Source organism: Oncorhynchus clarkii, chromosome 13 (genome assembly GCF_045791955.1).
Source record: "Oncorhynchus clarkii lewisi isolate Uvic-CL-2024 chromosome 13, UVic_Ocla_1.0, whole genome shotgun sequence".
In the NCBI taxonomy this organism is placed as follows: Eukaryota; Metazoa; Chordata; class Actinopteri; order Salmoniformes; family Salmonidae; genus Oncorhynchus; species Oncorhynchus clarkii.
In genome coordinates this window covers 37,971,564-38,115,742 of record NC_092159.1, presented here as the reverse complement: position 1 = coordinate 38,115,742, position 144,179 = coordinate 37,971,564, and the positions used below count along the sequence as shown (strand labels likewise).

The window sequence follows — 144,179 nt, the reverse complement described above, 5'->3', positions numbered from 1 at the left end:
TAATAAGTAATAAGGATCAGTTATCACTGTATCTTGAAGCATCATGTTGGGGAAGTTGAAAGTCTTAACCCACTCAACCCAACCCTGTCTTTATGCATATCAATGGATCACTTCCCTATCCAAAACTCAAATTGCCTCATTTGGAAGCTCTTCGATTGATACGTCCATGTTTTTGGTAAAGTTGTTGTTTCAAGTGAGATATAAATGCCACCTGAGGCAGACCCGCTTACAATTCAGTGAGGTCACGTACTGGTTGTTACTTATGTTTTTCTACAGGCTTTTACTGCCTCCCTTTGGTGAGGAGTGGTATTTTAATTATAGGAAAAGAAACCCACCCTCAGCCACCAGCAGTAGCCAGCCCACTGTACCGCCAGCGTGTGCATCTTTCCGAAAGATTACTGAACCAAGAATATACTGTTTTGGGGGGTTTCAAGGGGCCTAAATTATTCATAAGTAATATATAATATAATTGTATGATACAGACTACCTTTAACAGTCTGTCAGACATGAGGTACAGAGAGTACCATGGCATGGCTGTGTGAGCTCCCCTCCCCTCCTGTCTATGACTAACTCCACTCTCTGATACAGTCTTATATTTTAACCCAGAGTTAAACGCAATGAGCTGTGCAGTGCTTCTTCTGAGCAGGAGGTGGACACAGAGCATGGTCTCTCTCTGGTTCAGTGGTGGCAATGTACGAAAGTAACTTTTTCCAGTGTTCCATAATTCTATGAAATATGACTTATAATTTAAAAAACAATATGAGTGAAATAGCTTTCATTCCCAAAAATTGTAATTAAGTATGTTACAAAAAAGCTTTTCTACCCTTGCTTGGACTGGTCACAACAACAGAATGGTGTGAGAATATCCAGGGCCTTCAGAAAGTATTCACATTCTGGACTTTTTTCCACATTTTGTTTTTGTTACAACCTGAATTTAATATGGATTACATTTAGATTTTGAATCACTGGCCTACACACAGTACCCCATAATGTCAAAGTGGAATTGTGATTTTAGACATTTTTACACATTAATTCAAAATTAAAATCTGAAATGTCTTGAGTCATTAAGTATTCAACTCTTTTGTTATGGCAAGTCTAAATAAGTCCAGGAGTAAAAATATGCTTAACAAGTCACATAATAAGTTGAATGGACTAATTCTGTGTGCAATAATAGTGTTTAACATAATTTTTTGAATGACTACCTCATCTCTGTAGCCCACACTTACAATTATCTGTAAGGTCCCTAAGTTCGGCAGTGAATTTCAAACACAGATTCAACCACAAAGACCAGAGAGGTTATCCAATGCCTCGCAAAGAAGGGCACCTATTGGTAGATGGGTAAACTTTTATAAAAGCAGACATTGAATATCCCTTTGAGCATGGTGAAGATATTAATTACACTTAAAACCAGTCACTACAAAGCAATGGGACGTTCTTTTGATAAGTACTTTTGGGTGTCAGGGAAAATGTACGGAGTAAGAAGTATATACTTTAGGAATGTAGTGAAGTAAAAGTAAAAGTATAAATAAAAAAGCAAAATATATATAATATAATAAAGCAAATATAAATATTTAAGTACAGATACTTTAAAAAAACAACTTAATTAGTCATTTCAAATATTTTTTACTTACAGTTGGAGTCGGAAGTTTACATACACTTAGGTTGGAGTCATTAAAACTCATTTTTCAACCACTCCACCAATTTCTTGTTAATAAACTATAGTTTTGGCAAGTCAGTTAGGACATCTACTTTGTGCATGACACAAGTAACAATTGTTTACACACACATTTTTTCACTTATATTTACATACACTAAGTTGACTTTACCTTTAAACAGCTTGGAAAAATCCAGAAAATTATGTTATGGCTTTAGAAGCTTCTGATGGGCTAATTGACATCATTTGAGTCAATTGGAGGTGTACCTGTGGATGTATTTCAAGGCCTACCTTCAAACTCAGTGCCTCTTTGCTTGACATCATGGGGAAATCAAAAGAAATCAGCCAAGACCTCAGAAAAAAATAGACCTCCACAAGTCTGGTTCATCCTTGGGAGCAATTTCCAAACGTCTGAAAGTGCCACGTTCATCTGTACAAACAATATATATTAAAGCAACATCTCAAGATGTTAAAGCTTGATCGCAAATGGGTCTTCCAAATGGACAATGACCCCAAGCCTACTTCCAAAGTTGTGGCAAAATGACTTAAGGACAACAAAGTCAAGGTATTGGAGTGGCCATCACAAAGCCCTGACCTCAATCCCAAAGAAAATTTGTGGGCAGAACTGAAAAAGCATGTGCTAGCAAGGAGGCCTACAAACCTGACTCAGTTACACCAGCTCTGTCAGGAGGAATGGGCCAAAATTCACCCAACTTATTGTGGGAAGCGTGTGGAAGGCTACCCAAAACATTTGACCCAAGTTAAACAATTTAAAGGCAATGCTACCAAAACTCATTGAGTGTATGTAAACTGCTGACACATTGGGAATGTGATGAAAGAAATAAAAGCTGGAATAAATCATTCTCTCTACTATTATTCTGACATTTCACATTCTTAAAATAAAGTGGTGATCCTAACTGACCTAAAACAGGCAATTTTTACTTGGATTGAATGTCAGGATTGAATGTCAGGAATTGTGAAAAAAAACAGAGTTTAAATGTATTTGGCTAAAGTGGATGTAAACTTCCGACTTCAACTGTACGTACTTTACACCACTGCTACAAAGATACTGGCATCCTTCCTAATCCAGTTGCCGGAGAGGAAGGAAACAGCTCACTGACTTTGCCATGAGGCCAATGGTTACTTTAAAGGAGGTACAGAGTTTAATGGCTGTGATAGGAGAAAACGGAGGATTGTTGAAACAACATTGTAGTTACTCCACAATACTGTCCTAAATGACAGGGTGAAAATAATTAAAATTAACTTTATATCCTCAAAATACAAAACGTTGTGTTTGGGGTAAATTCAGCACAACACAGCACAACACAACACTGAGTAACCCTCTTTATGTTTTCTAACATGGTGATGGCTGCATCATGTTTTTCACACCCTGATCTGTTTCACCTGTCTTTTTGCTTGTTTCCACCCCCCTCCAGGTGTCACCCATCTTCCTCATTATCCTCAATGTATTTATACCTATGTTCTCTGTTTGTCTGTTGCCAGTTCGTCTTGTCTTGTTAGGTCTTACCAGGGTATTTTACCGTCTCCCTGCTTTCTCAAGTTCTGTTTCATAGTTTTCCTGGTTCCTGACCATTCTGCTTGCCCTGACCCCGAGCCTGCCTGCCGTTCTGTACTTGCCTGACTCTGACCCGTTCACAAACCTCTGCCTGTCCTGACCGCGAGCCTGCTGTTCTGTACCTTATTGACTCTGCCCTGGATTACAGACCTCTGCCTGCCTTTGACCTGTCTTTTGCCTGCCCCCTATTTGGGTCAATAAACATCTGTGACTCTAGCTGTCTGCATCTGGGTCTTATCCTGAGTTCTGATAGTACAAACTGGCCGGGCAGACTCAGACCAGCTCCACAATGCTGTCTCCCTGCAAGGAGCCACCATTGGATGACATGAGGAGTTACTGCAATGTCTTATGGAGGGACGCCAAACTCTGGCAGGACACCATGACCAGGCATTCGATACATTGCAGAAGCAATTCCGCGGACTCCCCACTGGGCAGCGGGTCACACCCGTAATCTCTCAGCCTACCCCAGTGTCCCGAGAACCCCGCTTACCTCCTCTGGAGTGCTACGCTGGAGATTCCGGATAGCGTACATCATAACGCTGATGTCCGGGAGGCCCCTCGCCTGGGCCACGGGGATATGGGAGCAACAGTCCGCCGTCTGCCTCAGTCTGGAGGACTTCGTGGAGGAAGTTCAGAAGGTGTTTGACTCTCCATTGTCCCGGGAGAGAGGATACTCGCAAGCTGCTCCAGCTACGTCAAGACTCCCATAGTGTGGCAGACTACGCAGTGGATTTTCGCACATTGTCGGCTAAGAGTGCATTGAACCCGGAAGCATTGTTCGACATGTTCCTTCATGGATTATCAGAAGTGATCAAAGATGAGCTCGCAGCCTGGGAGCTGCCCATAAACCTTAACTCCCTCATAGCCTTGACCATCTGGATCGTTGGGAATCTGTGCCCTGTCACCCTCATTCGCCCTCGATTCCCACCTCGCCTCCGAAGAACCCAGAGACCCCCGAAGTCTACATGTCCGAGTGAACCCGACGTCACCTGAGTTCTCTCGGGAATCACCTAGGGCTGCCGACTCGCCTTCGTCGGAGTCCATGCGCCTGGGCAGGGCTAGATTGACTCCAGCTGAGCGCTTACGCCCACTCCACACACAGCGCTGACTATATTGTGGAGCTACAGGACATTTCGTAGCTGCCTGCCCATTAAAACCCAGGCTCATCAGAAGGGGCGAGTACTCTGGTGGGCCATACGGATAACTTTTCCTCTCCCCTTACTCACACTCCTTTCCATTGCCATCCTGCTGTGGGGGATCCAGTCGAAATCTCTCCGGGTACTCATCAACTCTGGGGCCGATGAGAGTTTTTTGGACTCTACCCTGGCGTCCGAGCTGGGCATCCCCATTCAGCCCCTCTCCATTTCCATGGATGTTAGAGCTATGGACGGGCGCTCTATAGGCTGGGTCACTCACAATACCACTCCCATCAACCTACGAGTGACAGGGAACCAGAGCGAGGCAATCCAATTTATGCTGATTAAGTCTCCTCAGGTTCCCTTGGTATTGGGAACCCTCCAGCGACACAATCCCATCATAGACTGGACTGCTGCCGTTATGGGCTGGAGCCCGTTCTGCCACCCATATTGTCTGAAATCAGTGCAGCTTGCCCCGGGACATCTTCCTGTGGGCTCGGAATTTGCCCCGGGCTTTTCCGCCATTCCCGCGGAGTACCAGGACCTCGTGGAGGTTTTCAGTAAATCCCGGGCCACTTCACCGACCCTATGACTGCGGGATTGACCTTCTCCCAGGCACCACACCACGCCAGGGATGACTGTACTCTCTGTTGGGTCCGGAGACCAAGGCTATGTAGACCTACATTGAGGGTATATCTGTCCTGCAGGGTATATCCGTCCTTCTGCATCCCCCTGCCGGTCCAGGGTTCTTCTTTGTGGAGAGCAAGGACAAAACCCTGTGCCTGTGCATTGACTATCGGGCCTCAATGACATCATGGTGAAGAACCGCTACCACTTATCGCCTTGGCCTTCGAGCCGCTCGAGAAGCCACCATTTCCTCCAAGTTTGACCTGCGGAACACCTACCATCTGGTGCGGATACGAGAAGGGGACAAGTGGAAGACTGCCTTTAACACGGCCAGCGGCCACTATATATACCTGGTCATGCCATTTGGACTTACCAACGCTCCAGCTGTGTTCCAGGCCCTGGTTAATGACGTTCTCTGTGACATGTTGAACCAGTCTGTTTCCGTCTACCTTGATTACATCCTTGTTTTCTCCCACTCAGCCCAAGAACATGTGCTCCATTTCCTACAGGTCCTCCAGTGCCTCCCGGAGAACCAGCATTTTGTGAAAGCGGAGAAATGCAAATTCCATCACTCCACCATCCCCTTCATTGGTTACATCATCGCTGCAGGGAATGTACAGATGGATCCCGGGAAGATGAGAGAGGTGGTAGATTGGTCCCAGCCTATGTCCAGAGTGCAGCAGCAATGTTTCCTGGGATTTGCCAACTTCTATTTCCGCTTTATCCAGCACCCTGGCACCCTGGATCTACAGTACCCTGGCTTCCCCCCTGTCTGCACTCACCTCTCCCAAGGTTCCGTTCACACGGTCCCCAGCTGCTGACCGGTCGTTCCGGGACCTCAAGCACCGCTTCACCACTGCTCCCATATTGGTTCATCCTGACTGTCTCGTCAGTTCACGGTGGAGGCTGATGCTTCGGATGTCAGAGTGGGGGCTGTCCTGTTTCAGCATTCTGCCCTGGACCTCAAGTTACATTTCTGCGACTTCTTCTCACATTGCCTCAATGCCACGGAGAGGAACTACGATGTGGGGAATCGTGAGCTTCTCACCGTGAAGATGGCGTTGGAGGAGTGGAGACACTGGTTGGAGGGGGCGGAACATCCGTTCATTGTGTGGACGAACCACAAGAACCTGGAATATCTCCGCACCGCCAACCGTCTCAATTCCAGGCTAGGTGGGCCCTGCTTTTCACCCGGTTTAACTCCTCCCTCTCATACCGACCAGGATCCAAGAACATCAAGCCGGATGTGCTGTCACGGCGCTATAGCCCCGCGGCTACACCCTCGGACCCCGAGACCATCCTTCCCACTTCATGTCTGGCGATGGCACTCAGCTTGGGAATAGGGGAGAAGGTCTGTGAGGCGCGGCATTCCCAGCCGAACCCCGGGGGTAGCCCAGATGACCAGATATTTATACCTGACACGGTCCGCTCCTTGGTCTGTCGGACCCTGGCCTTTGTGCGACAATGCTTTTGGTGGCCTACCATGATCCCGGGCGTCTCCACGTTTGTCATTGACTGCACGTTTGTGCCCAGGACAAGATTCCTTAGCAAGCTCTGGCTGGTCTTCTTCAACCACTGCCTGTCCCTCACCGTCCTGGTCACACATATCCCTGGACTTCGTCACGGGTCTTCCCCAGTCTGATGGCAACACCGCCATCTTGACAGTAGTGGACCGGTTTTCCAAAGCCGCACAATTCATTCCTCAGCTACCCTCTGCCAAAGAGAAGGCCCAGCTCATGGTGCAGCACGTCTTCTGGATCCATGGACTCCCGGTGGACATGGTCTCCGACCGGGGTCCTCAGTTCTTGTCCTGGTTCTGGAAGGCGTTCTGCACGCTCATTGGGTCGTCGGCCAGTCTGTCCTCTGGTTTCCACCCACAGTCCAATGGTCAGTTGGAGCGAGCCAATCAAGACCTGGAGACGACTCTTCACTGCCTTGTCTCCTCCAACCCCACCACCTGGAGCCAGCAAACTGTGTGGGTTGAATACACCTGCAACACCCTCCCCTGCTCTAATACTGGGCTCTCGCCTTTCGAGTGTTCCCTGGGTTATCAGCACACGCTCTTCCCAGAGCAAGAGGAAGAGGTCGGCATACCCTCGGCCCAGAAGTTTGTTCTCCGCTGTCACCGTACCTCACCCCTCCGGGCTGAGTCCCACAAACTTCCCCCCTGCTTTATCGGCCCTTCCCACATCTGCAAGATCATTAGCCCGTCTGCTGCTCGTCTTCTGTTGCCCCGTACCCTCCATATTCATCCACTTTTCATGTGTCTAGGATTAAACCTATGTTTCAACACCCTTTGTCTCCTGTTTACCTTTGATCTGTCTTTTGCCTGCCCCCTGTTTGCGTCATCTGTGACTCTGGATCTTATCCTGAGTTCTGATAATGTTATGAGTATGCTTGTAATCGGCAACAACTAGGCAACACATTTATGTATATATATATTATATATAAAAAGAAACAGAATAGCGCTAAGCACAGGCACAATCCTACAGAAAAACCTGGTTCAGTTTCCTTTCCAACAGACACTGGGAGACAAATTCACTTTTCAACAGGACAATAACCTAAAACACAAGGCCAAAAATAACCTGGAGTTGCTAACCAAGATGACATTGAATGTTACTGAGTGGCCTAGTTACAGTTTTCACTTAAATCGGCTTGAAAGTCTATGGCAAGACTTAAAAATGTCTGTCTAGCAATCATCAACAGTCAACTTGACAGTTTGAAGAATTTAAAAAAGAATAATGGGCAAAGACTGTACAATCTAGATATGCAAAGCTCTTAGAGATTAACCCAGAAAGACTTACAGCTGTAATCAATGCCAAAGGTTATTCTAACATGTATTGATTTTGGGGTGTGAATACTTATATAAATTAGATATTTCTGTATATAATTTTCAATACACTTAAAAAAAAAAAATCTAAACATATTTTCACTTTTTCATTATGGGGTATTGTGTGTAGATGGATGATGGAAAAAACATATTTAATCCATTTTGAATTCAGGCTGTAACACCACAAAATGTAGAATAAGTCAAGGGGCCTGAATACTTTCTGAAGGCACTGCAGCCTACCAATCATTATAAATATCCATGACAAGTAAACAGTTTATTTTCCAGCTCAGTCACTGAGCCAATGAGACGTCTCGGCCAAAGCATATGAGGTCACCTCATAGGAAATGGAAAGCATGTCTGTTTCAGACAAGTTTATGAGGGAGAGGCCTATTGCCCAATGTTTTTCTCTAATTTATGATTTGACCACAAATACAAGTAAAGGACGAGTCAACAACATCATTTGGGTGGGCCTTTGAGTTGACAGAATATTCGCTTTTTGACAGTTAGGTCCCATGTAGCCTAAACGACAGAGACCGACAGACATGTCTGTGTTTGGTCGGATGATAGCCCTTCTCATGATTCAGTGCTACATTGGGGTTATTCCATGTCCCCTTTGATTAGCTGAGGTGGTTTGATCAAGCGTGGATCGCTCTATCTGGAAACAGAATGATCATTGATTGATGTATGGTTTTAGAAACCTTGAACATTCAACTTAAAAAGATTGTGCGAGATTTTGGCAATTAAGTCCTTTTTTCTACTTACCCCGTGTCATATTATGATTTTTTTAAATCCGTGAGTTCATCTGACTCTGGGTAAGTAGAAAAATCTTACACTATCCATTTAGTTATCCATACAAAAATAACAAAAAAATGGCACTCACTGTTATGCTTAGTGACCGGTTTTGAAGGACATATCCCACTTCCTGGCTAGACATGGATAGATGTCCAATTTCGACTTCAATCTTGAACAACCCGGCAGGTATGGTCTTGGGTTCTTGAGAGCTAGTCAGATGCAGGCAATTCAATTCCAGTAGGTTTGGTTGGCCACACCCACTAATTGGCCAACCCTGATCTTAATGAGTGCTTGTTTCCTTTGAAATGGGGTCTATTTAAATAAACTAAGACAAAAAGCTTTGTTTAACCTTTCTGGCGCAGGCGTTCCGCTAGCGACCCACCTCGACAACATCTGGTGAAATTGCAGAGTGCCAAATTCAAAATACAGAAATAGTCATTATAAACATTCATAAAAACTCCAAGTGTTATACATCGGTTTAAAGATTAACTTTTTGTTAATCCAACCGCTTTGTCAGATTTCAAAAAGGCTTTACAGCAAAAGCATACCATGCGATTATCTAAGGACAGCGCCCCTCATACAAAAGCATGAAAAACATTTTCCAACCAAACAGATGCATCACGAAAGTCAGAAATAGCGATGAAATGAATCGCTTACCTTTGAAGATCTTCATCTTTTTGCAAACCCAAAGGTCTCAGTTACACAACGAATGGTCATTTTGTACGATAAAGTGCTTCTTTATATCCCAAAAATGTCTGTTTATTTGGTGCGTTTGATTCAGAAATACACAGGTTCCAAATCGCCCAACATGCCTACAAAGAATCTAATAAGTTACCTGTAAACTTGGTCCAAACATTTCAAACAAAGTTTCTAATCCAACCTCAGGTACCCTAAAATGTAAATAATCTATTAAATTTAAGACGGAATAAACTGTTTCTAATACCGGAGAAAAACAACACGGAGCGTCACTCCACCTAAGTGACACTTAGAAAGAATATGACCACTTCTTCATTTAAAAAAACAAAACATTGAAACATTTCTAAAGATTGTTGACATTCAGTGGAAGCCATAGGAACTGCAATCTGGGTCCTAATAATTCGGCTTCCCCATAGAAAAGATTTGGAAAATCCAATGACCTCAACACAAAAAAATTCCTGGATGGATTGTCCTCTGAGTTTCTCCTGCCAAATCAGTTCTGTTATACTCACAGACATTATTTTAACAGATTTAGAAACTTTAGAGTGTTTTCTATCCAATACTGTTCTATCCATATTGTTTTCTATCCATATGCATATCCTAGCTTCTGGACCTGAGTAAAAGGCAGTTTACTTTGGGCACCTCAGTCATCCAAACTTCCGAATACTGTCCCCTATCCCTAAATTTTTAAAAAAACATGGCATGCTAGCTCCATCCTGGTGGCGCAGTGGAATATTTGCTTGGATAGAGAACAGAAGATGATATAGGGATCTTATAGGATCTTAATTTGAGCCAGTTTGCTACAGCAGGAAAATAATCCTGCAGCAACAGGAAATGTTAATTATTACGTGGATTATAATTTATGTCTAATCCTCCTGTAAAAAAATATATATATGTTTTTCAGTAGGCATGACTGATTGCAGGCGTGGCCTTCAGATCGATTTTATAGGCCACCCATGAGAGCAAATGTAATTCCTGTTAATTGTGTAAAGTTAACATACTGCAAATAAAACTGTTCCTTAAAATGTTTAACCTGTTGTATTTGGTGCATGTGACTAATCAAATTTGATTTGATTTGAACTCTCAGGGCAGTTGTTCAGAAGCACAGACAGTGCTGCAGCAGTGACAACACTTTTTAACATTTGTTCTGCGACTTTAGGCCTTAGTGGTGCTTTGCAAAGACATTAATAATGCAATGCACACTACTTGACTGAAGCATACTGAAAACAATTCATTCTGATTGATGATTCCATAAACGTCAATTGGCCTCATAGGAGTTTTATCCTCAAGATGTAAGCACAGCATAGGAGAGAGAGAGAGACTGCTGATGGTTGATGGCGTACCTCATTGTATTCAAGCTGGTTAAGGGGAGGCTTAAGCCTTCTGCATGATTCGGTTCGGCTGGCACCTAGCCGAACTTGGTGTGCTCGCATACTTCCTTCAAAGACCGCTTGAAAAATGAGAAAAAAGCGGCAATAGTACTGTTTGTCCATCTTGAGACACGGCTGACAAGTCACGTAAAAAAAAATGTCTGAATTCATCTAAGATAACTCAAGAAATCTGTCATTCATTTGGACGGTTTTGCATAGAATATCTTATTTACCACTAAGCATTTTTTTAACAATTAGCCTCTCTTTGAACAACTAACATTTAATTGAAGAATCCCTATTGTTTCCAATCATGGTGAAGGGGCGTAGACTTCGGTTACCGACTTCGGCTACCAACTTCGGCTTGCCTCAAGAAAAATGTCTGCACGAACAGCCAGCAAAACCCTTGCTGAAGACCAAAGCAAACAAAAAAATTCTCAAAATGCCATCATAATACATGCATGATTCGTAACTATTTAGGATGGAAAGCCTGCAAGACGCCTTTATGCCCCCAGAGCATTCACACCTAGCTCAGTGGGGAATCAACAAGCAGTCAATATAAATTTGGTTTAATTTAGTATATGGTCCATTTTCATGTAAAATTGATATATATTTAACCTTTATTTAGCTAGGCAAGTCAGTTAAGAACAAATTCTTATTTTCAATGACAGCCTAGGAACAGTGGGTTAACTGCCTGTTCAGGGGCAGAAAGACAGATTTGTACCTTGTCAGCTCAAGGATTTGAACTTGCAACTTTCCGGTTACTAGTCTGATGCCCTAACCACTAGGCTACCCTGCCGCCCCAAAAATGTGTTTTCACTTTGTCATTATGGGGGTATTGTGTGTAGATTAATGAGAACAATTTTTTTAAATCCATTTTAGAATGCGTCGGAAACGTAACAACATTTGGAGAAAGTCAAGGGGTCTGAATACTTTCTGAAGGCACTGTATGAATACTTCCTGAAGGCACTGTATGAATACTTCCCGAAGGCACTGTATGAATACTTTCTGAAGGCACTGTATGAATACTTTCTGAAGGCACTGTATGAATACTTTCCGAAGGCACTGTATGAATACTTTCTGAAGGAACTGTATGAATACTTCCCGAAGGCACTGTATGAATACTTCCCGAAGGCACTGTATGAATACTTCCCAAAGGCACTGTATGAATACTTCCCGAAGGCACTGTATGAATACTTCCCGAAGGCACTGTATGAATACTTCCCGAAGGCACTGTATGAATACTTTCTGAATGCACTGTATGAATACTTCCCGAAGGCACTGTATGAATACTTCCCGAAGGCACTGTATGAATACTTCCCGAAGGCACTGTATGAATACTTCCCGAAGGCACTGTATGAATACTTCCCGAAGGCACTGTATGAATACTTCCCGAAGGCACTGTATGAATACTTCCCGAAGGCACTGTATGAATACTTCCCGAAGGCACTGTATGAATACTTCCGAAGGCACTGTATGAATACTTTCTGAAGGCACTGTATGAATACTTCCCGAAGGCACTGTATGAATACTTCCCGAAGGCACTGTATGAATACTTCCCGAAGGCACTGTATGAATACTTTCTGAAGGCACTGTATGAATACTTCCCGAAGGCACTGTATGAATACTTCCCGAAGGCACTGTATGAATACTTCCCGAAGGCACTGTATGAATACTTCCCGAAGGCACTGTATGAATACTTCCCGAAGGCACTGTATGAATACTTCCCGAAGGCACTGTATGAATACTTCCCGAAGGCACTGTATGAATACTTCCCGAAGGCACTGTATGAATACTTCCCGAAGGCACTGTATGAATACTTTCTGAAGGCACTGTATGAATACTTCCCGAAGGCACTGTATGAATACTTCCCGAAGGCACTGTATGAATACTTCCCGAAGGCACTGTATGAATACTTTCTGAAGGCACTGTATGAATACTTCCCGAAGGCACTGTATGAATACTTCCCGAAGGCACTGTATGAATACTTCCCGAAGGCACTGTATGAATACTTCCCGAAGGCACTGTATGAATACTTCCCGAAGGCACTGTATGAATACTTCCCGAAGGCACTGTATATATATACAGTGCTTTCAGAAAGTATTCATACCCTTTGACTTATTCTACAGTTTGTTGTGTTACAGCCTGAATTCAAAATGGATTAAATATATTTTTTTCTCACACATCTACACACAATAATGACCTTTGAATCACCTTTGCAAGCAATTACAGCTGTGAGTATTTCTGGGTAAGTCTCTAAGGCACTGTATGTTTTTCAATTCTTCAAGCTCTGTCATGTTTTTTTTTGTTGATCATTGCTAGACAGACATTTTCAAGTCATGCCTTAGATTTTCAAGCAGATTTACATCAAAACTGTAACTAGGCCACTCAGGAACATTCAATGTTGTCTTGGTAAGTAACTCCAATGTATTTGGCCTTGTGTACACAACTTACAATGTGGGAACTGGCACCTAGACCAATATCAAAGAAAGAAAATGTATAAATACACTCGTAATGTTTGTTATTTTGACAATTGCAACTGTCAACACAGGGGGGGGGGGGGGGGAGATACACAGAATGAAACAGGATGGGAATGGCAATTTTTTGGGATGGGCGGTATTAGCAATGCATTCAGCTAGCAAGTGATTGAGCCAGACAAGACTAACCTAGGGGCAGCAGTCTGGATGTAATCAAATCATATCAGGAAAGGGTAACATAGAATATCTAGTCAACACACAATCAATCTTTAGTTTCTTTTAAAACAGGTTCAATCAAGCAATCACCTTCTTAACTGTTTTTAGTCTATCTGGTGAGGGATTATGTTTGATAAACACCTGTCAAACAGGCAGCCTATTATGTCATTGTGCCATTTGAAGCATTTGGGTCGGGCAGGATGCTTCACAGCAGTGCATGTCTTTCCCTGTCAGTGTGAAGATAGTTGTAGACACAACATGGACCAATAGCTGCAGCCACATCTTCCAGTTCAGTTTGAGTTAGTGGTGTGGCATCCACCAGCTCACTCATGCAAAGGAAAAAAACAGCCTGCTAGCTATCTATAGCATATTGGACAGTTAGCTGATCCACCGGCCAGTTTCTTGGACCACTATACCCATTTTGCTAGTTGGACTTGGACCCCTCTGCTACTTGGAACCCTACTAATTCCACGACTGGTCTATCGACGTCACCGCACAAGGAGGCAAAAACAGGCCCTTGTGCTAGCTTTCTAGCCCCGGCCTGCTAACTGCTAGCCTAGGTTTACCTCTAATGTACCCTCTTCTTACCATACCTTTGTCTCTACATTATGCCTTGAATCTATGCTATCGTGCCCAGAAACCTGCTCCCTTTACTCTCTGTTCCGAACGTGCTAGACGGCCAGTTCTTATAGCCTTTAGCCGTAGCCTTATCCTATTTCTCCTCTGTTCCTCTGGTGATGTAGAGGTTAATCCAGCGCCTGCAGTGCCTAGCTCCACTCCTACTCCCCAGGTGCTCTCATTTGTTGACTTCTGTAACCATAAAAGTCTTGGTTTCATGCATGTTAACATCAGAAGCCTACTCCCTAAGTTTGCTTTATTCAATGCTTTAGTGCATTCTGCCAACCCGGATGTCTTGGCCGTGTCTGAATCCTGGCTTAGGAAAACCACCAAAAACCCTGAAATTTACATCCCTAACTATAACATTTCCCGCCAAGTTAGAACTGCTAAAGGGGGCGGTGTTACAATCTACTGCAGAGATAGCCTGCAGAGTTCTGTCTTACTATCCAGGTCTGTACCAAAACAATTCGAGCTTCTACTTCTAAAAATTCACCTTTCCAGAAACAAGTCTCTCACCATTGCCGCTTGCTATAGACCACCCTCTGCCCCCAGCTGTGCCCTGGACACCATATGTGAATGAATTGCCCTCCATCTATCTTCTGAGCTCGTGCTGCTAGGTGACCTAAACTGGTACATGCTTATCACCTGGGCCATCCTACAATCTAAGCTTGATGCCCTCAATCTCAAACACATTATCAATGAACCTACCAGGTACAACCCAAAATCCGTAAACACGGGCACCCTCATAGATATCATCCTAACTAATACACCTCTGCTGTTTTCAACAAAGATCTCAGCGATCACTGCCTCATTGCCTGCATCCGTAATGGGTCTGCGGTCAAACGACCAACCCTCATCACTGTCAAACGCTCCCTAAAACACTTCTGCGACCAGGCCTTTCTAATTGACCTGGCCGGGGTATCCTGGAATGACATTGACCTCCTCCCGTCAGTAGAGGGTGCCTGGTTATTCTTTAAAAGTGCCTTCCTCACCATCTTAAATAAGCATGCTCCATTCAAAAAAATTAGAACTAGAAATAGATATAGCCCTTGGTTCACTCCAGACCTGTCTGCCCTTGACCAGCACAAAAACATCCTGTGGCGTTCTGCATTAGCATCGAATAGCCCCCGTGATATGCAACTTTTAGGGAAGTTAGGAACCAATATACACAGGCAGTTAGGAAAGCTAAGGCTAGCTTTTTCAAACAGAAATTTGCATCCTGTAGTACAAACTCAAAAAAGTTCTGGGACACTAAAGTCCATGGAGAATAAGAGCACCTCCTCCCAGCTACCCACTGCACTGAGGCTAGGAAACATTGTCACTACCGATAAATCCACAATAATTGAGAATTTCAATAAGCATTTTTCTACGGCTGGCCATGCTTTCCACCTAGCTACCCCTACCCCGGTCAACAGCCCTGCGCTCCCCACAGCAACTCGCCCAAACCTCCCCCTTCTCCCTCACCCAAATCCAGATAGCTGATGTTCTGAAAGAGCTGCAAAATCTGGACCCCTACAAATCAGCTGGGCTAGAGAATCTGGACCCTTTCTTTCTAAAATGATCTGCCGATATTACCCTTATTACTAGCATGTTCAACCTCTCTTTCGTATCGTCTGAGATTCCCATAGATTGGAAAGCTGCCGTGGTCATCCCCCTCTTCAAAAGGGGAGACACTCTAGACCCAAACTGCTACAGACCTATATCTATTCTACCCTGACTTTCTAAGGTCTTTGAAAGCCAAGTTAACAAACAGATTACCGACCATTTCGAATCTGGTTTCAGAGCTGGTCATGAGTGCACCTCAGCCACGCTCAAGGTCCTAAACGATATCATAACCACCATCGATAAGAGACATTACTGTGCAGCCGTATTCATCGAGAGGCTTTCGACTCTGTCAATCACAACAACATTCTTATTGGCAGACTCAACAGCCTTGGTTTCTCAAATGATTGCCTCGCTTGGTTCACCAACTTCTCAGATAGAGTTCAGTGTGTCAAATCAGAGGGCCTGTTGTCCGAACCTCTGGCAATCTCTATGGGGGTGCCACAGGGTTCAATTCTCGGGCCGACTCTCTTCTCTGTATACATCAATGATGTCGCTCTCGCTGCTGGTGATTCTTTGATCCTCTACGCAGACGACACCATTCTGTATACTTCTGGCCCTTCTTTGGACACTGTGTTAACTAACTTCCAGATGAGCTTCAATGCCATACAACTCTCCTTCCCTGGCCTCCAACTGCTCTTAAATGTAAGTAAAACTAAATGCATGCTCTTCAACCTATCGCTGCCCACACCTGCCCGCCCGTCCAGCATCACTACTCTGGACGGTTCTGACCTAGAATATGTGGACAACTACAAATACCTAGGTGTCTGGTTAGACTGTAAACTCTCCTTCCAGACTCACATTAAGCATCTCCAATCCAAAATTAAATCTAGAATCGGCTTCCTATTTCGCAACAAAGCATCCTTCACTCATGCTGCCAAACATACCCTCGTAAAACTGACCATCCTTGACCGATCCTTGACTTCAGCGATGTCATTTACAAAATAGCCTTCAACAATCTTCTCAACAAATTGGATGCAGTCTATCACAGTACCATCCGTTTTGTCACCAAAGCCCCATATACTACCCACCACTGCGACATGTATGATCTCGTTGGCTGGCCCTCGCTTCATACTCGTCACCAAACCCACTGGCTCCAGGTCATCTACAAGTCTCTGCTAGGTAAAGCCCTGACTTATCTCAGCTCACTTGTCACCATAGCAGCACCCACCCGTAGCACGTGCTCCAGCAGGTATATCTCACTGGTCACCCCCAAAGCCAATTCTTCCTTTGGCCGCCTCTCTTTCCAGTTCTCTGCTGCCAATGACTGGAACAAACTGCAAAAATCTCTGAAGATGGAGACTCTTACCTCCCTCCCTCACGATCTTTAAGAACCATCTGTCAGAGCAGCTCACAAATCACTGCACCTGTACATAGCTTATCTGTAAATAGCCCATACAATCTTCCTCATACCCATACTGTATTTATTTATTTATCTTGCTCCTTTGCACCCCAATATCTCAACTTGCACATTCATCTTCTGCGCATCCTACCATTCCAGTGTTTAATTGCTATATTGTAATTACTGTAATTACTCGGCCACAATGGCCTATTTATTGCCTTACCTCTCTTATCCTAACTCATTTGCACATGCTGTATATTTTTCTACTGTATTATTGATGGTATGTTTGTTTATTCCATGTGTAACTCTGTGTTGTTGTATGTGTCAAACTGCTTTGCTTTATCTTGGCCAGGTCCAAAATGAGAACTTGTTATCAACAAGCCTACCTGGTTAAATAAAGGTGAAATAAATAAATAAATAAAAAATGATACTTGCTGACACAGACCTGAAATTAATTGACAGGAAAACACCATCAGATTAGTGTATTTTACGGCTTCACGAGTTGTGAAGCCAGGAAGCTTTGCCTCAGTGGACTCCTGGGAAGCTACTGAACACTTGGTGAACCTGGCCAGACCAGTGTAAGGGGTGCGTGACTGGCTGCAGGGAAGTCAGGCGCAGGAGAGCAGAACTGGGTAATAACCGGAGCAGTTTAATTAGCAAAACCAAAGGCATCCAGAACAACACAATATGGGTGCAAAATATCCAGCCAATGTACGCAAGCACTTACAACAAACAATTTCACACACAGACATGGGGGGAACAGAGGGTTAAATACACAACAGGTAATGAGGGAATGTAAACCAGGTGTGTGGGAAAACAAGACAAAACAAATGGAAAATGAAAGGTGGATCGGCAATGGCTAGAAGACCGCTGACGTCGACCGCCGAACACCGCCCGAACAAGGAGAGGAACCGACTTCGGCGGAAGTCGTGATAACCAGTCAATTTACACTTTGTTACATCTGCATCAACAAATCATACAAGTACAGCTAATTGCCTTCAATAGGCTATACATATGAATGAATACTCTAAGCATCACATTGAATAAATGTATCCTTAATGTGTGCATTTTGAAAGAAATATTGAATCAGTAGCCTACGAATTATCAATAAAAAAGCCCCACTCATAGTCAAAACTAAACTAGTTTTGATAGTGTGTGGAACACAAACCTACTAAAAACAATACCACCAGGGAATTTATATCATACAAGTGCAGCTAATTGCGTTCTGAGGTCAAGTGTTAAAAATATAAAAAATCCACCATTTTATCATTTAACCGGTTATACTACAACTACCAGACTGCATTTCACCTCCCAGGATACAGTGCTCTGCCTAAACCTGTTAGTTAGCTGGCTAAAATGAGCAATTACCAAGCCCAGCCGAAGTCTAAATATATATGCCATTCCACATTACTTTTGGGTTATAATCATATTGTAATGCTCACATGAATATAATGCTGAATATTTGTTCATACCATTGTGACCAATCAAATGCATTAACACCCAAAATAACTTGAATTCAGATACTAATCTGGCTGACGACAATAGCTAGCTAACCAAACCCATTTTGATGGTTAGCTAGCATGCTAGCTAGCCCAACTGCTACATGCAAAATAACAGCTGAGTTTAATCTTAGTGAATGTCTTAACCCTCCTGCTGTGTTCCGGTCAAATTGGACCGATTTACAAGTTTCTCTCTGAAATATTAAGTTAATTTAATCTGATTGTCATAAGGTTCCATGACTTTGTCCACACAGGGCATTTGAACACAGAAAATACATTTTGATTTGGGTGTTTTATTTCATTTTTGTACACCTGTGGTGTTCTGGTCAAAATTGACCGGTCATTAGAAATGAATGGCTGAGACTACAATTATTGTATAAAATTGAGTTCAGGCACATGCTCATTCATCAGATGGACACACTGCCTCTCCCAGACCCCCACATGCATGTGTGTTTGAGCACACACACACACACACACACACACACACACACACACACACACACACACACACACACACACACACACACACACACACACACACACACACACACACACACACACCTCACTCCCCTTCTTGGCTTCCAATTGCCAAGCCCAGCCGAAATCTAAATATATATGCCATTCCACATTACTTTTTGGTTATAATCTTATTGTAATGCTCAAATGACTATAATGCTGAATATTTGTTCATACCATTGTGACCAATCAAATGCATTACACTCAAAATAATTTGAATGGGAACCTTTTCCCCTGTTGGCATTCTCACAAACAATGGCAACATTGATTCAATAATATATAGAACATTCATCACAGCTTTGGTATATATAAAGCTTTTTTGAGGCCTTGCTCACAATTCATTCTGTGGCAGCACAATGACCAAACGATATACTGTATATCATATCTTTGATTATGACACTGGTGAGGAGGAGTGAGTCCATGTTAAACTTTGACACAAAGTAGTCTGTGATAAATAGCTGTCACGTTCTGACCTCTATTTCCTTTGTTTTTGTATTTATTTAGTATGGTCAGGGCGTGAGTTGGGTGGGCAGTCTATGTTTGTTTTTCTATGTTTTGGGTCAGTTCTATGTTTTCGGCCTAGTATGGTTCTCAATCAGAGGCAGGTGTCATTAGTTGTCTCTGATTGAGAATCATACTTAGGTAGCCTGGGTTTCACTGTTTGTTTGTGGGTGATTGTTCCTGTCACTGTGTTTGGTGTCACAGGATAGGACTGTTTTGCGTTTTCACATTTCTTGTTTTTTGTTAGTTTGTTCATGTGTAGCGATTTATTAAAACATGAATAACCACCACGCTGCGCTTTGGTCCGCTTCTCTTCCTCCTACAGACGAACGCCGTTACAATAGCACAATATGTTAATCTGAGTATAGTCAAAATAATACATATTTTTTACTCAAAAACGAGTTGTATGAGCTCAGGTCAATGAGGCCTACAGGCCATAAATAGCAAATAGAAGTTCAAAACGCATAATGTTCACAAGAACTTAAGTTGATAAAAAGATCTAACACAACATTAGGTGATAATATATGTGTTATTATGGATTTATAATCAGCTATAATGGCGGTCATTTTGGACCGGGAACACAGAATGAATTAACATGAAACGAACACAACAGGAGGGTTAAACAACAGTCCAAAACAACATATAAACCTGTTAGAACAAAACATGGTTTATTAAATGTACAGGCAAAATGGTCACAAACATGGAATCCGTCCAGTTGAGGAGCATCCAGTTGAGCAGTGTCTCATCCTGACGAAGACGTCCTCACATCCCGTTAAACATCTACGTCTCTCACAGACAAAAGTACCTTTGGCTCTGCCGTCTGTTCAGCTTGTTTCACTTCCGCATCCAGCTCAACATCCACTCAGGGTTTCCCACTGCTAAGTGTTGCTCTACTGATCTGGGGTCAGTGCCAGGTAGCACTTTTGCAGATCAATAAATTAACCCACTAGGTCTCTCCAGGACACAGGCTTTATTGACCACCAGTATGAATACAAACCTTTCTAAGCCTGCGATGCCTCAAGGGAAGAATATGGTTTTCCTGATTATTAGGTCTGGCAGGTGAGCCAATTTCATAATGTCAGTCAACATACCTACACGATGGACGGGTGACAGGATCAAAAGACAGGCATTTTGTTTTCATGAGGCGCCTGTACTTTACTGGGAAGTATCAACAATGAGTCCTGAGCATCCTGTGAGTTCCGGCCAATCACACAGTAGAATGGTCGGCATAAACAGACATTTCCTCTGAACTCCTCGTGTTCCACTACTCTCGCTCTGTTCTACAGGCTAAGACATTAGTGGTGAACCCAGAAGAGAAATGCAGATGAGATGAAGAAAGGGTATGAAGAAAGAGGATAACAGGCGAATAAAGAGGACAGATGAGGAGAGTAGAGGTAATAAGGGAGAGTAGGGGAGAAGGGAAAGGATTTGATTGGATAACCGGGGTGCTGTGTTTCCTCTGACATCCAGTGTGTGTGTGTGTGTGTGTGTGTGTGTGTGTGTGTGTGTGTGTGTGTGTGTGTGTGTGTGTGTGTGTGTGTGTGTGTGTGTGTGTGTGTGTGTGTGTGACAGAGTAACTAAACTGTGGGATTATTATTCTATATATATAGAGAGAGAGATGTATAGATTTTTTTTTCAGGGGGTAGATCAGTTTTAATATTGCAGATAGATTGTAGCTTTCATCAATGTAATTGTCCGCATCATTTCCAATCGCCCAAATATTTTCGGGGTAAAAATATATATTTATATATACAGCTGAAGTTGGAAGTTTACATACACTTAGGTTGGAGTCATTAAAAGTCATTTGTCAACCACTCCACAAATTTCTTGTTATCAAACTATAGTTTAGGCAAGTCGGTTAAGACATATACTTTGTGCATGACACAAGTAATTTTTCCAACAATTGTTTACAGACAGATTATTTCACTTATAATTCACTGTATTCCAGTGGGTCAGAAGTTAACCTACACTAAGTTGACTGTGCCTTTAAACAGCTTGGAAAATTCCATAAAACGATGTCATGGGTTTAGATGCTTCTGATAGGCTAATTCAAATCAAATCAAATCAAATTTATTTATATAGCCCTTCGTACATCAGCTGATATCTCAAAGTGCTGTACAGAAACCCAGCCTAAAACCCCAAACAGCAAGCAATGCAGGTGTAGAAGCACGGTGGCTAGGAAAAACTCCCTAGAAAGGCCAAAACCTAGGAAGAAACCTAGAGAGGAACCAGGCTATGTGGGGTGGCCAGTCCTCTTCTGGCTGTGCCGGGTGGAGATTATAACAAAACATGGTCAAGATGTTCAAATGTTCATAAATGACCAGCATGGTCGAATTATAATAAGGCAGAATAGTTGAAACTGGAGCAGCAGCACAGTCAGGTGGACTGGGGACAGCAAGGAGTCATCATGTCAGGTATTCCTGGGGCATGGACATCATTTGAGTCAATTGGAGTTGTACCTGTGGATGTATTTCAAGGCCTACCTTCAAACTCAGTGCCTCTTTGCTTGACATCATGGGAAAATCAATAGAAATCAGCCAAGCCCACAGAAAATAAATTGTGAACCTCTGGTTCATCCTTGGGAGCAATTTCCAAACGCCTGAAGGTACCACGTTCATCTGTATAAACACCATGGGACCACGCAGCCATCATACCGCTCAGGAAAGAGACGCATTCTGTCTCCTAGAGATGAACATACTTTGGTGCGAAAAGTGCAAATCAATCTCAGAACAACAGTAAATGCCCTCGTGAAGATGCTGGAAGAAACAGGTACAAAAGTATCTATATCCACAGTAAAACAAGTCCTATATCGACATATCCTGAAAGGCCACTCAGCAAGGAAGAAGCCACTTCTCCAAAACCGCCATAAAAAAGCCAGACTACGGTTTGCAACTGCACATGGGGACAAAGATCGTACTTTTTGGAGAATTGTCCTCTGGCCTGATGAAACGAAAATAGAACTGTTTGGCCATAATGACCATTGTTATGTTTGGAGGATAAAGGGGGAGGTTTGCAAGCCGGAGAACACCATCCCAACCGTGAAGCACGGGGTGGCAGCATCATGTTGTGGGGGTGCTTTGCTGCAGGAGGGAATGGTGCATTTCACAAAATAGATGGCTTCATGAGGTAGGAAATTGATGTGGATATATTGAATGAACATCTCAAGGCTTGTCACGCCCTGACCTAAGTTATCTTTGTTTTCTTTATTATTTGGTTAGGTCAGGGTGTGACAAGGGTGGTTTGTTTAGTTTTTGTATTGTCTAGGGTTTTTTGTATGTCTAGGTGTGTCACGCCCTGGTCGAGGTATTTTGTGTTTATCTTCATTTATTTGGTCAGGCCAGGGTGTGTCATGGGTTTTTGTATGTGGTGTGTTTTGTCCTGGGGTTTTGTTAGGTATTGGGTTTGTGGCTTAGTGGGGTTCTCTAGCAAAGTCTATGGCTGTCTGAATTGGTTCTCAATCAGAGGCAGGTGATTATCGTTGTCTCTGATTGGGAGCCATATTTAGTCAGCCATATTCTTTGAGTGTTTCGTGGGTGATTGTTCATGTCACTGTGTTCGTTTGCACAAGATAGGCTGTTTCGGTTTATTGTTTTTGTATAGTTCGTGTTTTTGTCTTCATTAAAGATGTATCGAACAAACCACGCTGCATTTTGGTTCGATCCTTGCTACACCTCCTCGTCCAAGGAGGAGATAGAAGAAAGCCGTTACAGAATCACCCACCACAAGCGGCGTGGTAACAGGCAACAACAGCAGCAGGAGTTGCGTAATAAGGATTTCTGGACATGGGAGGAAATCCTCGATGGGAGAGGACCCTGGGCTAAACCAGGGGAGTGTAGCCGCCCAAAGGTGCAGCAGGAGAAAAAGCCCGGGAGTCAGCCCCAAAAATGTATTGGGGGGGGGCTAACAGGGAGTATGGCTACGCCAGGTAGGAGACCTGGGCAGACTCCCTGTGCTTACCGGGGGGCTAGAGAGACCGGGCAGGCACCATGCTATGCTGTGGTGCGCACGGTGTCTCCAGTGCGGGTGCATAGCCCGGTGCGGTACATTCCAGCTCCGGGTATCGGCCGGACTAGAGTGAGCATCGAGCCAAGTGCCATGAAGCCGGCTCTACGCATCTGGTCTCCAGTGCGTCTCCTTGGGCCGGCTTACATGGCACCAGCCTTGCGCTCGGTGTCTCCGGTTCGCCTGCATAGCCCAGTGCGGGCTATTCCACCTCGCCGCACTGGCAGGGCGACTGTGAGCATTCAACCAGGTAAGGTTGGGCAGGCTCGGTGCTCAAGAGCTCCAGTGCGCCTGCACGGTCCGGTCTTTCCAGTACCACCTCCACACCCCAGCCCTCCGGTAGCAGCTCCCCGCACCAGGTTTCCTGTGCGTGTCCTCGGCCCAGTACCACCAGTGCCAGTACCACGCATCAGGCCTACAGTGCGCCTCGCCTGTCCAGCACTGCCGGAGCCTTCCTCCTCTCCAGCGCTGTCGGAGTCTCCCGTCTGTTTAGCGCTGCCAGAGCTTTCCGCCTCTACAGCGCTGTCTGAGTCTCCCGCCTGTTCAGAACTGCCAGTCTGCAAGGAGCTGCCAGTCTGCAAGGAGCTGCCAGTCTGCAAGGAGCTGCCAGTGTGCAAGGAGCTGCCAGTCTGCAAGGAGCTGCCAGTCTGCAAGGAGCTGCCAGTCTGCAAGGAGCTGCCAGTCTGCAAGGAGCTGCCAGTCTGCAAGGAGCCGCCAGAGCTGCCAGTCTGCAGGATGCCGCCAAAGCTGCCAGTATGAAAGGAGCCGCCAGAGCTGCCAGTCTGCATGGAGCCGCCAGAGCTGCCAGTCTGCATGGAGCAGCCAGGGCCGCCAGTCTGCATGGAGCAGCCAGGGCCGCCAGTCTGCATGGAGCAGCCAGGGCCGCCAGTCTGCATGGAGCAGCCAGGGTCGCCAGTCTGCATGGAGCAGCCAGGGCCGCCTGTCTGCATGGAGCAGCCAGGGCCGCCAGTCTGCATGGAGCAGCCAGGGCCGCCAGTCTGCATGGAGCAGCCAGAGCTGCCAGTCAGGTTTTTGTATGTGGTGTGTTTTGTCCTGGGGTTTTGTTAGGTATTGGGTTTGTGGTTTAGTGGGGTTCTCTAGCAAAGTCTATGGCTGTCTGAATTGGTTCTCAATCAGAGGCAGGTGATTATCGTTGTCTCTGATTGGGAGCCATATTTAGTCAGCCATATTCTTTGAGTGTTTCGTGGGTGATTGTTCATGTCACTGTGTTCGTTTGCACAAGATGGGCTGTTTCGGTTTTCACGTTATGTTTATTGTTTTTGTATAGTTCGTGTTTTTGTCTTCATTAAAGATGTATCGAACAAACCACGCTGCATTTTGGTCCGATCCTTGCTACACCTCCTCGTCCGAGGAGGAGATAGAAGAAAGCCGTTACAAGGTGTTTATATGTCTATGCTTGCTTGGTTCTCAATCAGAGGCAGCTGTTTATTGTTGTCTTTGATTGGGAACCATATTTAGGTAGCCATATTCCCTGGTTATTTTGTGGGTTGTTATTCTATGTTTAGCTGCCTGTTTGCACTAGTCAGATAGCGTCATGGTTCGTTTTGTTCGGTGTTCGTTCTTTTCATTAAAAGGGTTATGTACGCTTGTCACGCTGCGCCTTGGTCTCCTCATTATGACGACCGTGACAAGACTTGCCAAAACAATAGTTTAGCATATCAGTTAATGTGCCATGGAATCGGTAGATGGAAAATCTCTTCCCAACTATTTTGCAACCTAAACTTTAAAAAAATTTAAAAAATAAACGTCCGTTTTTCAGCACCCTGTCTTTCAAAGATAATTCGTAAAAGTCCAAGTAACTTCAAAGATCTTCATTGTAAAGATTTTAAACACTGTTCAATGAACCATAAACAATTAATGAACATGCACCTGTAGAACGGTCATTAAGACACTAACAGCTTACAGACGGTAGGCAATTAAGGTCACAGTTTAGAAAACTTACGACACTAAAGAGGCCTTCTACTGACTCTGAATGTGCCTTAGGCATGCTGTAAGGAGGCATGAGGACTGCAGATGTGACCAGAGCAATAAATTGCTATGTCCATACTGTGAGACGCCTAAGACAGCGCTACAGGGAGACAGGACGGACAGCTGATCACCCTCGCAGTGGCACACCACGTGTAACAACACCTGCACAGGATCGGTACATTGCAACTGCTGGGCAGGTACAGGATGGCAACAACAACTGCTCGAGTTACACCAGGAACACACAATCCTTCCATCAGTGCTCAGACTGTCCGCAATAGGCTGAGAGAGGCTGGACTGAGGGCTTGTAGGCCTGTTGTAAGGCAGGTCCTCACCAGACATCCCCGCTCACTACGTTGCCTATGGGCACAAACCCACCGTCGCTGGACCAGACAGAACTGGCAAAAAGTGCTCTTCCCTGACGAGTCGCGGTTTTGTCTCACCAGGGGTGATGGTCGGATATGCGTTTATCGTCGAAGGAATGAGTGTTTCACCGAGGCCTGTACTCTGGAGCGAGATCGATATGGAGGTGGAGGGTCCATGGTCTGGGGCGGTGTGTCACAGCATCATTGGACTGAGCTTGTTGTCAACGCAGACAATCTCAACGCTGTGCGTTACAGGGAAGACATTCTCCTCCCTCATGTGTTACCCTTCCTGTAGGCTCATCCTGACATGACCCTCCAGCATGACAATGCCACCAGCCATACTGCACGTTTTGTGCGTGATTTCCTGCAAGACAGGAATGTCAGTGTTCTGCCATGACCAGCGAAGAGGCCGGATCTCAATCCCATTAAGCACGTCTGGGACCTGTTGGATCGGAGGGTGAGGGCTAGGGCCAATCCCCCCAGAAATGTACGGGAACTTGCAGGTGCTTTGGTGGAAGTGTGGGGTAGCATCTCACAGAAAGAACTGGCAAATCTGGTGCAGTCCACGAGGAGGAGATGCACTGCAGTACTTAATGCAGCTGGTGGCCACACCAGATACTGACTGTTTCTTTTGAACCCCCCTTTGTTCAGTGACAGATTATTCCATTTCTGTTAGCTACATATCTGTGGAACTTGTTCAGTTTATGTCTCATTTGTTGAATCGTGTTATGTTCATACAAATATTTACTCCTTAAGTTTGTTGAAAATAAACGCAGTTGACAGTGAGAGGACATTTCTTTTTTTGCTGAGTTTATATGGCACAGCTGTCAATTTTTTGGTCTTTAAATGAAACTGGTATATATTTTTATGTATCACATTTTTCTTTAAACATTTCTGTTCTTTAATACAGGGCCGACATACAAGTTCCTTACTTTTTCCCCCTTCTACCTGCCTCTTCCATTTTTAGATTCTTCAAAGTAGCCACCCTTTTCCTTGATTACAGCTTTGCATAATCTTGGTTTTCCAACAGTCTTGAAGGAGTTCCCACATATGCTGAGCACTTGTTGCTTTTCCTTCACTCTGCGGTCCAACTCTTCCTAAACCATCTCAATTGGGTTGAGGTCAGGTGATTGTGGAGGCCAGGTCATCTGATGCAGCACTCCATCATTCTCCTTCTTGGTCAAATAGCCCTTACACAGCCTGGAGGTGTGTTGGGTCATTGTCCTGTTGAAAAACAAACGATAGTCCCACTATGCGCAAACCAGATAGGATGGCGTATCGCTGCAGAATGCTGTGGAAGCCATGCTGGTTAAATGTGCCTTGAATTCTAAATAAATCAATGACAGTGTCACCAGCAAAGCACCCCCACACCATCACACCTCCTCCTCCATGCATCAATGTGGGAACCACAAATGCAGAGATTATCCATTCACCTACTCTGCATCTCACAAAAACACAGCAGTTGGAACCCAAAATCTCATATTTGGACTCATCAGACCAAAGGACAGATTCCACCGGTCTAATGTCCATTGCTCATGTTTCTTGGCCCAAGCAAGTATCTTCTTCTTATTACTGTCCTTTGCAGCAATTTGACCATGAAGGCCTGATTCATGCAGTCTCCTCTGAACAGTTGATGTTGAGATGTGTCTGTTACTTGAACTCTGTGAAGCCTTTATTTGGGCTGAAATTTCTGAGGCTGGTAACTCTAATGAACTTATCCTCTGCAGCAGAGGTAACTCTGGGTCTTCCTTTCCTGTGGTGGTCCTCATGAGAGCCAGTTTCATCATAGCGCTTGATGGTTTTTGCGACTTGAAATTTTCCGTATTGACTGAACTTCATGTCGTTAAGGTAATGATGGACTGTCATTTCTCTTTGATTATTTGAGCGGTTCTTGTCATAATATGGACTTGGTCTTTTACCAAATAGGGCTATCTGCTGTATATCACCCCTACCTTGTCACAACACAACTGATTGGCTCAAACGCATTAAGAAGGAAAGAAATTCCACAAATTAACTTCTAACAAGGCCCACCTGTTAATTGAAATGCATTCCAGGTGACTACCTCATGAAAGCTGATTGAGAGAATGCCAAGAGTGTGCAAATCTGTCATCAAGGCAAACGTTGGCAACTTTGTTTAACACTTTCTTGTAACACTTTTTTGGTTACTACATGATTCCATATGGGTTATTTCATAGTTTTGATATCTTCACTATACTATTTTACAATGTAGAAAATAGTAAAAATAAAGAAAAACCATTGATTGAGGAGGTGTGTCCAAACTTTTGACTGGTACTGTAGGTAAAGCAATAGCATCTACTAGACATATACTGTATACAGTGCATTTTACTAAACACAATTCATCATGTATTACAATAAAGGTCTATTTGTGGTGTGTGTATTTGAATTGTTTTAGACTCCATTACCTCACTTATTACCTCCCCTATATCTGGCACTCCCTTAGGTTCTTTCCCCAGTCAGTATTGCTCCTGTGTTTATGGGTAGACACTACTGTTATGTTGTCTCGTTCCATGTTTATTGTTTTATTCAAAGTTGCACCTGCTTCTTGACACTCAGCGTCTCCGTTACATAAGTCTGACTCCAACAATGGAAGCAGCAGGAAAACAGAATATCTCCCAGGCGGTCTACGAGCAGGGATACCTTCTACGTCAACACCATGACCAGCTGGCACAACTGGGGATGGCTTTGGAAGAGGTTCTTTGTAGTGTGCAAGGTCTCGAACATACCCAGAAGGTGTTGCCGTCAACTAGCGGAGGATACTCTACAAGCCAATCGACCCAGCGAGTCAGCACAACAGCCCATTCAGCAACCCGCTCAGGTCAGCAACGCCCATTTGTCCCTCCCGGATAAATATGACGGCACCCAATCTAAATTCCGTGGCTTCCTACTTCAGTGCTCCCTCTACTTTACGCACCAGATGGGAGCCCCCACCACCGAGAGGTCCAAGGTTGCCACTGTTATTTCTCTGCTGACTGGGCGGGCATTGGAATGGGCCAAGGACGCCTGGGAGAGGAGAGGAGAAGTTAGATTCATATGAGGGGTTCATGGCTCTGTTCAAATGCATATTCGATCATCCCCCAGAGGGCAGAGAGGGGGAAGAGTGCCTACTCCAATTACGGCAGGGGGACCAGACGTCTGCTGAGTACCTTCCGGACAGTAGCAGCATCCAGCGAATGGAACGAGCCGGCGCCTCGTACGTTATTCAGAAGAGGTCTGTGAGAGGAGGTCCAGACAGAATTGGCCTGTCGAGATGACAACCTCTCCTTGGAAGCACTCATTGCTAGGGCCATCCGTCTGAATGACCTACTTCGGGAACGTAAATACTCTCATTGCTTCTCTCCCTCCCTCAGTAAACACTCTAGATTAGAGACTGAACCCTTTGGAGGTAGGGGTCACATGCCTCCCCGCGGCAGAGCGACACAGACGGAGACAGTTGTGGCTCTGTCTGTGTTTGGGTCATGGGCACTTCCTAATCCGGGATCCACAAGAGCAGAGAGACGGTCACCTGATCTTCCACCACCTGGGGTAGGAGTGAGTATTCCATCTTCATCACTTTCTGCTAAACTCTTTTTGGTGTCCATCACACTAGTTGACTGTCCCTCATGTACTGTGTCTGTGTTAGTGGATTCCGCTGCCGCAGGGAACTTTATTGACCAGACCCTTGCCTCCTCTCTTAACATCATCTCATACCCGATAATCGGCCACTAGGATCCGGAACCATCACCTAACCACTCACCCTCACCGTGGAGTCCATTCATCAGGAGAACATCCCCATCTTCATCACCAGTGCACCAGTTCACAATATCATCCTCAGCCTCCCTTGGCTTCAATGCCATAATCTCACCATCTCATGGTTGAGGATGAGAATCACGGACTGGTCACCCAATTGCCAGAGGACCTGCTTCCCCATCCCCTGTGGGTGACTGAGACCCAGGCCATGGAGGATTACATCCAAGAGGCGCTCCAACAAGGTTTCATCCGCACGTCCACTTCTCCTGCATCGGCTGGTTTCTTCTTCATGGCCAAGAAGGATGGAGGGTTACGTTCATGTATTGATTACAGAGGACTCAATGAAATCACCACAAAAATCACCACGTTACCCTCTCCCGTTGGTGCCGGTAGCCATCGTACAGCACCGCGGGCCCGGTTCTTTACCAAACTGGACCTGCGGAGTGCATGCAATCTCATCCGCATCTGGGAGGGACTGCGGTGGGAAGACTGCATTTAGCACTATGTCTGGCCACTACGAGTACTTGATGATGCCATTTGGCTTAGCCAATGCTCCATCAGTGTTCCAGGCATTCATTAATGAGGTGTTCAGGGACATGCTCGGATGCCAGGTGGTCGTGTATATCGATGACATCCTGGTCTACTCGGCTACCCTGGCTACCCTGCTCACGTTCAAGCAGTCCTGGAACGCCTCCTGACTAACCACCTGTCAAGGCTGAGAAGTGCCAATTTCATCAGAAGGCTGTCTCCTTCTTAGGCTACCAAATCAGCCAGCAGGGAGTGAGGATGCATGACAAGAAGGTAGATGCGGTCAGGTCATGGCCAGTCCCAACAACCATAAAGGGGTTACAAGGATTTTTGGGGTTTGCCAACTTCTACCTCCATTTCATCAAGAACTTCAGCTCCATCGCCGCCACTCTCACCTCAAGGGTGGTCCCCGTAGGTTGGTGTGGAGCCCAGCAGCCGACGAGGCCTTCCGGTTAGTCAAGGGACACTTCAGCTGCGCCCCAGTGCTCAAACACCCAGATCCCATTATCTACTTTGTGGTAGAGGTGGACGCTTCAGAGGTGGGCGTGGGGTCAGTTCTGTCTCAACGACAAGGTAATCCACAGAAATTGTATCCGTGTGTACATTACTCTAACACGAAACCCAAACCGGCTGTGTGCGTGCGCCATCGTGCATAAATGTATTTTGTCCCCCCCACACCAAACGCGATCACGACACGCAGGTTACAATATCAAAACAAACTCTGAACCAATTACATTAATTTGGGGACAGGTTGAAAAGCATTACACATTTATGGCAATTTAGCTTGCACTTGCTAGCTAATTTGTCCTATTTAGCTAGCTTGCTGTTGCTAGCTATTTTGTCCTGGAATATAAACATTAGGTTGTTATTTTACCTGAAATGCACAATGTCCTCTACTCTGACAATGAATCCACACATAAAAACGGTAAACCAAATCGTTTCTAGTCATCTCTCCTCCTTCCAGGCTTTTTCAGTGTTTAACTTATAAGGTGATTGGCATCTAAACTTTCATAGTATTACCACGACAACCGGCAACAGTTCGTCTTTCAATCACCGACGTGGGTATAACCAATGAAGAGATGGCATGTGGGTACCTGCTTCTATAAACCAATGAGGAGATGGGAGAGGCAAGACTTGCAGCGCGATCTGCTTCAGAAATAGGATTGACTTCTATTTTAGCCCTTGGCAACGCAGACGCTCGTTGACACGCGCGAGCAGTGTGGGTGCAATAATTGAATAATGTAAATGTCTAAATTTGTTTTGCAACACTCGCGCACGCAACTTGAGCGGTGTGGTCAGCCTATTAGAAGCTGTCCCCTACAGAGAGAAATTACGATGTCGGTGATCGAGAGCTACTGGCGGTGAAGTTGGCATTAGAGGAGTGGAGACACAGGCTGGAGGGCGCCAAGGAACCATTAAACATCCTCACCGACCATCGGAACCTGGAGTACATACGGACAGGAAGGAGGCTGAATCCGCGCCAGGAAAGGTTTGACTTTATGTTGACCTATCACCCAGACTAAAAAAACACCAAAGCCGATGCCCTGTCCCATCTCTACGATTCGGGAGAGGGTCCTGTACAGAATGCACCTATAATCCCATCCTCCCGAGTTGTAGCTCCTGTGGACTGGGACATACAGTGGGGCAAAAAAGTATTTAGTCAGCCATCAATTGTGCAAGTTCTCCCACTTAAAAAGATGAGAGAGGCCCATATTTTTTTATCATAGGTACACTTCAACTGTGACAGACAAAATGAGAAAAAAAATCCAGAAAATCACATTGCACGATTTTTAATTAATTTATTTGCAAATCATGGTGGAAAATAAGTATTTGGTCAATAACAAAAGTTTATCTCAATACTTTGTTATATACACTTTGTTGGCAATAACAGAGGTCAAACATTTTCTGTAAGTCTTCACAAGGTTTTTACACACTGTTGCTGGTATTTTGGCCCATTCCTCCATGCAGATCTCCTCTAGAGCAGTGATGTTTTGGGGCTGTTACTGGGCAACACGGACTTTCAACTCCCTCCAAAGATTTTCTATGAAGTTGAGATCTGGAGACTGGCTAGGCCACTCCAGGACCTTGAAATGCTTCTTACAAACCCACTCCTTCGTTGCCCGGGCGGTGTGTTTGGGATCATTGTCGTGCTGAAAGACGAAGCCACGTTTCATCTTCAATGCCCTTGCTGGTGGAAGGAGGTTTTCACTCAAAATCTCACGATACATGGCCCCATTCATTCTTTCCTTTACACGGATCAGTCGTCCTGGTCCCTTTGCAGAAAGACAGCCCCAAAGCATGATATTTTCACCCCCATGCTTCACAGTAGGTATGGTGTTCTTTGGATGCAACTCAGCATTCTTTGTCCTCCAAACACGACGAGTTGAGTTTTTACCAAAAAGTTATATTTTGGTTTCATCTGACCATATGACATTCTCCCAATCTTCTTCTGGATCATCCAAATGCTCTCTAGCAAACCTTAGACGGGCCTGGACATGTACTGGCTTAAGCAGGGGGACACGTCTGGCAATGCAGGATTTGAGTCCCTGGCGGCGTAGTGTGTTACTGATGGTAGGCTTTGTTACTTTGGTCCCAGCTCTCTGCAGGTCATTCACTAGGTCCCCCCGTGTGGTTCTGGGATTTTTGCTCACCGTTCTTGTGATCATTTTGACCCCACGGGGTGATATCTTGCGTGGAGCCCCAGATCGAGGGAGATTATCAGTGGTCTTGTATGTCTTCCATTTCCTAATAATTGCTCCCACAGTTGATTTCTTCAAACCAAGCTGCTTACCTATTGCAGATTCAGTCTTCCCAGCCTTGTGCAGGTCTACAATTTTGTTTCTGGTGTCCTTTGAAAGCTCTTTGGTCTTGGCCATAGTAGAGTTTGGAGTGTGACTGTTTGAGGTTGTGGGCAGGTGTCCTTTATACTGATAACAAGTTTAAACAGGTGCCATTAATACAGGTAACGAGTGGAGGAGAGAGGAGCCTCTTAAAGAAGAAGTTACAGGTCTGTGAGAGCCAGAAATCTTGCTTGTTTTTAGGTGACCAAATACCTATTTTCCACCATAATTTGCAAACAAAATCCTACAATGTGATTTTCTGGAGAAAAAAAATCAAATTTTGTCTGTCATAGTTAAAGTGTACCTATGATGAAAATTGCAGGCCTCTCTCATCCTTTTAAGTGGGAGAACTTGCACAATTGGTGGCTGACTAAATACTTTTTTGCCCCACTGTAGATGTGGACATTCGCCAGGCACTGGAGAGGGAGCCCGCACCCACTATCTGTCCTCCCGAGTCTACATTCCCACGGGGATAAGGGATCGGCTGCTGACCTGGGCACACACAGCTGTCGGCGCTGGGCATCCAGGTATTTCTCGCACTACCCAATCCATCTCTGAGAAGTACTGGTGGCCCACCTTGGCGCAGGACGTCACTCGTTATGTCAACTCCTGTCCGTATGTGCCCAAACCAAATCCCACTGGAACGCTCCAGCAGGGAAGCTCCTTCCCCTTCACGTGCCTCAGCGTCCCTGGTCCCATCTATCCATTGACTTTGCTACTGATCTCCCCTCCTCTGACAGTTTCACCACCATTTTTGTGGTTGTGGATAGATTTTCAATATCCTCTTGTGGCCCTCTGTGGCCCTCTGTCTGGTCTTCCTACTGCTCTCCAGGTTGCTGAGGCACTATTCCAGCAGGTCTTCCGGCATTATGTCTCCGACCGTGGCCCCTAATTCACATCAAGGTATGGCGAGCCTTTATGGAGAAGCTATGTATCACGGTCAGCCTCACTTCTGGGTATAGGCCTCAGTCCAACGGGTAGGTGGAGAGGATGAACCAAGAGCTGGGGAGGTTCCTGAGGAGTCACTGTCAAGAACGGCACGGAGGGTGGGCTCGATTCCTTCCATGGGCAGAGTACGGCCAGAATTTTCTGTCACTACTCCACTGTGTTGACCCCCTTCCAGTGTTCTAAGTTTTCAGCCGTCCCTGGCGCCTTGTTCCCATTGCCAGACCGAAGCTCCTGCGGTTGAGGCGAGCAGAAGAAGTGTGGAGTGATGGTCCGGCCGTCCCTCTGTTGTCTCGTTCCATCTTTGTTGTTTTATTGAACCTGCTTCTTGACTCTCAGCGTCTCCGTTACAGACTCTAGTGTCGGATTACATTACATAGCCACTGCCACTGAAGGCTGGAAAGTTCTACCTATATCCCCCTTATTTCATTTGCTGAAAGGCCTGTCACTTCTTGGCAGAAAAATACGCGCACCGACACTGTCAAACGAAGCCCATCACTGGAAATCTATCTGCATCCACATAAACTAGTCCCGGCATTGTTCTTTGACGAACACACAAGGTTGAATATTGAATTCAATAGAAGAAAACATAGAGAGAAGGAGACTGCCCATTCCTTAATGTCGCCATTGGCTCTATTATACAATCAAAACATTAAGGAACTGGCAGTCTCTCTCACTCTCTTTCTCTCTCTGTTTTCTTCTATTAAATTATATGTAGCCTAATATTTAAACACGAAGCTAAGTGAGTAGGGGGAACCCTTGACATGCTCTAATTTGAAATATGTCGTCAGGCTGTTATAAGGTATTATGATTTTCTCTTTGTTTATTCATTCACATCTATGATGGGTAACACTTTATTTTAAGGGTCCATAATAAACCATTTATTACCATTACCATTCTCACAAGTGATGGACATGCCATTGGTAGACATTCCTGCAGTACCTGGTAAAACAACAAGCACACAACACAGGATGTTAAAGAAAATATATGCTGTATACATGTGCGAATAACTACCTTACTAATATTTACAAAGGGGGAAGTCATGGTTAATAAATGGTGAGAAAGCGTTTTGTTAATGCCTTATCAATGATTTATTATGGACTCTTAATTAAAATAAAGTGTTACCGAGCACAGAACAGACAGCTCAGCAGCTGCGGCAGCAGTCAAGTGTAGTGGACATTGGGAGAAAAGAGAGAGAGAGAGAGAGAGAGAGAGAGAGAGAGAGGGAGACATGTACTGCCAGTTTATTGATGTTTTCTCTCTATATTATATACAGTGCATTCGGAAAGTATTCAGACCCCTTGAATTTTTCCACATTTTGTTACGTTACAGCCTTATTCTGAAATAGTTTTTTTTTTTACCTTATCAATCTACACACAATATGCCATAATGACAAAGCAAAAACTGGTTTTTAGAAATGTTTGCAAATGTATTCAAAATAAAAATAACTTCAAATATGACATTTACATAAGTATTGAGACCCTTTACTCAGTACTTTGTTGAAGCACCTTTGGCAATGATTACAGCCTCTTCTTGGGTATGACGCTACAAGCTTGGCACACCTGTATTTGGGGTGTTTCTTTCATTCTTCTCTGCAGATCCTCTCAAGCTCTGTCAGGCTGGACGGATGGGGAGCGTTGCTACACAGCTATTTTCAGGTCTCTCCAGAGATGTTAATTCGGGTTCAAGTCCAGGCTTTGGCTAGGCCACTCAAGGACATTCAAAGACAACAGCGTTGTCTTGGCTGTGTGCTTAGGGTCAATGTGCCATTGGAAGGTGAACGTTCCCCCGCAGTCTGAGGTCCTGAGCACCCTGGAGCAGGTTTTCATCAAGAATCTCTCTGTACTTTGCTCCATTCATCTTTTCCTGACTAGTTTCCCAGTCCCTGCCGCTGAAAAACACCCCCACAGCATGATGCTGCCACAACCATGCTTCACTGTAGGGATGGTGCCAGGTTTCCTCCAGACTTGACGCTTGGCATTCAGGCCAAAGAGTTCAATCTTGGTTTCATCAGACCACATAATCTTGTTTCTCATGGTCTGAGAGTCCTTTAAGTGCCAACTCCAAGCGAGTTGTCATGTGCCTTTTACTGAAGAGTGGCTTCTGTCTGGCCACTCTACAATAAAGGCCTGATCAGTGGAGTGCTGCAGAGGTGGTTGTCCTTCTGGAAGGTTCTCCCATCCCCACAGAGGAACTCTAGAGCTGTGTCAGAGTGACCATTGGGTTTTTGGTCACCTCCCTGACCAATGCCCTTCTCTTCCGATTGCTCAGTCTTGGTGTTTCTTGGGGACCTTCGATGCTGCAGAAATGTTTTGGTACCCTTCCCCAGATCTGCGCCTCGACACAATCCTGTCTCTGAGCTCTACGGACAATTCCTTCGACCTCACGGATTGTTTTTTTCCTCTGACATACACTGTCAACTGTGGGACCTCATATAGACAGGTTGTGTGCCTTTCCAAGTCATGTCCAATCAATTGAATTTACCACCGGTGGACTCCCATCAAGTTGTAGAAACATCTCAAGGATGATCAATGGAAACAGGATGCACCTGAGCCTCAATTTCGAGTCTCATAGCAAAGGGTCTGAATACTTATGTGAATAAGGTATTTAAACAAATATATATATACATTTGCAAACAATGATAAAAACTTGTTTGTGCTTCGTCATTATGGGTTATGGTGTGTAGATAAATTAGGAAAACAATGTACACAAGGAGAAGCAAAGACAGACAGAGTGACAACAGAGGAGAACAAGAAGCACATACACAGACAGACAGTCAGGGGGGGGGGGGGGGGGGGGGAATGCCAGTGCTGAATTTATGTCCCAGCCCGTCCCTGGCTATGCCGAAATGTGTATAGGCGGACAGTCAGTTTCTCTATAAAATCCACTTCTCGTTCCTCATCCTCAGTTACTCCGCTCTCCAGGTTTTCTAGCTTGCCTCCTTCTCGTCCAACTCACACACACTGTCAGAGCGCGGAGTTGACAACCTCTGTCCACTTTAGCCGTTGCGAGGCAGCCTGCTCTTTCCTCAGCTGAAGCTCTCATTGACTCGGGTCTGTGTCCTAATGCAAGGCTGCTGAAGAAGCTCTGAGAATCAGGTTTTTTCTTCTCTCTTTGCTCCTGAATCCCTCAGATCGGACTCATCAACGCTTCATTACAGCAAAGCTCCTAAAAGACAAGAGAATACATAATAAGTGAACGTTTAATTTCAAGACTTGTCACTGCCTACTAATACTCTTCACGATGTCTGGCGATGATGCACCTGCTCAGCAGCAAAACGCCGAGGAAACAAAGCAAGAGAATGAACCCAGCGACGAGCCGAAAGCTGAGTCTAAGCCGGAGTCACCGCCAGTCAGTTCAACCGAGGCGGCAGCCACACCGGCGGCGACCGAGAAGGTCCCCGAGGAAGAGCAGTTTACCTACCGCTCCCTGGTACTTTCCGGCTACGGGGGCTATGATAAGGTGAAACTGCAGGTGAAGAAGGGGAAGCCGGCACTCAAGGCCGGAGAAGTCATGGTGCGGGTCAAGGCATGCGGGCTGAACTTTGCCGACCTGCTGGCCCGGCAGGGTCTGTACGACCGGCTGCCGTCCCCGCCTGTCACGCCGGGGATGGAATGCTCCGGGGAAATCGAGGCTGTGGGAGAAGAGGTGACGGATAGAAAAGTAAGCGCGCCGCATCCTCTCCGCTCTCTCCTCTCCATCTCTCTCATTTCACCTGCTTCTGAAGCCACTGTCCTAGAAATGATTTAGCCTACTCGTATGATTGCCTAGTAAACCTGACCATTTGACAATTTCCATGACCAATAATATGTTGTCGGCTACTTTGTTCCAAAGAAAGCACATTTGGTTAACTCATTTCTTGAGATATTTGGGTTCATATCAGGATGCTGTTTGATTTAGGGCGTGTCAGTCTTTGCTGTTTTGAACTGACAATTCCGTCTCACATGTGTTCATGTTAGTCATCTATTACCAGCATCACCATCATCACCACATTCAACATTAAAAGCCCAGGCCAATATATTTGAATATTTATGTTATCTGATTTCAAAATAAGACGGTCTATTTGTCCAAAGTCTCAAAACGACCAGAGAGTTGGAACAATGATAGCTCACAAGAATAATGTAGTCTAATTTCCCTCCTAATGCTTTGGAGGGTTATTGCAAGCCCAGTCACTGGTGCGTAAATGGAGAGCACTGGAGTACTCACTCAATCTTCTGAGTGGAAATTTACAAGTCGAGTAGTGCATTTCTTTTTTTTTTATTCTTCCAGCAAAGGACGCAATTGTTTAATTGGCAGTGAGTTCAATGAAGCCAGCGCCCCTCGTCTACCGACAATAAAAATGAGTTGCACCGGAGATTGACAGCTCCAAATTGGGAGTCGCGCCAGCGGCTAGACAGCTACCCCGCTGAAAGGCATGTAGCACTCGGTTCTGTGGATTTGGAGAGATTACAATGCTATCTCTACGTTTAGGTGATAGAAACATCAGGGGGGTGGACGACGCCACGCAGTAGTGACACGGTTGCCTTTGTTACGGAGAGCGACAGTGGCTCACGCACTAAGCGAACTGAAAGGGCGAGGCGAGGCGCAAGACCATGAGAAGACGAAAATTGAAATGATTTCTCGCGATATTCGTCAACAGACATGTCTTTGGGAAAGTCACAAATCACCAACCATTAAATCTTGTGATTTTTTTTTATCGATTTGAAATTAATATTGCCATATTCTGCATACAACGCTCATCTGTTTTTAGGGTATACACGGAGCATACCAAACATTAGGAACACCTACCTAATATTGAGTTGCACCCCCCTTTGGCCTCAGCACAGCCTCAATTCGTGGAGGCATAGATAATGCAAGGTGTGGAATGGGTTCCACAGGGATGCTGGTCCATGTTGACTCCAATGCTTTCCACAGTTATGTCAAGGTGGCTGGATGTACTTTGGGTGGTGGTCCATTCTTGATACACACGGGAAACGTTTGAGCATGAAATACACTGGAGAGTTGCAGTTCTTGACACAAACCAGTGCGCCTGGCACAGACTATCATACCGGTTCATAGGCACTTAAATCTTTTGTCTTGCCCATTCACCCTCTGAATGTCACACATACACAATCCATGTCTCAATTGTCTCAAGGCTTAAAAAACCTTCTTCAACCTGTCTCCTCCCCTTTCATCTACACTGATTGAAGTGGATTTAACAGGTGACATCAATGAGGGATCATGTAGCTTTCACCTGGATTCACCTGGTCAGTCTGTGTCATGGAAAGAGCAGGTGTTCTTAATGTTTTGTACAGTCAGTGTGTTTCCGTACTATGAATATTTTGAAAGGACTGTATTATTTTGCTTATCTGCTTATCTATCCTATGGCTTCACATAAATCCATTGTCATATAATCAGCATTACCTGTATGATAATGACATCGCCTATGCATGGATCATGCCAGGCTACCTCTCCTTGTTTGAATAGTGTGATGAGTCATGTTTTACTGCCGGTTACATTACTGCCGGCGTGGCAACGCCAACCACATCCTTTCAATGGCGCTAATAGCAACGTATTGTGCCTAACGACCCTTTAAACCTGTTACATTTATCACAATATCACCATTTAGACACACAGTAGCCCAGAGATATTGTTGCTATATTATTTGAACCTGAGACCAAACGCCATCACCGATCAAACTCCATGAGAGAACCACAAGGTTCACTCAGCACAAAGACTTGATGAATATTCATTGCTATTTTTACAACACCAATCGTATGTTCTGATGTTATAACCCTGCTGTCAACCTTTATTGCTCTTAAACAATTGAGGAACCTTTTGTTACAGAACTCATTGACATGAAGGCAAACCAAGTCTAGACTAATTCAAATAAGAACACTCTGCAATTGTTGCATTTGGACCATGTCAACAAGAGCCATTAAAGCACAAAAGACAATGTGCCAGATCAGTCTGCGTCCCAATGGCACCCTATTCTCTGTATAATGCCCAGAGGCCCTGGTCAAAAGTAGTGCACTGCATAGAGGATAGGGTGTCATTTGGGACGTACACTAATAAGATCAGTGCACCTCTGTCTCAGCAGGGAGTGGTCATGTCCCTGAAATCCACTGGACCTGAAGATCCGTAGGGATAAGAAGAGCATATAGAAGCGTCTATATACCAGAGTTATTGGCTCTGTGTCAGCCTTCGACAGCACATTGGTCCTACAGCATAATAATGGTCCTACAGCATAATAATGGTCCTACAGTATAATATATGATATGACCCATGTCCTATTATATACTTCCCTGGCCTCACTGCACTTTGCTATTCAAGCAGATTGGATTAGAAGGTCACACACACACGCGCATGCACGCGCACACACACACACACACACACACACACACACACACACACACACACACACACACACACACACACACACACAAACACTCACATACACCACACTGCATACTACCCCTACCTTCCCCCAACTCCAACTCCCTAAATTAAGAGCCAATCTTCCTAATGGATAGAGAGATCTCTGTGTTTTGGCAGGAGGGAGCTCACAGGGAATGTGCTGACCTTAGTTGCAGTCACTGTTTTTGGGAGGCTTCTGCTCTCTCTCTCTCTCTCTCTCTCTCTCTCTCTCTCTCTCTCTCTCTCTCTCTCTCTCTCTCTCTCTCTCTCTTCCTTTTTCAATCTCTTTCTCTCTCTCTCTCTCTCTCTCTCTCTCTCTCTCTCTCTCTCTCTCTCTCTCTCTCTCTCTCTCTCTCTCTCTCTCTCTCTCTCTCTCTCTCTCTCTCTCTCTCTCTCTCACACACACACATTCTCTCACACACACACATTCTCACACACACACACACACACACACACACACACACACACACACACACACACACACACACACACACACACACACACACACACACACACACACACACACACACACACACACACACACAAACAAACACAGACTCACAGAGACATGCACACATACACACACACTGTCACTGAGTCTGCAGTGACACAATGACTGGAAGTAGGTTAATACTACAGTGACATCACCCCGAATAACCGCACGAGCAGTGCAGGGAAAGGGGAAAGAGCGAGTAAGTGACAAAAATAGGGAAATATTCCAAGTTGCACTCTATTACTCATGACTGACAATCCTCAATCAGCACTTTTTTTCACTAAACCCTTTCCTTTTTTGAGAGTATAAGCTTTAGCTGAGCTCTGGTAGGACCTGACCCATATGTTCTGAATTATCTCCCTCCGGCCCACATTGTCAGTCTGGTATTTCCTCCGTCCCTCCTACCTCGCTCCGTTCTGTCCCTCTTGTCCTCCTCTTCGCTACAGATGGGAAGCACACTCGTAGCATGCGTTTTGCACCGTCTGTCTTGATAGTCGGCCACAAACAGCAAAGAGAGGAGAGAATCAGACGCCTGGAAACTTGGAGACAAACAGACATCGTATTTCTACGTTGTCGTTCTTTGTCCCTCTCGGTTCTGTTGAGTTTTTTATGAGTGTGTGTGCTTTCGTCAATGTTATAATTAATTAATAAGGCCCGTTGGGGTGTGTTATATGGCCAATATACTACAACTAAGGGCTGTTCTTCTGCACGAGTATGGAGTGCCTGGACACAGCTCTTAGCTGTGGTATATTGGCCGTAATCCACAATCCCCCGAGGTGCCTTATTGCTATTATAAACTGGTTACCAACGTAATTAGAGCGGGTAACCAGCTTTTGTCATAACAAAGCTGGCTTGGCATGTTTTGTCATACCGTGGTACATGGTCTGATATACCACAGCTGTCAGCCAATCAGCATTCAGGGCTCAAACCACCCAGTTTATAACAACTACTACAACCTGGGTGGTTCGAGCCCTGAATGTTGATTGGATGACTGCCGTGGTATATCAGAGCAAAACGTGAATGACAAAACATTTCTTTTTACTGCTCTATTTACATTGGTAACCAGTTTATAATAGCAATATGGCACCTTGGGGGTTTGTGGTATATGGCCAACATACCACGACTAAGGGCTGTGTCCAGGCACTCCGCGTTGTGTCGTGCAGAAGGACAGTCCTTAGCTGTGGAATATTGGCCATATACCACACCCCATCGGGCCTTATTGCTTAATTATAACACTGACGAAAGCACACACCCTCATAGAAAACTCAACAGAACCGAGAAGGACCAAGAACAACAACGTAGAAATTGTCATGATCGTCGTTAGAATCATCGGACCAAGGTGCAGCGTGGTATGGTTTCCACATGTTTATCTAGTGAAACGCACAGAACAATAAAGACAGAACGAAACGTGAAGTCAATGAAGTGCCAACAGGCAACTAAACATGAACAAGATCCCACAAACACAGGTGGGAAAAATAACGACTTAAATATGATCCCCAATAAGAGACAACGATTACCAGCTGCCTCTAATTGGGAATCGTACAAAACACCAACATCGAAAAATAAACTAGAACACAACATAGACATAGAAATACTAGATCACCCCCTATTCACGCCCTGACCGACTGACTATACCATAGAGAAACAATGGCTCTCTATGGTCAGGGCGTGACAGAAATAATGTCTGTTTGTCTCCAAGTTTGTGACTGTGAACAGTTCTAGCCTATCAGTAACAAGACTTGCTATTGTAGTACCGTAGTCATGGTAACAGCTGCAACGGTAGAAAGAGCAGGTAGAATGCACAGATTATAGGTCCAACTCAAGGTAGGTTCCTTCCGTGAACAGGGCGGGGCCGTGATCCTGACACATAAAATGCTCCTTGGATGACCCTCTCAGCCTCACACGGTTCACACATCAGCAGACGGAAGGGTTTATCATAGTCCAAAACGGTGTTCTAGAATATTGGACCGTTGGCCTTTCAGACTTTGGAAGTTTTAACACGGCTCAAGCAATTTTTCCAACCGTCAACACTTTCAAAAGAATAGAGGAGGCGTGCCGGAGACGCGTTCGCTGGGAATTATGGGCTGTGTGTCAACCGTGGACGGCGGTCTCAGAGCCCCGTAGCTATGTCACAATGGGACGCCTATAATTTGCGCTTAACAATGTTAGACGACAACACTGCTGGCACAACACAGTAGGATGAATACATTGTCCTTTAGTCTAACCTAGGCCCCATGAGAACATGAAGGTGCCATACGAAGTTCACAGCTACTCCTGCGTTTGAGACTAGAATCCATGATCTAACCAATTGGGGGCAAAAAGTTGATGAGATCGTCAAACCACATAACCTCCAACTTGTGGGCCACATACCCCCAAACCTGAATCACTAGTTGATAAAGGCCATTGGTGTACAGCAGCTGACTACAAGGCTCTTTGAGAAGCTTCCCCCTCATACACTGTGTGGTGACTTCATTAGAGGCTGGAGAGTCAAGGGGGAGGACATGAGAGAAGCAGGAGGGGGGCGGGGGAGGGGGGGGGGTCACACAGTAACGAGTGCTGTGATAGACAAGTCACAAGGAGGACTTTGGCCAAGAGTGTGTTTGAGTGGGACTCTGTTCTGTGTATCTGTTGTTCTTCTGTTTGCGTGTGTGCATGTGTGTGTGTGTGTTATTCTCGTGTGTGTGTGTGTGTGTGCGTACGTGTGTGTGCGTACGTGTGTGTGCGTGTGTGTGTGTGTGTGTGTGTGTGTGCGCGTGTGTGTGTGTGCACATGTGTGTGTGTGTGTGTGTGTGTGTGTGTGTGTGTGTGCGCGCATGTGTGTGTGTGTGTGTGTGTGTGACGGCCACTCACATGCCTTACATGGGCACACAATACTTGCCGATGTAGTTGAATGTGAGGGTTGAGTCATCAGTGTGTTTTCTGCTAGGCTCCAACGCCTATTGATCCTACCTGCCATGCTGGAGCTCCAATTAACAGACTGAGGGCAATGAGTTTCACCACAGACACAGGGAGATGGAGATGGGGAGAAGGATGGGCAGAGGGAAAGGAAGAGAGATAAAAATATGTAAAGATGTAGACTGATAGAAAAGGACCGAAAGAGAGAAAGAGGAAGGTCTCAAAACGCATCAGCTTGAGATGGGGATATAAAGGGAGGGAGAGTGAATGAGAGGGAAGAGGGAAGATCTCTCTAATTAGAGTGGATAGACAGACAGCGAGGCGCATCGCTCCCTCCAGACCATTAGAGAGGCCCGGGTGGGCGGGAGGATGGTGGGGAGGCTGGGGCGGGAGGAGTGGGTTTGTTCCTAGGAGGAGAGAGCTTGTCTTGTGCTCAACCATGGAGAAGAATCTGGCAGGGCCGCTGATGAGTGGAGAGCGGCCAGGGGAGAAGATGGGATCCATTGTCCTGTCTCACTGATGAGGAAGAGGGGAAACGGGCAACTCCTCGCACAGGGCCCATGGGAGGGAGGAGGAGAGAGGGAGGGAGATAGAGAAAGGGAGACAGGAGGAGGGAAGGAGATGGAAAAAGGAGGGGGTAGGCTGTGCAAGACAGAGAGAGTGAGACAGAGGGCGATAGAGAGAGAGAGAGACAATTAGAAGAGATACTGAAGGAGTGAGAGGGACAGACAGCGAGGAAGAGTGACAGGTTGAGGGAAAGGGAGAGGAGTGGAACGAGAGAAGGAAGGAGTCAGATGGATGCAGTGGTGGGGTGGAGGAGGGAGGAGGAAGAAAACAGGAAGAATGTTAGAATGCGGTGGTGGGCTCTGTTTCCTGTGTCCCTGGTGTTTCCCTCCCTGATTGGCCAGTCCCTCGGCAGGGGGGGAAGTTTACAATGGGGCTCTTCCTCCTGGACAGGCAGGAGAGGGTCGGAGGATCCTGCTGCTCTGATAAGCCCGAATGGGGACACGTCGCCCAAAATGACAAGCAGGGGAGAGGAGGGGAGGGGGGTTGGGGTGACAAGGAGGGAGGAGATAATTGTCAGAGAGAGAAGAGTAGCAGTGGGGGCTAATGCCATATCATGTTATGTTGTTGACTGTTGTCACAGTGTGTGGTCCGAGTGAATGTGCTAACCTATATAACAAACAACTAATGACAAAATAACTAACCTGACTGCCACAGTCATTTGCATTGTGAACTTTTGATTTGTAAAATTCCCCCAACACCAAACCACAAAACAGCTGATCCCTTGCTTTCCATCAACATATCCACTTGTAACTTGTGAACTAAATGACATGTCTACAGTAGATACACACTAGTTAGGGTTGCAAAATCCCACCAACTTTACCCACATTTCCAGGTTTCCCCCAAATCCTGTTTGGGTGCAGGATTTCCTGCCTATTCCCTCCTGATTCTGCGAATCTTCCAACCAGGATTCCTGGGAACCTTGGGAATTGTCAGAAATGTACTGGGATTTTGCAACCTTATAGTAAACCATGACACTTTCCCGTCCATGCAGGTGGGTGACAAGGTGCTTGTGCTCAACCGCTGTGGGCTGTGGCAGGAGGTGGCCGTGGTGCCCGCTACCCACACGTTCCTCATCCCAGAGGGCATGACTTTTGAGGAGGCCGCCGCCCTCCCCGTCAACTACATCACCGCCTACATGATGCTGTTTGACTTTGGCAACCTGAGGCCCAACCAGAGCATCCTCATTCACTCTGCTGCAGGTAGGAACCAATCACCATAGACACCGTGTAGGTAGGAACCAATGACCATAGACGCTGTGTAGGTAGGAACTAAATGCTATCACTGTTATAGGGACAGAACACAAAACAAGGCACAAACCCCATACAATTGAATCATAAGAGGCCCATAGAATTAGAGTAAGTACTATTGTAATTTTAATCCAGTGACACACAAATGTCTTATTATAAACTGGGTGGTTTGAGCCCTGAATTCTGATTGGCTGAAAGCCATGGTATATTCAACAAAATGTTTAGTTTTACTGCTCTAATTACATTGGTAACCAGTTTATAATAGCAATAAGGCTCCTTGGGTGTTTGTGATATATGGCCAACATACCACAGCTAAGGGCTGTGTCCAGGCACTCCGCCTTGCGTCGTGCGTAAGAACAGCCCTTAGCCGTGGTATGTTGGCCATATACCACACCTCCTCGGGCCTTATGCTTAAATATACACCCGCAGGCCAGCAGGGGGGTCTCTGCCATTCCAAGGAACATACATTACATGCATACAATGTGAATATGAATACATTCAGTGGGAAAACACAGTGATAAGTGATAAGTCTTGAATGGTGTAAAGTGCTGTCCAGTCCAGGTCAAGAATGTTGTGTACTATGACCACAAGGAAATGCATCAGTCGGATTGTTCCATAGCTCCTGTCTATGATTGTATATTATAACTATGTGAATTATGAGAAGTAGTAGTATTGTAGCTACTATGTAAGAGTACTGGAAATACTACTTAAGATCCAACCCAGTGTGTGTCAGTACTGAGTAGAGCAGAGAAGTGGTGAGAGTTGGAGGAGCACCTGTCACCTGGCTTTTGGGGGTCAGAGTGCACCGTGTGGGGGTGGAGGAATGGGGGGAACGGGGGAGTGAGGGGGTGTAAGCACCTGGGTATGGGTGTGTTGAGGTTTTGAGTGTTATTGAGCGTAAGAGTGTCTCAGTTGTGTGTCAAGGACAAGGCCAGCTGGTCACCATGGAAGGTTTTTTTCATTCTTCCTGTGTGTACAGTACATGCAGCGTGCAGCGTGCATCTGTGTATGTAATGTACGGGAATCAGAGAGGTATCATCTGCTGTTTTGGTTAAGGACTAGTGCATTTTTTGGAGGTAAGGGAGTGCAAAAAAATATATTTAAATGACATAATAATTTCCTCAATCAATGTTTGTACTGACAGATGTAGCCTATGGGAACTCATTGTAGAATAGGCCTAGGCATAACATGCATCCTCCAATTGCAACTTCTGCCTACTGTATGCCCAGACATATTGTCTCAAGAAAATGTTCTATTTGTAATACTCTCAAACACCAAGTTAGGCATACCTCATTTCAAAATAGGAATGATAAGGATAATTCTTCAGGTTTTACCGGGGGAAACATCCAAACTGCATCTGCATCAGTAAAATGCAAATGAATCATTATGGGATCTTTCGAGACATTGATTCTGCTTTGATCCAACTTTACAAAACAAGCATCACTGTGAGAAGTGATAATATCATATTTGTAATAACAACAAGTGATGACCAGGACTATCAGGCGTAGGCGTCATATCTTGATGAGTGCTATTTTAAGTGATTGGAGAGCCCTTCCTGGTGCTGAAAGGACAGCGCCAGAATTGCGCAACGTTGTTAAAGAAGTTGAACCAACTTGTGTTGCTGAAGGACAGCTCTGTCATTCGGCCAGTTCAGGAACAAACAACAATCATTTCCCGTATAACCGAATAGGCCTACGACTACGTGGGATAGCTATTTGTAGGCTATAGCCTAATCTAAATATAATTACATATAGCGTACTATCATTGCACTGTTTGCGAAGAGAGCTTTCGTTGCAAGTAGGTGTTTCATTGTATTGTGTAGCTTACACTACGCTGTATCATAAATCAACTTTGATTTGATTAGCTTGAACACACGGTTACAGTATACCATATTACAGAATAAAAGTCAACAGAGGTGAACTATCAATTCATGAAATTTATTTGCACAGATTAAACATGCTATCAAATCAATTGACCAAGTAGTGAACAGAAATCATTACTACGTAGAAATTCAGGAAATGTGTTTAAAAACAGCCATAAAATCAAGCTTTTGGTGTAGTGTATTCATGCATCTCAATAAACTATAACCTATATGCATTATTACCTCCAACTTGGCCCAATTCACATTTACTGTAAGAGTGTATGTTTTCCATCTATTGGTTACACAGACTTTTGGCCTCCCATCCCATTCCCATCCTAACCACCTCAGCGCTGGCTTCGTATTCATGTTACCTGATGAAATTGCTGTACAATATGATCTTGTTGCCATCTGATGCACATGCAGATGTCATAAATCAGCACTGCAGAGCTCTCCCTGTACTATGCAGTGCCTTGATTGTATTACTGTTGATGATATCTGGAAATGTGCATGTACATCCTGGCCCACCTACTGTTGCTGACGTGTGCTCTGATATCTGCTTCACTGATTTCTCCTCTCGTAAAAGCCTGGGTTTTCTGCACGTTACCACTAGAAGCTTATTACCTAAAATGAATCAATGGAAAGTGTGGGTTCACAGCTCCAATCCAGATGTGTTGGTCATTACTGAGACGTGGTTAAGGAAGAGTGTTTTGAATACTGATGTTAGCCTTTCTGGTTATAACCTTTTTCGGCAAGACCTTTCAAAGGTGGGGGAGCGGCAATCCTTACCAAGGATCACCTTCAGTGCTCGGGTTGTCTCCACCAAGTCTGTCCCCAAACAATTTGATTAGCTGGTTTTAAGCATTCAACTTTCAAATAGCTCTTTGTTGACTGTTGATGGGTGCTATTGTCCTCCATCAGCACCGGCATGTACCCTACCTGCCCTAAGCTCCCTCCTGGCCCCTTACACTAAATCTGAATTTGTCCTGCTAGGTGACCTAAATGATTCTTGGACCTTCTTTTTGATATTTTCAGTGGTATAACAAACACTCATAAAGAAAATGAGAATTAAAACCAGGTCCAGCCCCTTGTTCAACCTTGACTCCACCTCAAGAATTCCATTTGCAAAAGGCTCTGCATACGCATACTCAGGCTAACTGGCTCTTGTTCAGGCAAATGAGAAATTAGTGCACTCAGGCTATCCGGAAGGCCAAAGTTACTTACTTTAAGGAGCAGTTCTCTCTCTGTTGGTCTAACCCCAAGAAGTTCTGGAAAACGGTTAAAGACTTGGAGAATAAACCCTCCTCCTCACAGCTACCCATGTCCCTTAAAGTTGATGATGTGGTTGTTACTGACAAGAAGCACATGGCTGAGCTCTTTAATCACCACTTCATTAAGTCAGGATTCCTATTTGACTCAGCCATGCCCCCTTGCCCGTCCAACATTTCCTCATCTCCCACCCCTTCTAATGTGACTGTCCCCGATGCTTTTCCCTCTTTCTCCCCTGCCCCGCAACAAAGTTTGTCTCTGCAGGCAGTCACTGAGTCCGAGGTGCTAAAGGGGCTCCTGAAACGGACCCCCAAAAACATCTGGGTCAGACCCTTTCTTCTTTAAGGTTGCTGCCCCTGTCATCGCCAAGCCTTTCTCCAACTTTTTTTTAACCTGTCTCTCCTTTCTGGGGAGGTTCCCATTGCTTGGAAGGCAGCCACGGTTTGTCCTTTATTTAAAGGGGGAGATCAAGCTGATCCTAACTGTTATAGGCCTATTTATATTTAGCCCTGTTTATCAAAAGTGTTGGAAAAACTTGTCAATAATCAACTGACTGGCTTTCTTGATGTCTATAGTATTCTCTCTGGTATGCAACCTGGTTTCCACTCAAGTTATGGATGTGTCACTGCAACCTTAAAGGTCCTCAATGATCTCACCATTGCCCTTGATTCTAAGCAATGTTGTGCTGCTATTTTTATTGACTTGGCCAAAGCTTTTGATATGGTAGACCATTCCATTCTTGTTGGCCGGCTAAAGAGTATTGGTGTCTCTGAGGGGTCTTTAGCCTGGTTTGCTAACATCCTCTCTCAAAGAGTGCAGTGTATAAAGTCAGAAAATCTGCTGTCTCCGCCACTGCCTGTCACCAAGGGAGTACCCCAAGGCTCCATCCTAGGCCCCACACTCTTCTCAATTTACATCAACAACATAGCTCAGGCAGTAGGAAGCTCTCTCATCCATTTATATGCAGATGATACAGTCTTATACTCAGCTGGCCCCTCCCTGAATTTTGTGTTAAATGCTCTACAACAAAGCTTTCTTAGTGTCCAACAAGCTTTCTCTATCCTTAACCTTGTTCTGAACACCTTCAAAACAAAGGTCATGTGGTTTGGTAAGAACAATGCCCTCTCCCCACAGGTGTGATTACTACTTCTGAGGGTTCAGAGCTTGAGTTAGTATACCTCATACAAGTACTTGGGAGTATGGCTAGACGGTACACTGTCCTTCTCTCAGCACATATCAAAGCTGCAGACTTTGCTAAAGTTAAATCTAGACTTAGTTTTCTCTATCATAATCGCTCCTCTTTCATCCCAGTTTCCAAACTAAACCTGATTCACATGACCATCCTACCCATGCTAGATTATGGAGACATCATTTATAGATCGGCAGGTAAGGGTGCTCTCGAGCGGCTAGATGTTCTTTACCATTCGGCCATCAGATTTGCCACCAATGCTCCTTATAGGACACATCATTGCACTCTATACTCCTCTGTAAACTGGTCCATCTCTGTTTTAACGTTGCAAGACCCACTGGTTGATGCTTATTTATAAAACCCTCTTAGGCCTCACTCCCCCCCTATCTGAGATATCTACTGCAGCCCTCATCCTCCACATACAACACCAGTTCTGCCAGTCACATTCTGTTAAAGGTCCCAAAAGCACACACATCCCTGGGTCGCTCGTCTTTTCAGTTCGCTGCAGCTAGCGACTGGAACGAGCTGCAACAAACACTCAAACTGGACAGTTTTATCTCCATCTCTTCATTCAAAGACTCAATAATGGACACTCTTACTGACAGTTGTGGCTGCTTTGCGTGATCTATTGTTGTCTCTACCTTCTTGCCCTTTGTGCTGTTGTCTGTGCCCCATCATGTTTGTACCATGTTATGTTGCTACCATGTTGTTGTCATGTGTTGCTGCCTTGCTATGTTGTTGTGTTAGGTCTCTTTTTATGTAGTGTTGTGTTGTCTCTCTTGTCATGATTTGTGTTTTGTCCTATATTTATATTTTTTATATTTGTATTTTTTAATCCCAGCCCCCGTCCCCGCAGGAGGCCTTTTGCCTTTTGGGAGTCCGTTATTGTAAATAAGAATTTGTTCTTAACTGACTTGCCTAGATAAATAAAGGTTTAAAAAAAAGGGAGGGGGCGTGCGACACTGTGTTCCCCTTGGTCTGGTAGTGTAGTGATGTCCCAAATGGCACCCTAATCCCTATATAAATCAAATCTAATTTTATTAGTCACATGCGCCGAATACAACAGGTGTCTCTATAAATGATGTCTCTGTAATCTAGCATGGGCAGGATGGCCATGTGAATCAGGGTTAGTTATAACCTTACAGTGAAACACTTACTTACGAGCCCCTAACTAACAATGCAGTTAAAAAAAAAAAATTGTAATTAAAGAGCAGCAGTAACATAATAGTAGTGCACTACCCTTGATCAGAGCCTATATAGGGAATTATATTCCATTTTGGACACAGTCTACGCAGGTCTGGACCTCTGGTTTCTCATGGCTCCCAGCCAGCTTACTGACTCCATAACAAACATTTGCCTAACAGCCTCTTTGCCTGAAGCATAATTATTCTTAGCGCTTTCTTTCTTTTTGAAATCCCTCATGATATTACACACACCCACTCAGGGTCACGAAGCAATCTATAGATGTATATATTTGTCACTGCTTGTAGAGGCAATTTAATTGAAAATGCAGTTATTGTGTTTGTAACGGTAAAGGCAGTCGGTACACTAGCTGCAGCAGCGGAGGCACTTTAGATGCATTTCTTTTGAGTACACACATTTCGGCCCTATTCCCACTACGAGAGATGAAGGAGAGTCTGAGTGGTGAGATTTCTACTTTTCAATTCCCATCACATCCTTGCCTCACCTTTTGTTGTGGCTGGCAACGCGACATTCTTGCTCCCCAGCTCAACTTGACCGTAAATATCGCAGTAGCCACTAGCCAGGAAGCAAAAAGAACAATCCAACAACTTATCTTCTAAAACATATTACAATATTGAATAATGCAACCTAACCATATTACACTCTTGAATAATTCAACACTCCACAAGCATGTGCAGACAATGAAAGGATTTATTTTGTTGTCCGTATGGAACACAAGGGATATGAACAGGGTCTCCCACATCTTAGACCTTTAGACCAAGAGGAAATTCCCTCTTGGATCGAGGGCAGACATTGGTTTGGAAGTTTGCAAGCGGGGCTACCTCATCACGAGACCATGACTGACTCATGTCTGCCACATTTATCCCCCTTTGACCTCCTCCCCTATGAGAGACCACCCCACGTTGGGCGCCATGGTGACACGCGGGATATAAACCTGGGTCCAGTGTCCAAAAAGAATCTCAGAAAATATCCTAGGAATCCTGATAAAACTGTTTTTAAGTTAAAAAAATATATAACTCCCAGCACAGAGTGTTTTAGGATGATGTTAAGACACAGCTCAGACAAACTCTGAGCCAGGAGTAAAATCAACTCAAAAAAGCTTATCTCAGCTGGTAATCACGACAGTTTGAAGAACCGCAAAGGAAAGATAGTGATGACGCTCATTGACATTGTTGCAAATGATGGGGAAGATGTAGTGATGGCGCCCGAGGTTAGGCCTGCCGTCTTATCGGCTCTCAACCAATCATGCTATTGTTTTTATTGCGTTGTTCGTAACATAATTTGTACATAATGTTGCTGCTACCATCTCTTAATAACTTTTGGACATCAGAACTGGGATTATTCACCTCAAGTCGGACGAGTTCTTCTTCAATGAGTCGGCCGTAAGGGATATACTGCAAATACCCGACCAGGCCCCGATCCCCGTGATTCGCTGGAGAAGGAAACTGAGATTTCGAGGCAAAAGATCCGGGTGCCTTGTGAGGATCAGGCAACGACTGGCTAATCTGCCCTTGCCTTCCGTTCTACTAGCTAACTTTTAATCACTGGAAAATAAATAAAAAACTGTATATTACAGTATATATTACAGAAATGCAGCCATGTTGACAAAATCTATCTTATGTTTCACTGAGTCGTGGCTGAACGACAACATTAATAACATACAGCTGGCGGGTTATACACTCTATCGGCAAGACAGAACAGCAGCCTCTGGTAAGACACAGGGTGGGGGCCTCTGCATTCATGTAAACAACATAAGCATGATATCTAAGGAAATCTCAAAGTTTTGCTCGCCTTCTCATGAGAAGCTGTAGACCACACTATCTACCTAGAGTTTTTTTTGTAGCTGTCTACATACCACCACAGAGCGAAGCTGGCACTGAAACCGTACTCAATGAGCTGTATTCCGCCATAAGCAAACAGGAAAACGCTCACCCAGAGGTGGCGCTCCTGGTGGCCGGTGACTTTAATGCAGGGAAACTTAAATCAGTTTTACCGAATTTCTATCAGCATGTTAAATGTGCAAAATAAATTCTAGAACACCTTTACTCCACACACAGGGACGCGTACAAAGCTCTCCCTCACCCTCCATTTGGCAAATCTGACCATAACTCTATCCTCCTGATTCCCGCTTACAAGCAAAAATTAAAGCAGGAAGCACCAGTGACCAGGTCTATAAAAAAGTGGTCATATGAAGCAGATGCTAAATTACAGGACTGTTTTGCTAGCACAGACTTGAATATGTTCTGGGATTCTTCCGATGGCATTGAGGGGTACACCACATCAGTCACTGGCTTTATCAATAAGTGCATCAAGGATGACGTCCCTACAGTGACTGTACGTACATACCCCAACCAGAAGCCATGGCTTACAGGCAACATTTTCACCGAGCTAAAGGGCAGAGCTGCTGCTTTCAAGGAGTGGGACTCTAACCCAGAAGCTTATAAGAAATCTTGCTATGCCCTCCAACAAACCATCAAACAGGCAAAGCATCAATACAGGACTAAGATTGAATCGTACTACATCGTACTACACATCTAGTCAAATGGCTACCCAGACTATTTGCATTGCCCCCTCCCCTCTCCACACCACTGCCACTCTCTGTTGTCATCTATGCATAGTCCCTTTAATTAACTCTACCTACATGTACATACAACCTCAACTAACCGGTGACCACGCACATTGACTCTGTACCGGCACCCCCTGTATATATTGATATTTTTTACTGCTGCTCTTTAAATTTGATTTGATTAGACAAAGCCTGCAGTCCAAACACGTTCATTTTACCCACTCAGCCCTTGCGCTAGCCACTTTCCCTCGGGGGAATTCCTGTCGAAACCAGATGCAGTTTGATTGCCATCTTAAGTTGAGGTCCAATTGCCCTCTAGGCCCTTGACTTAGCTTGAGGGAGTGAGTGGAGAACTTTGATCACTTGTGGGATTGATATGACCCACAATTCAATGCAAACTGTATTCATGTTTCAAACTCTGGTGGCCGCGAAATGTAAAATTTTGTCAACATGGCTGCATTTTCGGCATGTGAGACAAAATGATGACACTAGCTTGCTAAACAATTTCTATAGATAACATAGATTTTTGCATTGGCAAATGGGAATGATGCTCAAATGTCTTAGTCTCATAGTGAGGAGCCTATAAAATGTAGCTAGCTTCATAAACATAGTTTTCAGAAATGGATTGGAATAAATGACCAAGCTATAAAACTAGCTAGCCAGCTCTGGCTAACTGTAGCTAGCTACTTGACAGGAGTGCTAGCTAGCTATGTTAGCTTTCTAGGTACGTTAATAGCTTTAGGTTGGTTGTTTTTAAACTCAACTTCAAGATACCCTCTCCGATCATCACTCCCCCTCACATGGGAAAGGTACATTTAAGGTACACTCGTATGTGACGATGTAAAAAGTTATTCAAGGGCTGAGGGTATAGAGCCGGTGGCTGTCTACTTTGCTTTTGGACTGCAACCCAAGAGAAAATTCCCTCTTGCGCTGAGGGCAGACACTGGTTTTGAAGTTCGCAGGCGGGGCTACTTCATCACGTGACCATGACCGACTCATGTCCCCTACATGTACACATTGAAGTGCTGACAATATTCAGCTAACTCAAGTAACATTAACATACCAATACTGAATGTTTACCCCTCCCATATGAATATAAGAGACAGTAACGTTATCATACAGTGTCATTCATATTATAATATAGGCTACACAGCTTGCTAGGTAACGTTAGCTAGCATCCTCACATAAACATGCTGGCTGTAGCTATATGCTGACTGTTAGCTGAACCATAGCTAGATAGGAGCTCTTAGGCTTACACTTGCTACCATTTAAAGTAACCTTTGAACAAACCAGGCATAATTTTATCATTATCATGGAAGCCATTATATGAGGGAAAAGATCATTGAGACCGAAGCGATGATAATTCTCTGGGGAGTAGCTTCTTGCCTGGACCTCAGTGCAGTCAAACAAAATAAAAAAATACACGGTTGAGATATAAAGCTACGGCGATCATTTCAGAATGTAACAGGCTGCTACTACAATTTCAGGTACAAATTCAATAAAATAAGTCAATAAAATAAGAAAAAATTACTGTGTTTCAGCTGTTTCAAAAACATTGCTATGCTATTCAAATGTTTATTGTAAGAGTGTTGTCTTAACGAGACAATTCTGTTTACACTGCCCTGCGTAGAGGGGGGCAACCTGTGTTGTCTCTCTTGTCGTGATGTGTGTTTTGTCCTATATTTTATTTTAATTTATTTTTCTTTTTAATCCTAGCCCCCATCCCTGCAGAAGGCCATTTGCCTTTTGGTAGGCCGTCATTGTAAATAAGAATTTGTTCTTAACTGACTTAAACTGACCTTAACTGACCTTTAAATAAAGGTGAAATAAGTAAAACAAATAAAAATAAACTGTCAAGCAAGTGTCGTTCGCTACCTCCGGTCGACAAGTTCACAAGTTTACATTGCAGTATATATGTAGCCGACATACTCAAGTAAGTGTGAAGACCTCTTAGTCCACATCCACCCGTGTTTTGCCCCTAGCTAACACCTCTGGTTGGTTGGATCATGTGGCCTCCTCCCCTCACATGGCTGTGGAAGGTATAGGGTAATGATGTTGCTGCAGCCCGAGAGTCTGTCAGAGCATGTTTCTGATTTTAGACTCTAGATTAGTGTCAGATATCAAACAGTGTGTGTGTGTGTGTGTGTGTGTGTGTGTGTGTGTGTGTGTGTGTGTGTGTGTGTGTGTGTGTGTGTGTGTGCCTGTTTGTGTGTACAACCGCAACCGCACTAATGGTACAGTACGTGCATGCTTTTCTATTAGGGTCGTTGTGTGTCAGTGGATGTCTGTCTTGCTCTTGCACCGCCGAGATTAAAAACACAACCACCTATTTGAACCATATCTTTAACCTACAGTTTTACAAGACGCATGTCTTTAATAGTGAACACAGACAGCTTTTTAACAGGATTCAGTGACTCCGTTTGTACAGCTATGGTATATTAAAACCGTGGGTGGTACACACAAGGAGCCATTTCTCATATCCAGTCTCAGGGCATGGCCAGACAGATATTATTTAATTGTCTGTCATATTTTTTACTGGCAATAAATCAATATATAGATCAACAGCCGGCTTCTTATCGTGGCGACCACAGAGTCATTGTTTGATGAGCAAATCTTCTGCTTCCGCTGTCATCAGTCTCTTCATCAATGTTACTTGGTTTCTTCCCTCTTATCGGCCTGTGGTGCCGTAGAGCCATGCTGGTGAATGAGAGACTTCTAGAGCTCTATGTGGCTCTATGGGGGTGCTGCTTGGCGCTGTCAACAGGCTGCTAACTTGTTGACTCCCACTGTGAGGACCCAGGCAGAGAGGTGTCTAGCTCATTGCCTGCAGCAGCACCACCCCCCACCCACCTCATGACAAGGAAAGATACTGTATGTCCTCTCCTCTCCAACATAATTGCCACTGTCAGTGTTTTAGCTCTCTGGAGATTACATAGGCCAACTCTGTCCTTGTACCCGAGAGAAGAGACTTCAGCTAAGACACTGGCGTGTCAGTGTCATGGCTGTGTGTGAACCGTGAACGTTGACTGACCCCAGCTGCCTCTCTCTCTCGTGGGCCTGTGGGCCGGCCGTTCCTGTCCCCTCTCCCCGAACAATGGCATGTTGTTCTCCTACCATCCCGCCCTCTCTGTCCGCTGGGCTCGCACATCTGCATCCTCCCGTCCTCCACCTCCCCTCCTCCCCCCTCTGCATGACTCCCACCGGGGAGGCTCCTCATGACCATGGCGTATCAGTGCTCGATACCTCATCATCGGGGAGAGTGCATACATTTCCCCCTTTGTTTTCTCCAGAGGGACAGGGCAAGGGAAGGAGTGCAGTGACATTTGGATATGTTTGGGGGGGGTCCACTGTGCCCGGCCAAGAGCCTTTTCCTGCAACCTCTCCCTGAACTGAACCCTGTGTTTATGGATTAGGTCTGACCAGCAGCCCTGCATGCCACCACGCCCACTAACACACACACGCACATTAACACACACGTGCGCATGCACACACACACATACACACACACACGTACATACACACTTGACTGGGCCTTGGCCTGATTGGTCTGACTAACATTACCCTGTATCCACATTAGAGAGAGGAGAGGAGAGGAGAGGAGAGGAGAGGAGAGGAGAGGAGAGGAGAGGAGAGGAGAGGAGAGGAGAGGAGAGGAGAGGAGAGGAGAGGAGAGGAAGACGATAATGGAAGAGAAGAGAAAGAGGTGTCAGAGTATAGAGAAAAGTACAGAGTTGTTGATGTTACCTGCTCACTCTACACTCTTAGAAAAAGGGTTCCAAAAGGGTTATTCAGCTGTCCCTATAGGAGAACCCTTTTAGAGTCCAGGTAGAACCCTCTGTGGAAAGGTTTCCACATGGAACCCAAAGGGGCTCTACCTGGTACTAAAAATGGTTCTTCAAAGGGTTATCCTATGGGGACAGCCGAAACGTTTTAGGTTCTAGATAGCACCTTTTTCTCTAAGAATGTAAGATGTCGCTCAATATGAAATACAGACAGAATATCACTTTGTTAGTTTGTCCTACAATTTCAGACAAATCATGTCTCTATTTCAGCATATCCTTTCGCAGTCTACAATGACTCCCCACTGTCTGACTACCCCGGTGCTGTATGGCTTACCCTAGTTCAGTGAATGCTAATAAGAGCTGTGTTGGAGAGGAGAGGAGAGGAGTCCTGGTTGTGTTTGTTTTCTGGGCCTAGCTGGCTGGCATCATACCCAGACGCAGATCAGCTGCACTGATAGCACAGGAAAACCAGGGCATGCAACCTCCCCTCCGCAGCCTCCCCTCCACTCCAACCTCCAACCCACCCTCCAATCAGAATACACTCTCACTCACAACCGTTGCCTTCTGACCCCATTCAACTTAAGCCCCTCCACCCACACACACACACACACACACACACACACACAGGTGTGTATGTCTGTACATTTGAGTTGGTATTTATTTTTCTACGTTGTGAGTTTGTGTTAGGAAGAATGTGTTTGTTTGTGCATGGTTATCAGTGGGTTTCATGAGAACATGTCTGTTTGTGTTTGTGTGTACAATGAGTGTATGTGTTTGTTACTTTCTCTGTGTGCGTTGGCATTGTGTGAATTCTCACTCAGGAAATCGCAGGTTCTGCCTTCTCGCACAGGATGTGTGTTGTGAATTCACTCACCCAGTCACTAGAAAAGTGCATCCTATAGGTGGTACAGAGTGGAACCTACCCTACGAGAAAGCATACTAAAACACTCAGCGAGTTCACAGCTCCACAGAGCAAGGGGACAACACTATGGTACGTAGCACGGAGTCATCTCTCCTTGTAGCAGACACAGACACACACCCACTCCCGTGCTATGCTCACACACACACACACGTGAGCCTCGTGTAGGATTTGCACAATAACAGAGAAAGAAACGTTGCTCAATCATGTCCGACTTGTTGATCTCTTGTTCACCGTCCCTTTGCTAACGATAGGATTCTTGGGTTTATGGTTTTATTCCATTCTTTGTGAGCCACAGGCACGACAGGCTAATGATAGGGTGTGGGAGAGGGTACGCCTGGAGAGGGGAGGCACAGAGAATGACACGGGGGCAGACAGCATGGAACCCTGACGTGACATGAGTGGCCCCACATCTCTCCGGGATTAGCATTAGCACGCATGCTCACTAGTGTTAGCATTGCTAGCACCATAGGGCCCACACCTATAACCACAACCTAGCCTTTTTAGCTTCGAAGTGACAGTAAGCACGGTCTGAGGTGCGTTAGCTTCTCCATTTGAGTTATGCTAAGAAACTAGCTCTATATGAGGAAGTGGCCGAGCAAGCTTACCTCTTAAGCACCGTTCAGACAGATGTGGTCAGTGTGTGGATGACTGTGAGAAAGTGCCTGTGTGCACTGACTGTACTATGGTATGAGTAGTAGGAGGTTTGAGTGTTCTCCTTCCCTTTGTGAAATCTCAACAACATTTAGTGGCCCCACCCTCTCCTCACGTTGAACTCTGGGTGTGGACACACACATCATACTGGACTAAATAGTAAAGTGAATTCCACAGTGTTTTGGACAAAATTCCTATTCAGTCAAGAAGAGCGTGTTATTGAGACCCAGAGTGTATTTGGTGCCAAAAGAGGTGTGTGTGTGTGTGTGTGTGTGTGTGTGTGTGTGTGTGTGTGTGTGTGTGTGTGTGTGTGTGTGTGTGTGTGTGTGTGTGTGTGTGTGTGTGTGTGTGTGTGTGTGTGTGTGTGTGCGTGCGTGCGTGTGTGCGTGCGTGCGTGCGTGCGTGCGTGCTGTTCCTCCCTACACACCCTGGTCAGTAGACGAGGGACAGAGAGAGAAGACAGCGCTTTTGACGGCCCCGTAATTTTCTCAGTGAAACCAATTCAATTGAATCCCAAGCAGAACGAATGGAATTAGGCGCGGGAATTTGCTTAAGTTGCCATCTTCGCACAGACAATGATTTAGTGTTCAGGCAATGGGTTCGTGTTCACGGGACGACCTCACGTCACATTGCCAGGAGAATGAAGGGAAGAAAAAACAGGAAGACAAGGAATGGAAAGAGAGACAGATTGCCCTGGTCCACATATACAGCAGATGAGAGAGAGAGATGGAAAGGGGGCACTGACAGGGGAGAGAGGGAGGAGGTTTGGGAGAATCTAGTGAGAAATACCAAGAGAACAATGTGAACCAAAACAATGGGTTACCGATGGGTTAACTGTTTAATCTGAGCACATATTTGTGAAGATTAGCAGATATGAACAGACTTTTCATCCAGACTGTTTCTGTCTGCAGTCTCTCTCCTACCTCAGCTTATCTCTCTCTCTGTGTTGGGGGGGTGGGGGCTCTTGGCAGTGCTGGACTGGGTCTTGTGATGGGGGATCAGTCACAAGACGGGCAGACAGGCCCTGGATCTGTGGTTCTCAGGGGGTTCCAGCCAGACACGGGTGCCCCCTCCTCCCTATCTAACACAGGTGGAAGAGTGGGACAGAGTGGTCGGGAGATATAGGCAGGCGCCAACTCGAAAATATCAAAACTATGTCCTACCCCGACAGCCTAAACACTTCATATTGACTACACACATTACTGGTTTGCAATATCAAAGTATATTTGGGAGCAGAAGTCCATGTTGCGAGGAAGCATATAAAAAGGCTCTCCTTTTTTGGCATCCTTCAGGTTAAGCAATTTCTCATCTCTCCACCTCCACACCTGCATACACACTCGTCTACTCTCAGCTGGCTTTAGGTAAGTCGTTATATGGTTATTGGGTGGGTGTTACTGGCTGATCTGTCACATATTACCCCTGGATGAGCTTCTGATTGCCTCCAAATGCCTCCTGTTTTGCCTGGAGGAAAAACAGCCAATGAATCAAAATGGCTCCTTTGCTCAGTCGTCGCCGCCAATTTGGCCTGGGTTTCCCTGGCAACGCAAACTTGGTTTCTCTCTGAGGACAGAACGACAGGGAGAGATAGTTCTAGCTGTTAGGAGGCAGGCTGACTCACTGACAATGCCATCCAACAGCAACACCGTTGCTCTTGTTATTTCATCAAGTTCTTGCCTGCGTTCCAAATGATACCCTCTTCCCTACACAGTGCACTACTTTTGACCAAAGCCATATTGGCCCTGGTCAAAGTTAGTGCACCACGTAGGTGTCATTTGGGACGCCGACCTTCCCTCTTTTTCCTTGCCAGGCTTGAACACAGTGAGAAATGTCTATTGAGTTCCCATAGGCTCAAGGTCTCCTCAGAGCAGAGCCAGGAGGGAATTGGTCCCGTTCTTGATTCTTTTCTTTGTAAGAGTCAAAGGGGAGAGGAGGTCTGCCTGTAAGACTTAGCAACCAGCGACTACAATAGATTGAAATATAACCTCTCCTTGGTTACTTTTGTCTCTGTCTACTCAAGCTTATGGTGTGTGAGTGAGTGTGACCAAGGCAGTAGACCACAACTCCATCTCAACATGTTGCTGATGATAACCACAGTCAACCACGGCAGTTTAAATATGCTTGAGACGGGCGTCTGTTTGAATGTAAATGTCTGTGTTGTGAAAGCTCTGTTTGCGTTGCTCAATTGGCTCTGGCCTCAGATAAGACGCGGCCTTTACTTGGTCAGGCATGAGTGACCTTTATGGGTCATGTTCAGTTCACGTGCTCCATCCAGTCAGCCTCCCTCTGTCCTCTTTGTCCTCTCTGCCCCACAGTAACCTATTGAGACCAGGCTTAAGACACACACAGTGACACACACAGTGACACACACACACACACACACACACACACATACAGTATGTTCAGAAACAGCGAATCATACACACACCGATACTACATCATTCAGCCATGCTGATGTAAGTTACACCTACAGAAAGCAATGCTCTCACACAGCTGCCACTTTGTCTACAAAGGTCATCACAGACAATACATTGTTCGTCGTTTCAAAGATGTATTCCCATATGCGAAGGTTTTGCTTCAACTGGCACAGTTACGAAACAATGTATTCTTGTTTTCTTGACCCCGTGTCACACATTGCTCCCATAGCCAAAACAAATACCCCAAATTACCCTAGATTCTTAGTCAGGTCATCTTGCATGGAGCTAAAGTCAACCAGTGTCATTTCACGTACAATGGCCACTTTCTGTAGTTGTGGATGTTTGTGTGTCTCTACGTCTTTGTGTGGGTGTTCCTTTCTGCCCAGGGCGGCGGGTAGGAGGTAATGTGATGTGTGTTTAATGCTCTCCTTACTTACTCCTGAGCCACACACACACACAGCCAGCCTCTTATTGACTGACCTGGCCTGTCACAGTAAACAAAACAAATCACATTTCCCTGCAATAGAATGGATGTACATAATGGCATTTATGGGTGCCTCAAGACATATTTATATCAGCTGAGTTGAATCGAGTTGGAGGTGTCTCCCTGAGTGAGTATCTCTTGAGGTAATGGCTAGTGAAGCTTGGATAGAAGTTATTTGGTATTGTACTTCCTCCCCATAGATACTCTGCTTAGAGAAACAGCTAGGTAGAAAACTACGGGATACATACACAAGTCTTAACCACCCTATCCTCGCTCTGCTTTATTGGCATGAATGGGTGGTCGCCACGGTCGCCAAAGCAATGTATATATTAGTATTACACACTGTATTACACACAATGTATATACTAGTATTACACACAATGTATATATTAGAATTACACACTGTATTACACACAATGTATATATTAGTATTAGACACTGTATTACACACAATGTATATATTAGTATTACACGCTGTATTACACACAATGTATATATTAGTATTACACACTGTATTACACACAATGTATATATTAGTATTACACGCTGTATTACACACAATGTATATACTAGTATTACACACTGTATTACACACAATGTATATATTAGTATTACACACTGTATTACACACAATGTATATATTATTATTACACACTGTACTACACACAATGTATATATTAGTATTACACACTGTATTACACACAATGTATATATTAGTATTACACACTGTACTACACACAATGTATATACTAGTATTACACACTGTATTACACACAATGTATATATTAGTATTACACACTGTATTACACACAATGTATATATTATTATTACACACTGTACTACACACAATGTATATATTAGTATTACACACTGTATTACACACAATGTATATATTAGTATTACACACTGTACTACACACAATGTATATATTATTATTACACACTGTATTACACACAATGTATATCTTGGTATTACACACAATGCATATGTTAGTATTACACACTGTATTACACACAATGTATATGTTAGTATTACACACTGTAGTACACACAATATATATATTAGTATTACACACTGTATTACACACTGTTTTACACACAATGTATATATTAATATTACACACTGTATTACACACTGTATTACACACAATGTATATATTAGTATTACACACTGTATTACACACAATGTATATATTAGTATTACACACTGTATTACACACAATGTATATATTAGTATTACACACTGTATTACACACAATGTATATATTAGTATTACACACACAATGTATATATTAGTATTACACACTGTATTACACACAATGTATATATTAGTATTACACACTGTATTACACACAATGTATATATTAGTATTACACACTGTACTACACACAATGTATATATTAGTATTACACACTGTACTACACACAATGTATATATTAGTATTACACGCTGTATTACACACAATGTATATACTAGTATTACACACTGTATTACACACAATGTATATACTAGTATTACACACTGTATTACACACAATGTATATACTAGTATTACACACTGTATTACACACAATGTATATATTAGTATTACACACTGTATTACACACAATGTATATATTAGTATTACACACTGTATTACACACAATGTATATATTAGTATTACACACTGTACTACACACAATGTATATATTAGTATTACACACTGTACTACACACAATGTATATATTAGTATTACACGCTGTATTACACACAATGTATATACTAGTATTACACACAATGTATATACTAGTATTACACGCTGTATTACACACAATGTATATATTAGTATTACACACTGTATTACACACTGTATTACACACAATGTATATATTAGTATTACACAGTATTACACACAATGTATATATTAGTATTACACACTGTATTACACACAATGTATATATTAGTATAACACACTGTATTACACACATTGTATATACTAGTATTACACACAATGTATATATTAGTATTACACACTGTATTACACACAATGTATATACTAGTATTACACACTGTATTACACACAATGTATATATTAGTATTACACACTGTATTACACACAATGTATATATTAGTATTACACACTGTATTACACACAATGTATATATTAGTATTACACACTGTATTACACACAATGTATATATTAGTATTACACACTGTATTACACACATTGTATATACTAGTATTACACACAATGTATATATTAGTATTACACACTGTATTACACAAAATGTATATACTATTATTACACACTGTATTACACACAATGTATATATTAGTATTACACACTGTATTACACACAATGTATATATTAGTATTGCACACTGTATTACACACAATGTATATATTAGTATTACACACTGTATTACACACAATGTATATATTAGTATTACACACTGTATTACACACAATGTATATATTAGTATTACACACACAATGTATATATTAGTATTACACACTGTATTACACACAATGTATATATTAGTATTACACACTGTATTACACACAATGTATATATTAGTATTACACACTGTACTACACACAATGTATATATTAGTATTACACACTGTACTACACACAATGTATATATTAGTATTACACGCTGTATTACACACAATGTATATACTAGTATTACACACTGTATTACACACAATGTATATACTAGTATTACACACTGTATTACACACAATGTATATACTAGTATTACACACTGTATTACACACAATGTATATATTAGTATTACACACTGTATTACACACAATGTATATATTAGTATTACACACTGTATTACACACAATGTATATATTAGTATTACACACTGTACTACACACAATGTATATATTAGTATTACACACTGTACTACACACAATGTATATATTAGTATTACACGCTGTATTACACACAATGTATATACTAGTATTACACACAATGTATATACTAGTATTACACGCTGTATTACACACAATGTATATATTAGTATTACACACTGTATTACACACTGTATTACACACAATGTATATATTAGTATTACACAGTATTACACACAATGTATATATTAGTATTACACACTGTATTACACACAATGTATATATTAGTATAACACACTGTATTACACACATTGTATATACTAGTATTACACACAATGTATATATTAGTATTACACACTGTATTACACACAATGTATATACTAGTATTACACACTGTATTACACACAATGTATATATTAGTATTACACACTGTATTACACACAATGTATATATTAGTATTACACACTGTATTACACACAATGTATATATTAGTATTACACACTGTATTACACACAATGTATATATTAGTATTACACACTGTATTACACACATTGTATATACTAGTATTACACACAATGTATATATTAGTATTACACACTGTATTACACAAAATGTATATACTATTATTACACACTGTATTACACACAATGTATATATTAGTATTACACACTGTATTACACAAAATGTATATACTATTATTACACACTGTATTACACACAATGTATATATTAGTATTACACACTGTATTACACACAATGTATATATTAGTATTGCACACTGTATTACACACAATGTATATATTAGTATTACACACTGTATTACACACAATGTATATATTAGTATTACACACTGTATTACACACAATGTATATATTAGTATTACACACTGTATTACACACAATGTATATATTAGTATTACACACTGTACTACACACAATGTATATATTAGTATTACACACTGTATTACACACAATGTATATATTAGTATTACACACTGTACTACACACAATGTATATATTAGTATTACACACTGTATTACACACAATGTATATATTAGTATTACACACTGTATTACACTGTAAATGAACAATATGTTTGAGCAACAATAATAATATATAAACAAAAAGCAACAATTAAGAAATGTAATCTATTGGGTTTATGGGTTTATGTGTATGACATGTTGGGAGCTTTTGTCTCTGTTATACTATAACAGGGCAGGACGTATAACCTACAGCAACATCTATCATCTCTACGTTTTCTCTTAACAACCTCTCTCTCTCTCTAGGTGGGGTGGGCATCGCGGCCACCCAGCTGTGCCAGACAGTGAAGGATGTGACCGTGTTCGGGACGGCGTCGGCCAGTAAGCACGAGACCATCAGCCAGGGCGGAGTCACGCACTGCATTGACTACCGTACACGGGACTACGTGGAGGAGGTCCGCAAGATCAGCCCCAAAGGTGAGAGGTCAGGGGTCATCTGACCTATCTTACTGCACTGAGATGGGCTGCGTTTCAAATGAAACCCCAATGCCTACAGTGAGTGGGGAAAGTATTTGATCCCCTGCTGATTTTGTACGTTTGCCCACTGACAAAGAAATTATCAGTCTATAATTTTAATGGTAGGTTTATTTGAACAGTGAGAGACAGAATAACAACAAAAAAATCTAGAAAAAACGCATGTCAAAAATGTTATAAATTGATTTGCATTTTAATGAGGGAAATAAGTATATGTATTTGACCCACTCTCAATCAGAAAGATTTCTGGCTCCCAGGTGTCTTTTATACAGGTAACGAGCTGAGATTTAGGAGCACACTCTTAAAAGGAGTGCTCCTAATCTCAGTTTGTTACCTGTATAAAAGTCACCTGTCCACAGAAGCAATCAATCAATCAGATTCCAAACTCTCCACCTTGGCTCAATAATTTTGCACGCCCAATTTTTCAGTTTTTGATTTGTTAAAAAAGTTTGAAATATCCAATAAATGTCGTTCCACTTCATGATTGTGTCCCACTTGTTGTTGATTCTTCACAAAAAAATACAGTTTTATATCTTTATGTTTGAAGCCTGAAATGTGGCAAAAGGTCGCAAAGTTCAAGGGGGCCGAATACTTTCGCAAGGCACTGTATACATGCCCGTCTGAAGTTTGCCAATGAACATCTGAATGATTCAGAGGACAACTGGGTTAAAGTGTTGTGGTCAGATGAGACCAAAATGGAGCTCTTTGGCATCAACTAGACTCGCTGTGTTTGGAGGAGGAGGAATGCTGCCTATGACCCCAAGAACACCATCCCCACTGTCAAACATGGAGGTGGAAACATTATGCTTTGGGGGTGTTTTTCTGCTAAGGGGACAGGGCAACTTTTACCGCATCAAAGGGACGATGGACGGGTCCATGTACCGTCAAATCTTGGGTGAGAACCTCCTTCCCTTAGCCAGGGCATTGAAAATGGGTCGTGGAGGGTATTCCAGCATGACAATGACCCAAAACACACGGTCAAGGCAACAAAGGAGTGGCTCAAGAAGAAGCACATTCAGGTCCTGGAGTGGCCTAGCCAGTCTCCAGACCTTAATCCCATAGACAATCTGTGGAGGGAGCTGAAGGTTCGAGTTGCCAAACGTCAGCCTCAAAACCTTAATGACTTGGAGAAGATCTGCAAAGAGGAGTGGGACAAAATCCCTCCTGAGATATGTGCAAACCTGGTGGCCGTCTACAAGAAACGTCTGACCTCTGATTGCCAACAAGGGTTTTTCCACCAAGTACTAAGTCATGTTTTGCAGAGGGGCCAAATACTTATTTCCCTCATTAAAATGCAAATCAATTTATAACAATTTTGACATGCGTTTTTCTAGATTTTTTTGTTGTTATTCTGTCTCTCACTGTTCAAATAAACCTACCATTAAAATTATAGACTGATCATTTCTTTGTCAGTGGGCAAACGTACAAAATCAGCAGGGGATCAAATACTTTTTTCCCTCACTGTATATAGTGCACCTTATGGGCCCTAGTCGAAAGTAGTTCACTACATAGGGAATAGGGCGCCATTTAGGACACAAGCATGGTGTGACCCATAATTTCCACAATATGATCCATGAGATACTTATACTGAGATGGCTAATGGGCCCTGGGTCATGCAGCCATTGGTCCTAAGGAATACTCTGTAGTTGCAATGTTGTGTTCGTAAAATTGTGTTCCATTTGCAGATAACAAACTGCTAGATGTTTCCATTTCGCTGTGTCACGACTCTCAGCCCTGATAGCTGGGGTGCATTTGAGACGGTCGGAGGTGTAATAGGCACTAGACAGAAAAGTGTTTTTCCACTCAGACAAAGTATTTGAGAAGCCTGTGACTCAGTGTGGATCACATCCCCCAACGTATCCCCAAGGCCAGGGCACATAAGATTCGTACCACTTTCTGCCTTAGGAGACATTCAATTCATCGCTCATCACCGAAACAGAACGTCCTCCAATTCCTCACTCTTTACTCACTTACCTCTGGTTACATAGAAGCAGGGTGGAGGATTTTATACCAGAAGCTCACTTGGTAGTACCCCTCCCAGCAGCAGAGAGAGTGAGAGAGAGACAGAGACAGAGACAGAGAGAGAGACAGAGACAGAGACAGAGACAGAGACAGAGACAGAGACAGAGAGAGAGAGAGAGAGAGAGAGAGAGAGAGAGAGAGAGAGAGAGAGAGAGAGAGAGAGAGAGAGACACAGACAGAGACACAGACAGAGACAGAGACACAGAGAGAGAGAGAGAGAGACACAGACAGAGACAGAGAGAGAGAGAGAGAGACACAGACAGAGACAGAGACAGAGACAGAGAGGTGTGTGACTGACATTTTGGACAGAAGAACATGTCAAATTAGTCTGTGTGACTGTGGCTAAGTTAGGGCAGGGTCCTCCTGAAAGCCTTGTGAATCAATGGGCCTATCAGCTAATGGACCGAGGAGAGGAGAGGAGAGGAGAGGAGGACTAACCCACTTTAAGGAGACCCACATTCACTGAAAAAAAACATAATTGGGAAAGATCGAGGCAGCATGAGCAAATATATATAATACGTTGCTTTAGTTGGTTATTTATTCTCTCCAAGAAATCACTACCTGGGAATGGAAGTCCAACAGTCTAGGATGGGATGATGTTTATTCCTTGTCTTATCAGTGACATTAAAATGAGTAGAATTCCAGCGTTCTCTCCCCCTCCCGTCGTTTGGCATATGTATGAACTGCTCTGCAAAAACATAGCAACGCCTGCCTTCCTCCCTCTACACCACCGGCATTCTAATACGATACCAACCAAGCAACATTGAGCTGTACTGACTACCTCTCGCTGTCTTTCCCCCTCTCCTCTCCTCTCCTCTCCTCTCCTCTCCTCTCCTCTCCTCTCCTCCAGGGCTGGATATTGTGCTGGATCCTCTGGGAGGCTCAGACACCCACAAGGCGTACAACCTGCTGAAGCCCATGGGCAAGCTCATCACCTACGGTGAGACAGGAAGGACAAAAGACCTCAATTATACTTTGCTTTATTTCCACACATATCAATACCAGTGGTTTAGAACACAAATAGCACAGTGTGCACAAAACACACACAAAGGGTTGTGAATTATTAGGCCCTTCCTGGGTGCACTGCTTCCCTACAGGGGTCCATGTCCTCAGTGTGTGTGTGTGTGTGTGTGTGTGTGTGTGTGTGTGTGTGTGTGTGTGTGTGTGTGTGTGTGTGTGTGTGTGTGTGTGTGTGTGTGTGTGTGGTCTGTGGGAAGGCCTCTGTAGTCTCGCTCTGTGATGATGCCAGTTTGCAGCGGGCATGGCATGCATGGGACAGTGGGCTGGGGAGGCATGCCTGGAGAACAGGGCCTTGCCTTCTGCATGTTGCAAAGAAGACTAACCAACTACCCAGCATGGTGGTCCCACCCTGATCCATTCACCCACTCAACCCTTCTCTACCCCCCCACCCCAACACTCCCCCTCCCTCCTTGCTGCTCCTCTACCAGTTTATCAGAAGTATGCATGGCGGGACAATGGGCGTTCTATCCACACGGAACCTGGAATGTCTGAATGTAGCAGACTGAAAACCTCTCCAGCTCCCCCTCCTCTCTCTAAGCACGCTTTTGTGTCCCATCCACGGGAGAGAGGGAGATCGTGAAAGAGAGAGGATGAGACAGAGCGAGAAAGAGAGAGAGAGGAGGGCAGAGAGGGTTATGAGAACAGAGATTGAGAGAGAAAAGGGGATGTGTGGAAAGTGAGGCTGGGAGGGAGGACAGCGAGAGGGAACTGGAAAGAGACTGAGAGCATAAAGGAAGAGAGGCAGAACGGGGGAAAGAAAAGAGGAAGAGAGGAGGGAGTGGGTGGGTGGGTGGGTGAGTGAGTGGTTGAGGATTGTAGGCTATGTGGTACCTGCCAGGACCTCAGCCTGGCTATAGAACTGTCCATCGGGAAAATGGCACTGAAAATGGGACATACTGAAAAGATCATGTTTAAAGAGAGATAAAAGAGGGGGACCCGGTGAAAACAAAGTTGAGGGCAGAGAGGGTAAGGCCAGAGCAAGGGAGGTAGAGGGAGAAAGAGGGAGTTGGGGTAGATAATGAGACTGAAGTGGACTGGGGAACAATGGCTGATCAGTCAATCAATTATACACAGACCCAAACTGACCCTACACTGAGAATAAAACCGACACAAGGACCCCTGCCCCATTCACACACACACACACACACACACACACACACACACACATACACACCCGTTTTTAACGCATTTTAACACCCTTTAACACCCGTTTTAACGCCCTTTAACACCCGTTTTAACACCCTTTAACACCCGTTTTAACACCCTTTAACACCCGTTTTAACACCCTTTAACACCCGTTTTAACGCCCTTTAACACCCGTTTTAACACCCTTTAACACCCGTTTTAACGCCCTTTAACACCCGTTTTAACGCCCTTTAACACCCGCTTTAACGCCCTTTAACACCCGTTTTAACACCCTTTAACACCCGTTTTAACGCCCTTTAACACCCGTTTTAACGCCCTTTAACACCCGTTTTAACACCCTTTAACACCCGTTTTAACACCCTTTAACACCCGTTTTAACACCCTTTAACACCCGTTTTAACGCCCTTTAACACCCGTTTTAACGCCCTTTAACACCTGTTTTAACACCCTTTAACACCCGTTTTAAAGCCCTTTAACACCTGTTTTAACACCCTTTAACACCCGTTTTAAAGCCCTTTAACACCTGTTTTAACACCCTTTAACACCCCCGTTTTAACACCCTTTAACACCTGTTTTAACACCCTTTAACACCCGTTTTAACGCCCTTTAACACCTGTTTTAACACCCTTTAACACCCGTTTTAACACCTGTTTTAACACCCTTTAACACCCGTTTTAATGCCCTTTAACGCCCGTTTTAACACCCTTTAACACCCGTTTTAACACCCTTTGACCCTTTGTGCTCTCTCCCCTTGCAGGTGCAGCTAACATGCTAGCAGGCCAGAAGAAGAACCTTCTGGCGGTGGCTAAGACCTGGTACCACCAGTTCTCCATCCACACGCTCAGCCTGATCCAGAACAACAAGTCAGTGTGTGGCTTCCACCTGGGCTACCTGGACGGAGAGGTGGAGGTCATCCTGCAGGCCATGACCACCATCCTGGACCTCTATAGGCAGGGCAAGATCAAACCACGCATCGACTCCACCTATCACCTCGAACAGGTGGGTGTGTGTGGGTTTGTGTGGGTTTGTGTTCTTGCGTGTTTGTGTGTGTGTATGGTTGGGCGTGGCTCTATGAGACCGGATGAGATTAGGCACGTGTCTGTGAATAAAAGTCTCTCCCTCCATCAGATGTCCCTTTGAGTGAAAGACAGAATCAGATTGACAGAAAGAGGGATAGAGGGAGGGTGAGAGAAGGGGAGAGAGGGGGAAGAAAGAGGGGGCTGATATGTTTGGGCCAGTCAATGGTTAAGGCCTGTGAAACTGTCCAGAGAGAAGTGTTTCTCTCTGTCTCTCTCTCTCTCTCTCTCTCTCTCTCGGTCTCTCTCTCTCTCTCTCTCTCGGTCTCTCTCGCTCTTTCGGTCTCTCTCTCGTTCTCTCTCTCTCGGTCTCTCTCTCGGTCTCTCTCTCTGTCTGTCTCTCTCTCTGTCTCTGTACTCTCTGTTCTCTCTCTTACTCCGCCTCACACCCTCTCTTTCTCTCTGTGTATCTTTTTCTCATTTTCTCTCCTGTTGCCATGGTAACCCTCGTTGGTCTGCCAGGGCTTCTGTCTTAGGGAGGGGCCCCGGGTATGACAGCGAGAGACCGAATGGGATGAAGGAGTGGAGGGCGGAAGAGGGTAGATGAGAGAAGGATAGAGAAATGAGGTGGATAGAGTTCAAGGAAAGATGATCGCAACAGGAAGTGGCATGTAGTAATAGCTGTTACAATTCCTCTTGGTGTAAATTATATTACATATCATCAGCATAAAACAGCTCTTAAACTTGAATTAATAAGATGGTCAATCGATTCAGGTGACCTGGGGGACCCAGACACCACACCCTAACTCCATCTATCACCCCCCCCCCCAACCCCTCCTCTCTGACCTATCCTGTCCCGCTCCATGTCTGCACTATTAATCAACGAACATGTTAACACAGCATGTGTAAGAGCCTGGTGCCTCATATTGAGCAACTCCGTCAGGGCTTTGTACTGTAGAGCAAATCAAATCAAACTGTATTAGTCACATGCGCCGAATACAACAGGTGTAGTAGACCTTACAGTGAAATGCTGAATACAACAGGTGTAGTAGACCTTACAGTGAAATGCTGAATACAACAGGTGTAGTAGACCTTACAGTGAAATGCTGAATACAACAGGTGTAGTAGACCTTACAGTGAAATGCTGAATACAACAGGTGTAGTAGACCTTACAGTGAAATGCTGAATACAACAGGTGTAGTAGACCTTACAGTGAAATGCTGAATACAACAGGTGTAGTAGACCTTACAGTGAAATGCTTACTTACGAGCCCCTAACCGACAGTGCAGTTTCAAAAAATATGGATGAGAATAAGAGATAAAAGTAACAAGTCATTAAAGAGGAGCGGTGAAAAAAATAACAAAATATAGAGGGTGGTGCCGGTACATCAGCTCTGATGTCTAGAGGGTCTTACCGTTCTCAGACAGACAGTGCTTCTAGTTGTGATTATTAGTGCATACACTGCAGGGAGGTAGGGAGCCACTCGCTGTGAGAACACTCAGAGTTAGACGGCAGAGGCAGACTTTCAGAGAGAGAGAGAGAGAGGAGCAGTGAGTGACTGAAGGCTTCAGTAATTGGGCTGGTTGTGGTTTCACTCACACAAGCTACACTTACAAATCCCTGGCGTCCCCGCCCCTGATCACCACACCTCCGTCGTCTCAGTCCTCTCCTCCTCCTCCTCCTCCACCACCTCTTCCTCCTCCCCTTCATAGGTTTTTCACTAAAGGGATGCTCCAGAGCTTTTGTATAATATCAGCCAGTCTCACGGTCGTTGGTTGAATTAATGGATCAAGGCGCAGTGTTGCATAGAGTTCCGTGTTTATTGGATGAAACTGATGTTTATTGGAGAAAACCGCAAAACGAAACGTGAAACTAACGTAGTGCTCGCAGGCAACTAGACATAGACACGATCCCACAAAAACCCAGTGGGAAAAGGCTGCCTAAATATGAACCCCAATCGGAGCCAACGATAGACAGCTGCCTCTGATTGGGAACCATACCAGGCCAACATAGAAATGAAAAAACTAGACTACCCACCCTAGTCACACCCTGACCTAACCAGAATAGAGAATAAAAAGGATCTCTAAGGTCAGGGCGTGACAGCCAGTAGTTTTGAAAGTAGTGTCAAAATAGGTCCCCGGAAATGGTGCACAATGGTGTACTACCATTTATCATGGTATGTTACGTCCTGAAAAAGAAAAAGATATATATTTTAAAATATATATATATATATATACTGTATATAGAGAGAGAGAGCATTTTTGGGCAATTCGTACAATATGTTACACATTTGTAAGTGCTTAAGATCCCGGACTGTCCATCTGAATATCACCTCTCTCTCCTTAACTCCGACATGACTCCCCCTCTTCCATGCCTGTGTTTGTGTGTTTGTGTGTGTGTGTGTGTGTGTGTGTGTGTGTGTGTGTGTGTGTGTGTCTCAGGGCCAAGCTTTGACAAGGCTTTGGGTTGCTAGGAGATGGCCCTCTGTTGCCGTGGTATTGGTCGTTCGGTGGTCTGCCTGCCTGCCTGTGCGGGCTGGCGTGGGTGGGGGGTAGAAGGGAGGGGTGGAGAGTAGAGGAGGCTGGTAGGATGATCTATAAGAGGATGGGCTCATTGTAATGGCTGGAATGGATTAAATGAAACGGTATCAAACACATCAAAACCATGTTGGACTCCGTTCCATGAATTCCATTCCAGCCATTACACAGAGCCCGTCCTCCTATTGATCTTCCCACCAGCCTCCTCTGATGGAGAGACAGACGCAGACATTAGGCAGAGACGAGCGGGTCGGTATAGGTTGGGGCTGGCCTGCCTAGGATCCGCCCCTTTGCCACTATGATTGACAAGTAGGCAGGACAGGAAGAAACCTATGGGTCAATCAACCCTGGCTGTGGCACAACCCTGGGGACCGGCCTCTGACGTGACACTGTGACAGGCACCTAGAAACCAGTCAGTCGATAATGGTAATGTGACATGATCAATACATTGTCCAGCTCTCAATGAGACCCCTACGTGTTATATACATAGACAGTGTTAAACTGAAGTATTTCCAAATGAAAATAAATGTTGAATTTAGCAATGCATTTGAATGTTTAAACACAGAATACTGATTCATAATTCCACCCAGTTTTTCTTCGTTCTTTCTCTCGGTCTACACGATTCTCCATCTAAAGCTTTTGCTCTTGCTTTCTGTCCGTCAAGCACTGACTCAGGCTCACGTTTACGCCACCTCTCCCTCTCCATCTTTCTCCCTCTCTCTCAGTACTTAATACATCCTCCCACTAAAGTTAGTACAAACCTCACTCTCCCATGTTCTGATACTTGCCTGTAGTTTATGTTTTAAGGAGTGATAGACTGAGCAATTTATGCTTGCGGTGCCTGGCATCATCTCCTTCTAAGGGTTTGGGGAGAAATGTAGTGTGTGTGTGTGTGTGGGGGGTCAAACCATCAGTCCTGGACACATGATGATAGATGGATATCTACTCTCCCTCCCCCTCTCCCACTGTCCATCATTCGTTCGTTCATGTCTCTCTCTCTGCCTCTGCTTCTCTATCCAGGTGGGCGATGCCATGCGGAGAATGCAGGAGAGGAACAACATCGGCAAGGTGATCCTAATCACCGAGCCTATGCCAGAGGAGGAGAAGAAAGAGGAGCCGAAGAAAGAGGAGAAGAAGGAGGACAAGAAAAAGGAGGACAAGAAGAAAGACGACAAGAAGAAGGATGACTCCAAGAAGGAGGACAAGAAAGAAGAGAAGAAGAAGGAAGAGCCGAAGAAGGAGGAGAAAAACGAGGAGAAAAGCGAGGTGAAGAAAGAGGAGAAGAAGGAGGAGCCCAAGAAAGAGGAGAAGTGAGAGTGAGGGATTTATGGATGGATGGATGGATAGTCAGGCAGGCAGACCATCGGGGAGCTCTTGTCCTGGGAGCAGGGGTTTGGTTTGGGAGGGGGTGACAGGGCAGGGGAAATGTGGTAGGGGAGGGAAAGGGAGGTGTGGTGTGTGTGGGTTGGACTTGGGAGAGCGGGGGATGGGGGTGGGCTTTATAGACTCATTGCACAGCAGTCAATCTGTCATCCCTACCATCATCTCTCAGACCCCTCCCCAGTCCACTCTGACAGCGAATACTCAGGCCTGGGCCTATACCCACCCCTCCTCCCCTCTCTCTCCTCCCCCACTCAAGCAAGGGTCATTTTAGTTCTGAATGCCCAGTGCATCTTAATGACAGCCGGGCTCACAAAACAGTTCCCGCCCTCACCTCGCCACCATGGGAAAATGACCACTACTATACGCTATCCTATGACTCATGTCATAACAGTCTGAAGGTGTTGCCTGTTGAGACCCCAGAGAGAGTCAGAGAGAGAGAGACACACACAGAGGGACGGTGTGGGTATAATGCCCAGGCCTGGGGCGCATCACTGTTGCCTTGACAACGATAATTCGACCCATTCCAACTCACACAGTGCCCCTCCTCCCTCCATGTCGACTCCCACTATGCTAGATTGCCCTGCGCTGACTTCCACCTGCCACCTCTCCTTCCTCTCCCTCTACTGAGTTCCCCCTACCCTCCCCCTCTCCCTATGGTATAAACCCACAGACAGACCGACAGACAGAACCACACCCACCCACCATCTCACATACGGTCCAGTGTTGTGTTATGTCACTGTGCATGAGTCAGTCAGTGTTTGCTTGTCTGTGATTGGCTATCAGCTCCCCTGGAGATGTTTGCATGGCTGTGTGATGCTTGACTCCAAAGCCAGTGGTTACAGAACTCCCCTGTCAATCACCACGACCCACTCTTTATTTAAGTATATAAAGAAAGGTTAGTGGCACGTCCCTTAAATGCCAGGGCACTTCTAGTATCACACAGCTCCACCTCACAGCTGAGCCCACACTACATGTCCCATAGTCCTAGAGGTGACACACTAGAGACCAGACGATAGCGTGTGACAGGACAAAGCTCCAGACAGTGAATTAATGAGCCATTTGGTCCAGTATTCGATAGGGAGGGAGAAATCAGGGCTTAGTCTTGGTGCTCTGTAGTCACTGATGTTTCTAATGAACCAACTGTTGGCAAGCAGCGCACAGTGCCAATTAGGAGAGAAAATTGTTTCTCTTCAAACAAGGGGCACAAACACACACACACACACACACAGGACGATGTGTTCAAAGAGGCAGTGTTGTGTAGAGACACTAAAACATTTGAATGGAGTAAGATAGAGTGAATGCCGCCCAGTTCCTTGATATCAGACCCTGTTGCTCCCCTGACATTCCACTCCTTTCACAGTGACCGCTCGCTCGCCTGTCCTTCGCCCTGATCTGGAACAGGGGAGTTTAGAAGGGTAAAAAAAAAAAACTCCTTCTGGTGTGCATTCTCACCCACCCCCCCCCTTCTTCTTTCTCTCCATCTCTATCTCACTGTGGTCGGCATAGCAACAGGCAACAGGCTGGTCAGAGATGGCGCTGTGGTCTATTTCTCAGTCTATCTGAGTGAGTGAGTGAGTAGTAAAGTGTCTAATGAAACCCCCGGCTTTAGTACTGAAGCTGTAGTACAGAGCAGTAAAATCAGGCTAACATCCTAGTTACTACACTCTACACTACTACACTCAGCATATTATGAGGACATTCAAATCCCATATAGTCTGTGTGGGGGTGGCACACCTAGGGCCGCAATCAATAGTTGGCCTCTCCCGTATGAATGCCCCTTGTGGACATAATGTAGAACAGCAAGACTGGTTTTCAGAAGTTGATTATAGGGGACTCATTTGTATCTATAAAGCAGGGTTTTGTTTTCAACCTCCTCCAAATTATATTGAATTCATCTGATACTCATTCGTACGTCAGAGATGAATTGTCTATAATAAACCATGGACGGAAGCTAAACCCGTTATGAGCAGGAGCCCTGCAGTACGGACTTCAGAAACACCCCACTACTATCCCATTTGGAAACATGTGAGAATCCATGCTCTTCACACACTTGCCTGTCTGCCTGCCTGTCTGTCTGTGAAGCGTCTCAGATGGTGACTATAGTGACTTTGCAAAGAAGCTGTTGTGTTAGCATGAGTGGCCTCCCTCATGTCGTGTTGTCAGTCATTGTGTATGAAGATGTGTGTGTCCTCAGGTCGTTTGTCAGGTTACAAAAAAAAGACTCCCACCTGCCCCTCCTCAACCCCATTACAACCTCCCCTTCCTTACACTCTTTATCTGCTTCACAGCTATCTAGCTCTCTTTCTCTCTCTCCTCCCCTTCTCTGATGAGGCCAATGTTAAGAGGACAGTTGGTATAGGTATTTTGCACTCTGCTCGCTGATCTTAATGTACTTCCAGGCATGGCAGTCCCGCTCCAGTCCCGCTGGCTCTGAGTCCGCTCCGCTCTTTCCCCACTCAAAGAGACCATACTGTATCTGCTGAAACTCACGGGAAGTACAGTGGAAGTGACACTTTTGCATGCACGCGAAACACAAGCACACATCTCCTCCTCTACCCTCTGCCAGCTTCTCCTGGGTGGCAGCTCAAATGAAACCATTCATTCATCCAGGGCTGTGAAAGTGACGACCCGGTGTAGCGGGGACAGCAGTGGGCCTGGGACGGAGTGTGAGTGTCATGCCGGTGTGGGGAGTGACTGTGTTTTGTCAGGCTCTGGTTAGTGTTATTTTCTGATCTGCTGGGCTCCGTCTGTGAACCTGTGGACGGTGTTTCTGTTTTCTGAATGCCATGTGAGAATCTCATGCTTCAGTAAAAGGATGTTTTACTTAATGTTTTTTTTTTTTTTTTTGACCTGTGTTTTTTTGTTCTGTTTTCCAAGGGGTTTAAAGTTCAAAGTTCATACTCTTTACGGTGGGACCTGCCTAACTACATTCCTTTTCAATGTGATGAGCCTTTCTGTTGGGCCTGACCATTTGTGCCAAACTGTATGTACTCCTCTGTCAATGCCTTGACTACAACGGTGCATTCAATGAAAAGGAGAAGAAAACAAAAATGTTTCTGGGTACTTTTCCTATGACCTTGTAGAAAAACAAAAACAATCTGTGTATGATTTCTGTCCCAAATGCTTATGGGTGCTGATAGAATTTTGCTACAGTTTACAAAAGGTTTTAGTCGTTTCTGATTGGTTGGGGTCTTGCTCTCATTCCTCGATCCTAACACACACATACACACACACACACAGACACACTACCTTGTTGAGAGGCACCTCCCTCCATATCCAAACTCCTCACAGTCCTCGCTGATCTCAGATCAGTGAAATGTGTCAACAGAGTATTATCAGGCCTCAAGACATCTACTACAACAAAGTTGACGCCCACATCAGTCGACAGGCCTATGCGTTTATAACCACACCATATAATCTCCAATCTTCCTAGAATTGCAACCAACAAAAAAAAAAACACCAACAAAAAAGATTAATTAAACAGCCATTCAAAAATATACATGACCAGGTGAATCGTTGAATCATGGACCATTTCTTTCATCCACCTCTCTAGTTTAGCTTTGTGAAACGCCACCATATGCGGGTTTCCTGTTTCTCTTAGCCTGATTCCAAATGGTTTGTATGGGATAAGAGAGAGGGGGAGATAGCAGATGTGTAGGGGGATGTCATAGCGAGGCCATATTTCACAGCTGCACAGACAGAAACCCAGCTCTAGGTCTGTCCCAGGCGCAACATATCCGCCCGAAAGCCGATCCCAGTTCACATACAGCCTGTTGGTCTCAGACATTCCATTATCCTCTATTGCACCTCGAGAGCTCTTTGGTTCGAGTCAATTATTAGTTAGCCAAAGCCCCACCCTCTCCCCTCTCCATGCACACACTCATCATACCATACACACACATCACATTAACATCTGGAATTCAATTGCATGCATCCAATGGCATGTGGTGCAGAGATTATATGTCATTTGATTCAATGTTTTTCTTCCTGTTTGATAGAACCAAAAGGTCTCTTAGATGAACTCAGCTGCAGCACACGGGTGGGTGGGTGGGTGTAGTGAGTGGCTAGGGCGTGGGGTGTAACTGGGAGTCAGAGAGGAGAGGATGAATCTGATGTTGGCTGTGCCTGAGCCCTAACCCACTCCTCCCAATCCCTAGCGCCCGATTGCTTTTCCAGCTTGGTGAATCTACGCTGTGTGTCAGCTTGAATCGCTTTCCCAGCCAGACGCACATTCTTATGCAAGAGCTCTAAAACCAGAGACGATCCTTCAAGAAACTAGGGCGTTTCATGCATTGGAAAACATCCCAGCTCCCAGCTATATTGTTCTAGATAACGGGTTCCCTTTGATTGGCAGTCTTAATGTCACTGTTTCACATGGCCTCTCACAGGTCATTCCAAACAGCTTCCCTTACTCTTGATTTGAGTACATCTGTTGTTCGTTCTTCTCTCTCTCACACACACTATATTGTCCTCCTTTCCAGTCTTGTGTCAATCGCAGTGCTTGGTGGAGTGTATTCCTAGTTAGAAAGATAATCCCAGTCTGGAGATTATTACCACATCCAGAGGCGTACAGCCCCCAGACGTCCACCCCAAAAACACCCCCTTTCCCTAAAAGAAAACCACCCAACGTCTTCTGGCCGTCTCTGGCTCCTCATTAGCAATCACTATAAACTGTCGCCATGTGCCAACTACCAACATATTCCACGACTCTATAGAAACGCTGTGAGTGTCTGGTGCATTTGGCTTGTTACGATATGTATGGTCCACTAGGATCTGTGTGTAGGTGACCAGGGAAACAAAGGCATGTGTGTATAGTTCATTATTCCTTCCACTGTATAGTTTAGTAGTGGCTCTGTGCAGAGGGAGTGCCTTTCCACCCCCATCATCACGGTGCCAACAGCAGCCAAATCACTGCACCTATACCTGCTCCTGCCCCCACTCCCTCGCCTCTCCTCACTGCACCCATACCCCCTCCTCTTCCCCTATCTGACACTGTCAAGTCAGCCTCATAACCAGATGTACATGAACCCGTCTAGGGGAAAGCTTCAGAAAAACAGGTCCATTGTCACTTTCCCGTCCCGACAGCCGTTTCCACACACGGTTTACTGTGAGACAGCCATTCTGCCTACACGTTGATTTGTTTGCTAGGTTTTCGTTCCTTCTCTCCTTCGGTCTGTGGTGTTGTTTCCCACTCTTCTACTAAGTTGTCTCCACTTTTTTATTTTTTTTTAAACCCTTTTGAATTGATGCTGCTTCTGTGCTTGACTGGGTTTCACTGCGTACGTGGGTGCCATGCTGTCCACAGCATGGGCTCTAGAGCTTGTAACGCTTCAATGTGTAATGTTACCATATGCCTTACATGTTTTCCAGAACTAATAAAAAAGCATAACGGGAAGGAGAAAAAAAAAAGACTTGACCCCGGAGCTGTGGCTTTGTTACTGTGTTATTAGGATGTTACTGCGAGGAAACAATGTGGAACCGCAATGACTTGATATTCTATGGCTCAGGTATTTGGGTGTGTGTACATAACGAACGGGGATGCTATCAGCGGCGCGAGTACAGAAAAGATACGGACGCTAGGTGGTTACAGTAAGATAAATACGTAATGCTCGCTGTTAGAAATCTCCAGAGAGTCAAACACAGTACAGGTCAAATGAACAATAGCTGCCAGGACTTTCTATTGGTCCAATGACAAATAGTAGCTCAAACACTTTTGTGTCACTATCATCCGTAAAATATCTGTGGAAATCAATTGGTCCTGATTTAAGCGTGAACATCAGTACAACTACAAAACTCTTAAGAACCGAAAGGACTTCTCTCGTTGGCTTATTACTATACAGACTCACACAAGCGTTCAACATTTCTTGGGAGTCTCGGGACACCGTGCAAGATACAGACAGATTCAATTCTTACAACATCGGAGAGAAACAAACACCTTGATAAAAAACATAGATAAGACTATCCTTGTCAGGTTTTGTTTTGGTCTTGAGCCTTGGCAGAGGCCTCCTCAATCCCATGAGTCCTCAGTACTTCAGACAGTCGACTCAGATAGGTGGAGTCTGGATAACCATTCCTGTGTGGACACAAAATTACATTATAGCGTATATCTCAAATGGCACCCTAATCCTACATAGTGCACTGCTTTTTGACCAGAGCGCTATAGGGCTTTCCTTACATAGGTTACATCCTAAATGGCACCCTAATCCTACATAGTGCACTGCTTTTTGACCAGAGCGCTATAGGGCTTTCCTTACATAGGTTACATCCTAAATGGCACCCTAATCCTACATAGTGCACTGCTTTTTGACCAGAGCGCTATAGGGCTTTCCTTACATAGGTTACATCCTAAATGGCACCATACTCCCAAAAGTAGTGGCCTATTAAAAGGGAATAGGGTGGCATTTGGGACACACACTAGGTAATAAAATGACCAGCACATAACATTGACCCCTGACTTTCTGCTCTTTACCGTTGCTATTTCAGTCGAGAGTCACTAATGGGTACTGTGACTCCAGTACTCACCCAGACTTGCCCCCATGCAGGCTGGTCTTGTGGGGGATGCTGTCCCAGCTGACCCTAGCCCCTGGCTCCCTGCCCGTCACAGTGAAGGTGAGGCCTAGCCTGAAGGCTTTCTCCAGCCGTGGTAGGAGTTTCCTGGTCCTCTCACATAGGGGAAGGTAGGCCTCAAATACTCCCCCCCGAAACGCAGAGCCAGGCGTGGGGTGGCCCCTCTACAACAAGAGAGGGACATGTGGCAGATAATGGGGTGTGTTCCAGATTGTAAACGCCACAAGACAGTTTTAGGAGTTAAACATGACATAACTTAGAAATGCAAAGCAAGCAATTACTGACAAGGACTACTTAAGACTTAACATGTTAATATAAGCTGATTTAATAATGCCAAGAGTGCATTTGGACAGTTGACATGACACGTTTAAAATGTCAACTGTAATTGGCCCATCAGATAGCCTGGTAGAGAAGTCTTGCCCTTACCCCCTGAATGCCATCTGGGATGCAGTAGGTGATCTTAACGACGGCGTCTCTGCCATGGCCTGGCAGGCTGAAGGGCATCTCAGAGTAGCTCATGTTACCCTGGACGCTCTGTGGAACTGCCACCTCAGCCTTGGGGCAAACCCTGCATTGGACGTGGACTTTGAGAAGGCACTGTGGGCACAGGGTCACCCCACACCCTGTCCTCTTCACTGACGCCCCACTCTCCCCACACACACAGATCTGTGTCCGTGCCCCAGACAGACTAGACCTTCCCGGGCCGTGACGTGTCAGAGCTGACCCTGACCTCTCCTGGTTCTCTGCTCCACTAGACTGTCTGTTGTTGTCCTTCTGGGTCACTCTGGACCTCAGGTTGCTTTCTTTTGGGGGCGCGACCATGCCTTGATTGGTACCGCCACCATTCACTGCTCCCGGCCTTCCTCCGTTGCCTATCGCTGAATGGCTGAGAAATGTGTCACTCTTGCTCCCGTCTGCCTCCATGGTCCCGCCCCTCTCCACTTTCTCCTTTATGACAGGGTCTTTCCTCGCTGGTGATTGGCTAACAACTGTGCTCTTGTGTTCTGATTCGCTGTTCCTCGTCCTCTTGGAAGAATCACTCCTCTGGATGTTTTTCTTCTCCCTGTTGTCACCAGGACCCTCCCCTCCCCCTCTCTGAGTCTCAGACATCCGCTGAGGGCTATTGGTCTGAAACTGTGTGGAGTTCTGGACCCCATTCACCTGAAATGGACTGGACTGATTCAAAGTGGTGGTAGAGGGGACCGAGAAGTCCTCTTGTCCCCCCCCCTGGCCTGTCTCTCCAGGGAACACCTCCCTCAGTGCTGCCCCCACTTGAGAGCACAGCTGCTTGGGGCCGATCAGAAACACGCTATCTCTCATTGTCTGGATGGAGACCTTCTTGAACCGTTGCCTCACCTCAGCACAGCACACCTCTAAAGTCTCATCTGCTGGGTCAGACACGCCTAACTCAGCCAGAGGCAACTCCTGCAAACAGAAGTCTGTCTTCACCATGGCAACCAGCCTCTGCATCTCCAACTGACAGGTGCTCACCACAGATGACTCCGCCCCCATAAGGATGACAGTGATGTCACTGCTTTTGTCTGATTGGCTCTCCCTCATCTGCAGGTCAGAGGTCATGTCCTGTATACGGGTGGCGTAGGCCTCCTTCATGTAATTCCATATCACCATGGAGATGGTTAGCTCTGCACTGTAGGCATTTCTCCTGTCCAAGCTATTGGACCGCCTGGCTCTGGTTGTGGCTTTCTCAGCCTCACTCTGTCCTGGGTCCTGGACCTTGGACCTGGCCCGACCCGAGAAACTACTGGCCCGCTTTAGGGTGGATCCTGACCCGGAGGTTGAGATGGTGGTGGGGATGGTGCTGCCCCCTGACAAGGTGTTCAGAGTTGAGGTGAATGGGGCTGTCTCACCCTGCTGCCCAACGTGTGTTGGTATTGAGCTCAGGAAGAGTCCATTCTCCATAGAGGGGGTGAACAGGGGTTCACCTCTCCTGAACAGTATATCCTCTCCACTACTCTGTGTACCTGGCCCAACACCTGACCCTGCTCTGTCTGAGCCAAACAGGTCATGGCCTAACATGGGTCCAAGGCCCGGTCGTATACTTGGAGATGTGTCCCCTATCGTCACTGTGTCCCTAGGTCTGGTCCCTAGCCCAGCCGGCCCTAATGCCTTGAAGCGGGGGGCAAACTTATACCCTCGGGCCCCCTCTGTCCTCCTCTCCGTCTCATATTGCTTCAGCAGCTTATCTACCCTGGCGTCCAGGGGTGTTCCTGCTGTGGAGGAGAGAGTGGATGTGAGTCTCTCCTCTTCCCCTGGCTTGGAGGAACCAGATGTGGATGAGGGAGATGGTAACAAGCTGGCTACATCCTTCACCGCTTCCTCTCTCTCCCCCAGAAAGAGGACCTGTTTGGCTTCGGACACATCGCTGCTGTTGCCAACTAAGTAGATGTTCCGGTCATCCTCACTGAACAGCAACTTGGGCAGCCTGACCCGCAGGCCCTCCATGGCCCTGGACAGGCCTCCCTTGGGCGAGAGGACGCTCTTGGGCAGCTGGGCTCGCCGGAGCCTGGCCTCGTTCTCCTGGTAGAGCCGGCTCAGGTCCCCACGAGCCCCCCTCAGACGCTCCAGCTCCTGCCCAATGTCCCCCACCCCGGGGACTCTCTGTAGGAACAGGGTGGTCACCCCCTCTGCGGTCACGTCCACCACCTCTACCCCATGCTGGGTGAGGATCTCCTGGTACTCCTCTCCACACTGCCTCTGCAGGTAGTGGAACAAGTCTGCATCCATGATCAGGGAGAGGTCCTCTTCCACCATGGGGGGTTCCTCAGACAGACACAGACCCACAGCACCCCCCTCTGCCTGGGCTGTCCCCTCCCACTCACAGCCCTGACCTCCAGACATAAAGTCCCTATGTGGACCTGAGCCTAGATCACTCTGCTCATCACCTCTCCTGTGATGGTCTGTCGCCTCCTGGGTATGAGTCCTCTTCGCTTGGCCCCTAGTGCCTCTAGTAAGGACTCCCAGAACATCATTGGCCACAGGTGGGGTTGTATCTGTGGAGGCCAGGACCGCAGGGAGCCCCAGTATTTGGGCCAGTGCAGCCTGAACTTGGGGGTAGAGGCCCTGCAAGGTGCAGAGCTGCTCTGGGTTGTTATAGTGGATCTGAACATCATGACTCCTGTCAAGGCTGGTCAATGCTGCCTTTCCTCCAGGTAGCTGGCTGTAATCCACAGTAACAGACATGCTCAAGATGACCTGAACGGGAGAGGGGGCCAAAGAAGGGAGAGCATGTAAGTCTAAACAAAATGTGTCGCCTTTTAAATTTTTTTTTTTAGAAATACCGTGTCAACAACATACCTTATTTGGGTCCAGGTCTTTGTGAGGTTCACTCAAGGTGAGTTCATACTTCTTCCCGTCCACCATCAGAATGTGTCGGCCATGTTGAAGCACGCTCCGTGCCACTGTGCGGGGTCACCAGAGTACAAGAGCTAGATCAATCTCAGTCAGAGAAACACCCTTACTAAGCACTCCTGCCCCTGGCCTCTCCTTGAAATGTATGCCAGCACCCGAGCCCACAGTTAATCGATGGTGACAGGCCACGAAGCATAATACCTTGCATTTCACAGTTAATTTGCAAATGGATGCAAAATGACGTTTAAAACGAGTGGCTATGGTCAACGAGCCAGATGGAAATCTACTGAGAAGGAACTTAGCAGTAGCGACGATGTACGGTAGTTGTTACTTTATGACTCTACGTTATGGTGAAATAGTCCATTTATCACCATTAAGTCTCCAGTCTCCTGATCTCACCAGCCCTCCCCTCCCAGGAGCCTCAGACACATTATATGCACACACACACACACACACACACACACACACACACACACACACACCTACTGACCTCCAATGTCCTCAAAGGTGATGAGGGCAGAGACGGGTGTTGCCTTGACAATGGTGACAGATGCTATTTCCCCTCCTCCATTCCTGGCCCTCAGGAAGTAGATGTACAGCTTGTCTGTCAGCCGGTCCTCCTTTATATCAGTGGGCAGGCCACTCACCCTTACTGTCCTGCACTGCTCCGCCATCTGCTGGGCAAAACTGGGTTACTGACATACAGGAGGAATACATAGGTGGGTATAGCAAGCCAAGTCTCCCTTCAACCAAACCCACTGATCGCGAATTGTCAATACATTTGTCATTGCCATGTAATAGGCCAACATAACACTTTTTTTTGGTGGGGGTTTTCTGGATATTTAATTAAATGACACCCTATACTGGGCGTTGCCACGAAACTTCATCAACATAATCAACAGAAACGTTGTTTTATTAAACTGCTCTGTCAACGGAGGTCATTGCTATGGAAACAGCTTGAGATACCGTTGATGTTGATAGTATACTGTGAAGAGAGATGTGCGAACTGTTCACATGGCAAGCGCACTGACTGCTTGAGGTTAAAGTAGGGTCCACAAAGAGCAATAGGCACAGTATTGCTCTTTGTAGGCACAGTATGCTTCAAATCACTTTCATCCACTGTTTCAGAAATACATTCCCTTCCCCGCTCTATAAAAGAGACCATCACTTTTACCATCAGATCACAACATCTGTGAAAATCAAAGGAATGGGTAAGTGTGACCACGGGGACTGGGAAAATGAAACTTCAAGGAAGTGCACAAATCCAACGACACAATCTAAAATGACCTCAAAGTAGAGCTCTTCGAGGCATTGCTTTTTTCCACAACGATATCAACGTAAATATCCTTACCTTAACTTTTTTAGAAGCCTCTCATAGCTCTCCTCTCGCACCAAAGACGTGGACGTACTTCACTTACATGTTGTTCAAAACATGGATGGAAAGTGAAACTATGAAGTAGGAACTGGGGAGTTAAGATTGTTGTTGTTCTTCATTGCAAACGCCAGGGGGCGAACATAAGGCCAGGTTCACATGTCCAAAAATGAATCAATGCATTGGTCAATTGAAAATCTAGATTAGAATTGTCCAGTAATGAGATACATTTGTCTTTCAACAAACCGTGTGTGTGTGTGTGTGTGTGTGTGTGTGTGTGTGGACATGGACGTGTTTAACTATACTTGTGAGGACCAGAAGTCTCGACAAGAATAATAAATGAACAAACATTTGACCAACTGGGGACATTTTGTTGTTCCCCACAAGGTCAAATGCTATTTCTAAGGGGTTTAGGGTTAAGGTTAGAATTAGTGTTAGGGTGAGAATTAGGTTAAGGGTTGGGGTTAGGAGCTAGAGTTACGGTTAAGGTTAGGTTTTCAGGTTAAGGTTAAGGTTAGGGTTAGGGTTAGGCACAATTGGCCCAGCCTCGTCCGGGTTAGGGGAGGGTTTGGCCGGGGTAAGCCATCATTGTAAATTTGTTCTTAATTTGTTCTTAACTGACTTGCCTAGTTAAATAAAGGTTAAATAAAAAATAAAAAGGATACAGGTTAGGGTTAGAATTTTGAATAGGACTGAATTATGAGTCCCCACAAGGTTAGTTGTACAAATCAAATCAAATTGTATTTGCGCCGAATACAACCTTACCGTGAAATGCTTACTTACAAGCCCTTAACCGTGTTATGCAGTTCAAGAGATAGAGTTTACTGTCAATTATATGCATAGTCGAGCATCTTTTCGTGACAAAATATTGCGCTTAAAACGGGAACGTTTTTCATCCAAAAATGAAATACTGCCCCCAGAGGTTCAAGAGGTTAAGGGCAACAAAGTCAAGGTATTGGAGTGGCCATCACAAAGCCCTGACTTCAATCCTATAGAAATGTTGTGGGCAGAACTGAAAACGCGTGTGTGAACAAGGAGGCCTACAAACCTGACTCTGTTACACCAGCTCTGTCAGGAGGAATGGGCCAAAATTTCCCCCAATTTATTGTGGGAAGCTTGTGGAAGGCTACCCGAAACATTTGACCCAAGTTAAAGAATTTAAAGGCAATGCTACCAAATACTAATTGAGTGTATGTAAACTTCTGACCCACTGGGAATGCAATGAAAGAAATAAAAGCTGAAATAAATCATTCTCTCTACTATTATTCTGACATTTCACATTCTTAAAATAAAGTGGTGATCCTAACTGACCTAAGACAGGGAATGTCTACTAGGATTACATGTCAGGAATTGTGAAAAACTGAGTTTAAATGTATTTGGCGAAGGTGTATGTGAAACTTCTGAAACTTCAACTGTAGGTCCTGGAGGTCAGGAAGCTTGGCCCCAGTGACTGTACATACCACCCTCTGTAGCGCCTAGATGCCGGCTGCGATGCAACCGGTCAGGATGACTTTTTGAGGATCTGGGGACCCATGCCAAATGTTTTCAGTCTGCTGAGGGGGGAAAGGTGTTGTCGTGCCCTCTTCACAAGACTGTGTTTGTGTGTGTGTGTGTGTGTGTGTGTGTGTGCGTGTGTGTGTGTGTGTGTGTGTGTGTGTGAAACCAGCCACTGAACGTTCTGAAATGATACACAGTATTTCAACTTTATTTTCATAATATGTCTCACTAACTGAAGAAGAAACAGTCAAACATATGGCATTATTATGGCCTAGGCATTATTCTCGCCAAAGAGATGATTAATTTAATCAAAGACAGTACAGTTTGAAGATGAAACTGCTGAAACTGCTTCTCCAATAGAAATCCCCGATCACACTTGTCGGCGATGTCATGGCGACAATGGCCTACAAGCTCCTGCGCAGAAACACGTCATCGCGACTAAAGGGTTGCTTAGTGCTGAACTGCAGTTGTGTATTCCGTCAAATCAAAGGCACTCCTTCGATATAAAGTTGTTTTTGACGAACATAAAAACGTGTTAGTTTGTCAGTTTCACGAGGTTGGAGTAATACGAGTTTGGCTCAAATATAGATTGTGCCTTTAGATTTTGGGAAAACTAACGCAGAATTTTTCACTTCTCAAAACCCAAACCCTGGCCCGGGTATGGTCTGTTTCGCAATCGTTCCTGGATGTCTTGCAATGTTGCACTTTATGGTTAGGGTTTAAAAACTCTGTGATTGGACCATTCTCAAATGACAAAAAATATATAATTATCATTATAAACTGGGTGGTTTGAGCCCTGAATGCTGATTGGCTGACGTATACCATGGGTATGACAAAACATGCATTTTTACTGCACTAATTACGTTGGTAACTAGTTCATAATAGCAACAAGGCACCTCGGCAGTTTGTGGTATATGGCCAACACAATGCGGCTAAGGACTGTATCCAAGCATACCGCGTTGCCACTAAGAACATCCCATAGCGGTGGTATATTGGCTATATACACCACACCCCCTCGTGCCTTATTGCTTAATTATATCATAATATTACTATTATCATAGTTGGTGAACTTCAGCAACCAGAATGCTCAGCGATATTCTCACTAGCCAATGAATTGCATCGATAAACAAGTCCCGGAGCACTACTTATCCAATCAGAGAGGAGTTTGTTACAAGTTGATGCCCATGCTGTGTAGAAGAAGAAAAAAAAACATCATGCGTTTTAACGTCGGCTCGGGTGGAGGTCATAGACAGAACTGACAAAACAGTAGGTGAGTGCTAATTTAATTCGTTCTGACCTTATACATGTATAAATGTATAATTAACAAAGCTCCCTTAATAGTCAGATATTGGTATTGTAATGCTGTGTGACTGGTTGTGTGGGTAATTATTCAGTAAGCCGGGAAGGTACGCATTGAGTAACATGGACACGAGCGACCAATTTGCAAGTTCATGTCGCTGCGTGACCATGTAGCTACAGATCGTCATGATTAGTGTTTGTTACCCTGATCTAGAGCTATCGCTAGGCATGACATGTCCAGGTGCGACATTGTGTGACAAATGGTTCAATTCACATAGCTAGTTAAATGTTAGTCGTTTTTGTTGCAAAGTATGCTTGCTTGGCTAGCTAGTGTGGCTAATGGCTAATTTGCATCATTGACAGACCAAGGCCATCAAGTCAGAAGGGACTAATTTAGAGCTCTGGAAAAACGAACAACACTTATTTGGATAGCTTTAGGAGCTACTTACCTACATGTAGATGTATTATACCACCACATGCTCAAATATATCATTAAGATCTAGAACTCTATCTGGTGAGCTCCAATAGAACTTATCGTAAATGTATCGCTTCTTTTTTCCCCCAGGGCTACAGACATGGCGAAACTATTTGAATCCATCGGGAAGTTGGGGCTGGCCCTCGCCGTTGGTGGAGGTGTTGTGAACTCGGCCCTCTTCAATGGTGAGACAGAGAGCTCTTTAAATGGATCATTTGATGTGTAACCTTTATTTAACTAGGCAAGTCAGTTACGAACCAATTCTTATCTGTGGGTTAACTGCCGTGTTCAGGGGCAGTACGACAGATTTTTAGCCTGTCAGCTCTGGGTTTTGATCCAGCAGCCTTTTGGTTACTGGCCCAACGATCTAAACACTAGGCTACCTGCCGCCCGAAAGGGATCTTGATATCATGGTAACACTTGGATGCAATACTAAAAATTACAAAGTTGTGAGTTTCATAACACTACCAACCTGAATTGTCCTAATATTTCTTCACGTGTTTCAGTTGACGCAGGTCATCGGGCAGTTATATTTGACAGGTTCCGGGGAGTGCAAGATGCTGTAGTTGGTGAGGGAACCCACTTCCTCATTCCCTGGGTACAGAAGCCTATCATCTTTGACTGTCGTTCACGTCCGCGCAACGTGCCTGTCATCACAGGCAGCAAAGGTAACTAACATGAGTCACGAGGACCGGCACAATCGCTTTCACACTTAGTCTTTCTCTGGCATAGTAAAAGCTTTTACCTACCTAGCCTTCTGTCGTTTCATTTCAAGCTCTATCCAATAATGTTTTCCTTTTTACGTCAACTGTCCTCTTGCAGTTTTTTTTGTTAATGTTTTAAACCCCCCCACCCACAGATCTGCAGAATGTGAACATCACACTGCGTATCCTCTTCCGGCCGGTGACTAGCCAGCTCCCACGCATCTTCACCAGCATCGGAGAAGACTACGACGAGAGGGTACTGCCATCCATCACCACAGAGGTCCTCAAGTCCGTGGTGGTGAGTGTTAGACTAATGCCACATTTCCTTTATGGTTTTACCCTGGAGTTTTGGGTAAAAAGACTCCCTCTTAAGCCGACTCCACCTCTAAAAAAAAATAAAAATAAAAAAAACGGCTGAGTGGCATTGGGTTGCAGTGAAGTCTACACTATCCTGTTATTTCTTTGTTTATATGGGTGTGTTTGTGTGTGTACCTCACAGGCCCGGTTTGATGCCGGTGAGCTCATCACCCAGAGAGAGCTGGTGTCCCGGCAGGTCAGTGACGACCTGACAGAAAGAGCCAACACCTTCGGCCTCATCCTGGATGACGTCTCACTGGTGAGCTGTTTAAAGGGATAGAACACTCAAAATGACTAATTCCTATGATTTACAATGTTGAATAACACTACCTTGTGAGAACAATATTTTTCTGCCCAAATGTTTCATTTCACTGTTTTAATGAGTAAGGAAGTAAGTGTTTTACTCAGTGGGTCTGGTCATCACTTGTACATGTTCTGTGGTTTTTAATTGAAGACATCATGTTCCTTCTTCCTCAGACACACTTGACGTTCGGTAAGGAGTTCACAGAAGCTGTTGAGATGAAGCAGGTGGCTCAGCAGGAGGCCGAGAGGGCCAGGTTTGTCGTGGAGAAGGTAAAAAGGAGAGAGTTTGTTTGAGACATTGACAGAGATTTATTCTGTAAGGTGATAAGAATGATAAACGTGTATTTAATACACTAAGCTGGAAGTGACCCTAAACAACCAAGGGATTCTGACGTTGCACACCTTCATAAAGGATGAATAGAAGTAAAGTGTGTTTCTTCTCTACTTCCCCAGGCCGAGCAACAGAAACAGGCAGCCATCATCTCAGCAGAGGGTGACTCCCAGGCCGCCCTGCTCATTGCTAACTCTCTGCAGGAGGCTGGAGATGGCCTGGTAGAGCTGCGTAAGCTGGAGGCTGCCGAGGACATCGCCTTCCAGCTGTCCCGCTCCCGCAACGTCACCTACCTACCTGCCGGCCAGGGCACACTCCTGCAGCTGCCCCAGTGAGACCCACACCCTGACCTAACCGCCCCTCCCTGTGACCAGCAAATGCATGGGCCGTGGAGGGGATGTGGGGCGAGGGGAATGGGCTTCCACCTTTACACACTCTCCTCCCACTAACTATGGACTGGTGAAATAATTTCAGCTTCGGAGTGTGGTAAAGTTCTGATGTTTGGTCAGTGTGTGGGGGAGGAGGGAGCCTGGGGCTTGATCTATGGTAAACTACATATAGTAAGTTCTGTCAAAAAAACAAAATTGGTGATGCAGTAAATTATCTTGGATTTGTCTAGCAAATTCAGCGCAGTGACAGAGGGGCCTGTGATATGACGACGTTGTAATTGTTAATTTAGGGAAAGAGCAGTTTGGAATATCATGAGAGAGATGGAACATTTTAGCCCTATTGTAACCACCACAGCAATCACAATACTGGGGATTTATTGATCTGAGAGGACACGCTATTTAATCAACTGGATTTACATTCATTTCAGCCAATCACAAACTTCCCTGGGTGAATAAGATCCTGCTACTATACACCAAAGTAGTGTGGGATCCAAAGCACCCTTGTTTTCCCACTCATAACTTTAAATGACCTACAAACAAATGATCTGAACTAGTCTATCAGAGCCATATATTGTAAATATGACTCTGAATTTACCCATCCCTTTGACTGTCTATTGTGTAGAGATGGCCTGTCAAATGTCCCCTCACAAGCTAGCTTTCCTAAAATCCTCCCAGTTTGATTGCCATGGCATCCCAGTGCTGCACTCCCCTCTACTTGATTGGATTCTCTACCGAATCATCTTTGGTTTACCAGCACGCTGTCCACACCACCTCATCCATGGTCCTCAGTGACATGGCCCTCCTAGCCCAGTGGTATGAAACGTGCCTGTAAGATGGTCAAGGGTTGCATCCTTCCCTCGTTCTTTTAAAGTATGTCGTGTCTTTATTTTGGAGGGAGGATATGCAAGCCACCGCATTCCACTCAATGTCTCAACTTAACAATAAAATTCTTATTTCTATAGCAAAGTGACAGTTATTTTGTGTGTGTGTGTACCAAGTCTGTGAAACGTGACACGGTTGTTGTAGCTACAAGAGGGCCCTGTAAATGTATTGTGAGTTTTGCATCCAATTTCTGAATACCTGTACTTGAGTGCATAAATATATAAAATGTAGACCAGATATAACTTCTGTCTGCCATTGTGTAAATTCTGTATAGAGGTTGAAAGGACTCCCTAAGCATCTGTTTTTGAGGTATACATTGAGGCATACATTGAGGCAGAGAACAAACATTGTTAGGCTACCATTGCATAAATACATACAATATAGTTTATACACTGATAACTAAAGTAGTGGTAGCCAGTTTTAGGTTTATATTTCTGTTACATATCAGATGTTTTTGTTATTGCCTTTCACCTCCTAGCCTAACAACCTGATATAGGTTGTAGACATTTTAGCACAGACATTTGCATAATGGGAGTTTTTTTTTAAACGGTACATCATTCTGTCTCGTTTACACGATGTAAGTATGATTTCCTGTTTGTTTTACACACAGTCATAGTTGTGGGCACTACAGTAAATATTAAAATATAATTAACTTATTCGTATGTCCGTAAATGGCATACTCAAATGACAATTACACATTTCAGTACCTAGGTCAGAGGGGAAAGTTGCTAAACATACAGTTGCACATTATTACACATTTCATTTTAAAAGGGTGGTTACAGACGAACAACGGAGCAGTCTTAATCTACTGTGTTTGGTTAGTACATCCATCCTTACAGGCTTCTTCTATGACCAGGAAATGGGCAATGTAAAAAATGTATCAGGTGAAATACTGTATCCAACAGAAATCTCCGACATCTGGGCATTGCCATTTAGATGTACATTTCATGCAGTATGCCTTTTCCAGTAACTGATTCCGTGTCTAATCCAGCTCTGGTTTTCTTATAAATTCCCGGCTAAAGATGGGGACAGACACGAGTGCGCGCATTGTGTCCTGTCTGGTTTGGAGGGGAGACGAAAAAATTGTGGCGCGCCTACCCAACCCAGACAGCGGCCTGCCTGTCAGTGCCTGGAATGAGTGAGGTCGGTAACGTAAGTGCGCGCGAGACCTTGTCTGGGCCACGTAGCGATGGATCTACAGTAGCACTGCTAACATATCAGTGTCATACATTCTAAAAATGCATTAGTACAAACACATTTGCAATTGAGCATGCAATAGGATTATCAAACAGTGGTAAACTGCAACAGTAGTTGGCTCTTTTTGTGCGTCTGCAGCACTCCAGAATCCCTTGCAACTGATTGCACGAAATGAGAAAGAGGGCGCTCTCACGGAAGGTAAGGTAAAAATTCTCTACAAGTTATTGTATATTTTTTCATGTATTTACAAACATGACATTTGTCTACAATGCAAAACGAATGAAGGATTTTCTTGTCTTGGTTATTATCAAGCTAGACTGCTGACAATAAACCGTCATGGAGTATGTAACGAGCTGTGCGCTATCATGCTAGGGTTTTCATCGGGAATAGGATTTTCTTTTAAAGATTCTTGTAGCTATGATTGTTAAACAATTGTATTAACAAATAATGACATGTTTAACCTTGTATAAGATTTGATACTGCAAGATTGTATACGGGTGTAAAATATCGGTTTAGCCGATCTATATCTGGGAGGTTTTGGGTTAAAAAAAAAGTGAAAGTCGTCTGTGATTAGCTAGGATTTGCTAGCTAACGTTAGCCGTGTGCCATGGTAATTCACATTTGCTTTAGCTAGTATTATTTCTGGTAAAACGGACAGTGCGTGGCGAGCTTGTTTAGCTAGAAAGATACATTCAAATTGTTTCTGTCTTTGTTAGTATGTATTTTCCCAACCAATGTAAAATAAAAGCATCTATTTAGATAGATAATAAATTGGCTAGCCGAACGGCCTTCCGTCCGACGGTCTTGACCAACCAACGTTTCCTTTTTGTTTAACCCTTTCTTTGCACTCGTTTTTTAAAGTTGGTTGTTACCGACAAAAACTGCATTCAATCGTGTAACAGTTGTTAATATGCGTTGTTTTGGAGTTTGTAGGATTCAACGAATATAGCCATGCGTATTTTATCAATTGTTAGTATTTTGAAAATAAATCGCGGGTTGGTAAAGTTAGCGCCAAATTGACGTAGCTAGCAAGTTAACCTAGCTAGCCAGCTGTCGAAATAGCTAGCTAGGCCAGATTGATTACAAACGAAGCAGAGTTAGCGTTCGTGCTAGATCGTCTGTTATGTTTGAGAAAGGAGGCAAAGGATTGCTTTGCAGTGTGTCCGCCGTGATTTAGGCCCAGCTGCAGCCTTGCCAATTCTTCCGAAACAAAATGTCAACTTTTATTGAGCACAATATGTCGGTTGTGCAGACGCTTTTATGAGGTGTCATTTGCCATGCACACGTTCGCTGTGTTGAATATAGCCTCATTTCTAAAACAACATTTAGCTTCCAGTTCCTTCATAACACATTGTCAGACCCAACTTCATAGATAAATGTGTTTGTCAATAGTAGCTAAATGGCAAGCTCTCATGAATGACTGTGACATGTATTTTAAGGGCTTTCAGTATGTGTTTATTAGTGTTTTTACTTTAAGGTTGACAGACTTCTCACCTGTCAAAACTGAGACTCACCATGGACCATCTCATTAGCCTACGTTGCTGCATTTCATCGTCCGATCCTTCCCCCTCTTTCTTTCCTGTGTTGTCACAGAGAGGGTAGTGGTGGAAAAAGTACAACAATCTCATACTTGAGTAAAAGTAAAATTCCTTAATAGAAAATGACTCAAGTAAATGTGGAAGTCAACCAGTGAAATACTACTTGAGTTAAAGTATTTGCCTTGAAATATACTTAACTATCAAAGTAAATGTAATTGCTAAAATATACTTTTATGTAAAAGTGTAAATCATTTCAAATTCCTTATATTAAGCGAACCAGGTGGCATCATTTTCTTGTTTATTTTAATTTACTGATAGCCAGGGGCACACTCCAACATTCAGACATAATTTCCAAATGAAGCATGTGTTTAGTGAGTCCGCCAGATCAGAGGCAGTACCTATGATAAGTGTGTGAATTTTGATAATTTTCCTGCCCTGCTAAGCATTCAAAAGTACTTTTGGGTATCAGGGTAAATGTATGGGGTAAACAGTATATAGTTTTCTTCAGGGATGTAGTGAATTACAGATACCACAAAAAACGACTTAAGTAAAAATACTTGAAATAACTACTTAAGTACTTTACACCACAGAGGGAAAGAGCAAAAAATAAATGTAGGCCATGCATTTGGTTAGAGTTTAGGAAAGAGTGGAGGTTCAAAGCATGATCGCCTACCACTGCTGCCCTTCTATCTATACATGTAGAAAGCTTAGGCACAAATACTTACAGGGGCATGGGGCTCCCCTCCTGTGCGCAACACAGTGAGCTGGTTAAGGTCTTATGAGTTTGGAGTCAGGAATGTGAACCCTCACACATTTGCCTCAAAGGGAAAGCTCATTAAAGTCCACAGGCAGAGGGAGGGTGGAATTCAATGATGCAGAATAATGCATTGAAACTAAACCTCTGGGAAGGATTCACCTGACACACTTTGATGCATACCCTCGACATAGCACTATCTACATGCAATTTACCAACATAAAGTTGCTATTACCATCTGCACAGGATTTGAGCCCATCTTGCAGATACTTTAGATCATTTTTTTTAAACAACTAATTGACCAATGTCAGTTCAAATATTTGAATTCCATTTTGTTCTGTTTTTTTTCCTGTGAGCTCATTGCAGACATTGCACAGTTTCTCCAGAGACAAATCACATCAAGCCCGAACTGTGCGATGTAGTATGGAGTTGTAGTTTCCAACGGGCCAATATTCTACAAAGTGAGGGATAGAGAGCAGTTGCTTTGCAAGGTATCTTTAACCAAAAATACGTGATCTAAGTGATTGACAGTTGGTATGCAGCAGTCATAACAGTATGCCGTATTTACTTTGAAGAACTACTGAAATAGTGATTTTTGTCAAACTGCGTAGGCAGCAGCTCTATAGAGATGAGATGATTTAGGATGAAATAATAGTCATCAATTAAAACAAATGTAATATACACAACATAAATATTTGATTAAAGTACTGTGAATAAATGATGGTTAATAAGTGATAAGCAGTAATGGGTAGTCACTACCTCACTGCAACTTGTATTAATTGTTTTATTCTGTGTTACAGCATTCAACTCACATAATACACAGTGCATTTAATGTATAAAGAAATAATTTAAATCGAAAACTGTTTATTTTTAATAAGCAAGTTGAAACAGGACCAACCTCAAAAAGCATGAATCGCTCAGCACTACCAAACTGGAAAAAGCGGAGTCATAAACGACCGAATTTACACTGAATTTAACCTCGACATCTGACAAGGTAATCGTACAATTACCACTGATATTGTGAAGTCTGCTCTCTTCCTGCTCACCACATCAAAAGGCTGTGCTCTCTCATTGTGAGTGAAACTCTGTGACTCATCTAAGTAAGGATTTTACTAAATACGAGTTGCGTAACCTCAGCTGTCCTGTGTGTGGTTGTGGATCGTTTGCACACGCTCTCTGTTTGATCATGTTAATGACCGGAACAGCACTAAGTTTGTGCAAAGTTGTCATAAGTTCTGGTCCAGTAATTTCTTTGCAAATCTTCACTGAGCAGAACGAACCCTCAGTCTTCGGTGTAAGGCACATGTTAAACTCATTCCACGGAGGGCCGAGTGTCTGCGGGTTTTCACTCCACCCTTGTACTTGATTGAATTAAGGTCACTGATTAGTAAGGAACTCCCCACACCTGGTTATGCAGGTCTTAATTGAAAGGGGAAAACCAAAAACCTGCAGACGCTCGGCCCTCCGAATGAGTTTGAAACCCTTGGTGTAAAGGTAGGCCTACATCTGCCTGTGCTACGCATCAGGAAAAGCCGTGACTCATTTGACACTCACTCCACTCAGAGGGATCATCAATGCACAGGCCTCTGTCTTCTTGACCCTGCTACATTCCTGTGCATACGCAGCTGTTAAGAGAGTACAGGGCCTATTGAATTGGTTATGGCAGATCTAACATCACACCTGCATACGGGGCAGGAGAGTATCTGAGGGAGTTTTTAATGCTCCAGTATGTGAGACGAGGTGCTCTATGCCGCGCAGTGCTCTCCACTCCCTCCTCTTGTGGTTGTAATGCACCTAGAGCGGTCCAATTCTCAGAAAGTAAACATGCACCGGAAGAAAGGTGGTGGGTGGGGGTGTATTGTTTTGCTTTTGTCTAAATGCCTATGCATGTCTGTCCTCTGATTCTATTTATTTTATGTTATATAAAATAAAAAATTGTCCACACACAGCAGTAGGCATTCTGTTTGAGTGCTTGCATGTGTAGGCATGTGTGTATTTGAGTCGGTCTGTTCCAGAATTGTACTTCTCGCAACGTTAGTGTAGTGGATAGAGGCGGAGGTGGACCCAGAGAGTTTGGGGCTGTGTGTGGAGCTCGGCCTCAGACACTCCAGCGGCCTACAATCTGTTATTAGAGGTCCTCTTTGGCTTGATCAGAATCACTCTCCACATCATCGGAACAGACTGCTTTTAGACTAGGGCTGGGAATTGCCAGGGACCTCAAGATACGATATTGTCACAATACTTAGGTACCGATACGATATGTATTGGGATTCTCACGATTAATTATGCATTCCGATTCGATACTGCACTTTTTTTTAAATTTTTTTTAAATTATTATTATTTTTTTCCAATTTGATATTCCAAACATGTTGCTCACTATGTCTTCTGCAGAGAGACGAGAGAGCAAGAGAAAATTAGTTTTGATCAGTCATGGAAATAAAATAACTGAAAACATGTTCGCTCACTGTTTAAAAAGATGGGGGAACAAACCTTAGGATGAAAAATACCAGTGTTTTGACACAGGTTTCTAGGAGTGTCTATTAGAGGACGACCGATTATGATTTTAAGGCCGATACTGATCCCGCTTTTCCCGATTATATATTATTATCGGCCGATTTTTAAATTAGTTTTTTTTATTTGTAATAATGACAATTACAACAATACTGAATTAACACTTATTTTAACTTAATATAATACATCAATAAAATCAATTTAGCCTCAAGTAAATAATGAAACATGTTCAATTTGGTTTAAATAATGCCATAACAAAGTGTTGGAGAAGAAAGTAAAAGTGCAATATGTGCTATGCGGCAGGGTAGCCTAGTGGTTAGAGTGTTGGACTAGTAACCAGAAGGTTGCAAGTTCAAACCCCCGAGCTGACAAGGTACAAATCTGTTGTTCTGCCCCTGGACAGGCAGTTAACCCACTGTTCCTAGGCTGTCATTGAAAATAAGAATTTGTTCTTAACTAGTTAAATAAAGGTAAAAATATGTAACTGTACATTTTCCCCTATCATTATTGTAGACTGTCTGTAGCAGAATAGTTATGAAGTCATTGCTTGAAAGGTATAAAAGGCGTGTTCTCTAATATCAATATCACATATATCTGTCTTGATTATTGCATTGATTTGAAAGCAGCTGTGGAATCTCCCTGTATTTAGTTTTGAGTTAGGGGGGGAGGGTTTGATAAGACTTGAGGTGGGTTGTGACGATTAGCCTATATTGGGCCGTTGAGCAGAGGATGTTTGTTGTTTATGAGAGAGGAAATGTTTTTTTCTAGTGGCTCTCGAAGTCGTTGCAAGTCAAGAAACCAACTCCAGTGCTGAGTCAGCGACCGTGCCCAAGGTCATTTGGGGTCAAACGTACATGTGGAAATAACAAAAAGCTTAAATTTGTAGCTATGTCCGACTTCCTAGTGTCATCTCCTCGAGCACTGTGCCTCGAGGGTCACTGCCATGACGGTGTTATATGCGCAGGCAGTAAATGACCCCTCAAACGCCAAGTAACAAGAATAATGCAAGCGCTTCGTTTACACTTCCAAACACTCTCCTATACGCAAAATATATTTGTTCTTTGATCACATGCGCTGTGCAGGCTCGCTCAATCACTCACTCACACAGAGAAGCTGATGTACAGTTTCCTGTGGTTGAGCTCGTTTACAGCTCCCATACTGTGGTTATTTTGTGCTCTGTAACTGCCACAATAGGTGGGTGTGTGTGTGTGGGGGTGAGTGACATTTATAGGCGTTAAGGTACGAGTGCAAATCATACATGCATTGAAGTAGCACACACCTTTAATCAGAGTTCAAGGAGCCAATTGAAATGAGCAAATTGCTTACTTTTTCAATAAGTTTGTTGAGAGAGAGGCCTACATAATTTCCAATTATCATTGCTCCATCATTAATCGTTATTGTAAAAGAGACTGTGCTCTCAATGACTTACCAGGCAAAGTAAATAAAGTAACATTGTGTATTTCATACCAGTGTACGAATATTGTTATACATGGCAGGGTATTAACTGCTATTGAAATGTGAAAGCTGAGATTTAAGTATTGCGGAACTGGTGATTTGAAAGCCGAGATGGAAGATAGGGTTTTCTGATTAAATGTGACCATATCGGTTTTTTTTGTTTAATGATTATAATGGCATATATCAAGTCTGGTTAACAAGATGGTGAGATTGATGAAAGATGATTTAACCTGAAAGCATAAATAGATTGTGACGAGCAGGAGGAGTGTGTTTGGGGTTAAGTCCTCTCTCACGAAGCTCTGATGCGTGTGGTTTGGATGTTCACACATGCCAGTGAAACGGTTGCGGTGAAGCATGGCTCAGTCTCGGTTCACAACGCCTACCCCAGGTTGTAGTTTCACATCAGACACACTCGCTCTGAGGCAGCACCACACGCTTGTCACACAATTCAGCCTAATCTCTCGTTCTCTGTTTCTCTTGCTCTCACAGGCGGCAGATTGCAGATGGCTCCCGAAACGAGGCACAGAAGTTCCGACTGCGGCTCAAAGTCCGGCGTGAAGCTCCCCCTCAAGACGGAAGCTTAAAGGCTGAAGCCCCGACGGACAATATAACATTGACAGCCTCGAGCGAGAGACTAACCTGAGAGGCTTCATCAGCGGAGAGACCGAAACCTCAGAGGTTGAAGAGCAGACACCCCAGCTTCCAGAGAAGCTTTGAGAGTCGAGCTCAACAGAAGCCTATGGAACAAAGCTGTAGCAGAATGTCAGTCGCGGTCTGTCCTCAGTCTTAAGCATGGATGCCCTGTTTGAATCTGGGTGACGCTTTCTTCCCTTCCTCCTTCCTGTCTCCTCAGTGGCGGGAGGGGTGGGGGATTGCTTCCGTTCCCCCTGCCCCTCCTTACAACATAGCGAGGGTACTCTCACAGTTTAAGAATACCAACACTGCTAACAAACCTCTGGCTGTGCTTCAACTAGCACTACTACAGTCTCCCCCTCCCTCACACATGAAATCCTGCCAGAGCCTGAAGGGAGAGGTGTCCAGCCCAGGTGGGATGTCACAGGAGGGGCGCAGAACGCAGCAGGTGGCCCAGTCCTACTACCACTCCCCCGCCCCAGACCTGGACCTAGCGGGCAAGCTGTACAAGCGGGAGGGCGGGGGCAAGCCTTACTCTGTGCTAGTGGACAACAAGATGGCAGCCAAGACCCCCATTGGTGACCAGACCCCCAGTCAGTTGTCCCCACAGCTGACTGGGGGTCTGCTGTCCTCCCAGCAGCAGTACTACAGAGAGGGGACAGTAGGGCAGGAGGGGGGTGCGCAGGGATCCCAGGCAGGCAATGGGGGCACCTCCGAGGACTCTGAGGAAGAAGAGGAGGAGGAGTCCTTCAAGCGGGAGCAGATCATCGTGGAGGTCAACTTGAACAATCAGACACTTAACGTTTCAAAGGGGGACAAGTCCGCCCCCCAAACTGATGCCTCAGAGAGACACTGCAGCGAAGAAGAGGAGGAGGAGGAAGAAGAAGAAGAAGAGGAGGAAGATCTGGAGGAGGAAGAGGAGGAGGAAGAAGAGGATGAAGAAATAGAGAGCCGCAGAACGAGAGCCAAGCGGGTCCGGCGTGGGGTGGCCCCTGCTACCAGTCAGCCCCGGAAGAAGACCCAGTGCACTGCTCTAGGCGCCACCGGCATGACCACCAGGGGCCGACGGAAGAAGACCACCCAGCCGCCCAAGAGGACGCGCCGGACTGCCAGGGAGGGCAAGGGGACCCCCTCCTCAGCTGGCTCTGCCACGGGGGATAAAGAGGATGGGGAGGAGCGTGAGACGCTGGCGTGTGAAAAGTGCCCCCGTGTCTTCAACACCCGCTGGTACCTGGAGAAGCACATGAACGTCACACACAGACGTATGCAAATCTGTGACAAGTGTGGCAAGAAGTTTGTCCTGGAGAGTGAGCTGGCCTTACACCAGCAGACTGACTGTGAAAAGAACATCCAGGTAAGGAGGAGAGCTGGTGCATGTCTCAAATGGCCCCCTATTCCCTATACAGTGTACTACTTTTGACCAGAGCCATGTGGGGGCCCTGGTCAAAAGTAGTGCACTATGTAGGGAAAAGGGGGCCATTTGGGACACTGCCCTGGCCTCTGCTTTTTAATTAGATGTACAATGTGCTTTTGACCTAAGCAATCAAAATGAGTCCATTGATTAGGTACTTTGGTTGGGTACAGTTACGTACCAGGTACAGTGAAATTAAAATCTCAGTTTGTCATCAAGGCCAGATTTCTGGGATTTGAAGGATGTAGGAAACGATTTGTCCAGCAGAGGGAATCGGAGCGTTAGGAACCAGCCTAGACAGATACTGTTACAGCAGTTGGGAAATACCATCTGCAGCCTCCAGACACGGGGATTGTCTCAGCTGCTTCCTCCTGTTCTTGGATTCTGTCAGGGTGTATCGGGGTAATCAATGTCACAAAACAACCGTCATCACCTGTTTCTTAATGCATTATCTGTGTGTGGTGTTCTGCTGCTCAGTGCGTCTCCTGCAACAAGTCTTTCAAGAAGCTGTGGTCGCTGCACGAGCACATCAAGATCGTGCACGGCTACGCAGAGAAGAAGTTTGCCTGTGAGATCTGTGACAAGAAGTTCTACACGATGGCTCATGTCCGCAAGCACATGGTTGGTAGGTGGACTCCAGTTTGTCTATTCCTGCTCTTCCTGGTAACTCCCAAATGTCCCTAATAGGATATGCAGTGCCTTGCAAAAGTATTCATACCCCTTGGATTTCTTCACATTTTGTTGTTACAAAGTGGGATTAAAATGGATTTAATTTAAATTTGTCAACAACTTGCTCAAAATACTCTGTCAAAGTTGAATAAAATGTGTACACTTTTATTTTTTTTAATGTATAAGTTACATTTTTTTGTTGTTGCCTAAGTATTCAGCTCCCTGAGTCGATACATGTTAGAAACACCTTTGGCAGCGATTACAGCTGTGAGTTTTTTTGGCTAAGTCTCTAAGAGCTTTACACACCTTTTATTGTGCAATATTAGCCCATTATTCTTCTCATAATTCTTCAAGCTCTGTCAAGATGTTGCAGATCATGGCCAGACAGCCATTTCTAAAGTCTTGCCGTAGATTTTCCAAGTAGATTTAAGTCAACTGTCCCATGGCCACTCAGGAAATTTCACTGTCTTCTTCGTAATCAACTCCAGTGTATATTTGGCCTTGTGTTGTAGGTTATTGTCCTGCTGAAATTTGAATTCCTCTCCCAGTGTCTGGTGTAAAGCGGACTGAATAAAGTTTTCCTCTAAGAGTTTGTGCTTAACTCCATCCCGTTTCTTTTTATCTCGAAAACCTCCCCAGTATTTGCCGATGGCAAGCATACCCATACCATGATGCAGCCACCACCATGCTTGTAAATAAAGAGGCAGTTACTCAGTGATGTGTTGAATTTTCTCCCAAACATAAAGCTTTGCATTTAGGCCATAAAGTGTATTGATTTGCAGGATTTCTTTACTTTCTTTAGGATTACTTTTCATGCATACGAGATGCATGTTTTGGAATATTTGTGTTCTTCTCTTCATTCTGTCATTTAAGTCATTGTTGTGGAGTCACTACAATGTTGTTGAGCCATCTTCAGTTTTCTCCCATCATTGCCATTGAACTCTGTAATGGTTTCAATATCAGCAGGGTAACATCCCTGAGTTTCATTCCTGTCCTGCTGCTCAGTTCAGAATGGATGACTGTATCTTTGATGTGTTTGGGTGGTTTAATACATCATCCACAGCATAATTATTAACTTAGCCATGCTTGAAGAGATATTCAATGTCTGATTTGTTATTGTTACCCATCTACCGATCACTGCCCTTCTTTATGGGGCATCTGAAAAGCTCCCTGGTCTTTGTAGTTGAATCTGTGCTTGAAATTCAGTACTTGACTGAGGGACCTTACATATGTGGTATGTATGGGGGACAGGGGAAGGGTTAGTCATTTAAAAATCATATCAACCCCTATTATTTCACACTGAGTCCATGTAACTTATGTGATTTGTTAAGCCGCAGTTTACTCCTGAACTCATTTAGGCTTGTCTAAACAAAGGGGCTGAATACTTAGGCAACGACTATATTTGAGTTATCTACATGGAATTATTCTTCCACTTTGACATTAGAGTATGTTGAGTAGATTTTTGACAATTGAAATCCATTTTACTCCCACTTTGTAACATTCAAATGTGAGGAAATGCAAGGGGTAGGCCTACTTTTGCAGGGCTCTGTACATCCATCTCAATTGGAAGGAACTCACTCGCTTGCCTGTCTTGCTCTTTCGTGGAGCTACATTCAGAACGCTCTCTTTTATTGAGAGAGAATAAATACTCTTCACTTTTGAGCATCATGAAACTTAACACCCCAATATATGTCCCCTGTCCCTCTGGTAGTTGTCCTCCTTTAACCTGTTAATTTCTCTCTGCAGCTCACACTAAGGACATGCCGTTCACCTGTGAGACCTGTGGCAAGTCGTTCAAGCGCAGCATGTCCCTGAAGGTTCACTCGCTGCAGCACTCTGGGGAGAAGCCCTTCCGCTGTGAGGTGAGCTGTTTAGACTTGCAGTCGCACTGTCCCTCCCACACTCAAACACAGACTGAAACAGAAGATTTATTTCACTTTATAGGGTAATGGAAGAGACGGAGACACACTGTCAAAAACAAAAATAAAATAAATCCAAAACTGAGGCTTGAAAGCATAATAAAGATGTTTATTAAAATCATCATGGTTCCCTTCAAAATCATAAATGAAAGGTGACAACAAAACACAAATGTTTCGGCCTCGGGCCATCAGTCGAAATGGTCGGCACGCACGTCTGGCTTCTGTTTCAAGAATAGTTGTATGTCTCATGATCAAGCAAGAAAACACATCAGAACGTCTGTATCAGTACCTAGTACAATAGAATGCATGATCTAGATTATATACAAAAGCGAACAGAGAAATGTCATCAAATATTGCTTTTACATATACCATGTGATAATTTCCTCAGAATATACTGTATAACACAGGATTGTAATAGAGTAGGGTGCTAGAGAGACCACTAGATGGGGGTAGGAAACACCGATAAGTGGCAATATACCAGTTACAGAAACCCTTCAATAACAAATCTTTTAAATAGAACATCCACCTGCATTCGGTCTGGAGAAGATTAAGTTCCAAGATTACTTTATAGAGTGTATAAACTTTTTTTTTTCTCATGAATATTTGCATTATAAGGACAGTGTTTAACAGAGAATGAATAGTATTCATGTCAATGTATTCATATTTGTTTTAGAATGCTTAAATATTGACTTCTAGCTGGTGAGGTTTGACTTGCTAACTCAGACAGACTGGGCAGGATTTAGACAACTATGGGGTTGTTTGAACAGAAGAATATGGCCTCTTGTACTGTGACTGCTCCAAAATAGTGATTACTATTGAACCAAGGCACACTTGACTACATATAAACTATCCCTAAATGTTTACGGTCACACAGTTGTAGCAACGGCTAGCTGGTGTAAGCAACCAGGTCTAGATGCAACATGTCCATGTCAAACATTAGCAGACCATGAATACACATGGTGTACAGAATAACTGGAAGAAAAATACAGACGGGTGAAGTTGGATTATTTTGGACCGTTTACGTTTTTTTTTTAAAGACCCAGTGCAGTCAACTCTGTTTTTTCTGTGTTTTGTGTAATATTGTTGTACGACAGCTGATGAAACTAACACTGTAAAAGTGAAAACATTTGTTAGGTGTTAATTCCTAATAGTTGCTGGTTGAAAAAAATAAAACTATCTACATAGGACCTTCCAATCAGTGGAGCCCTATACTACGAATCAGGTTTGAGCAGTTAGCTCTAACTCTGAGTTCAACTCGGGCTAACCAGTACAACGAGGCTCACCAAGGTACATTTCTATGGCAAGGAATCCTTCATAACTACCTGCCCCGGGTCAAGTAACTCCATTTATACTGAATGTCTGAGCTGCGAGTTGAGGACCAATAAATTCAGATTCCTTCCCTCTCGCATCATCCCCTTCATGTGAGGAAGACGACTGAATATTCAATTGTAATGTTAAAATTCCTATCACGTTCCACATTTTAGTAATGACGGAATGCACTTTTTGTATGACTTTAATACAATTATTTTATTGCTAGGAGTGGGAGGTGCTTATGCTTTGAAAAGCACAGCAAAGCTGGCATTAACGATAAGTAATCAAATAAAAACAGCACTTTTAAAAGTCTGTTTCGGACCATAGCCTTCTAAATTTGCAGTACAACATTTCTTTCAATTCGATTTTGGCACAAATTAAAATGTGGTACCGACTTGCCCATGGATTGATGTTTCAGCATGGTCTCAATGAAGAGTTCGGCATTTACTAGCCATGTGTGACATTTACACGCAGTTATAAGCCTGCCAGAGTTAGTGGCAGGTGGACGAGCAATATCCACCATCATAGTATGGATTAAGCCTGAGCTTGAATGTGAAGCTAACTGAAGCTGGCTAGCCTTAGAAAACCCTGAGTAGATCTAGCTTCCTTCGTAGTATACCCTTCAAGTTTTGCATGGATGGAGTTTTGGTTTTCCTGGTGACATCACTAGGTGGTATAAGTTTTCCAACGTTCGCTAATATACAAGATGGCGCCGAGGAACATGTCTGACGTTTTACATTCTCCCAACCAATTGTGCTATTTTGTTCTTTGTTTTGTGTAACTTCTTTTTTAATGTCGCTGCTACCGTTTCTTATGACTGAAAATAACTTCTGGACATCAGAACAGCGATTACTCAAGAAACATTTTCCTTTGGCGGGTCCTTCGAGATGGATGTCCTGCTTTCACTGGAACAGGCCTTTTGCGTGAAGAAAAGGATGCAGCAGATTGGTCAGCCTTCTGAGAATCCGTAGGCAAGCGAGTGGGCTCCCACTGCCATCCATTCTTCTTGCTAGCGTGCAATCATTGGAGGGTGGAATTGATGACCTACGATTGGGATTGTCCTACCAACAGGACGTTAGGGACTGTGGCATCTTGTGTTTCGCCGAGACGTGGCTGAACGATGATACGGACAATATAGAGCTAGTGGGATTTTCCATGCACCTGCAGAACAGAGGCTACCTCTGGTAAGACGAGGGGTGGGGGTGTGTGTCTATTTGTCAATAACAGCAGGTGCGCGATGTCTAATAAAGAAGACTCAAGGTATTGCTCGCCGGAGGTAGAGTACCTTATGATAAGCTGTAGACCACACTATCTACCAAGGGAGTTCTCATCTATATTATTCGTAGCCGTTTATTTACCACCACAGAACGAGGCTGGCATTAAGACCGCTCTCAACCAACTCTATTACGCCATGGGCAAGGGAGAGGGTGCTCACCCAGAAGCGGCACTCCTGGTGGCCGGGGACTTTGATACGGGAAAACTTACATCCTAGACCACCTTTACTCCACACACAGAGATGCATACAAAGCTCTCCCCTACCCTCCATATGTCAAATCTGACAATAATTATATCCTCCTGATTCCTGCTTACAAGCAGAAACTAGAGCAGGAAGTTCCAGTGACACGCTCAATACGGAAGTGGTCAGATGACGCGGATGCTACACTACAGGACTGTTTTTCTGGCGCAGACTGGGGTGTGTTCCGGGATTCATCCAATGGCATTGAGTACACCACCTCAGTCATCGGCTTCATCAATAAGTGCATCGATGACGTAATCCCCACAGTGACTACGTACATGTCCCAACCAGAAGCCATGGATTGCAGGCAACATCTGCATCGAGCTAAAGGCTAGAGCTGCCGCTTTCAAGGAGCAGGAGACTAATCCGGATGCTTATAGGTCCCGCTGTGCCCTCGGACGAGCAATTGGGCAAGCAAAGCGTCAATACAGGATTAACTTTGAATCCTACTACACCAGCTCTGATGCTCGTCAGATGTGGCAGGGCTTGACAACTATTACGGACTACAAAGGGAAACCCAGGCGCGAGCTGCTCAGTGGCGTGAGCCTGCCAGATGAGCTTAATGCCTTTTATGCTCACTTTGAGGCAATTAACCCTGAAGCATGCACAAGAGCATCAGCTGTTCTGAATGACTGTGTGATAACGCTCTCGGTAGCCGATGTGATCAAAACCTTTGTGCAGGACAGCATTCACGAAGTTGCTGGGCCAAACAGATTACCAGGAGGTGTATTCAAAGCATGCGCGGACCAAGTGTCACTGACATTTTCAACCTCTCCCTGACTGTGTCTGTAATACCTACATGTTTCAAGCAGACCACCATAGTCCCTGTACCCAAGGAGGCAAAGGTGACCTGCCTAAATAATTACCGCCCCGTGGCAAGTCAAGTCAGTAGTCATGAAGTGCTTTGAAAGGCTGGTCATGGCTCACATCAACAGCATCCTCCCTGACTCCAATTCGCATACCGCCCCAACAGATCCACAGATGTCTCAATCGCACTCCATACTGCCCTTTCTCACCTAGACAAAAGGAACACCTATGTGAGAATGCTGTTCGTTGACTGCAGCTCAAAGTTCAGCACCTGGGTGCCCACGAAGCTCATCGCTAAGCTAAGGACTCTGGGACTGAACAACTCCCTCTGCAACTGGATGCTGGATTTCCTGATGGGCCACCCCCAAGTGGTAAAAGTAGGCAACAACACGTCTGCCACTCTGATCCTCAACACTGGGGCCCCTCAGGGGTGTGTACTTAGTCCCCTCCTGTATTCCCTTTTCACCCGCGACTGCTTGGCCAAATACGACTCCAACACCATCATTAAGTTTGCTGACGACACAACAGTGGTGGGCCTGAACCACCGACGATGATTAGACGGCCTATAGGGAGGAGAACTGGCAGTGTGGTGCCATGATAACAATCTCTTCCTCAATGTGAGCAAGACAAAGGAGCTGATCGTGGACTACAGGAAAAGGCGGGCCGAACAGGCCCCCATTAACATTGATGGGGCTGTAGTGGAGCGGGTCCAGAGTTTCAAGTTCCTTGGTGTCCACATCACCAACGAGCTATCATGGTCCAAGCACACCAAGACAGTCGTGAAGAGGGCATGACAAAACCTTTTCCCCTTTTGGAGACTAAATATTTTGCATGGGTCCCCAGATCCTCAAAAGGTTCTGCAGCTGCACCATCGAGAGCATCCTGACCAGTTACATGGTACATGGTTGCCTGGTATGGCAACTGCTCGGCATCTGACCATAAGACGCTACAGAGGGTACAGCCCAGTACATCACTGGGGTCAAGCTTTCTGCCACCCAGGACCTATACAATGGGCGGTGTCAGAGGAAAAACCATAAAATTGTCAGAGACTCCAGTCACCGAAGTTATAGACTGTTTTCTAAGTCTAGGACCAAAAGGCTCCTCAACAGCTTTTACCCCCAAGCCATAAGACTGCTGAACAATTTAATAAATCGTATTGTGTTACTTTTTATTATAACTTTTTATTTTAGTCTACTTGGTAAATATTTTCTTAACTCTTCTTGAACTGCACTTTTGGTTAAGGGCTTGTAAGTAAGCATTTCACCTTAAAGTCTACACTTGTACACTTGTTGTATTTGGCGCATGTGACAAATAAAGTTTGATTTGATTAAGTGATAATGCCCGAGAAGCCTGTGTTTGGAGGATATATTGGCACGGGTGTTGTTCGTCGAGGGCTGGCAAAACAGTTCCAATTAGAGGTCGACCGATTAATCGGCATGGCCGATTTTAATTAGGGCTGATTTTCAAGTTTTCATAGCAATCGGTAATCAGCATTTTTGGACACCGATTATGGCCGATTACATTGCATTCCACGAGGAAACTGCGCGGCAGGCTGACCACATGTTACGTGCGTGCAGCAAGGAGCAAAGGTATGTTGCTAGCTAGCATTAAACTTATCTTATAAAAAAGCAATCAATCTTCACATAGTCACTAGGTTAACTACACATGGTTGATGATATTACTAGGTTAACTAGCTTGTCCTGTGTTGCATATAATCAATGCGGTGCCTGTTACTTTATCATTGAATCACAGCCTACTTCGCCAAATGGGGGATGATTTAACAAAAGCACATTCGTCAAAAAAGCACAATTGTTGCACGAATGAACCTAACCGTAAACATCAATGCCTTTCTTAAAATCAATACACAGAAGTATATATTTTTTTAAACTTGCATATTTAGTTAAAAGAAATTCATGTTAGCAGGCAATATTAACTAGAGAAATTGCCACTTGCATTCATTGCAAGCAGTCAGGGTATATGCAACAGTTTGGGCCGCCTGGCTCGTTGCGAACTAATTTGCCAGAATTTTACATACTTATGACATGACATTGAAGGTTATGCAATGTAACAGCAATATTTAGTCTTAGGGTTTCCACCCATCTAATAAAATACAGAACGGTTCCATATTTCACTGAAAGAATAAACGTTTTGTTTCGAAATGATAGTCCCCGGATTTGACCATATTAATGACCAACGACTCATATTTCTGTGTTTAATATATTATAATTAAGTCTATGATTTGATAGAGCAGTCTGACTGAGCGGTGGTAGGCAGCAGCAGGCTCGTAAGCATTCATTCAAACTCTACTGCGTTAGCCAGTGGCTCTTAGCAATGCTTGAATCACAGCACTGTTTATGACTTCAAGCATATCAACTCCTGAGATTAGGTTGGCAATACTAAAGTGCCTATTAGAATATCAATAGTCAAAGGTATATGAAATACAGATGACACGTCATAATAACTACAACCTAAAACTTTTTAACTGGGAATATTGAACCACCATCATATGTTCTGAGCAAGGAACTTAAATGTTAGCTTTTTTTACATGGCACATATTGCACTTTTACTTTCTTCTCCAACACTGTTTTTGCATTATTTAAACCAAATTGAGCATGTTTCATTATTTATTTGAGACTAAATAGATATTATTTATGTATTATATTAAGTTAAAATAAGTGTTCATTGTTAATTCAGTATTGTTGTAATTGTCATTATTACAAATATCTATCTACGCACGCACGCAGGGGCAAAGATCGTACTTTTTGGGGAAATTTCCTCTGGTCTGATGAAACAAAAATAGAACTGTTTGGCCATAATGACCATCGTTATGTTTGGAGGGAAAAAGGGAGGCTTGCAAGCTGAAGAACACCATCCTAACCGTGAAGCACGGGGGCGGCAGCATCATGTTGTGGGGGTGCTTTGCTGCAGGAGGGACTGGTGCACTTCACAAAATAGATGGCACCATGAGGATGGAAAATTATGTGGATATATTGAAGCAACATCTCAAAACATCAGTCAGGAAGTTAAAGCTTGGTCACAAATGGTCTTCCAAATGGACAATGACCCCAAGCATACTTCCAAAGTTGTGGCAAAATGGCTCAAGGACAACAAAGTCAAGGTATTGGAGTAGCCATCATAAAGCCCTGACCTCAATCCTATAGAAAATTTGTGGCAGGACTGAAAAAGCATGTGCGAGCAAGGAGGCCTACAAACCTGACTCAGTTACACCAGCTCTGTCAGGAGGAATGGAGCCAAAATTCACCCAACTTATTGTGGGAAGGCTACTCGAAATGTTTGACCCAAGTTAAACCATTTAAAGGCAATGCTACCTAATACTAATTGAGTGTATGTAAACTTCTGACCACTGGGAATGTGGCTGAAATGTGGCTGAAATAAATAATACTCAACCTTCTTATCCCCTGCTTACTAGCTATCAAACTATGGCTAACTTACAGTCACGTCAAACAGTGCAGCCAGAATAACAACAGTAGCTGCATTTGTTTTAAGCTGTTTTCTCGTGACAACTATTTGGACACATCCATAACAATGAGCTAATGAGGCGCAATTTCACCTGGAACATTTGCTCTCTCTCGTCAGGAAACTATTGTTCAGAGAATCTAGTAAACACCACCGCTAACACAATCACTTCAAACTGAAGCTGGAAAGACTGCAAACTATCTGCACTTTATATTTTTACCTTTTCTCAATGTAAATTTCTTTGTATATATCCTTAAAATGATACCAACCGATTTCATGATTTCGACTGGCTGAGAAACGCTGCCTGCCTGTCTTGTCCTGACTCCTGACACAAATTCACTTTTAACAAGGCACACCTGTTAATTGAAATGCATTCCAGGTGACTACTTCATGAAGCTGGTTGAGAGAATGCCAAGAGTGTGCAAAGCTGTCATCAAGGCAAAGGGTGGCTACTTTGAAGAATATAAAATATGTTTGACACTTTTGGTTACTACATGATTCCATATGTGTTATATTTCATAGTTTTGATGTCTTCACTATTATTCTACAATGTAGAAATTAGTCAAAGTAAATAAATGAAACCCCTTGAATTTAGTAGGTGTTCTAAAACTTTTGACCGGAAGTGTACGCCTGTGTCGGGTCTAAACTGCCACTACAAATAATCACTTACGTGTATTAAGAGCAAAGTCATTTTCAGGTTGAAAATTGCGCCTTAAAAAGCCACGGTATTGCTTACAAAAAGGAGCCTTTTGCGGCTTCGTTGTAACGTTTTGGAATGTTCATTCAAATCGTTCAACCGAAATTGTTACTAAATAACATGTTCGGGGGAAACAAAACCCTTGTTGAACTCACCTCAGGTGTTCGTCTGCAAACCCAGCATTCTGGTTTATAGGACATTCTGTAGGAAGCAGGTACCACCTCAACCTGGGTGGGCCTCTGTGTGGCCAACCACAAAGGGAGGAGGGTTGTCTGGGAACGTGTGGTTGGTTGGATTGGTGGGGCTGTGGGGGCTCCATGTGGTTAAATAAAGCAACTCCACTAACGTGTCATTACATTGTTATTAAAGAGCACTGCAGACCCAGTACTGCGTAGTGGGCTCCTTCTTCCACTGCATCTGTGTTAGGTATATATTATGTTTGTTTATGTGTATATTATTATATAGTAGCCCTTATGAATTTCCATTCCAGGCATGATTGTGTATGTGCTATGTAGTCTAAATGGCTACGTCCCAAACGGCACCCTATTTCCATATATAGTGCACTACTATCCCCTATGGGTCCTGGTCAAAAAGCAGTGCACTTACAAGGGAATAGGGTGCTGTTTGGGACACCCTAAATGCCCCTCTCTCTCTCTCCTCCCTATAGAACTGTGCCGAGAGGTTCCAGTATAAGTACCAGCTACGCTCCCACATGAGCATCCACATCGGACACAAGCAGTTCATGTGTCAGTGGTGTGGCAAGGACTTCAACATGAAGCAGTACTTTGACGAGCACATGAAAACACACACCGGTGAGACAGAGAACACACACAGCTGTTTACACTCACACACTCACTGAGGAATTTGTTTGACACACGTGCAATTACAAAGCACACCCTCAAGGACCTATTCCTATAAAAGCCTTTTGAACTTTTTCCTGTCATCAAAATGTTTTGATGCCAAACATTGACACTAGTCTTCCAATAATGTTAGAAGCCAGACCTCTTCAGTCTTCAACATTCGGAAATGCTCCCTGACCAAAGCCATCCCATTTACTGGAGAGTCTGCATGGCCTTCAGTCTTGATCCCTAGTCAGCCAGTGAGTCACCGTAGATGCTCTATAAAAGGAAATGAACGGGGCGTCCCAGGACGAGCGGTACCGAGACCTCGCCCAGTCTACATAATGAGAGGGTGGCAAAGCATCAATGGTGCCTCTCCTCCATGTCTACTTCTAATGACTACCCTGACGCATTCTATATTACATCTTACATTTTCTCCTCTGCCGCAGGCCTGTTCTTTTTCAGTCTTTTTTTTTAATGTCATTTCTCCCTCCCTAGTGTGGGCGGATTCCCTGCACTCTGCCCTGGTGGTTATTTTTGTATGGTGTAATTATTTGACCCTCTCTCCCGGCCGCCGCTGACCGATTTGGCCTCCTGTGGTCGGAGACACACCCAGTGATGCCTTGTAATACACACTCTTCTTCTTCGTCCTTTTTCTTTCTTCCCCCCCCCCAAGGTTTATCCTTTCCTCTGGAACTTACCTACTTCACAGAAGTTGCAGAACATTAACAAAATGGCTCCAGTATAATTTGTCACGATTAAATTATCCACTGTCATACTGTAAATGGTTTACCGGAGCCTCTCAGAAAACATGCAGTTCAGATTAAAGCCGAGAGTTGCTTTGAGTGTGCTGTGAATGAGTGTACGGGGGTGGTAACGGGCACAGTGAATGAAAGGGTAATGAGAGCAGCTCTCGAATGGACAGCCGTTGTTCATTTTCACATCTCATCCCAAAGTGTGAACTGGCATCGCTGAGTGGGTGGTTAGACAGCATTGACCCCAAATACTCTCCTACAGGGACCTTAACTTTGCAATCAGACAATTTCTTCATGAAGTTCAGAGCGCTTTAATCAGCACAGGACTTAAGTGTTGCCAGGTTGTGTATTATTCTTCTCATGCATGAGGTTCTGTGACGTGTGAAGGTTCAACTAATTGGGGTGATTTAGTCCCTGACTCTCCTTTTGCCTCTCTCTCGCTCTCTCCTTTCTCGCCGTCCCTGTCCCCTGCAGGAGAGAAGCCGTTCATCTGTGAGATCTGTGGGAAGAGCTTCACCAGCCGGCCCAACATGAAGCGCCACCGCCGCACCCACACAGGAGAGAAGCCCTACCCCTGCGAGTTGTGCAGCCAGCGCTTCCGCTTCTCCAACATGCTCAAGGCCCACAAGGAGAAGTGCTTCCGGGTCACTAGCCCTGTGACTCTGCAGGCCAGCAGCCTCCCCCTGCCTCTCCACCTCTCTGCCCCCTCCTCCTCTGGCCCCGGCCCGGGCCTCGCTCCCTCAGCTGCCACCACCTCCGCCCCTCTGGGCCTCAGCCCGGCAGGAGGGGCTCTTCCCCCACGCGCCCCCGTGGGACACGCCACCTTCTCCCACCTGCACATGACCCCCTCTCACCATCTCCCTCACCACCACACGTCGCAACAGCAGCAGCACCACCCTGGCACGCCTCTGCAAGCACCCCCTCTCCCCCACCACCACCTGCCTGTGCCCCCTGTCTCTCCTCCCCCCGCCCTCTTCAAGAGCGAGCCCCTCACCCACTGTGGGCAGGAGGACAGCAGCTACCTGCGTTACATGGCACCGCAGGACAAAGGGCCTGGGGCCCCCCAGCATCACTGAACCCTATGTGGGCCCTGGGCTCCAGGCCTGCCTGCCACACCTCGATTACCCCCACCCCAACTCTCCCTGGCCCCTGGTGTAGAACGGCCGCTCGAATACTGATATGAACATGACACTCACAGCTCAGTACACACCAGTGTGTGTGGGAGAGCGTGAGGGATACAGACAGGTACACTTTCAGTCTACACTTTAGATAAGTGAGTGACCCACTTAGCTAGAGACCCAAGTCAACTGACACAGATTTTTACAACCTCTGCTCATATCTTTTCTTGTGAAAATATTCTTCGAAAATCCTGTGTTCTTAGACAACCTGCCTCCCATGGTAGAAGGCTGTGTGTGTGTGTACCGGTATGTGAGTTATCCCTTGTTTGTGTCCATTTTATCCTCTCCACTGACAGCTGCTAATGTTATTATTCTACTAGTGGTTCCTTATCCAGGTAGCGGGTCAGAACAGATCCTTTTCATCAACTTAGTCCTTCGCGTCGACTGACTTTAACAACGGTTGCACAATTCGGGGGAGTTGTAAGTCCTAGTCCTAAGGCTGACCCGTAGGATCATGGGGTCACCAAGGTCTTGTTGAATGTTTACCATCCTGGTGCCAACTGGGTCTCCCACTGTCTCTCCCTAAGGAATTCCACACTGGCTCTACCAGCAGTAGGCCAGGAATCACTGCCATAGGTCACAGTGGGGAGGTTAGAAAACGCCTGTTAGTGCTACTACTAGTCTGTTGCAACAGAGATTCTGGTTAATTGGTGCTTTCATTGCAGTACTAGACATATTTCTTATACACAGGCTAGATCTCGTAACATCTGGAGTGTAATGTAACAGTGTGTGGGATTGGTTGTGTTGTTGTGATGCAGTTCTGGGATTTGTCTTCTTGACTGACATATACAGCCTTAGAGCTGACAAGGTCAGACGTTCCCAACAGAACAAACGTGATGAACCTGAACGTGCTGTCATGTATATACACACACACACCCACTTCAAAAAGCAGTACGTCATCACTGGTCTCACTTCACACAAAATGCTTGTCAAGAGATTATTGTATTTTTTTGTCTTCTGTAATCAAAACAGTTCAAATACCGCCACTGTGACGGGTTATCACATACGACCCAACCTGGACCTCGCATGTCTCTTCTGTCTCTCTGTCTCTCGCTCCTCTGTCTCGCTCGCTCGCTTTCTTTCTTTCTTTCTCTGTCTCTCGCTCCTCTGTCTGTCTCGCTCGCTCACTTTCTTTTTCTTTCTTTCTTTCTTTCTTTCTCCGTCTCTCGCTACTCTGTCTCTTCCCCCGCTGCTGCTGCTGCTGAGATAATATGGGTCACCCTGTAAAAGGTCATTAAAACACAAGGTTCTGACCTTTTCAGCACAACTCTTAACTGAAAAATCTGTATTTTTTTCCAACCAGCCTATCTTCCACAGCTTGGTGTTGTAATGTAACGGTTTGTTCTCCTTAGTGTTACATATACTGTATAAGGTTACGCAAACATTGAGGCCCTATCTCACACGTTGGCAAATAATGATGAATCAAAACATGTTGAATGTTGCCTAGATGTAGTGATACGGGCTAACGGTTTAGCAATCAAATGTGTTATTTTCTAGTAATATTTTCTGGAAATATGCTACATTCAGTTTCAGACTGAAGAATTGTTCTCATCTCGCTCGGAACATCCTGTTGAGTGATCGGTTGGGGGATTATGTCTAACATGCGTTTCAATTTCTGGTGTAGATACATTTACCCATTTACCCATATGTAACCTTTTTATTGTGTGAATGTTCCCGCTGTCCCATTGTATGATATTCTGACAGTCCGGTTGTTGTTCGTATTGATGAATGACCGAGAGAGATTCTGTCTTGTCAGATTGTTGGTAGTGGGTTGTAGAATGTTGTTGTCCACCCCCCTCTCAAATAAGACTGAGTGTTGAGGAGCAACGTTAAGGCGTGTGTTTGTCTCAGTAATGGCAAAATGGAACCCCTCTGGTGCTGTTGTACCAAAAGCTACCTTTACACAGTCTGGCCCTGGCCATATTCTGTCTGTCGTTCAACTCTCTGGGTCTCTCCCTCTGCACTCCCTGCTAAAGCCGGTGCCATTTGTTGAAGGGGGTTCTGAGGTTGATTTTGTACACACACAAGAATATGTCTGACATGTTTCTGTGGATTAACACATAATGGGTATAGCATAGTCATAGTGGTGGTTCAGGCTGAGTAGTGGATCAGGTTACTGTTTGTATATTGGGAGAAACTGAAGAGGAACAGTAGCATCCATTAGCAAGTCCCTGTACCACCTTGAGTTGCGGGTATTTGGCCCATTGGATTTGGTTTAACAGATGCCCACCCTCTAGAGAGCTACAACCATTCTGCCATTACTGTGGGTCTGTTAGTTGGGCCTCAGAATCAGCTTAACCATGAGTTACTTACTGTTTTTCATGGCGTTTCAGTATGAGGCTTTTTTTCGTTCTTTTTTTTACGTTCGTTTTAAAAAGCTTTTCTATTTGTGTGTATCCTCTGCACTTTACTGCTGCGTGAGCGAGTCGCAGTGAAGGGAGGGACTGACAATGCATTGTGTGAGTGAAGTGATGTGTTGGTTCATGGAGGAGGGAGGCGGTTGGTTTGGTGAGGGGCTGTTTGAGTAAGGAAAAGGAGGAGAATCAATCTGGAGGTGAATAGCGTGGAAGGGACCATGGCATAAGGAAATGTTTTGTTTAGTTCATATATTTTTTTTATTTTTTATTCCTGTAAGTCAATAGACTGGCTCTAATATGGACTCCCAAAGAGTGATCGAGTAGTGTTGTTCCTCCTGCTTTGGCGATTTTTACACTAGCCCCTCCCTGCTTCATCTGATCTGAAATACATTGAGGTGTTTGTCTGCCTCATATCCAGAGGTTCCTCTTTGTTGTTTAACATTTTCTCTTCCGATTTACTGTATGATTCTCCTCCTTTCATATTTGTTATATAGAATGCACTTTTGACTAAAATCCTGGCTAGTTAAGAAAAATAACAATGTATATTCTTTAAATATCAAAAAAAAAAAAAAAAAAAATCAATATACTTTTTCCCCTCAAGTATTTTTAACCACTTAATGTAGCATTGCATATTTTATTATTGTGAGTATCTGGTACAAAATTGTGCAGCTTTATACTGTCCTGGGTTGTTTTTTTGGTGGGGGTGGGGGGGTTGTTTTGTATGTTTGTTTTTGGAGATTGAGGAGAAGTTGTAATGTTGGGCCTTTTTTAAATAATGTACATTTAACAGACTCTGCTAACTTTCAGAAGTAAAAAACAAGTAGCCATAATTATCACACATTTGTGTGCTGTCGTGTGTTCTTCTCTGTCAGATCCTATGTGGTATTGGTAGCTTCGTGTGCATTTGAAAACTAATCTTTGCATTAACCTTTCTAGGTTCTGCTAGCGGAACCCCTCGACAACATTTTGCTGAAGGCAGCGTGCGAAATTCAAAAATATTTTTTAGAAATATGTAACTTTCACACATTAAACAAGTCCAATACAGCAAATGAAAGATAAACTTGTTTTTAATCTTCCCATCGTGTCCGATTTCAAAAAGGTTTTACAGCGAAAGCACAACATATGATTGTTAGGTCAGAGCCCAGTCACAAAAACAGCCATTTTTCCAGCCAAAGATAGGAGTCACAAAAAGCAGAAATATAGATAAAATGAATCACTAACCTTTGATGATCTTCATCAGATGGCACTCATAGGATATCATGTTACACAATACATGTATGTTTTGTTTGATAATGTGCATATTTATATCCCAAAATCTCAGTTTACATTGGTGCGTGACGTGCAGTAATGTTTTGATTCCAAACATCCGGAACTTTATGGAAAAAGCATAATCTGAGTACGGCGCTCAAAGCCCAATCCAGCAAAAGAAATATCCGCCATGTTGGAGTCAGCAGAAGTTAGAAATAACATTATAAATATTCACTTACCTTTGATTATCTTCATCAGAATGCACTCCCAGGAATCCTTGTTCGACAATAAATGACTGATTTGTTCCATAAAGTCCATCATTTATGTCCAAATAGCCACTTGTTGTTATTGTGTTCAGCCCAGTAATCCATCTTCATGAAGCGTGAGCACTACGCCCAGACAGAAGGTCGTAGAAACATGTCAAACAATGTATGGAATCAATTTTTAGGATGTTTTTAACATGACTTCAATAATGTTCCAACCGGAGGATTCCATTGTCTGTAGAAAAGCACTGGAACGAGAGCTAACTCTGTCGGGACCGCGCGTCACGAGCCTGAGACACTCTGCCAGACCACTGACTCATTCAGCTCCCATTCCCCCCTCCTTTATAGCAGAAGCCTGAAACAAGTTTCTAAAGACGGTTGACATCTAGTGGAAACCTTAGGAAGTGCAACTTGACCCCATAGACACAGTGTATTCGGTAGGCCAAGCTTTGAAAAACTACAAACCCCAAATCCAACCCGGAAGTGAGAAATCTATCTCAGGTTTTCCCCTGCCATATGAGTTCTGTTATACTCACAGACATTATTCAAACAGTTTTTTAGAAACTTCAGAGTGTTTTCTATCCAATGCTACTAATAATATGCATATTTTAGCATCTGGGACCGAGTAGGAGGCAGTTTACTCTGGGCACGCATTTCATCCAAAAGTGAAAATGCTGCCCCCTATCCCAAATGGGTTTAATGGTATCTTGTTCTCACAGCTAATGGAATAAAATGTCAGTCTCAGCTAGGGCTGCACAATTATTCGAGTTATTATCGAAATTGCAATATTGACATGTGCAATATGTATATCGCAAGAGGTTGCAATTTATTATTAAGTGCCATGAATGTAACGTTCAAATGCAATGAGGGTCCCCTGGGAAACTGACCGACGCTGGTTCCTACCCTGTCACAACAACTTCTATTGTACCTTGTTTGTACTTTAGTTGTCATGCCAAACTACACCAAGCATAGAATCGGAATATTACTTTGGTAAACCAACAGTTTACCAAAGTGTTTTGATCTAAATTGCAAGTTATATCATGATTGCAATATTTGGTAAATATTGTGCAGCCCTAGTCTCAGCCCTACATCACATTGTTTTTTGCAACGGTGACCACAGGAGTCTTGTATACAGACAGGTCGTAACTGAGGAAATGCATCATGATCACTAAGAATGTGACAAAAAAAATTTGTTCACCTTAATTTTTATCTAAATTCAGACCCCCCCCCCCCCCCCCCCCACACACACACACACATTGAGTGGATTGTTTAACCAGACATTTTGAGTCCGACTATACATATTTTGTTTTTAAATATTATCAATCAGTCCTGGACTAAACAAATCCGTCTCCAAGGCGGAAAGCTGTGGTTGAAGTTGTGCACCATGTAGAGAACCAAAAGTGGGTTTGCCGCCAAACCAGTTGAGAACATTTACAACTGCGACCTGGCTAAGACAAAGCAAAGCAAAAACAACAACACAGAGTTACACATAAACAAATGTACAGTCAATAACCCAATAGATAAATATATGTACAGTGTGTGCAAATGTAGAATATTAGGGAGGTAAGGCAATAAATAGGCCATAGAGGTGAAATAATTACAATTTAGCATTAATAGATGTGCAGATAATGATGTGCAAGTAGAGATACTGGGGTGCAAGAGGGTAAGTAATAATATGGGGATGAGGAAGTTGGGTGTGCTATTTACATATTGGCTGTGTACAGGTACAGTGATCGGTAAGCTGCTCTGACAGCTGATGCTTAAAGTTAGAGAGGGAGATATGTCTCCAGCTTCAGTGATTTTTGCCATTTGTTCAAGTCATTGGCAGCAGAGAACTGGAAGGAAAGGCGACCAAAGGAAGTGTTGGCTTTGGGGATGACCAGTGAAATATACCTGCTGGAGCGCATGCTACGGGTGGGTGTTGCTATGGTGACCAGTGAGCTGAGACCAGGCGGGGCTTTACCTAGCAAATACTTTTATAGATGACCTGGAGCCAGAGGGTTTGGCAATGAATATGTAGTGAGGGCCAGCCAACGAGAGCATACAGGTTGCAGTGGTGGCTAGTATATGGGGCTTTGGTGACAAAACGGATGACACTGTGATAGACTACATCCAGTTTGCTGAGTAGAATGTTGGAGGCTATTTTGTAAACGACATCGCCGAAGTCAAGGATCGGTAGGATAGTTAGTTTTACGAGGGTATGTTTGGCAGCATGAGTGAAGGATGCTCTGTTGCAAAATAGGAAGCTGATTTATAGATTTCATTTTGGATTGGAGATGCTTAATTTGAGTGGATGGAGAGTTTAGAGTCTAACCAAACACCTAGGTCCACATATTCTATGTCAGAACTGTCTAGAGTAGTGACGCTAGTCGGGCAGGAGGGTGCTGGCAGCAATCGGTTGAAGAGCATGCACTTAGTTTTACTAGCATTTAAAAGCAGTTGGAGGCCATGTAAAAAGTGTTGTATGGCGTTGAAGCTCGTCTGGAGGTTTGTTTAGCACAGTGTCCAAAGAAGGGCCAGATGTATGCAGAATGGTGTCATCTGCGTAAAGGTGGATCAGAGAATCACCAGCAGCAAGAGCGACATCATTGATATATACAGAGAAAGGAGTCGGCCCGAGAATTGAACCCTGTGGCACCCCCATAGAGACTGCCAGAGGTCCGGACAACAGGCCCTCTGATTTGACACACTGAACTCTATCTGAGAAGTAGTTGGTGAACCAGGTGAGGCAGTCATTTGAGAAGCCAAGGCTATTGAGTCTGCTGATAAGAATGCGGTGATTGACAAAGTCGAAAGCCTTGGCCAGGTCGATGAAGACGGCTGCACAGTACTGTCTTTTATCGATGGCGGTTATGAAATCGTTTAGGACCTTGAGCATGGCTGAGGTGCACCCATGACCAGCTCGGAAACCAGATTGCTTAGTGGAGAAAGTACGGTGGGATTCGAAATTGTCGGTGATCTGTTTGTTAACTTAGCTTTCAAAGATTTTAGGAAGGCAGGGCAGGATAGATATAGGTCTATAACAGTTTGGGTCTGCTTGCAAAAGCTGAAACAGGGCTGTTTCCCAGAGTTAATCCTAGGTGACTGTATTATTCATTACTACATTGATTTAATCAATAGGGTTTGTGTTCTTATTGCTTAGTCATGTTCTTTGATACAGGCTCCAGGCATCTACAGCTCTGATTCTGGTTGTTCCTGTTACATAGGGTGCTGCAACTCACTGACCTCTTTCACTCCTTTTGCAAGCTGGCTCATTCTGTATATTTTGTTCCCTTTTTCTATTTTCTTCTGTTTGCAACCACAGAGATGGAACAGTCAGTTTTGTGTTTGTCTGGTGACGTTTTAGGTTCATTTGACAAGCTGGACTCTGTTGATCTCTGCGAGTGTTTTGTCTGCAGTGTGAGTGGATGTGATTGTATCAACAGAAGGAAGCTGATACTGATCAAATGGCTGAAATCACTGCATTACCAATCAGTCTTTCCTTTATTTCTCACGAATTGAATTGTGTGGCAATTCCTTGTCTGTGGAAACAGTGGGTAGTTACAATCTGGGTCTGTGGTAAGTGTGTAGTAATGGCCTTGTGTTCCAATCCAAATACTGTAGGTCAAGTCTTCTGCACCCCTGACCTTTTTAGAGGACCTGACTAACTCCATTGTTACCTGGCCTCAGCATTAGAAGCCGTAATGGCACAAAGTCTGGGGGGATTTTCCTCAAGGAACCGTTCTAGGGATGAATAAATGAAAGGCTAGCACAAACGCAGCTTGACGGGTTTCCAAAAAATGTGCTTTAATTTGAAGCGCCACAAGACCACCGCTAATAAGCTTTGTAAGCGAGCACTGTGAGAACACTTAGAGCAGTCTTTGTGCATAACTAGACAATATTATGCACCCGTTTTGTATTATTTTTTATTAATAGAACTGGGTTTGCCTGGCAGGAAGGAAGCGGGAGTGAAAGTTGACATTGTCATGGAGGACGCCACATAAATCATATGAAAACATGTGATCTTGGATACAATCAAGCTATTTTAAGTAGCTTTCAATGGGAACAGTAAGTCTTCTAACAGCAGTGTGTTTGGCTGCAAGGTTTGTGTGTATGTATATGAAATGTATGTTAGCCTTCAGGAAAGAGGAAGTGAAGATCATAAAGTGCCTGTGCCAAGAGGTGGGTGCACGCTACATCAACCAGGTTAAAGGACACCCCACCCATTAGTCCCAAGAGTGCGTGTCTAGCTGTCTGTTTCGCGTTTTGTTTTTTTTGTCTTCATGAGTGTCTTGTGTGTTCAAGTGCTTGCAGATGTTTACTTGTAAATCCTGTAGCCAGAGCAGACTATTAGACCAAAACCTAACAGAGCTTATTTTCAAAAACTTGATGAGAGATAGTGTATTAATGAAACTGAAATATCGCATCTCAGTTCCTTGTTGACATCACAGGGTTAGATGAGAGGATGTGAGTCAGTGTTTGTGTTCCATGCGTTCATGATATGCAGATTAAAATACCAATATATTTGACAGGTCAAAACACAAATTAAGCATTCATGGACATTTAGATAGCTTGCTGTTGCTAGCTAATTTGTCATGGGAGATTAATTGCTTATGGTCTTCTTTTTTTTTGCCCATTTTGAGTCCTACAAAAACAAATGGGTTTTCTACTCTGACAATTAATCAATCCACCCATAGATGGGAAACCTAGTTAGATTTGAGTAAGATTTCTCTCATTGAAGCTTTCTTTTCCTTCTCTGGATTTTAAATGGTGTTTGGCAACCAACTTTAAGTTGTGTTACTTCCAACTGGACTGGAATGTGGACCTCGTTCCTCTTTCAATCACCCACGTGGGTGAAGTGGCGCGTTAAGCGTCTAAAATAGAGCCAAGTTCTATTTTAGCGCCTGGCTACACAGGACGCACGTGAGCAGTTGGGATGAAATGATTGAATAACATGTATGTACATTTATTTTGCACGCAACGCGGCTGGTTTAGTCACGTCTTAAAATGTTCAATAAGACTTTTAACACTACTAACTTGTTTGGGGTAAACTTGTCGTTTTTTAACTCCAAGCACAGATAGGACACATGGAAATGAATTTCCTTAGGCTTTAATCATGCAAACACTTTTTTAAAAATATTATGACAAGGCATGTGTGAGATTCAGTTATAATCTAATGTTCTCCATCCATGGAATTAGTCCACTGCACCACCAGGTTGGAGCTAGCATGCCATATTTTGTTTTACATATACAAAGCAACATTCCCAGAAAGTTGTGGGAAGGTTGTATACAAAATAACCATTGGACAACCGACAGCAGTGGAAAGTGAATATGTATGTGAATATGTGAGTGGGTGGTCAGGTTCATTCTCTTGCACGGTGAGTGGGAGAACGCCGGGTGATAACACAGCACCAGATAAGTCTGGACTCCCATCTGCGTTCAGAAGTAGACACCTCCCAACTGCTAGGCATTATTTGCTCGTGGAGGAGGGAGGGGTTGGGGGAGGGTAGCCTGCTGGGTCGAAGTGGCTGAGCAGTCAGAAGTGCAAATGTCTTGCTTTCACCTTTTTCTAAACCATTCAGTTTATTTTACCATAAATTTGAACATCGTGTTCTTGGTGTCACCCTTTGGTCAATTAGGGATGTGTGATTTGCGCACACAGCAAAAAGGCTGTAAATGATCTCACATAACAGGCTTATCATGTGTACATACCACCTAAGCAGTTTTGTTATGCATACATTGAGAGAGCACAACAAACGGAATCTCTCCATGTTCTCCCTGGAGGCTGTGCTGAGTGATATTCAAACCAGAATCAACCAACCTGTCTACTGCTTCTATGGGTTCACTTACACAGGATCTTGGAGGTGGGCGACAAAATGGGCCGGTGTTGCGTCGCCTATGACGTCATAACCGTAGCAAACTCAGTGGTTTTGACAGCCAATAAAACGAGCTGAAACTCGTACATAACCAAGTAATGGTCAAGTTCAAGACTGGACAAAGTACAGCATGTCGGTGACCAATTCAAGAACATAGGCGACTTTAGAGATATCGCGAGGGACAAGAGTGCCGTCGGGTATAACTGTTTGTGGACATACATTCTTACTGGTACATTTTTGCTATGGTTCCTTCGCTCTGCAAATAAGATGAATTATTTAGTCAACTAACCTTCAGGACGTTTTCCAGTGCGTAAATACAGCGCGTTCACTCGTGGATTAGGAAACATTTGCTTGAAGGCTAATTTATCTATTAGATGTTCATCAGTCTACTCCGTTTTTGGAACAAATTGTTATAGCATAAGTAATTGATATTCCTGTGAAATGGCATAATATAATTCGGTACTGTACTATCTATATTCGTTGCATACATTGTATGTAGCCTAATATTGTATGATGATGGTTACATTATTAGCCTACAGTAAGTGCTACAGAGCGCGCTGCATTTTCTGGCGTTGTAGATAATTACAACATTGAACGGTGTCTGTCTCTTGGGGGTTATTTACAGGCGTTTCCTGTACCTGAATTATCCTCCTCACTTTACAGATCCAATGCATTGGTTGATAGTGTTCTGGGAACCATCTGTTGACAGCACGGAACATTGAAGGTCAGTACAGTATGTTCCGTTCTTTTCACTTTAACTGACTTCTTGCAGCTTCTAACAGATCAGCATCGTATGACTTGTAGGCTGACGATGTTTAAAATGTCTTGATTTAAGAGTTTATTTTGTATGCTGTTGACTCATCATGTGTGTTACTTGCTCTTATTACATTTCCCAATGCAATGTTCCGCAGCTGCACAGGTACAGAACATCGCCGCTAATCACTTATGTGATAATGTGACTTTAGATTAGATCAAATGGTAAAACATCTGTGTTGTAGTACTCTAGCCCAGGACAGAACGTGACTCGGATGAAAATCTCTCTTTGTTGCATAATTTAACATACTAGCTACAACAGCAAATGTTAGAGAGCTAAATTATCTAGATATCCTAACAATGTAACAGCATCTAGTATATTAAAACAATTATTAGATGGCAGTTTAGCACTGCAAGTACTGACTCGTGACTATAAAGGACTCGGACTTAATGTGATTTCAGGGGTAGATATGTGTTTGATGTTTTAGTACACGTTGGGTGGCTACCAAGCAGAAATGCAACCCATGCTGATATTGGCACAATTATTCTTTCTCATTCCACCTCTAATCTTTCTAATTCAGGTCCATTGAAAAAAACGTTTCTCTAAATGTTTGTATTTTGTTTTGTATTTTCTTCTTCAATCTGTACTTTTTTACTCTGCTTCCATCCTCTCCTCCTCCCTGGCCTATAATACACTAATTCTTCCCAGAACCCCTACCCTGTGTGTTTTCCAACCGGCCTCGTCGTGAACGAAAGACCGAAAGGTGCAAAAGAGAAGGATTTTGGTGCCACTCATCTCAGTAAGAGGTTGTGTCAAAGCCAATCATGAACTGCTTTGGATCTCCCCCAGGCGAGGACGTTCCCCCCCCACGTTCCAGACGCTCCGCAAATAACATGGCCGCCAACTCAGCAACACCCCCCTCTGACAGGCGCTTCCTCATCTTCTTCGACTTTGACGAGACCATTGTAAATGAGAGCAGTGATGATGTGGTGGTGCAGGCGGCCCCAGGGCAGAACCTCCCCGCCTGGCTGAAGGACACCTACCGACCGGGCCACTACAACGAGTACATGCAGCGCGTGCTGGCCTACATGGCAGAGAAGGGCGTGACCGAGAGTGCCATCCGCTCCGTCATCGAGAAGATCCCCGCCTCTCCCGGCATGCTGGCCTTGTTCCAGTTCCTCCGCCACCGCCCCCCGCAGGACTTTGAGGTGGTTCTGGTGTCTGATGCCAACACCTTCTTCATCGAGTCCTGGCTCCGCCGCGTTGGGGCCCGCCAGCTCTTCGTCAAGATCTTCACCAACCCTGCCACCTTCGACAAGGATGGCCGGCTGGTGCTGCGCCCCTTCCACTCCCACAGCTGCCTGCGCTGCCCGGAGAACATGTGCAAGCAGGTGATCTTGAGGGACTATGTGATGCGGCGTACACAGGAGCGTGGGCGGCCGTTCCAGAGGGTATTCTATGTGGGCGATGGGGCCAACGACTTCTGCCCGTCTCTGATCCTGGGGCCCCGGGACACGGCGTTTGCCCGGCGGGACTACCCCATGCACCGGCTGATCACTGAGATCCACGAGGCCAGGCCAGGGGAGTTCAAGGCTGTTACTGTGCCCTGGGCCAGTGGGGATGATGTGGTGGAGCGACTCAGGAGGCACGCAGAGGAGAAATGATGAAGCTAGGGGGTGGGGTGGGGTGGGGGTGGGGGGCTGCTCACACACATGCACAAATACTCACACACACATAGCAAATCACATTCCCAGATCAAATACCCACAAAACCACATACTGACACACAATGAAAATCCACTACGCTCAAGAATAGAGCATGCCAATTGAACAGGCGTTTTGATATATTGCCTGCGACAGTGTCACACTTCCGCTCAGTCCATCTGTCTTACTCGGACTCAGCCACAGAGCTAGAGATACTGTAGTCTTTCAGTCCACCTCTTCACACTCTAGGCTTGAAGCAATCAGAAACACCAACCCAGGAAAGGCATCAACTCTGTTAGTTTTTACAGGGACCTATGCCTTAGTTGATATCCTACCAGTCAGGGCAGTATTGTCAGTCAATCTTTTAGAGGGATTGATTCTCTTATGCTGGATTGAGAGGGAAGAGGAACAAACATCATTGACTGAATAGGGGGTTCTGCAGTGATACATTTAGGACTGATGTATTACCTATATTCCTTTGTTTCCTCAATTGCTAACAAGCGTCGGTCAATACTGAAGCCACTTTTTCAAAACTCTTCACACAGTCTGCATTACCAACATGCATCTTGGCCAAACAGTTAATCTCACCTCAAACCACTTCATACACGTCTCAAAATAAGCTCGTTCGACCATAACTCTGGCAGCAGTTCTCACTCAAAACACACTGACCTAAAAAAACACTAACAGGGAGCATTACATAAATGTACTTCTCTTTGAATGATTTTCCACATGAATCAGTATTTCATTATAGAATAACACCGTGACTTTATTGACTGTACTGAAGTATATGTAACAAGAATGAATCAGAAATGCAGCAATTTGCGTCAATAGCCTTTATTTTTTTCTATGTCTTTGCATATAGTAATTTACTTGTGAAGAATAAAGTTGAAACAAAAAACAAGTTCCTGAAATTCCAGGGCTGCAATAATTTCAAAAAATGTATAGTATAATCACTAACTGTACAGTACTGTGACGGTTCTAGTTCTCCCTCTCTCCTGCATTTGGCCACAAGTTCTCAACATCACATCTTACGTCTTCTCTGGCAAAGCATCTTGGGAAGTATCTTCTGGAATGTCTAATTCAACCCTGGCAGTCTTCAGGAGAAGAGTCTCCACACCCTGCATTCATGGTGTCCAGTAAGGACATCTGGTCATGTGTATGGTGGTCATAAACCTTCCACCTCCACGCAGAGGAAAACTCCTCTATGGGGTTAAGGAAGGGGGAGTGTGGAGGCAGAAATAGTACTGGCATCCTGGGATGTGCAGCAAACCAGTCTGTGACTGCAGCAGAGTGGTGGAATGTCACATTAACCCACACAACGACGGTAGGGGAGTTTCTGGCCCCTCTCTCCTCCGCTGGCACGAGTCGATTATGCAGATTCATCCAGAAAATAAATGAGCCTCTCTGTATTGTAGGGGCCAATGAGTGGTTTATGTAACAACAAACCATCATTGGACAGTGCTGCACACATTGATGTTAGCTCCTCTCTGGCCTGGGACTTCCACGGTTGCGGTCTGTCCAATCACATTTCTTCCACCTGCGGTGTGTTTTTGTCAGATTGAATCCAGCTTCATCCACAAAGATGAATGTATGTGCAGTTTGCCTGGCTTCCATCTCCATGAATCTCAAACACAGTAAATCCACAGTTTTACAGTACTTTATATTATGCATAGCTGTGTATGTACCCTGTTTGGTTATTGAACAGACATCTTAACCTGGATATATTGATACCAGAGTTCTTTCACCGTTTCTCTCAAAGGGTACAACTGCTTCCTCCTTATTTAACGTTTCTCTAGGACTCTTATTTAACGTTTCTCTAGGACTCTTATTTTATGTTTCTCTAGGACTCTGGCCATTGTCGTTGTGCTGACCGTATTCACATTCCCAAAAGTAATATTGTCTGCCAGCAAGCACTCTGTCCCGAATTTCCCAGTTTTATTGCATTGTTGCCAATCACCATGTCAACAATGTTAATTTCCTGCGCATCTGATGATATTCTGCCTTTGCTGTGGGAGGCAACCATTGGATCCTACTGAAAAACACAAAACAAATCAATCCATTAAATGTCAGTACATGTAAAAATGTGAACATATTGTATTGTACTGTAATATATAGTTAAATTATTATTGAAGGATGCACATCTCACCTGTTGAACACTGCAGATTTGGTTGCACCCTTAAACCGGCTTCTCTCAAAGAGAGACCATGGTTTACAACATGGTCAATAATTGTGGCCCTTATCTAATCAGAGACCACCGCTCTTGGTCTTCCTCTCCTTTGTCCTCTACACTGTCTCCCTCTCCCTGCCACTCTTCTTTCCCCACCAACCTGTCTTCCTTGATCCATGTTTCCAAACTAAATCATTCCGAAGCCGTCCTCTTTTGTCTGTTTAGTAACGAGCCTAAAAACAGGACACATGGGTAGACTTTCAGCTGAAATTGCAATCAGCTGTGTTTGGAATGATTAAATATTCTGCTGAGATTTTCTATGTTTCAATCTGGTTACTGCAGAAATGCACGACATTTGCCATCATTCTGTTTTGAATGTGTTTTTAACAGTTTTGGAAACAGTGTGTTAGCATTTGAAAACATGCTGCAAATATATAGTTTTGCAGGGGGTGGAGTACAAATGGATGCATTTTGTGTGAAAGATGATTGAAAAATGATTCACAGTTTGGTCCACATACACTTCCGTTTCGCTGACTGTGTGAAGAGTTTTGACAATGTGACTTCAGTATTGACCAATGCATGTTAGCAATTGAAAAAACTGTAACAGTCTGACTGTAACAGTCAAACTGGGTCAGTAGGGCAGTAGATCCGGTTAGTTAGTGTCCCGTTCTCTGACTATAGCCCTCTCCAGTCCACCCAATGGCATTGTCGATGCTAAATGAATGGGTGGCTATTCCAGTGTAATTCTTAAATCTTATATTATCAATAATAAATTGTGTGTTTACTTGTTAACAGTGCTCTTTGTGAAATAGGGAATTGATGGCTGATCAGGGAAAATGTAATGTGATAACATCGCCATCTACTGGCAGACCTACAGATTGCAAGTGGAGACCAGTTTTAAAGTTTTGGAAAATAAGTTGAAATGAAACAGAAAATGTACTGTACCATATGACATAGCTAAATAACTAAATATTGTCGTTTTTAAAACATGTATGTATTATTTGTGCATGTCTGTTTTTAATATGTAACACGTACTTGTACCTACATGTTCCACCACCAGCAGGAATATAAAGCCATGAACTAAACTTCTGAGTCTGTGCATTAATTATGTCCTATCCTAACACACTAATTGCACCCCACTATATTTCTCTCTACACATAAATTCCACTGGAAACTGTTCCTTGACTAAGGCAGCAGCACAATAGGCTTGAACACCATTTAGATGGTGACTTAGAATATGACTTAATAGTCATATTCTGATTTATATATACATACTGATTTAGAATATGCTACAAATACCTAGGTGTCTGGTTAGACTGTAAACTCTCCTTCCAGACTCACATCAAACATCTCCAATCCAAAGTTAAATCTAGAATTGGCTTCCTGTTTCCCAACAAAGCATCCTTCACTCATGCTGCCAAACATACCCTCGTAAAACTGACCATCCTACCGATCCTCGACATCGGCGATGTCATTTACAAAATAGCCTCCATTACCCTACTCAATAAATTGGATGCAGTCTATCACAGTGCCATCCGTTTTGTCACCAAAGCCCCATATACTACCCACCACTGCGACCTGTACGCTCTCGTTGGCTGGCCCTCGCTTCATACTCGTGGCCAAACCCACTGGCTCCAGGTCATCTACAAGACCCTGCTAGGTAAAGCCCTGACTTATCTCAGCTCGCTGGTCACCATAGCATCCACCTGTAGCACGCGCTCCAGCAGGTATATCTCTCTGGTCACCCCCAAAACCAATTCCTCCTTTGGCCGCCTCTCTTTCCAGTTCTCTGCTGCCAATGACTGGAACGAACTACAAAAATCTATGAAACTGGGAACACTTATCTCACTCACTAGCTTTAAGCACCAGCTGTCAGAGCAGCTCACAGATTACTGCACCTGTACATAGCCCATCTATAATTTAGCTTAAACAACTACCTCTTCCCCTACTGTATTTATTTATTTTTCTCCTTTGCACCCCATTATTTATATTTCTACTTTGCACATTCTTTCACTGCAATCTACCATTCCAGTGTTTTACTTGCTATATTGTATTTACTTCCCCACCATGGCCTTTTTTTTGCCTTTACAGTGCCTTGCGAAAGTATTCGGCCCCCTTGAACTTTGCGACCTTTTGCCACATTTCAGGCTTCAAACATAAAGATATAAAACTGTATTTTTTTGTGAAGAATCAACAACAAGTGGGACACAATCATGAAGTGGAACGACATTTATTGGATATTTCAAACTTTTTTAACAAATCAAAAACTGAAAAATTGGGCGTGCAAAATGATTCAACCCCTTTACTTTCAGTGCAGCAAACTCTCTCCAGAAGTTCAGTGAGGATCTCTGAATGATCCAATGTTAACCTAAATGACTAATGATGATAAATACAATCCACCTGTGTGTAATCAAGTCTCCGTATAAATGCACCTGCACTGTGATAGTCTCAGAGGTCCGTTAAAAGCGCAGAGAGCATCATGAAGAACAAGGAACACACCAGGCAGGTCCGAGATACTGTTGTGAAGAAGTTTAAAGCCGGATTTGGATACAAAAAGATTTCCCAAGCTTTAAACATCCCAAGGAGCACTGTGCAAGCGATAATATTGAAATGGAAGGAGTATCAGACCACTGCAAATCTACCAAGACCTGGCCGTCCCTCTAAACTTTCAGCTCATACAAGGAGAAGACTGATCAGAGATGCAGCCAAGAGGCCCATGATCACTCTGGATGAACTGCAGAGATCTACAGCTGAGGTGGGAGACTCTGTCCATAGGACAACAATCAGTCGTATATTGCCCAAATCTGGCCTTTATGGAAGAGTGGCAAGAAGAAAGCCATTTCTTAAAGATATCCATAAAAAGTGTCGTTTAAAGTTTGCCACAAGCCACCTGGGAGACACACCAAACATGTGGAAGAAGGTGCTCTGGTCAGATTAAACCAAAATTGAACTTTTTGGCAACAATGCAAAACGTTATGTTTGGCGTAAAAACAACACAGCTCATCACCCTGAACACACCATCCCCACTGTCAAACATGGTGGTGGCAGCATCATGGTTTGGGCCTGCTTTTCTTCAGCAGGGACAGGGAAGATGGTTAAAATTGATGGGAAGATGGATGGAGCCAAATACAGGACCATTCTGGAAGAAAACCTGATGGAGTCTGCAAAAGACCTGAGACTGGGACGGAGATTTGTCTTCCAACAAGACAATGATACAAAACATAAAGCAAAATCTACAATGGAATGGTTCAAAAATAAACATATCCAGGTGTTAGAATGGCCAAGTCAAAGTCCAGACCTGAATCCAATTGAGAATCTGTGGAAAGAACTGAAAACTGCTGTTCACAAATGCTCTCCATCCAACCTCACTGAGCTCGAGCTGTTTTGCAAGGAGGAATGGGAAAAAATGTCAGTCTCTCGATGTGCAAAACTGATAGAGACATACCCCAAGCGACTTACAGCTGTAATCGCAGCAAAAGGTGGCGCTACAAAGTATTAACTTAAGGGGGCTGAATAATTTTGTACGCTCAATTTTTCAGTTTTTGATTTGTTAAAAAAGTTTGAAATATCCAATAAATGTCGTTCCACTTCATGATTGTGTCCCACTTGTTGTTGATTCTTCACAAAAAAATACAGTTTTATATCTTTATGTTTGAAGCCTGAAATGTGGCAAAAGGTCGCAAAGTTCAAGGGGGCCGAATACTTTCGCAAGGCACTGTACCTCCCTTATCTCACCTCATTTGCTCACATTGTATATAGACTCATTTTTCTACTGTATTATTGACTGTATGTTTGTTTTACTCCATGTGTAACTCTGTGTTGTATGTGTCAAACTGCTTTGCTTTATCTTATCCAGGTCGCAATTGTAAATGAGAACTTGTTCTCAACTAGCCTACCTGGTTAAATAAAGGCAGATTTGTACCTCGTTCCAGTCATCGCACACCCCATAACTTTGCAATGATCAATGAACAATTATCAATTTCCACAACAAGCACTGAAATAATTATAATTGTGCCAACACTGCTTGAGTCCCTGTGGATTTATCAATTTTGTATTATAAGCAGGCCTAGCCTATCTAGAATATATATATGACACTAGCCTATCTAAAAGATATGTATGGCATTATACAGAATTTGAGAACAAGAACAGTCACTTTTATTGTTTCACATAATGACTGTAAACACGTAAACTGTCTACCAACAGCCGTCTATTAGAGAAAGCTAGTTGAACAACTTATATATTGTGATGATGGTTGCAATACATCTGCATTTGGCAAATAAATGACTGTAACCTCCACCTTAAAGGCCCAATGCAGACGTTTTTATATCAACATTAAATCATTTAAGTCCCTTACTGTAAATATTTTCCATTGAAATTGTCAAGATTGAACAAAAATAGCTTTATAGCAAAAACCTATTTCTCAAACAAGAATTTAGCTAGGATTGTCTGGGAGTGGTCTGAGTGGGGTGGGGAGAACTGAAAACTAGCTGTTATTGGCAGACAAGTTTGGAACGCTCTTTACAGTTAGGCTACTTCCTAATAGTTGCTGGTTGAAAATGCAATCTACACAGGACCATCTAATCAGGGTTTGGCATGGGTGGCTTTGTTATTGGTCTATTAATTTATTTACTGCCTTGTGATGTCACCAGTTTAAATAAATTAATACACCAATAACAAAGTCACCCATGCAAAACCCTGATTAGATGGTCCTGTGTAGATTGCATTTTCAAACAGCAACTATTAGGAAGTAGCCTAACTGTATCCACGTTTCCATGCAACCATTGCATGTGGATTAATTACCTGATGTATGAAAAACGTCACGACCAGGCAAATGGAAACATGAAATTCCGGTAAAATTGTATAAATGCTGACAGACAGTTTGTTCGTTCGACATGGTGGGACCTTTCTGTGTCAGCAAAATTAATTATGCGGGAAATGGCGGTGGAATGCCTTGACATAATATTGACATAATAACCATCATATTGAAGTAAACTTGGAGTCACGCGATTACATTTTGTGTGGTCCTCCCAATACAACTCAGGAAAGCTTGCAGTTTATTAGGCTACAGATTGGGCTCCCGAGTGCCGCAGCAGTCTATGGCATTGCATCTCAGTGCTAGAGGTATCACTACAGACCCTGGTTCGATTTCAGCCTGAATCATTTAAGTCCCATAGTGCGGCGCACAATTGGCTCAGCGTTGTCCAAGGGTTGGCCGGGGTATGCCGTAATTATAAATATTAATTTGTTCTTAACTTACTTGCCTAGTTAAATTAAATAAATATTAAATAAGTTATGATTAACTTAACAGGGTGGTGAACGTGCAAGGTGATGAGCTTGATGCTCCTTTCCAATAAACATCAAGGATCTCATTCTTGTGACATGATAATCGATGCTGGGATGCCGTTTGACAAATACAAATAATATCTATTTTAGAATAATAATCTCATAATGTAGGTAGCATACCTGCACTGTATCTGTGAGCTGTTGGCTAGAGTGCATATACCAAAACCACAGTGGACACATTTGCTGTATAACTAAAATGTTTTTGTGACAAAACCATCAGTAGAGTTGAAAATGCGATGGAAACCCATTTAACTTGTATTTTTCATTCGGTACATGTGAATTTAACAGCAAAAGTTATTTTTATGTGCACTATCTCATCACGCACAGCATTTTATCTGCAAAAAGTCAGTTTGATGGAAACATTTCTGATTTAAACAGATTTAATGGAAACATTTTTGGTGGGAAAATGCTCATATTGTTTATGCAGATTTAAAAAATATTTGCATACAAATCTGTGTCATTGTTTGGAAACCTGGCTACTGATAAAATATTTTTTTTACTGACAAAAGGTTGTTTTTTTACAGTGTTAGTTTCATTAGCTGTTGTACAATAGGATCCAAAATATAAGAAAACATACATTTGAGAGCACTGGGACTTTATAAAATAAACCTACAAATCCATCTAACACAGATATTGCCTTTCAGTACACAAATGTCGATTCTGGGTCATCTCGCTTGTTGTTCATGTAAAATATGCGCCTGCACAAAAAATGTCGCCTGGACTCGATACTTCGGGCGCATGAACATTTTCTTCCAAATATATTAGCAAATAAAATATCTGTGGACTGTAAATGTTATATTATTTTCATAAAACAAATCACTATATATATTGTTTTATATATATATATTTAATGCATTTGTACTTTTACAATAATATACAATCAGGCAATGTGAAGACAGTCTACATTGTGCGTCACCTACGCTCGACGTGCGTTTGCATTGAGGGGTCCTACATGTGCATGGTTTGGAAAACAGGAGAGAAAAACATTGTGATTAGTTAAAATAATTAGGAAAATAGCGATACAAGTTTGAAACTACCGCTCGTTTTGCATATAAAGGTAACTTTAAGTGTTTTTGTGCTGATATATTCTCCAGAACAAGGTATCTACTTTATTGTAGAAAAGCGAAACATCATCCACCACAACGCAGCCTGGACGTTGGTTAGGGATGTCATTCATTCCCTATATAACCGCTATGGCTAACTAGCTAGCGACCCCACCAAAATATAGCTAACTAGCTAAGAGATTATTGTAACTACTAGATATCTGTTTTACAAAGTTGCACATTTTAGTCCTTTTTAAAGTGAACCATTGTTTTTGAGGTGTGAGTTTGATGGGTTTCTTTTTCATTATTTTCTCAACTTACCCGCCAATGCATGTAGTTTCTAACGTTAGCTAACATTAACGTGTAGTTGTGTGCGTATGTATCTGAAACGTTATACATGAACATCTGAACCAATAACACAGCGAACTAATTGCAGAGTTAAAGTAGACAACGTTCACTGGTTTGTAGCAGGTACTCTTTGCAGAAGGATAAATCATGTGGGTGGGTGTGTGTGATGCAATTTTATTGCGAATCCATTATGTTTTCCTATTATGTGTCCTACCCAGTCCCTTTCACAATGGAGACGGACCTGTATGACGAGTTTGGGAACTACATTGGGCCAGAACTAGACTCTGACGAGGATGATGATCTGGAGGCAGATGACAGAGATGTGGATGAGGTTTGTTTACTGAAATCAACAGACAGTGTAGACGTTAATGCACATTACCATGCAGTCTAACAAAAAGGAAGTAGGTGTGTTTTATAATGCCTGGTCAATTCATGACATGCTTGTGTCCCTCTCTACTTTGTGAAGGCTGATGAGGATGATGAGGATGAGCCGGCTGATGCTGATGAAGATGTCCCAGGAATGGAGGTAGTTCTGCACGAGGATAAGAAATACTATCCTACAGCAGAGGAAGTGTACGGGCCGGAGGTGGAAACTTTAGTCCAGGAAGAGGACGCACAGCCCCTCACAGGTCAGACACACACACACACACACACACACACACACACACACTTAAGCACATGGATGCATTAATTCAGATACTATAGTGATAAACTGATTCACATTTTCTCTCTCTCCCCATCAGAACCCATCATCAAGCCTGTAAGGAACAAGCAGTTCACTCTGATGGAACAGGAGCTACCTTCCACTGTTTATGACATGGAGTAAGTCATTGACCGTTCACCAGTTTGACTGTGGTAAACTAGACCTGCGTCTGTCTGTCTATACTCACAAAAGGTTGATGTTTAACCCCACCTCTCCTCCTCTGCGCAGGTTCCTGGCTGACCTAATGGACAGTCCCGAGCTAATCCGTAACGTCACCCTGTGTGGCCACCTGCATCACGGCAAGGTCAAACACTCAGCAATTGACCCGCTTTAGAGCCAGACCTGGCTAGATCATGGATGTTAGTAGCTAGGTTGTTCCCGTTATTGTGATTTTAATGGATTTGTTTATTGTCTGCAGACATGTTTCGTGGACTGCCTGATTGAACAGACACACCCAGAGATCAGGAAGAGAGACGACATGGATGTGAGTTTACTCTCCAGCTAGACTAAACTGCCCCAAAGTTGCTGCTCTCCTTTCATCCTAATTTGGAGAAATCCTCTAACCAGTTGTAATCTGAAATACTCTGTGTATGCTGTAAGTGAGCCATTAATTCACTACATTTTCCCGTGGTATTTCAGCTCCGTTACACAGATATCCTCTTCACTGAGCAGGAGGTAAGTTGTTATTATTTTCAGAACTATGACAAGTTCTTGCAGAATTGTGCCTCTCCTGTGTAAGTGCATTGTGTTGACTCCCTATGTGGTTCCTCCACAGCGAGGGGTTGGTATCAAGAGCACCCCCGTCACAATGGTTCTTCCAGACTCCAGAGGCAAATCCTTCCTCTTCAACATCATGGACACACCAGGTATGAAAATCAAATCCAATGTTATTGGTCGCGTACACATTTTCAGCAGATGTTATTGCGGGTGTAGCGAAATGCTTGTGTTCCTAGGAAACGTAGGGGAGATTAAAAGAGTAATCAAGGGCGGTTGATTGATATAATTTCCCGCCTCGCGGCGTGTGATGTTAGGTCGGCTGCTTTAGAAAGGCAGAGCGGGACCTTATACCCTTTGTCGTCCCTGCAGGCCACGTCAACTTTTCGGATGAGGTGACCTCAGGCATCCGACTCTCCGACGGCATCGTGCTTTTCATCGACGCAGCAGAAGGAGTGAGTCCTCTTTATTTATTAGTTTTTTTAGCTCAAATCCCCATTCGCCGCAGTGCATCTCTCTATCTTGTGTCGTCGCACTTCTATTATCAGACTTTGCTTCTGTTTAGCCTCAAGACGGAGGCTTTTGTGTTTCCACCTCTGAGGCCTGGCCCCAAAAAGTGAAATGTACCATTCCTAACCCAGGCCTCTGCTCCCCTGTGTGTCTTTAGGTGATGTTGAACACCGAGCGTCTGATCAAGCACGCAGTCCAGGAGCGTCTGGCCATCACCATCTGCATCAACAAGGTGGACCGCCTCATCGTGGAGCTCAAGCTGCCCCCTACAGACGCCTACTACAAACTACGCCATATAGTGGACGAGGTCAACGCCATGCTCAGGTACTGACGTGGGGAGGGCCTGGTAACCATGGCTACGGGGCTGACACTGAGGGGTGTGGAGGAAAGGAAATATGGACTGATTTCAGATGAGAGTACGACGAGTAGCAAGCAGAGCACAGAGCATTTGTAAAGAAGATTCCATTGCAGAGTGAAACCATGAATGTGAAAACAAAACTACTAGCATTGAGATTAGCCTGTTGTGGTACAGTGTTCCAGTGTGTGTCATTGACTGGCTCCACTCTCCCCTTTCCCTCAGCACCTACTCTACAGATGAGAACCTGGTGGTGTCTCCTCTCTTGGGGAATGTGTGTTTCGCCAGCTCTCAGTACTGCGTTTGCTTCACCCTGGGCTCCTTCGCCAAGATCTACTCTGACACCTACGGTGAGACCCCCCCCTAGTTCCACACAGAGTTCCACACTTTCACTTTCTCCCACACCTCTTGATATGTGTAACTGTAAACACATTTCTGACATAACTAGACCTGGTAGGTTCTCGTTTTAACCCTGCGAATAACTGTTAAAAATTACACTGTTAACTCTTCTATCTGGAGTTGCAGGTGACATCAACTACACAGAGTTTGCCAAGAGGCTGTGGGGAGACATTTACTTCAACCCCAAAACGTAAGTGGTTTTCATTCAGGATCATTTAGACTTTTTGTCTGGTCTGTAGTGCACTACGATAACCCTGTTTTGCCTTCTCTTCTCAGGCGCAAGTTCACCAAGAAAGCCCCCACCAGTAACTCCCAGCGTAGCTTTGTGGAGTTTGTGCTGGAGCCTCTGTACAAGATCCTATCCCAGGTAAGACCCCTCTAACGCAATCATCTCCTAGAAGACAAAGCACAGATGAGTACTTTGGTGTAGACATGTCTGTTCCCTGAAAAACACACTATTCCCATGAGTCCAAAAAAGGAAAGGTGACTGCATCTCCCATAAAAGACCAGATGTTTTTTCAGTTCCCGGTGCTCTTATTTAAAAGCTGACGCGTTGCGACCCTGATCGGTCATTGTCACAGAAAGGTGGCTTTGAGAAAGACGGCGAGTGAAACACGTCAGCTTATGAAATCAATCGGAGCGCCATGAATTGAATAGTGTCGTTGAGGCCTTTCGTGGGAGATGCCGTCACATTTTCTTGTTTGGACTGCATGACTTGACCCAGATGACCACCCCATTCCATAGAAGCCTTTTAAGTAGTGCTAGGACATCTAGAAATGACATTTTCCCTCTTGTCTCTCCCTCTTCTCGCTCCCAGGTGGTGGGTGACTGTGACACGTCTCTGCCTCGGGTGCTAGATGAGCTGGGCATCCACCTGGTCAAAGAGGAGCTGAAGCTCAACATCAGACCTCTACTCAGGCTGGTCTGTAAGCGCTTCTTTGGAGAGTTCACCGGTACGCACACCATCCGCCCCCGTTTCCTCTAAACCTCCACTGCCTCCTCATATACCGCTCAGTAACTGTATCTCGTGTTTAATCTTATTCACATAGGTCATTTACAGTTGAGCCATGTTTACCTTCTGCCTTTTAGAGAGGCTTAATTCTGTTGTTCGCATTCTCATTATCGACTCTTACAGTACGTTTGCGTACAGGATGACCCGCTGTACGTGGTTACAGCGCTAGCCAGTGTATCTGCCCACAGCCTGGGACAATCAGTGGTATAATTGCACACAATGTTATGTTTCTGGTGAATGTGACAAACACGTTCATGTGAAGCCGAGCATGACCTCCCTCCCTCCTGCAGGCTTTGTGGACATGTGCGTGCAGCACATCCCCTCACCACAGGGGGGCGCCAAGAACAAGATAGAGCACAGCTACACTGGAGGACTGGACTCAGACCTGGGGGAGGCCATGGCAGAATGCGACCCTGATGTGAGTGTGACGGAGTGGGGAGAAACACAGGGGCTGTGGGTGAGAAGAGGCTCGAGCGAGACGGATGGTAGTTGTTTTGTAATAGGTGGAATCTGTTTTCAGTGTTAATCAATAGCCTCATTGCAACTGGAATCGCAATTAAGCAAGCAAGCGGGCGATTGGAATGGACTGGGAGTGAAGAAATAGATCGATCACAAACATTCCAAATGCCCTTTAGAGATCCTCTAGCCAATAATGAAGGGAGAGGCTTGAGATGTAACAAAAAGTTGCCCTCTTAGACAAGGTTAACTAAGCTTATCTATTTCCTTTTACCCTCTTTCCCTTTATTCCTTCTTTGTTGCTCGTTCTCTTTCCCCTCTTCTCTCCTCCCATCCAGGGTCCTCTGATGTGCCACACCACTAAGATGTACAGTACTGAGGACGGGGTGCAGTTCCATGCGTTCGGCCGGGTGCTGAGCGGTACCATCCAGGCGGGCCAGCCAGTCAAGGTGCTGGGCGAGAACTACACTCTGGAGGACGAGGAGGACTCGCAGGTCTGCACGGTGGGACGTCTCTGGATCAACGTCGCCAGGTAGTGAGAGTCATTGTTAATGTGCCACCTCGCGGACACATCACTTGGCCTGCGTTCCAAATGGCACTCTATTCCGTACATGGTGTACTCATTTGGACCAGAGCTTTATGGGCCCTGCTCAAAAGTAACAAGCTGACCAGACCGGACACTCGTCGGCGCGCGCAAGCAGTGTGGGTGCAATAATTGAATACCACGACGAGCGTTGCAAAATAAATGTAGAAATCCGTGGTATTCAATTATTGCACCCACACTGCTTGCGCGCGCCGTCGAGTGTCTGCGTTGCCACGGGCTAAAATAGAAGTCATTCATATTTCTGACGCATATCGCGATGCAAGTTGTGCCTCTCCCATCTCCTCATTGGTTTATAGAAGCAGGTACCCATGTGCCATCTCCTCATTGGTTATACTCACTTGGGTGATTGAAAGACGAACAGTTTTGCCGGTCGTTGTGGTAGTACTATGAAAGTTTAGATGCCATCACCATATAAGTTCTAAGATGAAAAAGCCTGGAAGGAGGAGAGATGACAAGAAACGATTCGGTTGACCGTTTTATGTGTGGATTAATTGTCGGAGTGGAGGACCTTGTGCATTTCAGGTAAAATAACAACTCAATGTTTATATCCCAGGACAAATTAGCTAACAGCAAGCTAGCTAAATAGGACAAATTAGCTAGCAACCGCAAGCTAGCTAAATAGGATAAATTAGCTAGCATGTGCAAGCTAGCTAGCTAAATTGCCATACATGTTTAATCCTTTTCGACCTGTTCCCAAATTAATGTAATTGGTTCAGAGTTTGTTTTGATATTGTAACCTGCGTGTCGTGATCGCGTTTGGTGTGGGGGGGACAAAATACATTTATGCACGATGGCGCACGCACACAGCCAGTTTGGGTTCCGTGTAACGTGCTATTTCGGGAATAGGGCGCCATTTGGGGCCAAGCATGAGTGTTCATTATAGCAAGTTGTCAGGTATGTGTTCATTAGTCTAACCCCTCTGTGTTTCTTCCCGAGTCTCTGGTCCTCAATGTTATTATAGTAATTTGGTGGGTGCTGATAATTGTCCTATTTCACATGTACAAGTGTTTATTATACACATGTGAATTGGAGATGTTTTTTTTTTTTTGCCTATCCCAACTCCTCCTGAGATGTCATTTATATGTGATCTCTGTGTTCAGTATGAGATGTTGTCTGTCATTTATCCCAGCTGTTGTGGCTCAAACCCCTTCACCTTCTGAACCACAGGTACCAGATAGAGGTGAACCGTGTGCCTGCTGGCAACTGGGTTCTCATTGAGGGCTGTGACCAGCCCATCGTCAAGACAGCCACCATCACCGAGCCCAGAGGGAACGAGGAGGCCCAGATCTTCCGGCCGCTCAAGTTCAACACGGCGTCTGTCATCAAGATCGCTGTGGAGCCAGTCAACCCGTCAGAGCTGCCCAAGATGTTGGACGGACTGCGGAAGGTCAATAAGAGCTACCCCTCCCTCACCACCAAGGTGGAGGAGTCAGGAGAACATGTTATCCTGGGTACCGGGGAACTCTACCTGGACTGTGTCATGCACGACCTGCGGAAGATGTACTCTGAGATCGACATCAAGGTCAGTTCTCTCACATGTCTCTTCACCCACCTGGAACAACAAACTACTCTTCCTGTATCGGAATTGTAACGTCTTAAACAAAATACCTAGTATTTTTTGTCTAGTGTTATTCCTTGATTGGTTTTCCAGTACTGAATGTCTCCCTCTCTCCTCTTTCTCCCAGGTGGCTGACCCCGTGGTGACCTTCTGTGAGACGGTAGTGGAGACGTCGTCTCTCAAGTGCTTTGCCGAGACGCCGAACAAGAAGTAAGCATCCACCATCATCTCCCATTGGGTCACCAGTGACCTAGCTTACAGTACACTAAACGACTAGTGTAGACTGTGTGCATCCCAAATGGCACCCTGTTTCCTTCTGTGGTGCACTACTTTTGACTCTGGTTGGAAGTAGTGCACTATATAGGGAATAGGGTGTCCTATGGGGACGCATTCTATTTCATGTTGAGGTTAGTGTGACGTGTCTAGACCAGCTGGATGGGTGACTTGAGTGCTGTGGCTGTTTGCCCGTGTGATTGACGGCTGTGCGTTTTGATTGACAGGAATAAGATCACCATGATTGCCGAGCCTCTGGAAAAGGGCCTGGCTGAGGACATAGAGAACGAGGTGGTGCAGATCACATGGAACAGGTACTGGACACACACACAACTGCACACCGCCTATTCATAAAAAGAATTCACCTGCTGTATCCTCCTACCTGTCCACGTGTCAGTGTCTCAACCAAAACAGACACCTGTCTTGACAATATGAGGCCTATCCTCCTATCCGCAGCTGTAGCCCAGTGTGTGTGTGTGTGTGTGTGTGTGTGTTTTGGAAGTGGGCAGTGTCCGGCCAGCTGTATGCTGCTCATCTGTGAACCCATCTGGGCCTGGCATTGCCCACGTGAGCCACGGTGCCAAGGCAGTGACACACTAACTTGACATCCGATTAAACAAACTCTGTCCCCTCTGTTCTTCTTCCTGTCACCCCCCCACACACACTAATCCATCCTGTTGTTTAATCCCTGGTTCCAGGAAGAAGCTGGGAGAGTTTTTCCAGACCAAGTATGACTGGGATCTGCTAGCTGCCAGGTCTATCTGGGCCTTTGGGCCCGACACCACCGGGCCTAACATCCTGGTAGATGACACCCTGCCTTCTGAGGTGAGACCAGGGCTCTGGGGTTGGGCGTGGGTAAGGCTGGACTAGTGGTGGTGTTGTGTGGAGGGCTGGTGGTCTTGGGGTCATCCTGGGCTGAGGTGGGTTGGGCAGGCTTGGGCTCTGGGGTCAGCCTGCCTGTCTCTAGGCCAAACTGTAAACAGATGGAGTGCGTGTTGGAGTGATTCAGAATGACTGCTCTCTAGCA

At 44.3% G+C, this 144,179-nt stretch overlaps 6 protein-coding genes across 11 annotated transcripts in view; 5 read left to right on the top strand and 1 right to left on the bottom strand.

Annotated features, from left to right (window-relative positions):
• The first annotated feature begins 36,828 nt into the window (after positions 1–36,828).
• LOC139364646 (synaptic vesicle membrane protein VAT-1 homolog) lies at positions 36,829–78,709 on the top strand. Its single transcript, XM_071101570.1, has 6 exons — positions 36,829–37,525; positions 45,205–45,412; positions 65,924–66,094; positions 69,024–69,113; positions 71,097–71,338; positions 74,913–78,709. The coding sequence occupies exons 1-6, from the start codon at positions 37,106–37,108 to the stop codon at positions 75,204–75,206; spliced, it is 1,425 nt and encodes a 474-aa protein (XP_070957671.1). The 5' UTR covers positions 36,829–37,105; the 3' UTR covers positions 75,207–78,709.
• LOC139364645 (uncharacterized) lies at positions 78,657–86,664 on the bottom strand. Of its 2 annotated transcripts, XM_071101568.1 has the most exons (6): positions 86,563–86,664; positions 85,702–85,885; positions 85,158–85,261; positions 82,269–85,055; positions 81,798–82,006; positions 78,657–81,348 (listed from the first exon to the last, which is right to left on the bottom strand). In XM_071101568.1, exons 2-6 carry the CDS (start codon positions 85,883–85,885, stop codon positions 81,243–81,245), a joined length of 3,390 nt encoding a protein of 1,129 aa, XP_070957669.1. In that variant the 5' UTR covers positions 86,563–86,664; the 3' UTR covers positions 78,657–81,242. The 2 variants fall into 2 exon arrangements, with proteins under 2 accessions (XP_070957669.1, XP_070957670.1); XM_071101569.1 differs by lacking the exon at positions 86,563–86,664 and having other exon boundaries at positions 85,694–85,763.
• A 2,572-nt stretch (positions 86,665–89,236) lies between these two features.
• On the top strand, positions 89,237–92,914 carry LOC139364644 (prohibitin 1-like). 2 transcript variants are annotated; one of them, XM_071101566.1, is made up of 7 exons: positions 89,237–89,350; positions 89,945–90,039; positions 90,361–90,522; positions 90,714–90,856; positions 91,058–91,174; positions 91,393–91,488; positions 91,672–92,914. In XM_071101566.1, the coding sequence occupies exons 2-7, from the start codon at positions 89,955–89,957 to the stop codon at positions 91,882–91,884; spliced, it is 816 nt and encodes a 271-aa protein (XP_070957667.1). In that variant the 5' UTR covers positions 89,237–89,350; positions 89,945–89,954; the 3' UTR covers positions 91,885–92,914. The 2 variants fall into 2 exon arrangements, with proteins under 2 accessions (XP_070957667.1, XP_070957668.1); XM_071101567.1 differs by having other exon boundaries at positions 89,272–89,346.
• A 1,046-nt stretch (positions 92,915–93,960) lies between these two features.
• LOC139364643 (zinc finger protein 652-like) lies at positions 93,961–118,682 on the top strand. Its single transcript, XM_071101565.1, has 6 exons — positions 93,961–94,215; positions 100,765–102,262; positions 102,797–102,944; positions 104,735–104,850; positions 113,383–113,527; positions 114,784–118,682. The coding sequence occupies exons 2-6, from the start codon at positions 101,072–101,074 to the stop codon at positions 115,383–115,385; spliced, it is 2,202 nt and encodes a 733-aa protein (XP_070957666.1). The 5' UTR covers positions 93,961–94,215; positions 100,765–101,071; the 3' UTR covers positions 115,386–118,682.
• A 6,605-nt stretch (positions 118,683–125,287) lies between these two features.
• Positions 125,288–130,919, top strand: LOC139364642 (probable phosphatase phospho1). Of its 4 annotated transcripts, none has more exons than XM_071101563.1 (3): positions 125,288–125,439; positions 125,874–125,934; positions 126,814–130,919. In XM_071101563.1, the coding sequence occupies exon 3, from the start codon at positions 126,858–126,860 to the stop codon at positions 127,626–127,628; it is 771 nt and encodes a 256-aa protein (XP_070957664.1). In that variant the 5' UTR covers positions 125,288–125,439; positions 125,874–125,934; positions 126,814–126,857; the 3' UTR covers positions 127,629–130,919. The 4 variants fall into 4 exon arrangements, with proteins under 4 accessions (XP_070957664.1, XP_070957661.1, XP_070957662.1 ...); XM_071101560.1 differs by having other exon boundaries at positions 126,673–130,919; XM_071101561.1 differs by having other exon boundaries at positions 125,312–125,439; positions 125,836–125,934; positions 126,673–130,919.
• Positions 130,920–136,091: 5,172 nt separating this feature from the next.
• Positions 136,092–144,179, top strand: part of LOC139364641 (116 kDa U5 small nuclear ribonucleoprotein component) — a 14,553-nt gene continuing 6,465 nt past the window's right edge. The window contains exons 1-20 of the mRNA XM_071101559.1: positions 136,092–136,234; positions 136,787–136,899; positions 137,035–137,197; positions 137,312–137,390; positions 137,500–137,575; positions 137,690–137,755; positions 137,911–137,946; positions 138,047–138,137; positions 138,358–138,440; positions 138,653–138,819; positions 139,076–139,200; positions 139,376–139,439; positions 139,526–139,616; positions 140,067–140,202; positions 140,552–140,679; positions 141,056–141,249; positions 142,489–142,843; positions 143,007–143,089; positions 143,380–143,466; positions 143,851–143,977. Of these exons, the coding sequence (XP_070957660.1) occupies positions 136,798–136,899; positions 137,035–137,197; positions 137,312–137,390; positions 137,500–137,575; positions 137,690–137,755; positions 137,911–137,946; positions 138,047–138,137; positions 138,358–138,440; positions 138,653–138,819; positions 139,076–139,200; positions 139,376–139,439; positions 139,526–139,616; positions 140,067–140,202; positions 140,552–140,679; positions 141,056–141,249; positions 142,489–142,843; positions 143,007–143,089; positions 143,380–143,466; positions 143,851–143,977 (2,253 nt within the window). The 5' untranslated portion in view covers positions 136,092–136,234; positions 136,787–136,797. The remainder of the gene's footprint in view (positions 136,235–136,786; positions 136,900–137,034; positions 137,198–137,311; positions 137,391–137,499; positions 137,576–137,689; positions 137,756–137,910; positions 137,947–138,046; positions 138,138–138,357; positions 138,441–138,652; positions 138,820–139,075; positions 139,201–139,375; positions 139,440–139,525; positions 139,617–140,066; positions 140,203–140,551; positions 140,680–141,055; positions 141,250–142,488; positions 142,844–143,006; positions 143,090–143,379; positions 143,467–143,850; positions 143,978–144,179) is intronic.

What these genes read in the sequence shown, in the direction of transcription:
- LOC139364646 (XM_071101570.1), top strand. Translation starts at nt 37,106, where the DNA reads ATGTCTGGCGATGATGCACCTGCTCAGCAGCAAAACGCCGAGGAAACA. An exon ending in GGGCAAGCTCATCACCTACG is followed by an intron (nt 69,114 to 71,096) that starts GTGAGACAGGAA and finishes CTCCCCTTGCAG; the next exon opens with GTGCAGCTAACATGCTAGCA. An exon ending in CCACCTATCACCTCGAACAG is followed by an intron (nt 71,339 to 74,912) that starts GTGGGTGTGTGT and finishes TTCTCTATCCAG; the next exon opens with GTGGGCGATGCCATGCGGAG.
- LOC139364645 (XM_071101568.1), bottom strand. Translation starts at nt 85,885, where the DNA reads ATGGCGGAGCAGTGCAGGACAGTAAGGGTGAGTGGCCTGCCCACTGAT. An exon ending in AAGACCTGGACCCAAATAAG is followed by an intron (nt 85,056 to 85,157) that starts GTATGTTGTTGA and finishes TCTCCCGTTCAG; the next exon opens with GTCATCTTGAGCATGTCTGT. An exon ending in TCCCAGATGGCATTCAGGGG is followed by an intron (nt 82,007 to 82,268) that starts GTAAGGGCAAGA and finishes CTCTTGTTGTAG; the next exon opens with AGGGGCCACCCCACGCCTGG.
- LOC139364644 (XM_071101566.1), top strand. Translation starts at nt 89,955, where the DNA reads ATGGCGAAACTATTTGAATCCATCGGGAAGTTGGGGCTGGCCCTCGCC. An exon ending in AGGTCCTCAAGTCCGTGGTG is followed by an intron (nt 90,857 to 91,057) that starts GTGAGTGTTAGA and finishes TGTACCTCACAG; the next exon opens with GCCCGGTTTGATGCCGGTGA. An exon ending in CCAGGTTTGTCGTGGAGAAG is followed by an intron (nt 91,489 to 91,671) that starts GTAAAAAGGAGA and finishes CTACTTCCCCAG; the next exon opens with GCCGAGCAACAGAAACAGGC.
- LOC139364643 (XM_071101565.1), top strand. Translation starts at nt 101,072, where the DNA reads ATGCCCTGTTTGAATCTGGGTGACGCTTTCTTCCCTTCCTCCTTCCTG. An exon ending in ACTGTGAAAAGAACATCCAG is followed by an intron (nt 102,263 to 102,796) that starts GTAAGGAGGAGA and finishes TCTGCTGCTCAG; the next exon opens with TGCGTCTCCTGCAACAAGTC. An exon ending in TGTCCGCAAGCACATGGTTG is followed by an intron (nt 102,945 to 104,734) that starts GTAGGTGGACTC and finishes TTCTCTCTGCAG; the next exon opens with CTCACACTAAGGACATGCCG.
- LOC139364642 (XM_071101560.1), top strand. Translation starts at nt 126,789, where the DNA reads ATGAACTGCTTTGGATCTCCCCCAGGCGAGGACGTTCCCCCCCCACGT.